Source organism: Lissotriton helveticus, chromosome 3_1 (genome assembly GCF_964261635.1).
Source record: "Lissotriton helveticus chromosome 3_1, aLisHel1.1, whole genome shotgun sequence".
Classification (NCBI taxonomy): Eukaryota; Metazoa; Chordata; class Amphibia; order Caudata; family Salamandridae; genus Lissotriton; species Lissotriton helveticus.
In genome coordinates, this window is record NC_136061.1 from 902,233,505 (window position 1) to 902,377,683 (window position 144,179).

Consider the following 144,179-nt stretch of genomic DNA (forward strand, 5'->3'; position numbering starts at 1 on the left):
TATTCAGTTCACTACGGCTGTTCTTGGCTAATGGTCACATATGGTGGTGGTTGGTCCCTGTAGCTGGTTTTATTTATTTATTTATTTGATTTATTTATTTAATGCGTTTTTATATAGCGCGGACTTTACCCGAAGGTGTCAGAGCGTTCACAATAGGAACAGTAGTGAAACATGAGGAAAAATTACAAGTTAGCATGTTACAAGAGCAAACGTTATGTTACATAAGGCAATAGTGACAATTGTGCCTGTATCAAGAGCAAACAAAATACAAGATGTAGCAAACAATTCGTTACAAGAGGAAAAAAGTGACATGTGTGTATGTTACAAAAGTGGACAAAGTACAAATAGAGGTATAATACTGCACTAAATGGCACATACTCAAAACACAAGAACAAACGTTACGACTGTGGGTCAGAGCGTAGCCACCTGTGGCCAAGCCCTGTTATGCATGGCTGAAGTCGATGTGCAGGTGGGTGTTTGCTTCCTGGAAGAGTTGTGCACCGGGATTGGCTGAAGGTGAAGGCTTTCAGCCTACCACTGCTATGCAAGGCCATGCTCAGTGCCATTTGACAGTCCATGAAGGGATGGACGCAGGACCTGGTGACAGGCCAATCCCTTTGGCGAATCACCACTCTGTACAACTAAAAGCTGTGTGCAGCAGGGGCGGGCTGGCCACAGGGACTGCTCCATGTGGTATATAATAATAATAATTATTTTTTTAAATAGTTGAAAGTGAATATGTGTATAGGTACGGTAATAATATATTTTATTATATGAGTATAATTTATTATCTGAAACCGTAAAGCACTTCTGAAAAGTACACTTTCAAAAATTGCATGGGTGATAGCACCTTTCATGCCAGAAGTACTGTATGGGAAGGTTACATTAGTGGAGTTTCAAGCACCAATTTACACACTAATTATTTTCATGAAAGCCTAACAAAAAAGCAACTTCAATTAGCTCTACACAACAGGCTTTGCACAAAAGATGTGTATGAATCAACTCATTCTTTCTTCCTTCATAGGTCAGCCTGTCTGTAAAAATTAAGATATAGCATTGGTTTCAAACATGTAAACCACACATATGCTTATAATAGTAACACTTAAACATACAATTATTTTACAATAAATCTAAATTGATATTTCATCACTATCAGAAGTGTCATCACTTTGTGATTAATTCCCTTAGTAAGAAACCGCAGTGATTGTTTGGGACTTCCTCAATGCTCCACAGACAAAGAATATAAACATTTCCCATAACCAGGAGGCACAATTCAAAATCCAATGCCACATGCTCACCAGATTTATTATTATTATTATTTTTTTATAATAGAGTTTAATATACTTGACCCGAATCGGGTATCAGAGCGCTTTACATAGCACCAGTTGCCTTACATGAGGACACGTTGATTGTTTTATTTTTTTTGTTGGGCACGGTGAGATTAAGTGATTTGCCCGAATCACAGGATGTTCAGCGTCATTGCCTGGACTCGAACCTAGTTCCCAAGATTCGGGGTCGACCGCCCTAGCCGTTAGGCCAACTCCTCTCCCCAGATTTAAAATACCTTTTGCCTTGCCTGCATCAGTTTTTTCCCTGGCAATTCCTATCCAACCAAACAACCACAATAGAGTATCTTCATGGGAAGATGCCCAGATGGAGCTGCATGAACTTCTTGGGTCAGGAGTGGATCCCTGACAGAATATCGACAATCAAAATATCGAGCTGCCAGAATATCGTGGACAAAATATCGACTACCAGAATATCGAATTCCTATCTGTAAACAGGCAAGTACAAAAATATCGAATCCTAAATATCGTTGTAAATAATATAGTTTGCTAAAATATCGACTTTGTTAAATCTCTTAAAAGTAATATAAAGTTAATGAAATAATAACTATAATTAAGTAAAACATACTTACAAATACTTAAATAACATTAAAATTAAATAAATGTAAATTAAAAATAAAAATAAACATGCATTTTTATTTTTTATTACATATATATTAACTTAATATTATTAAAAAGTAATTAATATTTTTAATAATTGAATGTTAAAACATAATGTTAAATATAATTACATATATAAAAATAAATTATATATAATAAGTAAAAACATTCAAATTAATAAAAAAAATATTTTACACTACATTAAATATAACAATATTAAAAAAATTGCATAGCGTAAAAGATAACATTTCTATTTCCACTCCAACAAGTGGTACACTAGGGAAAATGTTGGATAGCGGGTAAATAGAAATTACTATTCCCACTCCAGTGAGTGGAACAGTAGGGAAAGCGTTGGATAGCGGGAGGGTAACATTTTATATTCCCACTCCATTGAGTGCAACAGTAGGGAACGCGTTGGATAACGGGACCGTACAAATTACTATTCCTACTCTAGTGAGTGCAACAGTAAGGAAAGTGTTGGATAGCGTAGGGGTATAATTTAATATACCCACTCCTGAAATATAATTAATATTAATTAACAATGAATTATTTTGTAAAAATTAATTTACCTCCCACCATTTTCCCCTATAAACATCACCTATAATATTGTAACATATTAATGAATTAACATATTTAATTTACAATTAATCACTTAATGAATTACAATTAACAATATGAATAATGAACATATTTACACATTAATTGTCAATAATTAATATCTAATTAATTACTAAGTAATACAAAATATTACACAATTAACATAATTACCAATCAATTATTACTAATCAATTTATAATTGATTAATAATAAGTTAATTAACAATATAAATGATTAAATATGAAATACTTAAGTAATAAAATAATACATTAATTTATTTCAATTAAAATACTTCCCACCCTATTCCACTCTAAACCCACAACCTGCTACAGAATTAAATTACACAAAAATTAATTGACATTTTTTACAAAATTCAAACATACATTACAAAAATAATACATACTTTTAACACATATACTAACGCTTAAAACACACAAAAAAATCGATATCACTAACTTCGATATTGTGCAACTCGATATTTCTTACCTGCATTTCGATGTTCTGCACCACTATATTTTTGCAATTCGATATTCTGTCCATTCGATATCAAAAACTCGATATTCTGTTCAGTTGATTTTTTTTCCCGATATTTTGACTAGTTACCGTCAGGAGTATAGCTTTATTAGTGCATCTGTACAGTAACACTTGCGGTCAAGGAATTGAGGTGCCCTCAACTCCCAAATTCATCCGCAGCCCGTGCAGGTAATAGCATAGGGCCCGTTGGGGGGTTTTAAACAGACAATGATGAGGGAAATTAATTATTTTAAAAATTTTCCCTTGTCATCGAAATACCCCCTACCGGCACCACCGCCTCAGCGCTCTTACCTGCACGGGCCGCGTCTGTCCAAATTAAGGCTTTCTTTCACTGCCTAACAAGGAGGGAGGGAGGTACCATTCGCGTTGCTAGCACTGGAAGCTTTGTTACCCCCACTAACCTTTTTGGAATTGTTTTTCAAATACAGGAAAAAGCATTCCAAGATTGCTGCTAATGCACATGGATGCGCATTGACAGATTAGCAGCCATTTTGCCATCTTTTGTCAAACTGTAATGCACCAGTCCAAGATGAATGATGAACATTTTCGAACGATAAGTAGAAAAAAAACAGGCATGGGATGCTAAGTTAGGGAACTGAAAAGTGCAGCCTGGTAGTGTTGTGCATCTGCCAGGTCTTTGCCAAGGCAATTTCTTTTAAAATTCATAAAGTGGTAAGGGGAAGGACATTGGAGCAACTGATGAGCAGGAAGATGATGTGGGGTTTGTAGGAAGTTTGTAGAGGGCAGAGTACAGAGTGGGGATGTGGAGGGAACGTGCAGATGGTGTACACATCAGGGAAAGACTGAGCTCCTATAGAGTGCTGATCGCCAAAATGGAAATTAGCTCCCTGATGTCAAAAGTGGAGAGATACAGCTCATTCAATTATAAACATGGTAATGAAGTAATGATCCAAAAGTGAGACAAGAATGGGGAAGAAACTTTCAAACAAACAGCATGGAACAGAGATAAACTAGAAAGGCATCTAATCCTAAGCTACTGTATGCAATGTATTATTGGCATTGTCTCTTTCTAGAGTTGCTTGTGGGTGAGACCTAACACGATGACTCGCCAAAGAAAATAACATACACGTCTGGTGATGCTGATAGGTGTGTATCCCTCGTACATTAGTGGTGACTCACTGCTGTGTCTGTAATGCTGTTACCAATGGGCAACCTCTTGCAACTCTTCTCCATACTTCAGGGAATAGTAAATTACTTGGATATAAGTGGTGTTCATGCAAATAAAGTAAAGCCTGATGCCATTGTAAATGTCCAATTACAGGAGATGTGCCTGTGCAAAATTTCCCCAATGGGTGTCTTACATCGCAGCCCATTTTGAGACTGGATAATTGGTCAAGTGTTTTAATTATAGTTAACATCTACAAAATTGGTGGAGAAGACTTAAGACAAAAATATAGGAGTAAATAGGGTTCATAATGAGTGAATTAATTTGCTGTAATCCATTAGCACCTAGGATCTGGAACAACTTTCCCATACCACTAGGCCTGCAAAATCTCAGCCCTAATTTGGTAAAGAGTCGAAGACTCACCTCTTTAAAGAACACTACATCACGAAGCATCAGCCGCCCATAACCTGGCAATATCTCTCACTTGTTGACTTTATGCTTGCCTTTGACTCTGTACAGCACGCAGCTGCCTTTAGGGTAGGTTTGCCACATGAAAATACATATGCATACATACACCGTAAACTACCCAAGGGATGGTCTAGAATTGATGCTCCTCCACAAAAGGCTGCCTGGTTGGGGCGATGTTAAGATTTTATAATGAAGATGCTTGAAACCACCAGACCCTTGCCTAGGTCGCCACCAGGGCCGGACTGGGAACCAAAACTGGCCCTGGCAAAGTGCTCGCCCAGCCGCCGAGCTCTTTGCCAGGGCCGGTTTTCGTTCGATTTTGTTACAGGGCAGATTTTGCAGCTATGCTGCAAAAAAGGCCCTGTAACAAAATCGGCCCTCAGGTAGGGTGACCAACCGTCCGTAAATTTCACGGACTGTCCGTCATTTTAGTATGATGTCTGTAAGGCGTCCGTAATTTGGGGATCTCAAATTACGGACGCCTTACAGGCATCATACTAAAATCGAAATAGGAAATTTCAGTAAGGAATGCTGTTTCCCGTGCGAGAGGCCTCGTGAGTTTAAAAGATTTCCCTCGGGGCCTCTCGCTCTTAACTTGTAATCTGTAGAGGCTGCCTGCAGAGGCCCCTCCCGGACCTGGCACAGACTGTGGACTGGCCCATTGTCGTTCTGAGACTGCAGCTGATTAGCACTTTAGAATGACAATGGGCCCAAATGTAGTGACAGCATGTGGTGTGCCTTCTCCTGCATGGGACGAGGGCAAAGTATTCTGCTTTTGTCTTGGCGCCATGCTGGAGAAAATAAAAATAGTATAACTAACAGCATTTTCACTGTACATTTAAAAGACAGATTGTGCCACCTCCTCTGATATGTCTGTAAAACGTATTTTTTGTCCCAAATTTTTGTCCTGAATTTTGACCTTCTGTTCTGAATTTTTGTCCTGAATTTTGACCCTTTGTCCTTAATTTTTACGCTGAACATCCTGAATTTTTCCCCATGCCAGTTGGTTACCCTACCCCCAGGGGCTCAAAACCGGCCCCCACCCGTGCGGCGCACCGGTAGATTGCCCGGTGCCCACTATGGCCAGTCGGGCCTGGTCTCCACTTTGAGTAATGCAGTCCTAGGCCCTTGACGCCAACAACAGGTCAAGATCAAATTGGGGTGTGGCCGGCGCAGTTAATGGGTAGGCATTGTTAAATCTTACACCAAATCTTCAGTGAGTTATATGTCAGAAGCAATAAGTCATCTACAAAATGTCAGTAACAAACAGACTCGTGAAACGTCGACTTAGTCATGAGCTGCATATTAACAATAGAAGGAATCCACATTCACAAGCATGATCATTGGGGTACTTTTGATTGAACTGTTGCCCATCAAATCTAATTCTGGGCAAGTCAAATGGCATTTTTAATTCGATTTATGCAACATATAAGATGCGGTTTTCTTGAAATGTCAAAATTATCTTGGGGATATGAGATATGTGGATCAATGGGCATAAGATGTATCTGCAGCGGTACTGGTAATGGCAAGTATTGATAAATATATTAGTGGGTGATAAATAGTGAACAATATGATATGAATGGAAGCAATCATGACATACACTGACTCTGTTAATAGGACGGTTAGGTTCATTTAATGACAAATTTACTTTATCAGCTTTCACTGCTTACGATTGAAACGCAGAACAATATAAAAAAAGTGAATGAATTACTCCAACTACTATTTTTTCAAAGTAAAGCACAGGCACTCATGAATAAAGAACATTAGCTATACAATGTATTTCAAGCAGCAAAAGGGTGGACCAAGAGCAACAAGCATTGGCAAAGCCAAATGCTCTTGCATTTGTGAACTATTGGCTTTGCCAATGGTTTTAAGCAACGTTGTGCAGCATGGCTAAAGAGAAAACTAAAATTAAAAAAGAAGTGCTATGAGTCAGCCGTAGTGGCTGTGTCATTTTGCAGGGGCTTGCACCTTGCATGCACGTGCCTACAAAATGTGCAGGTTTTTTAAAGTTATTGATCCAAGTGAGGGTGGTGAGGAGCTGTTGGTGAGGGTAGTGGTGCCGGTGGTGAGGGTGTTTGTGATGGTTAGAATTGAGATGATGGAAGGGTGGTAGTGAAGGTGAGGGAGGTGATGGTGGTGAGGGTGGTGGTGGTGGGTGGTAGTGGTGAGAGAGGTGGTTGTTAAGGTAGTGTTGTTGGTTAGGGTGATGGTTAGTGTTGGGTGAAGGTGGTTGGAGTGGTGGTGGTTGTGGTTAAGGTGGTGGTAGTTGTATAGTGGTGTTGGTTATGGTGATGGAAGGAGGGTGATCCTTAGCATGGTGGTTGGGGTGGTGGCGGTAGGGAAGGGGTTGGGTGGGGGTGGGAGGCTGGTTAGAGTGGTAGTAGGAGGCTGCTTAGGGTGGTAGTGGTTAGGGTGATGTTACAGTGGTGGTAGTTAGGGTGGTGGTGGTAGGGTGGTACTTGTAGTGAGGGTGTTGGTTAAGGTGGTGGTTAGGGTGGCTATGATTAGGGTGGTGGTGGTTAGGATAGTAAATGAAGTAGTAGCAGTGAGTAGGGCAAGGGTGGTGGTATTGAATATGGTGGTAGTTAAGGGGGTTCTGGTTTGGGTTGTTGTGGTTAGATTAGAGTGGTGGTGATTAGTAGGGTGGTAGAGGTTACAGTATGGTGTGGTGGTTAGGATGGTGGTGGAAGATAGATAGTGGGAGGGTAGTGGTGGTGAAGGGGGTGGTGCTAAAGGTGGTGGTGTTGATTCTTACGGTAAGGTGGTGATTGGGGTATGTTGGTGACTAGGATGGCGGTTGGGGTAGGGTGATGGTGGTTAGGGAAGGGTGATGGTGGTGGTTAAGGTTGGGCAGTGGTGGTTAAGTTTGGGATGGTGGAGGTTAGGCTGGTGGTTAGAGTGGTGGATTGGATGGTGTTAGGTTGGAGTTTGAAAACAGGTACAGAAAACAGGAAGCTGAGACTGTATTTACTTATTTGTTCATTTTACACTCATTGTGAATGGTGGAACCTACGTTTCTATCAGCTAAGTCCGGGACTGGGGGCTCTCCTAACTTTTCTGGCCACCATTTAAGTGATCTACTAATGGATAATGGACCAAAACACAGGAGTTCTCTTTTGGCCCCTTTCAGTTTTAGTGCATTCGTACACATCCACTGAGTTACAGCCACATACAACCATATACCTTTGCAGTCACTTTGGTCTCATTCATCACTGATAATACAATTTGGATGTTATCTTCATATGACATGAGGGACAACCCAAAGCTCTTATTAGTTTGCCATGGTCAAAATATATAAATTAAACTGGGTGGGTTTCAAAATAGAGCCATGAGGTACACCACGTCAGCACTCAGTTTTTTTTTTTTTAAAGGAAGGTATCCTGATTGTCTGAGAATTGTCGGATAAGAACGAAATAACCCATTTCAACGTTTCTCCTTGTACACCCTTGTCTACATTGGCTACCTATCACTAAAAGAATTCTATTCAAAATCTTGCTCATCACCTTCAGGGCAATTCATAAACTAGGACCGTTGTATTTGCGTAAAAAATTCATCAGATACCATCCAACTCGAATTCTCCGCTCGACCAACGCCAATCTTCTGGCAGCTCAATCATTCAGGCTTAAGACCCGCGGGGGCAAGTCCCTTGCGGTGCTAGGCACAAAAGCCTGGAACACACTCCCCCCCCCACATAAGAGCCTTGGATAGAGAAACTGAATTCAGGAAACAACTAAAAACCTGGATCTTTACTCTACCTGACACCACTGCAAGATCCCTAGTGTAAGAATTCTATCTGATCAGCCATACAAGTGGGCGCCAAGATGCTCCTTGGAGCGATAGTTGCGCGGTATAAATAACCCCTTACATTACATTACATTGTAAGAAATTGGGTTGTTGGTTGACTGGAGTGTGAGCCCTGGGCAAGCAGCAATCACAGTCCTTGTCAGGGTGAGGCACAAGCCAACCCTAAATTAACTTGTGCTCAACCCTCTGGTAGCTTGGCACAGAGCAGTCAGGCTTTACTTAGAGGCAATGTGCAAAGTGGATTTGTGCAACCCTTCATCAGTGATAAAGTGAAAAACACCACATAAAAATGATTGATCCCACACCAAGTTAGATAAATAGAGTTATTATTTATAAATTAAACAAGACTAAAATGACAAAAACCCAGTTTATAGAACCGGAGATATACAATTTCAAAGATTTCAGTGAAAGTAGCGCAGTAGTGAAAGTAGCGCCAAAAAGAACAAAACACCAACTGTGGATATCTGGTCACGCAGGACCGGGACAAAGTCACAAGTTTTCAGCCCACCGTGGCAAGCAATGGGGACTTAGTCAAGTCCACTGAACAAAGTACCTTAAATCCTGTTTTGGGGAGCGTTGCGGGGGTCCACTTTGAAGATGAATTGTGCAGCCTAAACGATGCGCCGGTTCCAATATGCAGTGAGGCTGTGGTGCAAGGCCCTGCTTCATCATCGAAGATCCTTCCGATGAAGCCTTGAGATGCAAAGACCTGCGCCAAAGATACATTGGATCCCAGGAGCTGCGAGGCTCATCATTGTTGAAGCTGCCGTCAATTAGGGATGCAACGTCCCCCGAAGAGGCTGCATAGGCGACGCAAGACTTTGTGAGGAGGACAACCCACACAGCAGCAGCGATGCAGCGTTTGTACTCATGGCTGCACTGCGCAGCAGAAGAGATGTGTTAGATCCACTGGATCCACAGAAGCTGGCAATCACATTAGGCCCAGTTCCAAGGGCCCAAGACTGGGATGGCACCACTTGGCAGGGTTGACTCACAGGTGGTAGAGTCCAGATATATGTGCAGGGTTATTGAAACCATATGTCCCTGAGGCTTCATAACAGGAGTCCAGTCAACTAGCCCTTGGAGTCACTCTGGGGTTCAGGTTTCAAGAGATGCAGCTCCTACTCTCCCAGGCAAGAGGGCAGGAGATGAGCACATCAGGGCAGTAGTCCTTCAGAGTAGCCATCCAGCAGAGTGACAGCCCCTTCGGCAGGAGAGCAGCCCTTCTTCCTGGCAGAGCATCCACAGGTTCAGAAGTGTACTGAAGGATTGGTGTCCGAGTTCCAATATTTCTGCTGATTTCTACCTTTGAAGTAGGGGAAATGCTTCTAGAGGTTTACCTTTGAAGTCCCCAGGCATCCTCACTTCGATGTCTTGGCTCCAGACAAAGTACAGTGGGTATGGAGGCAAGACGCAGCCTTTTGAAGTGTAAGACATGTAAGGCTCTCTATTGTGTGTGGCTGTCTATGAGGAATACACAAAGCCCAGATGTCAGATACATCCAGTCATGTGACCCAGAGACAGGCTGAAAGTACTAAATAGCAAAGGCAGGCAAATGCCATCGTTCTAAAAGTGCCATTTTCAAAATTGTAATTTAAAATTTTACTTCACCATACAATATGATTTTTCATTACAATTCTAAAAACATCAACCATTAACTGGTTACCTGCTCCTATTAGTAAATTACAGCTTATTAAATGTAATAAAGTACCTACAATGTTGTACTATGGGATGAGAAAGGTCTTGCAGTAGTGAAAAATGAATTTAAGAGTGTTTCACTATTAGGACATGTAAAACTTAAAACTACATGCCCTACTTTTTAAATATATGGCAACCTGGCTGATGGGTTTTGTAGGGCATGCCCTAGAGGTAACTTGTATGCATTAAAATGGAAGGTTTGGGCCTGGCAAAAGGTTGTTTTTGCCAGGTCAACATGGCAGTTTACAAACTGCACATGCAGGCTGCAATAGCAGACCTGAAACATGTTTAAAAGTCTATTTCAAGGGGTGCACAATCAGTGCTGCAGGCCCACTACTAGCATTTCATTTACAGACCCTGAGCACAGGTAGTGCCACTTTACTAGGGACGTACAAGTAAATTAAATACAATGATGTTTTCGGAGCACACAGATACATATAACAATTAAGTGAATGTTGATCATAAGAACACAAAGCAAAAGTTAGATAAATAGTAGGGCTTTGTCAATGCTTGTCTTTATTTTCGTCAAGTTCCACTCCCTTTGCCAACGCGTTTCGCCGTGGTTGGGTTTAACCTGCGGCTTCGTCAGGGCTGGAAACAATACAGAACATCGCATTTGTAATACATATATTCTTCCACAATCTATGTTGTTAAAGCCCACAATACTGCAACCATGTGCAAATGAACTATTCAAGATGTGCATCGTGTGAATATTACAAAATCACTTCTCATCATCACATTTCTGATCACTACATATATATAACAATGAACCAGGGGCTAAAAAGCAGATATCATTAAAAAAAAACAAGTAATCTTACCTCATTTAATCAGCTTATGATTGAGTGACAATGTGAATTTCTGGAGAACCTCATTGACCATAGTGTGTTCAAGTTTATTGAACCCTCGTGCAGAGGTGTATGGGTTGTGCATCACCTTCGATGCCATTACCTTTGAGTTTTCGACGACGTTCAGTACCTAATGAAACAAAGGGTATAGTCCTGTCATTAATATAGAGCATGCGAGGCATGGCGTCAGGCGAAATATCTAGAAAAAGCTCATAGAGATATGGCCTACATCGCAGGAATCTTGTCTCCAATCAGTACTGTTTGTTTTAAAAAAAGAAGTCGTTGCTTCACAATAAATTCGGAATTTCAATGTTGAATCAATTTATGTCCATATATCTAAAAAGTAATCGGGTAAAGAGTATCCTAAGTTAGTATTACAAATGCGATGTTCTGTATTGTTTCCAGCCCTGACGAAGCCGCAGGTTAAACCCAACCACGGCGAAACGCGTTGGCAAAGGGAGTGGAACTTGACGAAAATAAAGACAAGCATTGACAAAGCCCTACTATTTATCTAACTTTTGCTTTGTGTTCTTATGATCAACAATCACTTAATTGTTATATGTATCTGTGTGCTCCGAAAACATCATTGTATAAGACTCTCAATATCTATTGAGTATAGGGGAGTAGGGTGTTCTCTTCCCAGACCTTTGGATGCACCAGCTAATTTAGTCTGAAAGGAGATAAGAGTGTATACTACTATATGAGCGCCAACTAACCCCATACACCCACAAAGTTTTTTAAGTAAATTAAATAAGCCAATTGGGTATAAGCCAATTCAGCCATGTATTACAGAGAGAGCACATGCACTTTAGCACTAGTTAGCAATGGTAAACTGCACAGAGTCCTAAGGCCAGCAAAAATGAATTCAGCAAAAAAGTCGGGGTGAAGGCAAAACGTTTGGGGGTGACCTTGCAGAGAGGGTTGGGCCAACACCCATAGGCTGTAATCTGTTTACCAAAATGTGGAGTGAGACAGAGTCAAATGTAGCACTGAGTTATAAGAACACCAGCTCTGAGATTTAATAAAAAGAGCACTGCACTATCACTCTTATCCATAAGCAATCTGTTCTCCTCCATTAGTGTCACCAACACCCTCTATGTCTCACGGGCACTACGGCCCCTGAGGCAGAGAGGGTGTTGGTGACACTAATGGAGGAGAACAGATTGCTTGTGATAGTGCAGGGCTCTTTTTTTATTAAATCTCAGTGCTGCATATGACACTGTGTCACACCACATTCTGAAACACAGATTACAAACTATGAGCTTAAAAGGAGGATTCTTAAAATTATTTATTTTATTCCTATACAACTATTCTCAGAAGTTCCCATGCCCTTCTTTTCTTCTAAAAATGGAGTGCTGCCATGAGGATTACCTCATGGCTCTATTTTGAGACCCACTTTTTTCACTTCTTTCAATTTGTATATTGTGCCCCAGGCAAACCTTATTCAGAGTTTTGGGTTGTTCCACTAAGGTCCATGATTCCATGGTATATTGTAGCAATATACGGGGTCAACCAAACAACCATCGCAACCAGGGTAATGACACTGTATCCAAAGACTTTCGTTCAATCAGGAGAGTCAAAGTTATAGAAACAATCAAGGTAAGCCCAAAAATATCCATGTATATAAAAGATATTCAGTTGCAAAATTACTGAAAACACACACTACAACAAATTGCAAAAAGGAATGTTTATGTACACAAAAAGCTCATCTCATGAGAAATTACAAAAAATGGAAACATATAAACAAACGATAATACAGTAACTCAAGGAATTCTGGTGCAATCTGAAGGACTGATATAGAATTCAAAACAATAGGCTGCAATTTAAGAACAATACATGAAACTGTCCTATAGTCAATTGAAGATATTCACTAGTAACAAGAGTTAATCTCACAGGTTCATACAGTCCATATTACATAATGCAAGTCAATGTTTCGGCCCAAAGGTATAACTGACCATGGCTATCATCAGGATAATTTGTAGGCCTGGGCGGAAAACTATGCTACGCTTGCGGAGTGTGCGTAGTTTGCGCAACTATGCGCTGTGCAAATCGCACGTAGCACAGTGCAAAAACGCGTAGCGTCGTAGGCATTTTTTGTTCGCTCGCAGTCCTCAATGTCAAGTTGGCGACCGCCAACATCCAGGAGAGACTTTTTCCTCGTTCGCGATCGGCCGATTGCGAGTGTGGAAAATAAACCTCCCTGCGAGATTCTCAACGCAGGGAGGTCAGGTTTCTCATTGCGAGTGGTCGCGTAGGCTCGCGACCGCTCACGATGAGAAACTACCAGTCCACGATGGGAAAGCTGCTGCTCGAGTACAAATCTACTAGAGCGGCAGAAAACGACCGCTCGCACTGTGCATGATGCCGTTTCCAATGATTGTACAGTGCGGACAAGCATCCAGAACTGTGCAATCATTGCCAACACCATTTTCCCTACAGCACAATGCAGTTTGCGTAGTTAGCCGTATCGTGCGTAGTGTGAAGTGCACTTCACATAGCTACTCGTAGTGCTACTACGTAAACTACGCCCAGTGCTAATAATTTGTCAAAAGAACATTTAGAAGAAACCAACCTAAAGCGTTCCACATGAGATAATAAAGGAATTTAAAGTAATAAGCCAAAAATTGGTCCTGAAAACAAAGCAAGAAGTCTCATACTGGAGAGCATCCATTCAATGTAGGTACATTACCACAGACACAGACTGATGCGTACAGGCCTGATTGGGCTGATAGGATTTATGCGGGTTTACCTGACCTGTCGAGCTTCACTCATGGATGGCTGAGAGACAGCTTTTAAGCTCTGACATCCCCCCTTGGTCGGACGGAGGGCTTGAGGTTGACTTGGTATGTTTCCACAGGCCTAGCGGGTACGCAGGTTTAAAAACATACTGGGATTATGGCCTGCTGCCCATGTGGCATGCAGCAGGCCCTGGTGGACAATAAAAAATAAAATTAGAATTGCCAACCATGGCGGCGCAGGCAGGGACCTATGGATAAAAAGAAATTCAGGTCCACTGCCCACGGGGCATGAGATGTGCCGACGTGGCCTATAAAAAAAATAAAGCAGAATTTAAGCCCATTGCCAGTGAGGCATGAGGTGAATCAAGGGGCTTTAAACACAAGAAAATAGAATGTGTGCCCCTTTTCCATAGGGCATGCAGAGGGCCCTGGGGATAAATTAAAACAATTATGAATTTGGGCTCTTTGACCATGTGACAGACTCATAGGGGAATAACAAAAGTTAGAATATTGGGGCCACCTGTCAAGCCCTGTGAGTGCATGCAGTGCATCCCAAATCCAACACCACCCTCTTCCACCTTCAAGCATATGTTAGGCTCTCTTTGGGCACAGCAGCCTTCACCCATCTATAGCACCAATTACCCCTTCAACCCACCACCACACAAAAGTAGGTTAAACCTGCAGCAAGCTTCCACTCACAGCATCCCCACCCAAAGGATGCTTGTCCCTTCCACCCCATCACCACCCAAAAGTGATTCCCAGTCACCCCACCAAAATCACTAGTGCTCCTTCCACACACAATCACCCAAATGTTAGTTGAGCCTGCAGCAGGACCCTAGTTATTATTCCCAAACTCAAGGCACCTGTGCCCACCCACCCCACAAACACACAAAAGTAAGTTGGGCCTGCAGCCGACTCCAAGGGCTAGATGTTCGACGTGATTTTGCATGCGCAAACGGTTTCGCGAACCCATCTGTGCATGGAATATCACTGTTGGCCATGTACAATTCCTAAATAACAATTTCTTTGTGACTCGCTATTTAGGAATTGCAAGTCACAATTAGGAATATGCGTTGCCTTCCTAATTGTGTCCGCAATGCTATGTGTGAATGTTTTGTGACAGCAATTGCGCTCTCAAAACACTCGCAAAATTACTACCCTCTTCAAGAGGGTGGTAATGCAGTTGCAGTTTGGAAGGGGTCCACATGGGACCCCTTCCACTTTGTAACTGTGTCTAAAAATATTTTTTTAAGGGCAGGCATTGTCCCAAGGACCACAGCCTGCCCTTAAAAAATGAAACGAAAATGTTTCATTTTTTCTTTTTAAATGCATCCTGTTTTCCTTTAAGGAAAACGGGCTGCATTAAAAAAAAAAAGCGGCTTTATTAAAAAGCAGTCCCAGACCTGGTGGCCAGGAGGCCACGATCCCTGGGAGGGTTGGCATTCCCAATGGGCTCGCAAATTACAAGCGGCTCATTAATATGAATGAGCCTCGCAATTTGCGACCCCATTGGGAATCACAAAACAGTGTAATAACACTGTTGTACATTTCATTCAGAGCCTCGTACTTTGCGACTCATTAATTTAGCAACTCGCAATTTGTGACTCGCAATGTGTCGCAAATTGCGAGGTGCTAAATGGAAGGGTCGTACATCTGGCCCCAAGTCACCCACCCAAAGCAACAATACCTCATCAAACCCACCACCTAAAACCACTGGCCCCACACCAGGCCATCTTTAACTCCACCATCCAAAATTACGTTGAAACTGCAGAGGACCCTAAATGACACCATCACCCACATCAAGCATGAGGGATAGAATAAGGTGGCAGAGTAGCAGGTTGGGGGGCAGTGTTTTGGGGGTAGAGTAGCAATGTAAAAGGCAGCGTGTTATGTTAGGGTTACATGGAAAGGGACACGTTTGTTCTTACCTTTTTGTTCTTTTGTAGCGTCCCAGAGGAACAACTCTGCCAGTTCTGGAGCTGTTGGACACTTTGGGAACTACATGGAGTGCTTGCTGCAGGACTGGCAACAACTCAAGGCAGTCTGGTGTGAAGTAACATTCAGAGAGATTGTGAGACAGAACTTTAAGGTGTGGAAAAAGACTTCTGAAGTGGCACTTTTAGTTGGTACCTCTACATCATGTTGGTGGTGCATGCCCATAAAACAATGGGACCTCTTGCAATCCAAGTTTCACTTGTGCATTTGCATTGAACTACTGCATTTTCTTTTTTTCCTTGTTTTGCAAATGGTTTAACATGTTTTGGGCTCCTAATTGAATCAATATTACTTTTCTTATACTTTGCCAAAATTCATATTAATTTCTGGCACAAATGATTTACGTTTTTGGGAGGAGGTGGGATTAGGGTTTAGTCACAATTTTGAGTTCATGCATTTATGTTTCTTCCTTTTACTACTTCAGTTTTTAGGCATCAACAGCCTTCCTTTTTTTAACTGAAATTCTTTTTTCAAAAACGACTGTTCTGTAACTTGCGGCCATATGTAGGTAGCTAAATACCGGTCGGTAATGGCTGAAATTCAGAAAATTACCGACCGGTATTTAGGCATTTGAGATGTAGGAGGCCAAAAATAAAGATTCGGTAATTATGAATCGGTAAATACCGATTCATCATTACCGAATTCAAAATTACCGATTCGGAATTACCGATTCCTTATTTACCAAATCGGTAAATAAGAAACGGTAAAAACGAGAAAAGAGATGTAGGAAACTTCGGTAATACTGAATTTCATGAAATTCGGTATTTAAGAGTCGGTAATTAACACTGACTGAAAGCAGGTGGTAATCAGCTACAGTGTATATAAGCAATCCCAAAATGCAACAGTGTGATCACTATGGCGGCTTTCTATGTGATTGCAAGGCGGCTACGTCTACAGGCAGCAGGAGTGAGGATCTGGAGATGGAAGGAGCGCATTTACAGACAGCGCACAACACTCTTCCAACAGACTGAGCCTGAGATCCATGAAAGGTACAGGCTACACCCCCACACCATCCTGGACTTGATAAGGGACCTGCACCCACTCCTGGAGCACCCAACACCAAGGGCGCACACCTTACCACCACATGTGCAGGTGCTCTGTAGCCTACATCTACTTGCATCGGGCAGTTACCAGGGGGTGATAGCTGTGGTAGGCAGGGTGTCTCAGAGTTGCCTGCCCCGTTTCTTCAGAAAGCTCCTGGATGCCATGATGCAGAGAATGCATCACTACATTAGCTTCCCAAACACACAGGCGGAACTGCTGAAAACCAAGACAGACTTTTACCAGATGGCACAGTACCCGCATGTCATAGGGTATATTGATGTCACACTGTAGTATATGAAAGCTGCTTGAGACGGGTGAGTTTCTTGGTAAAAGATAGAGTTTAATCACAGCACAGAAAACGAGTGGACAAGCCACCATCAGACCAAGCTCTAACTGTCTGACCTAGAACACAGTGCAGAACCTCAGAACCCCATACATAGCTAGGATTCTAAGTAGGAAACACAAAGAAAAGACCAACCCATTAATGAGATAAACTTATCTACAACACATCTCCCTCCTTTGAATGCCAAAGGTAAATAAAAGGAAAATAAATTGTTTAACAAACATAATCACCCAAATAGGCGGGTGGATGTCGGGAGCGAGAACTCCTCACATATGACCTTACATTAGTAGTAACAGCATAGTCATTACTGGAAACATTTTCACGGGTAGGGCAAGAAATAACTTGGAAATTCTCACAAACATTACTAGAAGCATCACCACTACCCACCTCCCTCCTTGCACTAGACTGCAAACATTCATCAGAAGCAGTTTGAGTAGAGAGCATGTACCCATTATTGCTCAAATTGGATTTTAGAATTGAGTTGCTAGTAACATCGGAAAGTCTTCTATATAAAGCAACCCTGCGGAAGTTCCATTTCTCCCCATTCTCAAGGACAACAAAGTGAGGAAACACTTGTTTGACGCAAAAAGGACCCCGAAACTTCTTGAGACCTTTAGAAAATCTACCGGGCTTAACCTTGACAAGATCCCCCACACCGATAGGCAATGTAACATCTTTACAGCGAGCTTGAGAGGACGGTTTCATACCAAGATTAGTTAGCCAGGAAGGAATCAATTTCGTGACAGGTGGACGTCCTCGCATCAACTCAAAAGGGGATTTTTCACCCTGTTTATGAGGAGTAGACCGATAGGCCCATACAAGTTCTTGCACTCTCTCATCTGAAAAGCAACCAAACTCACAAGACATCTGAATAACACCCTTCACTAGCCTATTAACTCTCTCACACATTCCATTCCCTCTGGGATTGTAGAGACTAGTTCTTCGATGAGTCACACCACAACTCTGCAAAAACACACTCATTTTGTGTGAAGTCAACTGTGTGCCATTGTCGGTTATTATAAATGACGGAAAACCCTCAGCAATAAATACACCTCTGAGAAAATCAATTGTGGCATCAGCAGTAATCTCTTTTATAAAACGAACTGTCAACCATTTAGAGTAACAATCTATAACTACGATTGCAAAACGTTGGTTATAAGGTAATTCGTCCATGGGACCTATAAAATCTAAACTGATTGTGTGCCAAGGCTGATTGAGATAGGAAATTCCACAGCTCTCTTTGGAACCCACAATCTTCAACCTTTTTTCCCCCTCTTTACATAACTCGCACTGTACAACATATTTGGCAGCATCAGAATCAATAGAAGGCCACCAAAAGTTCTCTTTTACCCTGCGTTGAGTAAGGGTCTGGCCCAGATGTCCTTCATGAGCCAAGGAAAGTATCTTGGGCCTTAATGAACAAGGAGGAATGAACCGGTCTCCTCTCATCAAAACTATACCGTTAGAGAGAGACAATTCATCCACTATCTTGATAAACGGACGAACAGATGGTTCAACAGAACTTTCCCTCCTTGTGCCTTTATTAATAAGATCCACTACTCCCTTGAGAACAACATCCTTTTCCATGCTCACTGACCACTCATCCCAAGTGAAAGAACTAGAACTCAGAAAAAGAACATCCTCCATAAAGGCTATGGCACAATCGTCTTGAGATTCAACCTTTTCATCGGACTGAATAGGAAGGCGAGACAGGCAATCGGCTTGCACGTTTTTCCAGCCTTGCACGAACTCTAACTCAAACTGAAAATCCTGCAGACGTGAAGCCAGTCTAGCTAATCTCGGAGACCCCTTTCCTGTACCACCAGGAGCAAGGACATTAACTAAGGGTTTATGATCCGACCATATCAGAAACTTATTACCCCATAAAAAGGTCCTAAAGTAGTACGTGCCCCAGACAGCTGCTAGAGCTTCTCGCTCAATCACGGAATAGTTCCGCTCAGAAGATGTTAAAGGTCTAGAGGCAAAGGCTATTGTTTTCTCCTCCGAGCCATGCTTCTGTAATAAAACAGCACCTAGACCGATGCTGCTTGCATCCACCATTAAGATAGAAGAACATTTTATATCAAAAGGAGTAAGAACCTCAGCGGAAGCTAATTCTTTTTTTATCATCACAAAGCAAGTTTCTTGATCTGAAGTCCAAGAAAATGTGACCCCTTTCTTAAGTAAACTCCTCAAAGGAGCTGTTTTACTGGAAAAGTCTTTTACGAATTTCGAATAAAATTCAATAAGTCCCATAAATGACCGTAACTGGTCCATATCAACAGGAGACGGAGCCATTTCAATTGCTTCTAGCAAGTTTCTCTTAGGCTTAACCCCATCAGCCGAGAGCGTAAACCCTAAGTACTCAATTTCTCGTGACAAAAATGAACATTTTTCTTTCCGTAGTGTAAGGCCAGCCTCATCAATCCTACGTAAAACAGACTGGAGAACATTGTTATGTTCTTCCAAGGAATCTCCAAATATCAATATGTCATCTTGAAAATAAATGACCTTTTCAATGCCCTTAAAAACCTCAGACACCATCCGCTGAAAAACACTAGCTGGAGATATAAGCCCGAACGGTAATCTATTGAACTGGAATGTCCCTTCAGCAGTAATAAAAGCTGTAAGATACTTAGACTCGTCATGTAGCCGAATTTGGTGGTAAGCATGTTTCAAATCCAGTCCTCATCCTGGGATCTGCACCCTCCGCCTGGGACGACTCCTGGTGGCCCCCCGCCCTGGGCAGCGCACCCAAACCCACAGACCACGCACGCAACCTGGGCTTCATCCTGGACTCATCCCTCTCCATGACCAGACAAGTCAACGCCGTCTCCTCGTCGTGCTTCAACATCCTGCGCATGCTACGTAAGATCTTCCGATGGATCCCCACCGAGACCAGAAAGACGGTCACCCAGGCCCTCGTCACCAGCCGTCTGGACTACGGCAACTCCCTCTACGCCGGAACCACCGCCAAACTCCAGAAGAGACTCCAGCGGATCCAGAACACCTCAGCACGACTCATCCTGGACATCCCCCGCCGCAGCCACATCTCCGGACACCTGAGAGACCTGCACTGGCTCCCGGTCAACAAGAGAATCACCTTCCGTCTCCTCACCCACGCACACAAAGCCCTACACAACCAAGGCCCAGGATACCTCAACAGCCGCCTCAACTTCTACGCTCCCACACGCCAGCTCCGATCGACCAGCCACGCCCTCGCCGCCATCCCCCGCATCCGAAGAGCCACCACAGGAGGAAGGTCCTTCTCCTACCTGGCTGCCAAGACTTGGAACTCCCTTCCGACCCACCTCCACCTGACCCAAGACCACCTCGCCTTCAGGAAGCAGCTCAAGACCTGGCTGTTCGAGCAGTAGCGGACCCCCTCCCCCCAGCGCCTTGAGACCCTCCGGGTGAATAGTGCGCTATATAAATGCTATGATTGATTGATTGATTGAGTTTACTAAAGAATTTAGCACCTTTCAATGTAGAACTTAACTCCCCTATGTTTGGCAACGGGAATACATCTGCAACAACACACTTGTTGAGAGATCTCAGATCTACACAAAATCAGATTTTTTTGTCAGATTTCTGAGAAATCACCACTGGTGAAATCCATGACGATGCCTCGACAGGTTCAATGATCCCGCCTTGAAGCATCTTTTCCAATACTTCTTTAACCTCGTTCCTGACAGCAAAAGGAACCCTTCTAGCTTTATGTTGGACAGGGATGGATCCTTCCTTTATTAAAATTTTATGGTGATACCCTTGCAGTTCGCCCAATTCATCTCTGAACACATTACGATAACTGTGAAGGATATCATCAGTGTTAAAATCATCAACGACCAAAACAGGTTCAATTGCTCTAGGATCGATTATAATATGAAGGTCAAATTGATGCATCCAACCTAAAATGACTGGACCGTCAGTTGAAACATAGACTTTACCATGAATCAATCTGTTTTTTAATTGAATTTCTCCCTCAAAACACCCAACTAAATCAATTTTCCCGCCCTGATAGCCTTTTGGGTGAATATCAGGAGCCACCAAAATCCTATCACCCCACACACGCCTCAACAAAGACATTGGAATAATAGTCCACTTAGAACCACAATCAACCATTAAACTAATGTCTTTGCCGTCAATGATAAATTCAGCTTTAGGACGTCTCTCTCTATTTTCTAGATTGATTATTGTATCATCCACGACAAGAATTTTGTTTGCATCGCGTTTTAACTCATGTTGCTCACTAACTACAGTTACTCTTGAATTTGTCTTGCTTTTGCACATTTTAGCAAAGTGACCGAGCTTGCCGCACTTCAAGCATTCCTTGTTATTTGCAAAACAAAACTTTGCATCAGAACTATGGGTGTTGCTACCACACCTCAAACACACCTTGTTTTGCCATTTGTTATTATTTTGACTCATATTTTTCTTCTGCAAAACATACCCTTTTTTTCTTACCATTGCAACAGCTCCACTCTCACTATCACTGTTATCACTATTATATACAGACTTGTGAGACACTTCTGTTATACTCTGGTCTAAATTACTTTTCTGTAGTTCTACCATACATTTTTCTGATTCTTCTACAATTTTGGCAAGTTCGATCGCAACTTTTAAGGTTGGGTTTTTCGCAGCCCATAGTCTCTCTTGTATTTTGCGGTTGTTACTCTGAACAATAAGTTGGTCACGTATATGTTCATCAGTCATCTGTCCGAAGTTACACTTCACTGATAATTCTCGTAGACGAGCTACAAATTCGTCAACACTTTCCGCTTCTCGTTGTCTATTCTTGTAGAACTTGTATCTGTTTAAAACTAAATTTTCTTCTTTAGCGAATCTTGTCTCAAGTCTGGCTATCGTCTCTTTAAATTCATCTAAAGGGGATTGTGAACAAGAAGGTAAAACTTGAGGTAAGTACTTAAATAGCCTTTGTCCTTCCTTTCCCAACGTGGTCATTAATAGTGCTTTCTTTCTCTTGGGGGAAAAATCTTCTCCATCTAAAGCCTCTAAGTAGTTATTGAACATAACAACCCAATCTTCCCATGCAATACTCGGACTGCCAGGCTCAGATAGAAAAGGAGGAGGTAAGGCTACATTTACTTGTTGAGACATTGTGTACTAATCCTTTTAGTCAGAGGTTAACCTCAGGATGTATTATCTCAAATGTTCGCAAAGAAGAAAATGTGATATACACTCAATGAGAAACAATACACATTAGTGCTTACTTTACTGTTTTTCTTTCTTCGCTTTCATCAAATTAGTGAGATAGCCGATTGCTTCTCCTGTTACAGTCCATGTGTAATATCAATGTTGCCGCGCGTTGACATAGGACGATGACAAGCGGGAAGTGGAGCAAGAGCCTTCGATGTTTCTTTCGGCTCCGTTTTTCTTTCCGTGAGTAAACAAAAGAAAATTAAGATGCCCGCTAACGCCTTGCGTCACGACGTCAAGGTCAATTGTGCGCAAAGCTTGAAGAGCGTCTTCCTTGATGTTGGTATGGTAACGAACGCCGCATACGTCAGGCTCTCTGACAGCAGTCAAGTAGCGAGTGTGACATGTTGCTGATAGTGACGAAGCTCAAGTTTGTGCGTGAAGTATGTTTCAAACGCTCACATTTAATCCATTTAGCGCTCACCTTCAGTCTTTTCCGATTTTGACCTTTTCTTTTGATCTCTTCGAGACCGGGTTGGTTATTATCAGGAAAGATACTGTGTAGCACGCTGTGGCTTCTTTCTTGATGGTTGTTTTCTTCGTTTTCTGTATTTCGTTTTGTAATATTTTCTCCGCTGCGATTTTCAATCAGCTTGGTCGATTCTCCACAGGTTCCTTGTCGCCAAAATGTAGTATATGAAAGCTACTTGAGACGGGTGAGTTTCTTGGTAAAAGATAGAGTTTAATCACAGCACAGAAAACGAGTGGACAAGCCACCATCAGACCAAGCTCTAACTGTCTGACCTAGAACACAGTGCAGAACCTCAGAACCCCATACATAGCTAGGATTGTAAGTAGGAAACACAAAGAAAAGACCAACCCATTAATGAGATAAACTTATCTACAACACACACACATTCCAATCTGCCCACCAGCAGCCACTGAGTATATCTACAGGAACAGAAAGTCCACCCACTCCATAAATGTGCAGGTAATCTGCGATGCTGCCAACATATTCACTGACAGCGTGGCCAAATTTCCTGGGAGCACCCTCGACTCATACATCTTCCAGAACAGTGGGATCTACACCCGCCTGGCTGTGGGAGAATTTGGAGAAGGATACCTTCTAGGTAAATCACTGTGACACACCCTTACACTTATTGCAGATGAATTTGAATTGGTGTATGTAACTAATGACACTCTCTTTCTCACCTAGGCGATAGTGCATATGCCGTGCGGTCCTTTATCCTCACCGCCTACCTAAACCCATCAACCCCGAGTGAGAGACGATACAATGTGGCACACAAATTAACACGGAATGTTGTGGAGCGCATGTTTGGATTATTGAAAAGCAGGGTCCGCTGCCTCCACAAATGCGGAGGCGCACGTCAGTACACACCCATCATCTGCTGCAAAATCATTGCAACTTGTGCAATGCTGCACAACCTTGCCACAAAGAAAGGTACAGAAGTGGAAACTGATTTTGAGGACAATGATGATGAATTTGCACAGCCAGAGCCCAACACAGCAGGAGTGGCGCCAGCAACAGATGGGAGACAGAGACGGGCAGAGAGCACACGCAACTATTTTTTATTTCAAATTTGTTTTATTGGTTTCAGTGATAACAATATACAAAACAGTGCATAAGATACGTGTCAGGCGTGTGCGGCAGGCAGGCAAGGAAGTATGCGGCGGATAGCAGTTCTTTATGCAATTGTCTGCAAGCAGTGAGTCCGGTATGCTAAGCAGGGAGTTAAGACACTCCAAATAGCCTGAAAAGAAAGTCATGGTAAGAAAAACCCCCAACAGTATTCCCCTCCCCTCCCCCCAACTCCCTGTCCCACTCCCACCCCACCCAGTGTGCCGAACCGAAGGGACGTACAATGTCATAGGTCTGAGGTGTTCGTCATCCTCAGTCAGGCGAGTTTGCAGGGGCCTTTGTGGATTCAGTGAGTCGCAGGATGCGCGGGTATTTGGGGCACGTGATCTCATTGAATTCTTTGGACAAAAGAGAGAGTAACAGAAGCCACACTTTCTGATAGGCGGCCGTGGAGTGTGTGATTGTGGCGTGAATGTGCTCCATGTCCAGAACAAACCAGATTTTATGTAGCCAACTGGTATGTGAGGGTTTGGTGGTGGAGCCCCATAAAGACAGAATATGTTGTGTGGCGGCTTGCATGGCGACCCCCATCTGGCGGCCTCTCTGGGATTTCAGGGGAAAGGTTGGTGCGTTGGGCAGACCCAGGAGGGCGTACGCCGGGAACCTAGGTATTTCGGTTTTGAATGTAGAGTCAATTTCGTCCAGGACAGACACGCAACTATTTTTAAGCAAGTAAGGAGACACAGCCAGATGTTGAATGTAATGACGTAGTTTTAATATCTGGGCACTACGCCACAACACAAACGGCCAAACTTGGCAGTCCAATTTGTGACATCCATGGAAGGAAGTCATGGGTTACTTCACCCAATTCAGTTCTGATAGTGTGGGCTGCATCAGCGTCTGCAGCCATGCACAACAGTGCTGGTGCCATTATCTGACTGTCCTCACTGGCTGTGGAACCAGTGCCAGCCCCATGCCATCTGCTGCTCCTCCGGGTGTCTGTTACCGGGAGGGTAATGCTGCTCAGACTGGTCGTGTCCTCGCTGTCCCCAATTACCACAGCACCAATAGTGGCAAACTGAGTCGTCAGCAGCACTTCAAGAGCAGTGGTCATCTTTACCAGCCCCCTAGAGACATCAGTGCTGCAGTGCGCCAGCCCCTTCTGCATGACAGAGCAGAGAAGTGGCAGTTGCAAGGCAGTTCACTGCCCTCGTATGGTGCTCATCCATTTTGCTGCACAGCAGCATCACAGACTGGGACATGTCCCGCATGCCCGCAGCCATCTCCTTCATGCCCTCAGCCATTGAGCTAATGCCCTTATCAATGTTGGTCATGTTGTCATTGAGGCGCTTCATTTCTCGCTGGACTGACTGAATTGCCTTGCCCTGGAGGCGCTGCACCTATACCAGCCCTCTGAAGACACCATGGCTCTCACCCTGTGGAGGTGGACTGCTCTCACGAGCCCTGCGGCGGTGCCTGGCACCTGTGTGTGCTCCCTCAGAAGTGGACAGCAAACCAGCATTGCAGCCATCCAGTGGCACAGTAGATGTTTTCCCCCCTCGAGTCTTCTGAGGAGGACTCAAACTCCTGCAGTCTGGCAACAGCACACCTCCTGGGTCTAACCACTGCAGGTGGTGTTGCTGCTGGTGAGGCTTGCAGTAGTGGCAAGGCTGGCTGTGGTGGTGAGGCTGGCAGTGGTGGCGAGGCTGGCAGTGGTGGCGAGGCTGGCTGTGGTGGCGAGGCTGGCTGTGGTGGCGAGGCTGACTGTGGTGGTGTTGCTGGCTGTGGTGGTGTTGCTGGCTGTGGTGGTGTTGTGTGCCCTGCACTCCTACTGGCCTTCTCTATGATGTCCTTCCGGGGTGCCCTCTCTCCCTTGTCCTGAGCAGTCCTGCGCGATGTCTCGCCTGTGGACAGAAATTGTACATTATCTCAATGTTCCTGCAGCCCTGCATTGCAATAATAAAGGGATTCCCTGCTCTAACGCCGCGTTCACCACTCTTTACCTCGGACCCAGCCTCCTGTGAGCCGCCACCCCTCGCCGGACCCGCTCCGCGGGTCCCGCTTCGCGGTTCTGAGCGGCCGCTAACTCTGAGGGGCATCACTTGTACACCAGTAGACCGGCAGGGCTGCGAGGGTAGAGCGGAGGACTCCACGGACCAGGAGTCCCCGCGCGCCCGATTCCAGCTGGGCTCCTCTCCCTGCCGGCCCCGCCCCCACCACCGCAAGTCTTAAGTGGCTGCTAAGTGCACCTTCGGCGGATTCCCTGCTCTAACGCCGCGTTCACCACTCTTTACCTCGGACCCAGCCTCCTGTGAGCCGCCACGCCTCGCCGGACCCGCTCCGCGGGTCCCGCTTCGCGGTTCTGAGCGGCTGCTAACTCTGAGGGGCATCACTTGTACACCAGTAGACCGGCAGGGCTGCGAGGGTAGAGCGGAGGACTCCACGGACCAGGTGTCCCCGCGCGCCCGATTCCAGCTGGGCTCCTCTCCCTGCCGGCCCCGCCCCCACCACCGCAAGTCTTAAGTGGCTGCTAAGTGCACCTTCGGCGGATTCCCTGCTCTAACGCCGCGTTCACCACTCTTTACCTCGGACCCAGCCTCCTGTGAGCCGCTTCGCGGTTCTGAGCGGCTGCTAACTCTGAGGGGCATCACTTGTACACCAGTAGACCGGCAGGGCTGCGAGGGTAGAGCGGAGGACTCCACGGACCAGGAGTCCCCGCGCGCCCGATTCCAGCTGGGCTCCTCTCCCTGCCGGCCCCGCCCCCACCACCGCAAGTCTTAAGTGGCTGCTAAGTGCACCTTCGGCGGATTCCCTGCTCTAACGCCGCGTTCACCACTCTTTACCTCGGACCCAGCCTCCTGTGAGCCGCTTCGCGGTTCTGAGCGGCTGCTAACTCTGAGGGGCATCACTTGTACACCAGTAGACCGGCAGGGCTGCGAGGGTAGAGCGGAGGACTCCACGGACCAGGAGTCCCCGCGCGCCCGATTCCAGCTGGGCTCCTCTCCCTGCCGGCCCCGCCCCCACCACCGCAAGTCTTAAGTGGCTGCTAAGTGCACCTTCGGCGGATTCCCTGCTCTAACGCCGCGTTCACCACTCTTTACCTCGGACCCAGCCTCCTGTGAGCCGCCACGCCTCGCCGGACCCGCTCCGCGGGTCCCGCTTCGCGGTTCTGAGCGGCTGCTAACTCTGAGGGGCATCACTTGTACACCAGTAGACCGGCAGGGCTGCGAGGGTAGAGCGGAGGACTCCACGGACCAGGAGTCCCCGCGCGCCCGATTCCAGCTGGGCTCCTCTCCCTGCCGGCCCCGCCCCCTCGGTGTATTTTGCAAACTTACAAAGAGGAGGTAGTAGCCCCGCTGCGCGGGAGCGCGCGGGAGGGCGCCGGGAGAAGCCCGGGACAAGGGCGGGACCGTCTGTGGCCGTCCGGGGCCGATAGAGGCCGGGCTGGGCCCATTCCCTTAATCCCAGTCTCCAATACGAATAAAGTAATGCCCTCGCCATCACCACGTGAAACTCCATCAAGGGAGGGAGCCTCCAGTACAGGGACTTTGGACAATTATTTTAAATGTGCCAAGGGAGAGGCGGGTAAAGAAACCTCACTAGAGAAACGTAGGGCGGAGCGTAGGCGCTCCATAGAATCCATGAAAAACAGATCCCTGACTGAGATTATCCCCTACCCTATCTCCCAAGAGGAAGGTACGCCCCCTAACAGCCCAAATCCCCTGACCCTTGAGGACTTTCCCCTTTTACTTAGGGAAATTCCCTGCACCTCAGGGACGGTGCCCGGAAAGCATGCAGACCCAATTCCCCCAATATTATCCGTTACCTCGGTTAACCTGGTAACCCAAACTCCTCCTATGCAAATAGCTAAGAAGAGTAAGCCAAAACCAAATGTTGTGGTGGAGGTGCATAGGCCTCCGCCTAGTAAACGTACTAGGAAATCAATAGGGGGATGGGGGAAACCTAAACTATCTCATCTTGATTTTGGCAAGAAACACACTAACTCACTCCTACCGGGGAAGGTTGATGAGATTGTGCCTACTATTCCACCTCCTAAGGCTCAAAGCCCCCACTATAGTTGTTACTAATAAGGATCTAGAGGCTAATACATCGAACAAACCCCCCCCACTTACATCTATAGGGAGCATCGAATTTCTATTCCGCTCCCTCCTGCAGCCCATTAGCGATAGTTTGAAAAAAGTTGAGATTAGGCTCACTTTATTAGAAACATCTCTTACTACCCTGAACACCTTAGTCAGTAAGCAAACTAAGCTAGTGGGAACTCATCCTTCTGTAGGGGACCCTCCAAAAGTAGGAGTTCCAACATCTGCCAACAAAGCCCCCCCCCAGAGTGCGCCATCTGCCCCCCCTTTTCAGCCACTTATGGCTATTCCATTCCAGGCACAGTATAACAACCAAACTAATGGACCCCCACAACCAATAGACCATGCCCCTCAAAGATCTCAGGCAGAGACCAACGAAAGATGCCAGGAAAACGGTAAAGCCACCCCACATTCTCCGGTCCGGCCAGCCCCAAGACCACGGAGGCCAGATCTCCCGCCAGAAGCCAATAGCCTAACGGTGGTCTTAGCAGGTGCCCCCCATCTAAGATCAGGGGAAAATGAAGATTACCTATCCCTTAAGAAAAAGGTCATCAAATGGCTTAATTGGAACCGACCCCTACCATCTCATTTTAACAATGAGATTATTATGGTTAGAAGGGTCCCGTGGTTAGGGAAGACCAGAAAAACCATAATAGGGGACTGTATTCTGGTAACTTTTAAAGATCCGGGCACTGTGCTGCACATTTGTGAAGGAGTAAATAGATCACTGGATTCCACCATTCAGACCCTCCCAGTATCCTTCTTCTTCCCCCCCATTCGCATGCATAAGGCTCCATTGCATGATGAATGGACAAGGGTGGAACGTAGATGCAGACACAAGGACCATACACAACGCCCGCATTTCCAACTGCCGGACACACCCTATTTTCATTTTAATCGTTTCAATTGTTTGAACGGCCTGGACGGGGTTGACTGACTCGCTGTACACAAGCCAGTTACCCGGGATAATGGCTCTTGCGGACTTTCTGAACCTCCCACCGTGGCTACTGGCATAACCTCTGGCCTATCGGACGATCTAGTGGCTCCTGATAATGGCATCAGTGGACCTTTCCATCTATCCGCTGATAATGTAGATACAGCTGAGGGAAGAGACAGGGACCTTTTGCCTGTGGACAACGGTTTGCTTAGACTCTCTGAGCCATTTGCCCCTACTGCTGCCCTTGCCTCAGGCCTTCCGACGGAAGTGGTGCCCAGAACTTTCTCCCCCAATCCCTATGGCATGGCAACCGATACCCCTGAACATTTGAAGTTAATTTGCTGGAACATTGCGGGTTTGGCCAACAAACTGGGCGAGCCGGATTGGGGAAATTACATTGAGTCTGGTGATGTTTGTATGTTCCAGGAAACCTGGGCCAGAGAGGACTACGGGCACCAAGGCTATACATCATTCTTCATTCCAGCAAGGTGGGAAGGCAAAGGCCGTCCGTCAGGGGGGCTCACGACGTGGGTCGCATCTCATTTGGGCTGTGTGGCCACACGGTGGCCGTTTAATTCCGAAGATATCCTTGTGATCTCACTACTATGGCCAAACAAAGCTAAACTTGTGCTGGTTAACATCTATTCCAGGCCGATGGGAACGGCAAAGGAATCACCAACCATTGATGAACTTTCGAACTTTTTATCTGAACTGCCGAATGATTCATACTATGTGGTGGGTGGGGATTTTAATTCTCACTTTGAGCCACTCCCCGGCCTTCTGGAAGGGTTTTCATTGGAAGAAGATGCTAGGTGGGCAGTACCCACGGTGGAAGCACCTCCCTCGAAAGCCTGGACCCCACTAGCACTACAAATTACTGCCCTCACCCTAAGGTTCGGAATCAGAGCCTGTAATGGGCGAATGAAATCCGACATACCTAGTAAGACTACCTACAATAGACGGGGGAGAGAGTCCCGCTTGGACTACGTCTTGGTCCAACTAGTGAGGTGGACGACAATTCAGGATTTTAGGGTGATGGAAAGGATCGATAGTGACCACAACGCCCTTGAGCTCGACCTTGTTCATCCAGGCCCCCAAGCTCCAGTGCCTACAGTGGACGGGAATAAACCCGCGCTTCTCCTTGATAATAGCAGGAGAAGAATCAGGTGGGAGCACCTGGTTACAACCAAGGATAAACTCCCTTTGCTTTATGCTGAGATTATTCCTATTTTGGAAACCATGGGGAGCTATGACATCGAGGCAAACAATATAGACTCCCAGACCAAATTGTATAAGGCCCATGAGGACCTTATAAAAACTGCGGCACTCCATTTCACTAGTAGTTCACGAAAGCCAAGGGAGAGGCGCCAAGGCAAAACATTGTGGTACAATCTAGCATGCAGACGGGCTAAAACAGAACTTCTTGGAGTAATTAAGGAGGGTATAGGAGGGGAACGCCTGAAACAAAGCAGGCGAGCATATAAAAAGCTTCTTGCCCAGGCTAAAGCAGAATGGGAAGAAAACCAGTGGGAAGAACTCACAAAGGCTTTAGCGCTTCAAAATCAACGCCTGTTCTGGAGGACAGTGAACGGGGGGTCAGGGAGCCTACAATCGGCATTAGAGCCTAATATAGCACCTGGGGTGTGGCAGGCTCACTTTCAGTCCTTATACAGCTCTGAGCCGGGAGAACTTCCTGCTGGTATTGAGGTGGACGGGCCGGGCTGCCAAGGGGAGCCAATAACACTGGGTGAGGTCACTGCTGCCATCTCAGGCCTGGCTTCTGGGAAGGCGCCGGGACTGGACAGCTTACCGGGGGACTTGTTTAAACAGGAGCCCACTGTCTGGGCGCCTTACCTCACCGCCCTTTTCAACAGTGTTCTCGGTGGGATGGAAATCCCTAGTACTTGGCTGGGGGCAGAGGTGGTCCCCATCTTTAAAAAGGGCTCGCCTCTCCTCCCAGCCAACTACAGACCGATTAGTCTGATAGACGTACCACAGAAGCTGTTCGGTAGGGTTTTGCTGAACAGGCTTCAGGATTGGATGGAGGAGGTGGGAGCCCTTAGTCCCTACCAGGCGGGATTTAGGAAGGGGGTATCCACAGTGGACCAGGTTTTTAGATTGAATCTAATCTATTGGAAGACAGCAAAGTTCGACGGCGGCAGTTTGTACACAATTTTTGTGGACTTACGGGCCGCCTTCGACCTGGTGCCCAGGGGGACACTTTGGAGCGTCTTGGCAGAGATGGGTGTCCCCCCAGATATCCTGTCAATCTTACAGAGGCTGCACCACAGTAACTACGCCTGCGTGAGGTGTGGGAGGTCGGGGGAACTGACTGATAGATTCCCCGTTGGCCGAGGGGTAAGACAGGGCTGTGTGTTGGCGCCGACCCTGTTTTGCCTTTTTGTCAACGGGGTAATCGCCCATCTCAATGCCACCGACTATACTGACGCCCCCAAACTAAACGGCAGCAGGGTGCCCGCAATTATGTTTGCGGACGACACCCTGTTGCTATCTAAAACCCCTATGGGTATACAAAGGATACTCGACTCCTTCGTGGCCTTCTGCCTTGATAGAGGGCTAGAAATTAATGCCACAAAAACCAAATTCATGGTTTTGAACCCGAGCCAGAAACTGCGCCCGAATCCACAACTGGGAGCCGTGCGGCTCGAGAGAGTAGCCACCTTTGAATATCTTGGTGTGACCCTCAACGAAACCATGACCTGGGGATCCCACCAGAGTAGGGCAAACCTTAAACTTATACAAACCACTGGGGGCATCGCCCGGATGATGACCAGCTCGTCATACCGTCCATTGGGGGCCCTAATCCAGATATATAAGGCCCAGGCTAGGGGAGCGACTGTGTACGGGGCTGAATTGTGGGGTCACATGCCCTGCCGGAGCCTGTCACTAACAGAAAATAAGTTCATAAGACAGATAGCCGCACTCCCCCCGAGTACCCCGCTCCTTCCCTTGAGGCTTGATTTAGGGTTACGACCACTAGCTGACGAGATAAGCTTGAGACCCATAGCCTTCTGGCGTAGGCTATGGAGTAGCAATGATCTCGCAGACTATAGGGCGGAATTGGTCGAATTACTGAATCACCCCAAGGTGCTTAGTATTCCCTGGGTCAAAAATATTCAAGCTACCTGTATGGAATTAGGGCTCCCTGATTTATGGACTGAGCCGGCGATGGTAGCATCAAACATCTCCAAGAGGTCCCTGGCGAATTTGTACCATGAACACAAATGGGCAGGGGCCAAAGCTACCCAGCCAGACGGGTCCCTATCATCTGTGTTCTTGCAAAGCAAGGATCTTTATAGGTTTGAGAAGGCATTGGATCCTATCTACCCCATACTTGCTAGAAAGCTGTTCCTCCAGTGGAGATACGGCACATTGCCCTTCCGGTCCTTTACAAGCTCCTGGTCATCGTCTTCCACCACAAAGCACTGTCCTGTATGTGCCGATAAGGAGGAAAACGACCTGCATGTGGTCTTCTTCTGCCCAGCCTACAGGGCAGCTAGAAAATACTGGCTCCTCCCTTTGATAAGGAATATGGGTGGCAGGGAATATGCACCAATGTACAGGATTTTAAAATCTGATGTTACCGGCCCAACTGTTTTTGCACTTTCCAAATTCTTTACCAATGTCTGGTATACGCGTAATCGCTTCTTAAAGATGTTGGGTAGTGCTTAGAAATTCTTCTCTTTTTTAAGATGCTTAAGCCTGTACAGGAGCCTTTTAATATATGTATCTAATGTTTTATCTGTTATGATGGAGTTACATGCGTTTTTTTTATCTGTACTGTGTATCTTTTATGACCGAATGGTCGAAATAAAGATTGGAAATAAAAAATAATAAAAAAACATTTCTGCCACACTATCTCATTGTCCTCTGCCTGCTTATCGCTGAAGTGTCCCACATGCCTTGTTGTTCAGTGCGATTCCTGTCATGATAGTGGTTTCACTGACTACATCTCCCATAATGCATTGCTGGTCTAAACAAAAACCTGTACTGGAGTTGGATTCACATAGCCCAATTGGGGATTTGGAATAGGGGAAGGGGGTGCACAATGCTGTGCATTCTTCATACCTTATTTGAAAGCAGCTCTGGCAGAGCTGTCTGCATCCCCGATTCCACAGACACTTTCTGGCTCTATCATGGACTCCACGAGCTGCTCAAGTTCAGTCAGGGCAGGTGCCCTGTTCCTTCCTCCTCCTGTCTGGCTGGCTTGTTTTTTTAGATCAGCCATCTTCTTTTTGGTGATGCTCCTAATATCATACCACTGCTACTTGAGCACTTCAATGTCCCGGGGGGTCACTCCAATGGCATTCACCTGAGACTGGATTCCAAGCCAGATTTTCTTTTTTCTGATGCTGCAACTTGCAGGGACTGCTTTCCAAACAACTTCGTGTGCTGCTTCACTACCTCCTCCACAAGGACCTGCAGTTCCTTTTGTCTGAATTTCAGTTTCCTCTTCCTTTCCCCTCCTTCTCTTTCTGTGTCCTGGCTGGCCATTGTGCAAGATTTGTAGGAAAAGTTCAGGGAGTGGCTCTGTTGCTCTCCTCTGTACTCCCACCCTCTACAGAAGTTTCAGATTGTGTGCACCTGCCTGGGTGTGGCCACTTCCTGGTTGGGAGGGAAGGTGGTTTATTCCTCAATTGCTGTTGTTTTGGATTTCCGATTCGGTATTTAGCGATTCGGTATTTAGCGATTTGGTATTTAGCAATTTGGTAATATTTACCGATTCGGATAAACCGATCGGTATTGTGGAATCTGTAAATTTTTACCGAATTTTTCAGAATCGGTAATATTTACTGAATTATTACGTACATCGGAAATACCGATTTCTAAATACCGATTCGGTAAAATTTCGGTAATTAGGAATCGGTATTTCCAAATTACCTACATATGGCCCTTAGATTCAAAGGTTTCTTGTTTTGTGCTTCACGGTTGCTTGTTCTGTTTTTAAATGGTGTTAGTGAATCTATTACATGTTACCCATTCTTCCACAGCATCAGTGCTCTGTTGTGATTTTGTTTCAGTTTTCTTTTTTTTTTAAATATGTTTATTGATTTTCTCAGCAAAAAACGAACAATCATATGCATGTCTGATAGCACATTATGATCCATACAACAAATAAACAACCCCTCCACCCCAATCCCCCCCCGACCCGAGGCTGAGACTGAGATAGGATCCACCTGGTCTAACTATACATTGGGCTGAATAACATCTGATAGGCACAAACAGATACCTCACAATTCGAAGCCTAGACATGTCGCAAAAATTGAAAGTGAACCATCCTTATAAGCAGTATAGTGTATTGATGTTCCCACCATGGAGCATTTCTGAGAGCAATAATGGAACACAAGTAGAAAGCAAACCCAAGTTTATGCATATGCTATCATTCTGATTCTGGACAGGTGAGCAAATATGCAGTTAACAGGGCCCAAAAGTCCTTCGGACTCGAGGTCTCAGGAAGTTCCTCTTCGTAAGTTTGTAACTGGGCCTTACAGTAAAGCAGGTCATGAAGCCATTTTTTTTGTTGGTGTCGCCTTTGCCCCCCAGCATTGTGCCACATCTCTCTTTGCAGATAGGGTAGCCAGTGCCACTAAGCGTCTGTTACAGGGCTTAAAACGTTTAACATACCCTAATAGGCAGAGTTCGGGGGTGCAGTGTACCGGATCCTGAATGATATTTGTTAGCATCGACGTTGCCTCCGCCCAAAAAGCAAACACACGCCCACATTGCCACGCCACATGCACAAAGTCTGCGTCTGCTACTCTACATCTAACACAGTTAGCGCTTTCACGTAGTCCATATTTAAAAAGTTGTAATGGGGTATAATACAGTTGGTGAAGAAACTTAAAATGTATTATTCTCAGGTTACAGTAGGCTGTCAGACGGCCAGTCAGCATACAGCATCTCAACCACATGTCAGCAGTGAAGGCCCCACCCAACACTGCCTGCCACTTCACAAAGTAGGGGTGCGCCTGCTGCTCCTTCTCGCGCAGTGATGCATTGTAAAGTTTCGTGATTAGTCCCTGACATACAGCACTCGCCAAGATCACCTTCAAAGCACGTAAAGTGGTAGGTAGTCCTGATGGCCTGCCTCACACATACATAAGTGAAGCATAAAATAAAACCCCCATCTTTCCCCTTCTGCATGTCTTGTAGAGATTTGAAGCGACCTTTCTCATAGAGATCCCCAATTCGCGCGATTCCCATTTTGGCCAATTCACGAAGAGCTAGCGGTTCCCGCACCGCTGATATACCTGGATGTGATGCCAGGGGCAGCAATGGAGCATATAAATATGATAGCTGTGCTTTGTCTGCTAGCTGTCGCTAAGCCCAAGCTGTACAGTGTACTGGGTTATTCTCAGTTCGGGTTCCACCCGTGCCACCCGACAGAATCGCCGCTTGAACCGCCATGGGAAGCAACGCCTCTGCCTCTATTGCCACATGGGGCTGATAGCGCTGCGGAAAGTGCCAGTAATGAGCGAACTGAGCTTGGGCACAAAGGTAGTACAATCTAAAGTCCGGAGCCTCAAAACCTCCACGCTCAAACGGTTGCAACAAAAGGTCCCACCTACACCTCGCATTCTTCCTGCCCCAGACGAATGTCGATAAAGTGGACTGTAGGGTCTTGAAAAATGCCATATTCAACCTAATAGGGATGTTGATGAAAAAGTACAATAATTTGGGGAGAAATGTTATTTTAACGACCCCCAGTCTATCTGCCAATGAAAGAGGCAGGTGGGTCCACCTCTCAGCTCTTTCAGTGATGCTCGTGATTGCCCGCCCATAGTTTTCCGAGATTACCACTTCCGAGTCCCTATGGATCCAGACCCCCAAGTATTTTACAGGGTCGGACGTCCAGGTCAACGGATATTCTAACGTAATCTCCCTCGTACATGCCGTAAGGGTGAAGACGACTGTCTTCGACCAATTGACTCCCAGGCCTGAAAAGCGCTCAAACTTGATATATTCCCTAAGCAGCTCAGGTAAGTGAACTTCGGGATCACGCACATAGAGCAGCATATCGTCCGCGTACAGGGAAATCACCAGAGGCCTCTGGCGAAACCGCAACGCTGCCGCAAAATGCAATTGACGAAGTTTACAGGCAAGAGGTTCTATAGCAAGTGAAAATAATATGGGTGACAGCGGACACCCCTGACGGGTGCCACTCCTGATCGGGATCTGCGTAGACACCCACCCATTCACACGTACCCAGGCAACTGGGTCATCGTAGAGCACCCTGATCCATTTTAGAAAAAAGGGTGGAAAACCCATCCGGAGCAAAACAGTGAACATGTAAGGCCATTGCAGGGAATCGAAGGCCTTTGCTGCATCAAGGAGTACAGCAACAGCCTGAAAATCAGGGTCAAAATAGTGCAAAGTGGAAAAAATGGTGCAGAGGTTGTGGGTGGTGGAGCGCGCTGTGACAAAGCCAGACTGGTCCGGTAGAACCAGCATGGGAACCAATGGCTGCAACCTAGTTGCAATCATCTTTGCAAGAATTTTTGCGTCGATGTTTATTATTGAGAGGGGCCGATATGATTCACATTTATTCGAGGGCTTATCAGGTTTCAATAGCGTCACTAATAACGCCTCTCGAAGAGATGGGGGCAGTTTTCCAGTATCGTAAGCCTCAGCGAATACTTCCAGGAGATGCAGAGCTAGTTCGGACGCATATGCTTTATAAAATTTGCTAGGTAGCCCATCCATTCCGGCGGCCTTGCAGGTCGGCAGAGACATGATGGCCATTTTCACGTCCTCCTCATCAAAAGGTAATACCAAATATTCCCTGTGCATATCGGAGAGCCAGCCTAATGCCACATCATCCAGATACGAGCCAAGGTCTTCAGGGGATATTTCATGTTTAGCGGCATAGAGCTGTGTATAGTACTGCACAATCGTCTCGCTAATTTCGGAGGTGGAGTAGTGAGGTTCACCATCCTGATCCAGCATTTCCACAATATGCTCCTGGGTCTTAGGCGCAGCTATTCTTTGCGCCAATGATCTGCTCGGCTGCCCTCCCTCTCCATAGTAACGTGCCGTCTTGCGGCGGGCACAGTAAAGCAGATCTTGATCCACTGTTTAATCATGTTCAGTGATAAGTGCCCGTATGTCTGCTAGTTTAGTCGGAGAGGGATTGGCTTCATAGTCCCACTCGAGTGCAGAGATATCAGAGGCCATTTTCATAATTCAACGCCCCTCTAATAGTCACTTTAAAGGCCTCCTAGAGTGTCCCCGCACTCTCCACAGTACCGTAGTTTTCACGAAAATAGTTGCCAATCGACTCCGTAATAGTCTGCTTAAAGACCGGGTCCACTAACTCCGTGGGCTGCAACCTCCATGAATATGGTGGGCGTTCACACGTGGGAACCTGCAGGGTCAGGGTGACCGGAGAATGATCCGATAGCGTTTGCGCCTCATGTTGTACCCCTGTCACCCACGAGCAGGCCACTTCTGATAGTAACCAGAAGTCCAAACGGGACAGTAGATATGAACGTGCTTTCTCTGTTGTTAGGGTGGCGGCTTCTCCACACATCACAGATGCCTCCAGCATCACAAATTCCCTGTAGTACCTCAGCAGCCTGCTTAGGGCATGCCTCATCACTACTAGTTCTATCCAATTGTACATCCATACACACATTGAAATCACCGCCCCAGATAATCGTCGCAGGAGGAAACGCAGTGATCCTACGCTACACATCCGTGTAAAATGAGGGGTCATCCGTATTTGGGCCGTACACATTCACCAGCATTAAACTCATGCCCCCCAAGCAGCCATGCAGGAGCGCCACCCTTCCATGCTCATCCGTCCCCCCACGGATCAATGTGAAGGGAACCCCCTTTTTGATTAGTACCACAACTCCCCTAGAATAAGAGGAGTATGAAGACGCGACTCGGGTGCTCCCCCAGCGCACTCCCAGCCTTCTAGCCGAATCCGCAGTGAGGTGAGACTCTTGCAGCAGTGCCACTTGCACCCCCATGCGATCCAAGTAAGCAAAAACAGACCTAATCTTTTTAGGGGAGTTCAGCCCTCGCACATTCCAGGTGAGAAAACGAACTGTGTTATTCACTGTCAGCAATATACAATACAGTAACCATTTGTCCCATTACGACTGCCCATTGTCTAGGCCAAGTAGTGATAAGTAAACCAGTGCCCGAATGACCAGGCGTTGATTGCATGATACTTTTCCATCTCAGATTTCCCAACCCTGAAGCAGCACCCCTCAGCCACCCGGATCCCCCCCCCTCACCTACTTCAGCACCCACAACTCGCCAAAGCCATCCCATCCTCTAACACCCCCACAACAACCTAACACAAAAAAGAATATGTTAATATGGGGTACACCCATTGGGGGCGTTGAGAACCTCTGTCCTCCCATCAGATAGGAGTGGCTAAGCATCAATATTCGTATCTATTGTCCAGATCAGTACAATAATGCCTGTAGCCCCGTGGGGCGACCACAGATGATATGGTAGAGGTGCAGTACCCGCAATTCCTAATGGTACCTCAATAAGATTTCAGAGATAGAAGAACAATATTCAGCAAAACCTCCCCTCACCCAGCGCTTTTATATCAATAGTACTACAATTCTATGATAGTGAGAACGATTGTCGCAGATACTCCAGGTCCGTATCATAAGGCCTGTAGCCCCAGGAGGCGGCCACAACCATCTCAATAGTAGGACCTGTCTTGCAACATAATATTTCACATCTGTGCATTCAAGTGCATACCAGTCCAACAGTCAAAGAGACCCACGTCCACCCATTCCCTGACGCACAACTCAAGATATATCCCTGTAAAGAGGAGAACGTCCATTTCAGTCCTCGGCCTCTGATGCTGCCTGAGATTCTCGCCGCTGCTTTTTAACTTTTTTGCGTGATCCATGGCTGCCTTAGGATTTGTGAACATTTTGGAGGCACTATCAGATCCAGTCCGCAGGCGAGCCACGTATAGCATGGCGTATGGGAGCCCTTCCGTTTGTATTAACTTCTTCACTGCCCCAAACTCCCTGCGAGCCGCCTGGACGGCCACAGTGAAGTCTGGGAAGAAAGCTAGAGTATTCCCTTGATGTTCAATAGTACCCTTCTCCCTGGCCATACGCAGAATAGAGTCACAGTCCGATAATTCAATACCCTGGCAATTACCGGGTGCGGTGGGGCACCCGGGACCGGTTTTGGAGCCAGAGAGCGGTGCGCACGTTCAATAACGAACATGGATGACAGGTGGGTAGTCCCAAAGATCTCTGTGATCAGCCGCTCAACGAAGGTCTCCATATTTCCCACATTCATTGATTCCAGGAGCCCAATAATGCGTATATTGTTCCGCCGGGAACAGGCCTCCAAATCCTCATTCTTCGCTTGAATGAGGGAGAGGACCTTCTCTATATTCAGTGTCTTCCCCGCCACATCACTGAGACCATCCTCAGCTGCGGACACCCGTTGTTCCACTTCCCTCATGCGGGCCTTTTGTTTTTCAAGTTGGGAGGACATGTGGTCCAGACGATGGTTAACCGCAGTCATCGCACCCTCTATGGACTGGAGGCTGCATTGCATGGCAAGAAGCGTAGTTTCTAGGGTGGATTGCTCCGTCACAGGGGCCTGTGCCTCTGAGTCTGAGGCCGCCCTTTGGGAAGACTTTGGCGTTTTTCGCGCCTCGAACGCGAGGCGTGTTTGCGACTTCTCAGCCTTGCCCATGATGTCTACAAATAGAATGTCCCCCACAGATTGAGACCACACTCCCATGTGCGGTAGGAGAGAACCCCAGGCTGATGCAAGTAATGATCGTGCACCACCCCCCATAGGCGGGGACCTGTACTGTATCTGCTAGGAGAAAGACAACCACTCCACAAATTACTAAGCAAATGCGATCCTGGGCAGGTGGGAGGGGTGCCAGCACCAGATCCTCGAGGCAGGGACGCAACAATTCACCCCTCCAATCTAATCAGCACAGAGTGACATGGGCATCGGTCCACTACCAGTCTCAGATGTATTATAATAGCACGGCAAAAGTTAATAGCACAAAGTTAACATAGACAGAGTTTCCCTCAGTCTGTTGATGGTGTGGCTGCACTTTCCACTCCACTGGCTCAAGGGATCACACCAGCGCCGAGTATGGCCCACCAGCTAAATGGCGCATGAAATCTACAGCGCCAACAGGCCCCTGAGATCACATAGCCCAGGCAGCTTCCAGTGCGGAGCAGTCGGGGCAATTCCCACCTCTGCACTCCCAGCGAAAGTCTCAGCTCAGGTACAATTCAGGGGCAGGCTCCCAATATAATCTCCTATGGCAGGGTGTGGCAGCAGCCTCTCACCTAGGCCGTAAGGGCCTAGCTGGCTCCTTAAGCCTCGGACTTGTGTAGCCCTCTGCCGCAGCAGCCCAAGGGCCCCCGCACCCAGAAACGGCGCCCAGGCACGCAGTGCTACAGCACCATCCCCGCCTCCGCGGACTCGGGCCCAGCGCCCGTCGCAACCCACTCACTGCTCCCTACACCAGGGGACCTGGCCGCGCCGCCCGGCAGGGTCCTCAGCTCTTCCCAGGCCCCAGTGACGATCGGCACTCCGCTCCGTCACAGCAGGGGCGGAGTAGTACACACCACCCGTCACCGCTCTCTCGGACAGCAGCTCACACAATTGTCAACGGCAGGAGCTCCGATGCAATGCAGGCTCCGATCGAGCCCCCTCCGCCGCAACTCCGGATCGGGAGACCGCAGAGTCACCGGCCCTCCGGCGCCGCCATTTCGCGCCTCTCAGGAAGCTTTCGCCATAAGTGAGATCCACCACACAGAGCAGCCTCTGAGACCTCGCAAAGTGTTCAGGGTATTTTTCTCCAGCAGTACATCCCCTCAGGGCCACAGATGTGCAAGATTACATGCGGATAATGTTTGGATGTTGGCTTAACCAGGCAGAGCCTCACTCGAGTGCGGCCATCTTGACGTGCGCCCTCTAGCGCCCCCGATTTTGTTTGTTTTCTTTTTCTTTTTTTAATGCAGGTACTTTTGAGCAGACTTTGATGAATGTCATTTTTTTTCACAATGACATGTTTTTTTTCTGTTTTGGAGTTTGTGAAATAACAGTTAATTCATCTACAGATTAGTCCTGTGACAGTGCACCACACTACAGAGGACTCAAACTTTTAGAGAGGGATCTGACAGGTGAGCCACGAACAACAAACGGGTTCTTTCTTCCTATATTAAAACTCTGTGACCACAACTGCACTTCAAATGGTTTCATTTTTTCACTCTTTAGCGATGACTTCTGTTTTAAACTGCATTTGCGCAACTCCATTCGATAAGTCTTCCAAAGTCTATTTTTTTGGGAGGCGGGGGTGTTGATGGGGTTAGGAGGAGGCATGGATTGGATGAATGTTTTTGATGTATGCATAGCAAAATACTGTTGGTGACAGTTACTTAGGATAGATAGGTGGATGGTGCATCTGCAAGGAATTTATTTAAATTTCACCATTTGTGTTGCAGTCAACTTTTTATATTGGCAACAAGTGCATAGAACCTAATGGCTGCTGTTTCCAGATGCTTTAACAGTGGGCTTTCAACAAATGATCTATGTTCTTCTCATTTGGGTCGTCTGTGCTGTACCAAGGAAATTAAGGGTTAAAGCTACTTTTCATTAAATAGTTATCTCTGGTCTAATTCACATAGCTGGAAGGGCCCTCACATTACTAGGCCACAGACTCAGGCTGTGTCACACCGCACTTCCCTTCCCTGGCAAAGAGGACTGAGGATTTACTGGGTTCACATCCTCCCAGGAACTGCCTCACCAACTTTGTTGCTGGAAGGATCAGGTTTCCTGGGAGGGCACTGACTATATTCCTAACATCCAAGGCTCTGAGCTGTTTTGTAATCACACTCTGATATCATCAATGGTTTTACTACTGTTTTTGTGCACTCAGTGGTTGTGCACATTTTTTTCCCCCGGAGTTTTATATAGTGCAAACTTACCCGAATGTATAAGCAGTGGTCGAAGTGGGGAGTAAAAAGTAGGGGAACTGTGGGTGGAGAAACAGGGGGCGGGAATAACCGAAGATTGGATCAGTGGGCGGAGTCAGGGGTGTGGCTAGAAATCGCAAAACATACCAATTTTTAGTACGTTTAGTCTTTTTTACTGACCAGTTACAGCTTATAACATTATTTCATTCAAACAATGGATAAACATGTTTATTTGAGGTTTAATTCAGGAAAAAGCAAATACTCATAGGGAATACAGGTTTATGTAAAGTGTGCGAAATATAAGCAGGAACAATGGCATGGGCGCAAATTCAGGATGGTGAGTGTAAAAATTCAGGACAAGGGGTTAAAATTCAGCACACAAATTCGGGACAACAGGTATGCTTTGCAGACACATCAGTGAATGTCATGCAATAGTATCTAAATAAATAGGCAAGGAACATAAGTACAAGTCACTTCTACCCCGTCACCGCTCCTTCCCTGTCATTTCCCCTGCCCGGTCTCCGCTCCTGCCCGGTCACCGCTCCTGTCTACTCAGCACTCCTGCCCCATCACCACTCCTGCCCCATCACTTCTCCTGTCCCATCACCTCTCCTGTCCCCATCCGTTCACTGCCCCTATCCATTCACTGCCCCTATCCATTCACTGCCCCTATCCATTCACTGCCCCTATCCATTCACTGCCCTATCCATTCACTGCCCCTATCCATTCACTGCCCCTATCCATTCACTGCCCTATCTATTCACTGCCCCTATCCATTCACTGCCCCTATCCGTTCACTGCCCCTATCCGTTCACTGCCCCTATCCATTCACTGCCCCTATCCATTCACTGCCCCTATCCATTCACTGCCCCTATCCATTCACTGCCCTATCCATTCACTGCCCCTATCCATTCACTGCCCCTATCCATTCACTGCCCTATCCATTCACTGCCCCTATCCATTCACTGCCCTATCCGTTCACTGCCCCTATCCGTTCACTGCCCCTATCAGTTCACTGCCCCTATCCATTCACTGCCCCTATCCATTCACTGCCCCTATCCATTCACTGCCCCTATCCGTTCACTGCCCCTATCCGTTCACTGCCCCTATCCATTCACTGCCCCTATCCATTCACTGCCCTATCCGTTCACTGCCCTATCCGTTCGCTGCCCCTATCCGTTCACTGCCCCTATTCATTCACTGCCCTATCCATTCACTGCCCCTATCCATTCACTGCCCCTATCCGTTCACTGCCCCTATCCGTTCACTGCCCCTATCCGTTCACTGCCCCTATCCATTCACTGCCCTATCCATTCACTGCCCCTATCCATTCGCTGCCCCTATCCATTCGCTGCCCCTATCCGTTCACTGCCCCTATCCGTTCACTGCCCCTATCCATTCACTGCCCCTATCCATTCACTGCCCCTATCCGTTCACTGCCCCTATGCATTCACTGCCCTATCCATTCACAGCTCCTATCCATTCAGTGCCCCTATCCATTCACTGCCCCTATCCATTCACTGCCCCTATCCATTTACTGCCCCTATCCATTCACTAAACTATAGAGTATGCTGAAGCCACGGTGTGGCTGTGGATCTACAGTTTCTGGCCCTGGTTGCTTCATGACATTCGCAGGAATGGACTTCTTCAAGGAGCTGGACAAAAGAGTATCAAGTTTAAACTAGATCAGTTGGCACGGACATTAAGGCCTAAAAACACAAGTCACAATTTTTCATGCGTTTGTTTTCCTCACAAACTTCTTACAAAGACACTTACCACCTTAACCAAAAAATAATCATGCAGGTTTCGCAGAGTTGGTGGCAAGTTCCTGACAGTCCTCTGTCTAGGGAAAGCTTCACTGTAATCACCAACTCAGCATGATATGCTAAAGGCAGAGGGCGGTGCATTGTCATTCGAAAGGGTTAATCAGCCTCAATCAGCCTCAATCGGAATGACAATGGGCCGCCCTCGGTCTGTGTGAGCTCAGGGAGGGGCTGCTGCAGCCTCTCGAGTTCAACAGAGAAGTGCGAGCAGCCCCTGGAAGATGAAAGAACAATCGTTTTGTAAGTTGGACTATTCTTGCCGTCCCAGGACGATTTTTTGAATGACAGAAGTAGGGGAACGCACTGAAAGAATTTTTAAAAGTAGGGGCACGCTGTGCCCTCCCGATCCCGCCCACTTCTACCACTGGGTATAAGACCGCTTTACATGAGCACCAGTTGCATTACACACGGACACATTCATTTTTGTTAGGCACGGGGAGATTACGTGATTTGACCAGAATCACAGAATGTTGAGTGCCATTGCTGATACTTGAACATGGTTCCCCAGATTTGAGATCGGCCGTCCTAGCCGTTAGACCATATCCTCTCCCCATTTCCCCACTTATTCTTAATGTGTAGATTAGTGGCCATAGATAGATTTTTCTTTGCTAAACATTCTTTTTTTGTGGATACCATCACTCATGCTCTTCTGATTGTTAGTCCTGCATTGGACATTTATCTGATACTTGCACTCTGCAGTGAATAGATGACTCTGATTCATCTGTATTTCCAGGAGTTACTGCACATATTTTGAGTGTGGAAATTCATGTAATCCGGTGAAAAACGTGGCTGCATTTTTATGTGAAATAAAATTCCTAGCTATATTTGAGGTGTCGTCTCTGGAATCAAGTTCGGATACCACCATTGTGTGTTGGTTTCTTGATTGAGTGAAACCTTGTTGAACATGCAGAATATCCCTCCTACTCCATTAATTTTGACCTACATCTGTTATGTTATGCTGTTATGCCTCAAAAAGTACCCCACGTAGAAGAAAATAATCTTCTCCTCGGGCAAGGATTTATAGAAAATATCTTTGCTGCTGCGAGGAAAACGTTTCACAATGTATTGTCTAGGTGCTCCTGATTTGCACAGTATTACCACAAGTGTGAGACACAACTTTACCACTGATGTTAGTGGGTAGATTTTGGGAGCAGTATTGAAGTAGAAGACTCTTGCAGGAGAAAATACCATTACTTTTGCATACTGCTTCCTCAAAGATGCAGAAATAAATATTCAGGAAAAGAGGGTGCTTTCTGAGTTCTGAGATGTAAGAAAATATTTAAAATTTCTTGCAGTGCTTTAATTTTGACGTTGTCACAGACCACACGTCATTCTAAGAAGGGTTCGGATTCAGGGACACCACCGATCTGTAAGTGGGTGGTTGCTCTGTAATACTATGAATTTGTCACCAAGTACATATCTGCTGTTGATAGTAAGACTGTTGATTGTCTTTCGGAATTGGTGAATATTAGTGGGTATGAGGAAGAGGAGTACATAGATTCTGAGTCAAACAATTAAATTGACGTGTGTGTGATCACCGAGGGCTGTTTTTCTGAGGAAGAATCAATTAGAGAGATGGGCGAGAACTTGGAATTGTTTGATGTCTTTGAGGGTGCTAAGTGCAGATTGCAGTAACTGCAAAGACCAGAAAATGTGAAGCAAGCTTTTGCAGACTGGGAGGAGTTTTCTATGTAAGAATGTTTTGTTGTTCAAGGGTTTACTGATATCACTCACAGGAGACAAAAAATGCCTCAGTGATCTAGCCCACACACTGTTCATTTGGGAATGTGCAGGACTAATGAAAGAGCATGCAGTGATTACTGGTGGGCTGGAAATGGTTTACAGGATGAAAGAGCCATAAGAGACTGCATGGAGTGTGCTCTTAGTGAAACAGTGAGGAATGTGAGGATGCCTCCCATCATAAGCAGAGATCCTCCTTCTGGCCCCTTGGAAGACTTTTCATCTTATATCCTGTGTTCCATTCAATGTGAAAGTATTGAACAGTACACCTTGGTTTTAATGGCCATGTTTCCTTGTGCTCTCTAAACCCCAACTCTATGAGCACTCAATAACTTATTGAAAAACAATCAAAATGTGTATTGGCATAGATAATCTAGAGAATGTGAACGTCTCGTCTTTTTTTATTTAAAGGATTAAATTGTTCTCTTTAGCAAGTTTCTATAAAAATTATATGTAGGTGGTATTGTGAGGCTTCCTGGTATGTGGGTCTTTGCAAGTTCTATTATTATATGTAATGTTATATAAGGACCCGATAAATTGTTAATCGTATGCAGATTTTTTGTTGCATAAAGGTGGTAAACATCAAGCCACAGGTGCCAGTTACTTGTGTTAAGGATCACTAATTATTTTTTTGTTCACAATGTGCTCATAGATTTATAGGGCAATGAGCTCCTGAACAACTGGTTGTGAGAGTGAAATTTATTAGGCTTACCCCATGTGCATGACTGATAGGCTCAATTGCCTTTGTTCAAAGGACAATTTGCTGAATTAAGCAAGTGTTAAAAAGTATAAGGAAGGACTTTGACGCATATTATCAAGGGGGTTTATCTCCGCTTTTTTGGCTTTAAAAGCCAAGAAAGCGGAGATAAAATTATCTCCCTATTACCTAGCTGTTGCTAACACCAGTAAGCGACAGCTAGTAGGAGATAGCGACCATCTTGGGCCCCGCTTTGCATGTCAGTGATATTTATCACTAATGACATGCAAAGTGGGTGTGCCAAGATGTTAGCAACTGGAAACAGTCGCTAACATCGCTATCTCCTATTACCAACTTTTGGAGATATTCGCGCTAAGCGCGAATATCTCCAAAGCTAACACCTGCCCCATAGCAGTTCTTAGCCATGTTATCCAATGGTAGGTGGATAAAATGGCTAAGAGCATTAGCTCGGTAATGCATGAATATCGCTGACTTTTCAGCGATATTCATGCATTTCGGCCGATTTTTATCGCTTAGGAGATAAACCTTGATAATATCAAGGCTCCTAAGCGATAAAAATCGCCGCAGCTCGGCAAAAAAAATATCGCTGCTAAACCAACATAGCGATAATTATCGCTAGTTGTTGCTAATATGCCCCTTTGTTAGTAAAGAGGACGAAATTAAGAAAGTAACATTTATTCTCGGCCTGGGAGGAGCTTGCAGAGTTACCAAAAAACTCCACCAAATTCCACGGAGTTCCATGAGCAGGCACAGTGAGTGAGACCAGTTAAGTTAATGCCCCATGACGTGAACCCACAGAGATTCGCTGCAGTAAAAACAAAGAGGCATTGGTGAAAGTGCCTCTTCCAAGTTAGTGGGTGAAATATTTGCAATACTTATTGGCAATCCTGTCCACATGTCTCTTCACACCCTTGCTCCCTAGAGCACCTTCCCCCCACACACACACCCTAGGAATAACCCACAGTTAGGCAGTGGGGGCATATTTTTAAACCTTAATATAACAATTGGAATGTACCTGCAGCTGAACGACCTCCCAGTGGCCTACAGTAGCTGGGTCAATTGGTTTGCAGGTGTGTGGCTGGAAACTTCCTGTTTCCACCATTACCAATGTCAGTAGCAGCCGGACAATCACCATTACTTCAGCCCAGGCCGACGATGCATGAGCGAGCGGCTTCCGTCTTTCATGCCTGCTCGGCCGGCATTGGGCTGTGGCTGCCTCTCTGGTCTCCACTGCCTGGCTCCTCAGTGATGGAAATGATCTGTTCGATGGGGTTTTAGTGCCTCAGTACTGCTTACACCAATAGCATTGCACACACTTGGAAGCTCAGACCAATAAGGTTTCGTCTTATACAGAATGTCCACCCCCCTAATTGGCATACACACACACTACCTAATCATTGCTAAAAACGTCTCTCTGTAGGGCAAGTGGCATATCCTCCAACCAATTGTATTACATCCTGTGCTGTGACTATAGCCAGTCTACATAGGGAGGCAGGATATAGGCTATCCATGACCATGTGACGTCAGCCAATTCTGGCAAGTGATAAAGGGGAAAACACTGACATAAATACAGTGGATTCTCGCATGGCTCAGGAATAGAGACCCTGGCTGCATCTGCAAGGACAGGATTAGCGTCCGAATGAGTGTCGGGGAACAGTGCAGAACCTGCCGACTTCAATTGAGAGGGGCCGGTGGGTTCGTGTCTGATAGACCCTGTGCTGGGAATTAATGGTCTTGCAACAGATATTGTAACCCATGTCAGCGGCAGTACCTGAGTCTAGGGTGTCCAGCGCTAACACAGTGCGCCAATACCTGTCGGTATGCACCAAGTGCTCATCGCCTAATTGCCACTGTTTGTTACACTGTCGTCAGTCACAGCTGACAGATTGGTGAGGTGCAGGGTGGGAATTAATGAACAGGGTGTCTCTGAGAACCCAGCAAATGTTGGTTTACCAGCTGTCATTGCAACATGCAGAAAAAGTTAGGGCTTCGTGCCGGTAAACTCCGCTCCGCGACGGTGGGAGAGTTTTTTCCAAACGTCACGTACCAAGCGGAGCGTGAAGTGGCAAAACTCCACTGGCAGAGCAGAGTTTACAGCCCACCCCTAAATCAATGACTGAAGAATGATTACACAAACCCGGAGAGTGATTATCAATGTGTATGTTTCCCAGGTAGCCAGAAATAGCTGTTGTGGGAGAAGTATTTCAGGAGAAAGGCAGCATAGGTGCCATTTTGACTGAAAATTCCGTCCAATGTAATTCTTGGGAAATTGAGAGTTGTTTGGCTATAAAAGGATTTAACAATTAAAAGTCCTCACTTTTTCACACCAAGAAGAATGGCATGACTGGAAGGTACATAGATACCAGAGAGAAAGCATACAGTTGGCCAAAAATGCTGGAAGAAGGTGAATGGAGGTAAGAGTTTAAGCTAAAGCTAGAAGCATACTGATGTTCTTCACATTCCATCATGAGTAAAATGTCTTTTAAATTATTTAAGCTGAAACAAGCTAGTATGGCTACGTTCCCTGCTTGATGAAGAGAAAAATAAATGATCGGAGTGTATTTGACTCCAGTCTGGACAGCAGAGAGAGAGAGATTGAGAACCAAATGGTGAGGAAGACCAATTCTGGCGCTCACAAAGCTGAATCTCTGACTAATGTCAGAGAGAATGATTTTGCTGGTTGCCTACAATACTGAGCAAGAAGCCTGGATCAAAGTTCAGTAGACTCCTAAGGGGTGTTAAATTATTTATGGTTGTAGTGAAAATTCAAGATTATACTATTTGGAACCTCCGTTGTGTTTCTCTCTGTAGAAAAAAACTCAGGAACCATGATAGTACTGGTTCATGTTACAACAACCCAGAAACATTGAAAATTGTGGTTGCAGGTTGAGAGTAAAGGCGATCTTGTGAAGCTGGTTGTAAGTTTAAAGAACTAATTAAGAAAACAAGTAAGTGCCCTACCTGAAAGACCAAATCCAAATAAGGCCCGAGTTTCTTCTTCTCAAGAGAGTGTTTTCTATTAATGCTCACTTTGGGGCCGATTCCGATTCGGTAAAATCCAGTCCGAATCGCCGTACGGAGCGTTTTTCCTGTACGATTCGTACGCAGAACCGTACCCGTACGTACGATGCAGTATGATGTGTACTCAATGCAGTTCTCCATACGAATCGTACAAAAGACCGTACGATACAAGAAAATGTACGGATCGCACTCGGAACATGCAGTACGTGATGTTCGTACGGATCGCAGCAGCCTTTTACGACCCAGCAAGTACGATTCGTGTGGACACCACTCCGTACGACTCTTTTCTTACGGGAGCTGAAAACGTCTGGAAAAGCTGATTTCGCCTCGTAATGCGTACAGAACGGACCCCCGGGTACGGTGCGTACACCACATGATTGCAGGGGTACGGTTCATAGGGGTACGGTTCGTACACCCCATCATTGCAGGGGTATGGTTCGTAGGGGTACGGTTCGTACACCCCATGATTGCAGGGGTACGGTTCATAGGGGTACGGTTTGTACACCCCATCATTGCAGGGATATGGTTCGTAGAGGTACGGTTCGTATACCCCATCATTGCAGGGGTACTGTTCAAAGGGGTATGGTTCGTACACCCCATTGAACTGTACCCCTGCAATGATGGGATGTATGAACCGTACCCCATGGAACCATACCCCTGCAATCATGGGGTGTACGAACCGAACCCCTATGAACTGTACCCCCACAATGATGGGGTGTATGAACCGTGACCCTACGAACTGTACCCCTGCAATCATGGGGTGTGCGAACCATATGCCTACGAACCGTACCCCTGCAATCATGGGGTGTAAGAACTGTACCCCTATGAACCGTACCCCTGCAATCATGGGGTGTACTAACCGTACCCCTACGAACCGTACCCATTGCACGGTGCGTATGTGATTATGTGGCTCTCCATACGAATCGCTCATTCCCGACGTTTCCATACGAATCGCGTTCTCATTCCCCGGCCCGGATCGTACTGTTCGCGTCATACAGCATGTTTACGATTCATACGGTTCACTGTGAGGGTCCGTGTCATACAGATTTTCCCTTGCTTTTCGTACGGTCCACAACGATTCGGTCGTATATTTTTCGTACAAATCGTACTACGCGATTCGGACGGAATTGTACGATTCATACGGAAAGGGAAAGGGATTCGAATTGTCGTACCGATTAGTTTACCGAATCGGAATCGGCCCCTTAATGTTCATGTAATTCCATCTTTTGTATGTAGTTCAGTCCAACATTTTCCATTTGAGAGGGGCTGTATGGTATCCTGGGCATCATATTGTTGGAACTTACAATATGGCATGGATTGTTTGTGAATGTTCATTGTGAATGCGTATCAAGAGTCTCACCACAGGTCTTTGTACGTGTTCTGGAGAGTGGCTAAATCACTGCAGTTCACCCCTGACTACAATCAGAATGACCCTAATCTGTCTCTCAAAATGCACGCTTGAAGAGGAAGACACCAATGTTGCTGTTGCATGGGACGTAATAGCCTAGGAGCCAAGGCAAACAGCTTAGCTGCTGCAATACTCACGTTCCAATGGTGGGCTCGGGTGAGGAGACCTCTTTGAAAGAGCATTTTTACGGTCCCTGCAACTCTTCAATAGTATAACCCTGAGTTTGATTAATTGCCCACCCATTGATGCTCCCCTTCACAGATTGTTCTCTGTGGTGCGCCACCAATGCCCTGACAGACTTGTACAATTGTTGTTTACTGTCCTCTGCTGGAGAGGGCTCATAATAGGCTATCTTTATTATAATGGTTTGTAAAGTGGTCTTTCAATGCAACAAGAACTAGGTTATTTAAGGAAAGCACACTATGCCTCATCAAAAACTGTCTGTAGCCCTGGCATGATTAGCTGTATTAACAAACATGGTACATCACAGTGGATGTACACCTTTGCCCCTTAACTACACAACCAAGTTTACCCTGGATTCCTCGCTCTCGATGACCAGACAAGTCAACGCCGTCTCTTCATCTTGCTTCAACATTCTTCGCATGCTCAAAAAAACATTTAGCTGGATCCCCACCGAAACTAGAAAAACGGTCACTCGCGTTCTAGTTACAAGCCGCCTGGACTACGGAAACACCCTTAACGCCGGTACCACCGCAAAACTTCAGAAAAAACTCCAACGCATCCAGAACGCATCAGCCAGACTCATATTAGACATCCCGCTTAAAGAACACATTTCTGGTCACCTGAAAAACCTCCACTGGCTCCCCGTCAATAAGAGGATAACTTTCCGCCTCCTCACCCACGCACACAAAGCTCTTTACGAACTTGGACCCGAATGCCTCAATACACGTCTTTCCTTCTACACCCCCCCCGCCAGCTGCGCTCTTCCAACCAAGCCCTCGCTGCTGTTCCCCGCGTCAACAAAACCACCATGGGAGGAAGATCATTCTCCTACCTAGCGGCCAAAACCTGGAACTCACTTCCCATGCACCTTCGTCTCACTCAAAACCACCTAGCATTCAGAAAGCAACTTAAAACCTGGATATTCGAGAAGTAATTCCCCACCCCTCTTCAAGCGCCTTGAGACCCTCTGGGTATGTAGCGCGCTATATAAATTTATTGACTTGACTGACTTGACCCTATAGAAAAACTTTCGCCACAAATCTCTTTAACCACTCAAGCAGATTCATACTTGTTATAAACAGAGGTAGAATCCTCCATAACTGATTTGATAGTAAAATGTTTATTTATTATGAGCTCCAGAGAATAGTTGGTGTTCCCTCTTCAGCTGGCTAGTAACTGCCCTTGGAACACTCTCATGTCAGTGCACGTAGTAACAATAGAATGCATACAGAATGTAAAGAATGTAACATTTAAAGAAACATACAAAATAAAGTGTAACCCTAAATACAACATATACTCTTCTCTTCATATTCTTTACAATAATAACCTTCAACCTAAAAGAATAATACATCACCCTAAATACAACAATACTCTCTTCTCACTTCAACAGCACTTTGGTAGCCTAGCACTAACGCACACTGTGACAGCACTCAATGACATGAAGGCAGCATGTCACAAACCGTCACACAGTGCAACCTAATATTTCCACATAGGACAGCCTCCAACGGTGCGACACTCTTATCTCAAAGGACCATATTCTCTATACTGATAAAACACTTCATCTACAGAGTTAGCATAAGTCGCCACAATGACAGTCCTGCTGCGGCATGAACACAGCTATCGGTAGCCTCTACACACCCACCCAACTCTTCACACACTAGATGCCATCCACCTACACACTATCCAACCACCCTTGAAGTATCTGGCCTGCAATCAATCCCAGTCAAGACAACGGCACAACAATGCCACACAATTACTATTTGCATACTGGGTCCTGCAATCCTTTTCTAATTTAAATTATCTCTCATAAGAAAACTCTACCAACATCATTCTGAGACAGGCGCAATATTCTGACCACAGGTCTCAGCATACTGCTTTAGAAATTGCACTAATGTGAAATGTTCAAGTGAAAAAATGTAATCACTGACAGAATATCGAGGAGCTAAATATCGACCTACAAAAATATCGGTGACAAAATATCGACTACCAGAATATCGAATTCCTATCTACAAACAGGTAAGTACAAAAATATAGAATCCTAAATATCATTGTAAATAACATCATTTGCTAAAATATTGACTTTTTTAAATGTCTTAAAAGTAATGTAAAATTAATGAAATGATAAATATAATTAAGTAAAATATACTTAAAAATACTTACATAACCTTAAAATTAATAAATAATAAATAATAAGTGTAAGTAAAAATAAAAATAAACATGTATTTTTATTTTATTACAGCAACATAATATTAAAAACAATCAATATTTTTAATAATTAAATGTTAAAAACTGAATTTTAAATATAATTATATATATATATATATATATATATATATATATATATATATATATATATATAAATAAACCTATGCTATAAATATAAAAATAAATTATATATAAAAAACAATAACATTATTATTATTTTTTAAATCATATTTTACACTACATTAAATATAACAATACTGAAAAGATTGCATAGCGTAAAAGATAAAATTACTATCTCCACCCCAACAAGTGGGGAGGGTAAAAATAACTATTCCCACTCCAGTGAGTGCAACAGTAGGGAAAGCTTTGGATAGCAGGAGGGAAAAAATTACTATTCCCACTCCAGTGAGTGCAACAGTAGGAAAGCAATGGATAGCGGGAGGGTAAAAATGACTATTTCCACTCCAGTGAGTGCAACAGTAAGGAAAGCGTTGGATAGGGTAGGGGAATAATTTAATATACCCACTCTTGCAATTTAATTAACATTATAAACAATTAATGATTTGTAAAAAATGTATTTACCTCCCACCATTTTCCCCTATAAACATTACAATGTTGCAACATATTAATAAATTAACATAATTAATTAACAATTAATTAGTTAACTAATTACAATTATCAATATAATTAATAACAATCAAATCTCAATTAATTCACACAATTAACACTATAAAATAACTTGAAAAAATTATAATATAACAAATAATAAAAATGACATTAAATATAAATTACTTCCTACCCTACTCCCGTGTCAACCCTCAACCCACTGATAAAAAAGTATACAAGTAATATATTTACAAATTAATTGTTAATAATGAATATCAAATTAATTACTAATTAATAAAAAAAGAAACAGTTAATATAATTACCAATTAATTATTAATTGTTCATAATCAATTTGTAATTAAGTAATAAATCAATTAACTTAATTAACAAAATGAATGATTAAATATTAACTTATTAAGCAATAAAATAATAACTTAATTAATTTAAATTAAATTAATTCCCACCCTATTCCCCTATAAACCCATAACCCGCTACAGAATTAAATTACGCTAAAAATATTTAACATATCATTAATTAATTTTAATTAATGCTAAAAATATATATTATAATTAAATTACTTCCCACCTTATTCCCCTATAAACCCACAACCTGCTACAGAATTAAATTACATGAAAATTAATCGACATAAAATTCATTACTTTTACAAAATTCAAACATACATTACAAAAATAATTCATACTTTTAACACATCGGGTTGGACTGTTCCCATGAGGCACAGGGTCAGACTGAATTGCATATAGCCATGTCTAAACTGGGGTGGCAGAGTGGGCTAAAGAACGGTGATGGATCAAACCCAGATCTTTTGACTGGGTGTGAGTGTTTGATTGGTTCAGATGCTCCGTCCATCACCACCCCCTTTTGTACCAACTCTTCAATTGAGCACTGTTATCTCCTTCAAGGTAAAGCATTTTGTGCAGGGTGTTTTAGAATATTGTTTTCTATATGCATACCCTGAGTAGTAAAATACTAAATGCCAAAACAGTTTCTGGAAAGATACAATAGGACTTGCTTAAAGTTTAGTGGAGTGGAGCGCTGCCATAACTTCACAATTCTCTACCACTTAAAGTTGGAGATCCACTGGGCTTCCAAAGGTAGAGCCTCAGCAGGCTTGGTCACTGAAACCCCTGACCTAGCAGCTTTTCGGTAATAGATGGCCAGGTCACAGCGATGGGAGTCCCCAAAGCAAGACATGGTGATCCATCCATGGAAAACAAATAATGACTCTGGCCCACATTAAAAAAGCTCACTGCGTGCCAAGGCAATCGTTTTTCTGTTTCTTAAACAAACTCCTGTTTTGGAAGTTTTTTTTATATAATAAAAAAATAATATCTAGCGACCAAAAAGACACGGTGCCCACTAAACTTTATTCTATTCCTTGTGTGCATCCGCAGCATTGGAAGATACACACAAGGCACAGAGATCACTGCAAAGCAGGCACCGGCTTCTAAATAAAGCAGGCTAACCAGCATTAGAGTAGCGCATGAATTGGATGGATCGGGCAAGCTGGACGCTCCTTCAGACCCTGGAAGTCTTTGCTTGATCTCCACCCAGCTGTCGCAAAACAGCTAGGTGGAGAGCTTCAAAGTACGTAAGGAGAATCACTTCCTGTGTTAGTTTTCAGCATCGCAAGTGCGTCCTGTTAAACAGTTAAGACATTTGTTTTTCTTTATTCCCTGTATGTTACTAATTAATTAATTTTTAGTAGCTAGGCCTGCTATAGTTGCCTTCCTATGCGCTAGGTCACAGTTGATTTTCACTCTCGATTGGTCCAATAAATAATAATGTCCCCCCCCCCCGCTAAGCAATTGGGGGAGTGCAGGGCCAAAATACCTTGAAATCAGGGTCGCAACTAGATCCGAACTTTGGAGGAGGCTAAGACTCCCAGTAGGGCCAGCTCGAGCACTGGTGGCAGCCGCTACGACAGCCTTTTTTGGCACTCTCCCCCTCATAACCGCCTTCTCCATGAATTCCCTCACTACCACTCTCTAACAGTGCACCTCACCTCTTCATAGCCTCTCTCTGATGTACATTTCCTTTATTTATAGTGTTACTCATAGTTCACTCACACTCGGTTCTGTGATCTGCATTGTACACGCTCTTTGCAGCAGGCACATTAACCCTCTGTGCGACTTTACGATGAGCCAAAACTGTCACTAGACCAAATTCTGAAACCTCACTAGTAGAACAATAATTACCAGAGTTATCTTGACATTTTTATTGTTGCCTGAACTCTACCTGATGCACAAGGAAGTTCATGTGCTTTGAAACCAAAAATTTATTTTAACCACAGCTCCCCCCCACCAAAGTCAGCGTCACGTGCGGCTGCACCGGTCGCACCATGCTAAAGCCAGTCCTACTCCTAGCAATGAGGCAGGGCAAGCATTTCTATGGGGTGAGAGATAACCTCATACCTACAAATGAGGCAAAAGATCTATGTAAGTGGTGGGGAGTGATATAGCCCCCAAATTCCAGCAAGCAAATCAAGTTAACTGATTTCTTATAAATGACTTAAGGAAGAGCAGACTTCTCCCCTGAGAATTTTTTTAATTTTTGGGATCAAATTTGCTAAAATGCTACAGACCTTATAGGGGAATTCATGAAATATTCCAGTATTTTGATGTTACACTAGGGAAGCCTGGCCTTTCCTAGGAGTAGATCTTGTTTTTTTAACATGTCTAAAGTCAGAAATTACTTTCACTATACCAAGGTCATCATTTCTTTATGTGTGAGCCCCTTATGCCAAGGAGTACATTCAATATGACAGTGCCAGAAATTTACCATGGATAATTGAGCCACAGCCATGGGTACCTAAAAAAATTCCCTCCAGTATACAATTTTGCCATTGACATCCACTATAAAATGAGAACAGGAAATCTTATGACAAGAGTTATCACAAATATCAGTTCTAACATTTTACTATGGATACACCCCATATGCTAAGAATTCTGAATGCTGAAAGTGCATCATGTCAGGGCCTTCAGCGAGGTGTGGTGGATCGTGTTCTGTGTCCCTGCCGCTGTTAGACTGGGCTAGTAGCTTTCTCATTTAGACAGTTCAACTCTCCATAACCGATGATGGTGTCTTCATAGAAGCATGTTAGGGCCTGCAGTTTACCATAGGTAACACCTCCCATCCATATGCTATTAGTGCCCTTGTCCATAAGGCAAGAATAACCTCCAGTATGCCTGACTCTTCAGACCCTTGAGACCGCGACCTTCCCAGAGAGCTGGAAAAACGCTGAGATCAACGCCCTACTCAAAAAACCCAAGGCAGACCCAAGAGACCTCAAGAACTTCCCATCTCTCGGCTCCCCTTGCCGGCCAAGGTCATCGAGAAAATCGTTAACAGACAGCTAACCCGATACCTCGAAGAGAACAGAATCCTGGACCCTTCCCAGTCAGTGTTCCGCAGCAACCACAGCACCGAGACCGCCCTCATCGCCGCCAGCGATGACATCAGGACCATGCTAGAGAACGGGGAGACTGCAGCACTCATCCTACTAGACCTCTCCGCCGCCTTCGACACCATCTGCCACCGCACACTACGCGCACGACTCCATGCCGCAGGGATCGGAAACAAGGCTCTGGAATGGACCACCTCCTTCCTCTCCGGCAGAACCCAGAGCGTCCGCCTCTCCCCATTCCGTTCCGAAGCCTCCGAGATCATCTGCGACGTACCCCAAGTATCCTCCCTCAGCCCGACACTGTTCAACATTTACACGGCCCCGCTTGCACACGTCGCCCGACAGCACGACCTCAACATAATCTCCTACGCTGACGACACTCAACTGATCCTCTCCCTCACCAAGGACCCCATCACCGCCAAAGCCAACCTCCATGAAGGAATGAAGGCTATCGCCGACTGGATGAAGATCAGCCATCTGAAGCTGAACTGACAATACGGAGGTCCTCATCCTCGGCTCCAACCCGTCAGCCTGGGACGACTCCTGGTGGCCAACGGCACTGGGGGCAGCCCTGACCCCCTCCGACCACACACGCAACTTTGGAATCATCCTCGACTCAACGCTCTCAATGACCAAGCAAGTCAACGCGTCCCCTCCTCCTGCATCAACACCCTCCGCATGCTCCGTAAGATCTACAGATGGATCCTGACAGATACAAGAAAGACAGTCACCCTGGCCCTCGTCAGCAGCAGACTCAAATACGGAAACGCCCTCTACGCGGGTGCCCCGATCAAGCTCATCAATCGACTACAACTCATCCAAAACACCTCGGCACGACTGATCCTTGATGTACCATGACACAGCCACATCACCCCCCATCTGAGAAACCTGAACTGGCTCCCCGTCAACAAGAGGATATCCTTCAAGCTCCTCATCCACGCACAAAAGGCACTCCACAAGGCTGGCCCAGCCTATCTCAACAGACGGCTCTCCTTCTGCACCCCCACCCGCCAGCTCCGCTCCGCCGACCTCTCACTCGCCACCGTCCCGCACATCCAAAGAACATCCATCGGCAGGAGATCCTTCTCCCACCTCGCCGCCAAGACATGGAACACCCTCCCACTGAGCCTACGACAGACCCAAGACCTGCTGACCTTCAGGAGGACACTAAAGACCTGGCTGTTCGATCAGTATTGGCCGCCACCTCCCCCCTCAACGCCTTGAGACCCACGCGGGTATGTAGTGCGTTTAACAAATGACTGATTGATTGATTGATTGATTGATTGATTGACCAGAGAACACTTGCATGCATAACACATATACACTCGGGTGCCGCTCGTAGCCGTTTTTGGAGCCAATCACTCTTCCCTGCCGTGTGGAGGATACCTGAGGACCCGTCCTGCCTGGACTTGCTGTGCTTTTGCCGGGGTGGAGACTCGGCTGCGAGGGTGCGGGACTGCGAGTCCCAGAGGTCCGTGCGCGGAGTACATCAGGCGCACCTGTGACTCTTCCCGCCCCCAGCCTCCCTTACGTAAAGACACGCCATCCACCGCGTACGCGGGACGCGCGCGGGACAGCGCCGGGCGAAGCCCCGGTCAAGGGCGGGCCCGTTGTAGCCCGTTAGAGACTGTTAAGGACCGGGCTGGGCCACCCCTCTAAAAACTACCATCACCCAGGACTATCTTCCGAACTGCTTGTGCTTTTTTATCCGCCCTAACTAATATTAGGAATATTCACATTTTATCACTCACTTTTTCTATCCTAATTTTAATATTTCTTAAATTTGTATTATGTCCACACGAGGAAGCAGAAGTAAAACTGCTGCAAAGGAAGGGCAACTCATAGGTCCTATAGATAGCTTCATCACCAGGGCTAACTCGTTTATAGATCAGAGTATCTCGCTCATGGAGCGTAGAGTATCCCAAGATTTAGCTAACGCAGAAAGATCCTCCATGGGTCACCTGGCCAATGCAAGAACGCCGGATCACTGTAGGGATTCAAGACAGAGTGAAGGTGGGGGTCAAAGGCAGAGCTTACCTAACACAGTTGACCTCTCGGTCTCACAGCTCTCTGAAACACAATTAACTTTAGATCTAGAAAAGACCCCAGATTTAGTGCTCCAAACTACCCCTGAAGAGATAAGGCAGTCAAGAGGGAGGAGAGAGGGAGCAATAAGGAAAAAGAAACCTGCAGGCCAAACAAATCAAAAATCTAAAAAACCCAATAAACCTCCAATTAAGACAGCAGAGAAGCCCCCCTGTACCCGTTTGATAGAAGACCGGGATATTCACACGGTGATGATACATCAAACACCACATGACACCCCGGCCCCTATTAGTGTAGAAACTGCAACTAACTCACCATTAAGACAGGAGGCAGACGACAATTCCAACACCCAACTGCTACTAAAAATTGGAGACTTATTAAAGCAAATCTTCACACCATTACAAGTCAGCTGTCTAAGATAGAAAAAGTACTAGCCGAACTTTCAACCTCGATAAAACCCAACCCAAACCAGGGGGTACAAAAAGTCGCGGGAGGCAAGCATTCCTGCTCCACCCCCACTGCCCAAAATAAAAAATCGACCCTCCCAGGTGTAGGAGCCAAACCAAGCCAAACCATAGTGGCCAAAAACAAGATAACAGAGAAGCCATCACCCAATACTCCAAACACCACCACTAATACTAACCGGGAACATACCAACACAGGTCCAAAAACACCATCAACACAACTGAACAGAGGGTGGAGAGAGGACCGTCTGACGGAAGATTTTCCGTCAACCACTCGCCAGAAGCGAGTCCCTTTGTTGTCGTAATGACTGGCGTCCCAGAACTGGCGGATCAAAATTCCGAACCAAATTGGTCACTAAAGAATAAGGCCCAACACTGGCTTAGTACGAACCGGCCACTTCCGCCCTATTGCTCAACTAAGATTTTGATGGTTAGAAGGGCTCCTTGGGTAGGGCACGGCAGGAAAACAATACAGGGTGACTGCGTCTTAATTACCTTTGAAGATTCCAGATTGGTTGACCATATCTGTTCGTGGGAACACCCGAGCTTAACTGGCGGTATAGGAACAAAGCGCCTTTCCTTCTTTTACCCCCCTAGACACCGTGATGGTTTCCATTACGATGGATCCTGGCATACAGTGGGACCTCGATATCAGGGTAGAGAGAGAGAAGAGTGGGGAGGACAACATCAGAGAGGTAACTATTGAGAGCCACCGTGTTGAGAGGGCTGGAACGGAATCACAACGATGAATAGGTACAGTGGTCTAGAGTCAGTCGATTGACCATCACTGGCAGAAGACCACCCGAGGTCAAAGTCAGTGGAGCCGGACCTTACCTCTAAACCACATACTGGTGATGTTCCCAAGGGGGACACCCAAGTTTTGGGCATCGTTTTTTGGAACATCGCCGGTCTTCGCTCCAAGATTGAAGATGGGAGTGCCATGAGCTTCCTAGATAGACAACAAATTGTCTGCCTTCAGGAGACATGGTCACTGACGGAACTTCACCTCCTGGGATTTAGGACGTATTTCTCCCCAGCATTGATAGGGACCATGGGCAGGCCAAAGGGGGATTAAATATCTATATAGCAAACACTATCCAGCAAATAAAAATAACTAGTGTTGAACTGGATGTTAATGTTCAGCTTCTCTCCCTTTCCCTACCCAAAAATGAGACAGTTCTCCTTATTAATTTTTATAACAACCTGGAGGAAGGAGAGTTTCTGAGGGTGGTATCCAACCTTAATGAGAAACTCTCCAATTTTAGACAGGCTAAAGGAGGCAAGGGTGCTGTTTTCTTCCTATGGGGGGGGGGGCTTTAATCTACATCCTTGCCCCCATTTCGGAAAAAATTGCGCTGGGATGGCGACTGAGTAGGGTTACCCCCTTACCCATTTCCGTCATACCAAACTGGGTACTACGATGAACGACTTGCTATCAGACCTGGATCTTCAAATAGTCAACAGCCTGAACGGTAACATCAACCAGCTAGAGCCAACATATGTGGGGAGGGGTCACTACTCAACAGTCGACTATATTCTATTATCGGTTGGACTGTTGAATAGAGCCAAGCACTTTGAGGTTCTACCTAACACACTAAGTGACCATTCGGCCCTTAGGTTAGAACTGAATCTAATCCATCAACAATCCCTTACCCTTACGATAGTAAAAGCCCTGAGCCAGAATAAACTACACATGGGTCAGCTAAATGGGTACACTTTAAAATGGGGGAAGATAAGTCCTGGCCAAATTACCGAAGAGCTGATTAAATCCGTTTATCCCCACATTATAAAATGCCTAGATCCAACGGTGATAGAGGAGGAAGTTTTAAGCAATTTCTCCATAATTTTAGACAAAATCAAGAGCCTTCTCACAGCAAAGCCAAAAGCGCAAACCTCAAATAAGAAAGGTTGGTTTAACCATGACTGCACACTGGCTCATTCCAAATCAAAAGTGGCCCTGAATAACGATGATAGAGATCCTCAGTTAATTGCCACATTCAGAAAAGAATATCTCTCTGCGCGGAATCAGAGAAAGGCCGAATTAAAACAAGCTTTGTGGGACGAACTACACAAAAGTGCCCTTGATAAAAATAGCGAGGCCTTTTGGAGAGTAGTAAGGTCCCCATTTCTGGTTGATGATAACATCCCTAAAATGGAAGTCGCTATAGAAGAGAGTGTTTGGGTATCCCATTTTTCAAAAATCTTCCAAAAAAGGAAAACACACATAGAAAGTGATGATGAAACTCACGCAGCTGTGGTATATCCCATTTCCATAGAGTTTGATATCTCCGAGGTCCTCCTGGCTCTAAAATTAAGCAAAAATGGAAAAGCTCCAGGGCCTGACGGTGTCCCAGTGGACATTTTTAAACACAACGTAGATCTCTGGGCCCCTATACTTACCAGGGTATGTACGGCAGCTGCAAAAAAGGGGCTTTTGGAGTCCTGGACCAAGTCCGCCATGGTCCCGATTTTCAAAAAGGGAGACCGCCAGGACCGTACTTGCTGCCGCCCTATTTCACTGCTGGACTCGCTGGGCAAGGTAGCTGGCAGGGTCTTCCTCGAGCGACTCCAGCAGTGGGCGGAGGAAAGTGGTGTCCTGTCCGATTTACAATTCGGTTTCCGGGAAGGCTTCGGGACAGTAGAACAGGCCTTAAATCTATCTATGATTATGGAAAATATATTCACACAAAACAGGACAGACTCTACATGGTGTATGTGGACCTGTCCGCAGCTTTTGATTGCGTCTCCCACATAAAGCTTTAGTCTGTACTGTCACAAATGGGAGTGGATCCCCCACTTTTAGATTTCTTGAGGGAATTATATTCCAAGGCTTCCGCGAGAGTCCGTTTCGGTGCGAAGGGCGAGTTGTCGGCACCTTTTGGAGTAGAGCGTGGAGTCAGGCAAGGTTGCGTCCTGGCGCCCTTCTTATTCTCCCTCTATACAAATGAAACAGCTTGGAGGTGGAGCTTTTGAGGGGCGCTCAGGACCTCCCATAAGCAAAACAACGCCCGATTCCCGCTCTGCTCTATGCAGACGATGCTGTCGTACTGGCACGGACACCGCGTGAATTACAGAAGGCACTTTCCAGGTACTCAGCCTTCATGGGCAGTCTTGACCTCCACATTAACATTAAGAAGTCCTTTGTAATGGTGGCAGGTACAGGGAGAAAACGGCCCAAGGACTTATTGCTCAATAATCAAAAATTAGAAGTGACGGCCCAGTACCCCTATTTAGGCATCACAATAGACGAAAAACTGACCTGGAAAGCGGCAGTCGAGGCTAGGAAGCACTGTTTCAAGAGAGCTATAGCAGCCCTGATGTCCTTTTCACAAAAACTGGGCAAACGGTCGCCTGTGGAATTATTGAAAATCTACAGTGCTAAATGCCAGACAATTGCACTGCATGGGGCCGGCGTCTGGGGGCACGCGGATGTTAGTGCTTTACAGGTTGCAGAAAACTCATTCCTAAGGTTTCTCCTTGCAGCACCAAGACGATCTTCAACATACGCGTGCCACACAGAACTAGGCATACCACACATAGAGGACCTGGCAAAAATCCAACCGTTGCTATTATGGCAGCGTATCTGGACCTCTGATAAAAACACGCTAACCAATGGGATCGTGGCTGATTCAATGGCACTAGATCATTCAGTAAAAATAAGATGGCTTGCCTATGTTAGAAATTTTCTCACAGACCTAGGCGTAGAGACATTTTACATCACACCGGCAAAGATCAGTGAGATATCTAAGAAAGATCTGAAAGAAATGGCCTTGAGCCATTTAGATAGCTTAAGGCTTGCCAGCGAAATATGGAAAGCCTCTGTCCATCACGCAATCATGGTCCAGACTACCTCTACCATCCAGCCTTATTTAACGCTTGAAATTGGTATTTTCGATCGACTTCTACTAACCAGATTCAGACTAAACCTTTTCCATCGGTTAGTAGCTTTCCCCACGATGAATGCTTGGGACCCAATTCTAGGCCTTTGTCCCTGTAACGATAAATCAGTGCAGTCCACCATACATACTGTCCTGTTCTGCAAATTTTATAATGATCATCGCAAATTTTGGCTGCTATCATTGTTAAAATCGTGGGGTGTTAGACAGTGCCGCCCGCCATGCTGCGCCTTCAGTTTTTAGAGTCGGAAACCACTTGTTATCACGTTGTTAACTTTTTGAAATTTATTTTTAAACATAGAAAAAACTTGTAAGTGACTACCGCAAAACAAAGATTAACGATCTTAATGAAACGTGAAGTGATATTCTTTTTAACTATGTCCTTTTAGTCATATTGTACTACTGATTTTCTGCTTATTATTGTAATAACATGTACAATATTGATTTTATGGATTTCTATTTTGAAATACCGAATAAAGAAATTTAATAACATATATACTCACACACACACACACACACACACACATTCTCACTATCTCTCTCGCACTCTTTCATACATTTGTACTCTGTCACACTCACACACAGACATTCTGCTACTCACACTTTTATTAGTCAATCTGCTTTGATTGTGTTAGAAAAGCATGCCCTGCTGTTTCTGCTATACCTGTCTTGCCTTTTAGTGCAGCCTAATGAAAACGTATTTCCTATATGCTATTAAAAATAATAAAATATTGCCATGTCAATGTTTGTTAAAAGTAAGATGTGAAGGAAAAGTACTCGTCCTTAAAATAGCTGTACGGGGCTTATATTTTGTTTATTATGTGGAAAAAGCAGTTAAATTATTGTAAAGGGATTCATCCACTTTCTAACATGTAATATCAGAGCATCCAACTGACCTGTTGAAATGCTTGACTTCCTCTGCAACCATGGATTTTAACCAGTAACACTTTGCATTTTTGGGGTTTTGAGACCCAAATTACAATGTAAAAAAAAACGACATGTTCCAGAATAAAGCATTGAGGTGAATGGAAAGCCAGGAACCAACAGCTGACCCTTTAATACTCAACAACTACCGCCCTATTTTTTTACTACCGCTTCTGGGCAAACAGCTGGAAAGTATTATAAACAGACAGCTAAGCTCATATCTGGAATCCAATCAAATTTTGGAACCATCGCAGTCTGGCTTCCGACCGGGTTTCAGTACTGAGACCGCCATCTTGGTGGTGACTGACTCCCTTAGGCAGACAATAGACGCGGGAGGATCAGTAGTATTGATACTCTTAGATCTCTCCACAGCGTTTTATACCATCTCACACTCAAAGCTGGCGGAGACTACTCTCCTGCGGAATCCAACGGACAGCCGTGAAATGGCTGCAACATTACATGTCAGAGAGAACGCAAAGCATTATGTTAGGACCCTATACATCAGAAAAATGCGTCTTGATTGGGGTGTACCTCAGTGCTCCTGCCTGAGCCCGACTTTATTTAATATTTAATATATATACGGCTCCTCTGGCAAAAATAGTTGAACAGTTAGGATTTGAGATAATCTCATATGCTGATGATACGCAGCTTATGTTTACTATTGGCTCAAATCCAGATATTGAGAAAACACGCATGCTCGCAATCTCCAGCTGGATGACGGAAACTGTCTTCAACTGATCCTGGGTAAAACCGAGGTCAAGCTAACGGGGAAAGCCTCAGATATCTGGTTGGAGGACTGGTGGCCCTCACAATTGGGAACAGCCCCTGTTCCTAAACAATCTGTTAAAAACCTAGGTCTAAAGATGGACCAGGCGCTGACCATGAAAGACCATATTGCTGCCACTACCAGTTCCTGTTACTACAGTTTACGTTTGCTACAAATAATTCTTCCATATATGCCTACCACGCATCGTAGAACCTTAGTTCAGGCAATGGTAATCAGTCGTTTGGACTATGGAAATGCTTTGATGGCCGAAGTGGGAGAGACCCTGCTTGTTAAATTGCAGGTAATACAGAACACTGCAGCTAGAATGATTCAAAATCCTCCTGCAGGCTCCCCCTCGGCTCCTTTGCTTGGAGAACTGCACTGGTTACCAGTAAGGACAATATCTTTTTTTTAAATCTGTTGTCTAACTAATGATGCCTTGAAAGGTAGAGGTCCCCATTATCTGCAAAATAAACTCTTAAAATACTCACCCTGCAGAAACCTCAGATCCAGCACTTTAGGCCTTCTTCAGGTTCCCTGAATTCACCTGCCACCTACAGGGGGCAAAGCATTCTCATATCTTGCTCCAAGATACTGGAACAAGCTCCCCATGGCCCTGAGCAAAATTACCAGTTATAGTATTTTCAGGAAACAATTAAAAGCCTTTCTGTTCTAATTTTTGCCTTTGATTCACGTTTGGTTTTCCTAACCTCAGGTCACTATTTCTAGGCAGCGCCGAGATGTCCCAGGGTGAGTCGAGCGCTATAGAAAATAAAGGTAACATAACCATACCCCAAAGCCTCAGCCCTAGTGCCATCCCATATTCTCAGTCCCCTCTCGCACCAGCCCCATTGTTGCAGATGGAATTAAGTAGGCATCTAGTACTACAGAAAGAGCAGGTAATCTGTGGGTGCTGTTGTAAAAAAAAATTATATTCATGAGTTGTGTCATTTTTATATGTGCAGAAAAGAGGTGTGCTCATGTAAGTGCTGGATGATGGTGAATAGTGTGAGTGAGTGCAGTGTGAGTGGTGTGAGTGTAGGGTGAAAAATGTACTGATGGGTCGAGTGAGCTGTATGAATGGATTGTGAGAGGGGGGTCCATGTCAGTGTCCGGTGAGAGGAATGCATGAAGAGTGAGAGGAGTGAGTGCAGTGTGGTGTGAGCGGTGTAAATGCTGGGTGAGTGATGTACCTGTGTGTGGTGCAGGGTGAGTAGCGAGAGTGAGGGGTGATCTGTGAGAGTGACTGGTGAGTACATGGTGGGAGGAGTTAGTTCAGAGTGAGTGGTATGTCCCTATTCAGGGATGGCTCCTACACTGGGGTGGAGGAGCGTCGCCTCACTGCTTTCTCGCAGTGAAAGAAAGCCAAAACATAAAATGGTAATAGCTTTTAGTTATTACCATTTTATGTTCACTTTGCGTATTGCGGGCGGGTGGGCAGGACTGCTCTGCTCTTTGAGCAGGGCAGGGGAGGAGTGATTTGCCCACTCATGAGTGCGCAAAGACTGTTTGGTCAGCCCTCTCGGGCCATTCAAACCAGTCATGCACACTCTGCCCTTCTCCATGCAGGCTGGGTTGCAGCCAGCATGAACATGACCACCCCATGGGTGCCGTCCAGACCAATCACAACGCTGCTTACAGCGTTGTGATTGGCTCAGAGTAGGGAGCCTGGCTGCCTGCTTCCTGTTCCTATTGGAGGCAGGAAAGCAGGAGTGCAGGAGCAGTGAAGACGCAAGACCCAGAGGAAAGGTAGGTTTTTGTTTTTTAAAATATGATCCCCCTCCCCGGGTGACCCCCGTCACACCCCCATACCGGCGAACCATGCCGGTTGATACTGAGACTATTGTCCCTGTGTGCAGGCAGGATAAACAGAGTTCCTGTATGAATGCAAGCAGAGAAGTTTGTCAATGTGAATGCAGGGTGAGAGGAGGAAGTGCAGAGTGAGTGCTGCGACTCCAGGGTGAGTGCTGTGCTTGGTTGCTTAGTGTGAGTGCAGGATGAGTGCTATGTCCATTTAAATGAAGGGTGAACTTTGTGAGCGACAGGAGTGCCTATGTGAGTGCACAGTGAACAGTGTCATAGTAGGGTGAGAGGAGTGACTGCAGAATGAGTGATGTGACATATGAGTTTGGGTGCGGGTGAAAGTTTAGAGTGGGAGGAATTAATGCATGGTGAGTGTTGTGCTTGTTTAGTGAGTTTGCAGAGTGGACAGTGAGAGTGACATGTGAATGAAGTGTCACATGAGTGCAGGGTGAGTAGTGTGCTTGTGTAAGTGCAGGGTGAAAAGCGTGAATGCATGGTGAGTAGTGTGAGTGCAGTGTGATCACAGTGAGTGCAGGGTGAGTGGTGTGCATGTGACTGTGGGGTAAGCAGAGGGAGAACGGCGTGCGTTCATTGCAATGGGCACGAGTGCAGTGTAGTTGCTGTGAGTGTAGGGTGAGCAGTGAAAGTGACAAGTGAGTGGAGTGTCATGTGCGTGCAGAGTGAGTAGTGTGCTTGTGTGAGTGCATAGTAGGAGAAGGGTGAATGGCTTGAGTGCATGGTAAGCAGTGTGAGTGCAGCATGATTGGTGTGAGAGCAGGGTGAACATGAAAGTGAAGGGTGAGCGGTGAGAATGAGGAGTGAGTTGTCTGAATGTGGGATGTATTCACAGACACCTGGAGTAAGTCAGCGTATTGATGGCTGTGGTAGGGTTTCAGATATAAGCTAAACTATTGCCATTATGGCATTGATCAGGGATGGAGGGTGGAGGAAATAAATAATGTGCCGATCCTGCAACAAACTTTCAGTCTCCTGATTGGGTTGCCAGCTACTGCCCCAGCTGGTAATTTGATGTCCCAGTCAGTACAAAAATCTGCACAATTACATAAAGTAGGTAATTTAGGCACTTATTTGGGCGTACTTCAAACAGCAAATATAAATAGCCCTTTTAAATGTGTTCTAGGACTCCATGTCTAATAGTAAAAGGAATTAAAGGAAACAAAGACAAAAAAGTCATTTTGCAAATAAATGCTTACCATTTTATGTACAGCCCTATTTAGTGTTAAGGCGAGACCTTTGCAGACTCCTTAAACAACATCAAATGGCTGGAATGTTTCCTTTGGAAAGGTGCCATCCCTACTCGTGAGATGCCTTTTCACTAAATGCATTCTCCCACTGTAGCAGTCAAAATAAAATACAAATCTAAGGAATAGAAAGAGTGGGGACTCGGGAGTGCTGGAACAAGTGAACAAAAATACAAAGAAATCCTTGTCAACCAGTTCACAAAAGGCATGTAAATGTTCTTTTAAAGTCCGGTGAAAATTCGGGTGTGGCTGAGATAAGACTCCAGACACTGCCTTACCGATGCCACAGCAGCTCAAGCTGCAGCCGCCGGGATGAGACACACGACGGGGTGGAGTGGGGGAGTTGCTAAAGCCCTTTTAGCCCAATGGGATTTGCACGACTGATTGAAGAGGCATATTTATCTTTGAAATATTACGCTGCCCTAATAATATTTGAGCTAATTGTTCTGGCAAATAAATATTTATATATATATAATCGCCCTTCTTGACTTGATGGTGGCAGTGGTGCTGTACATCCAGGTTCTATTGTTGCTAGGCAAATATATATAACCAGAAAGTATTCCTTTGTGCTAGCTGCTTAGCTTGACAAGTTGTTTGGCATGGAGAGCAAAACAGCTGGGAAAAGAAGGCATGTTGATTTTTCATCTGGCGAGGAAGAGGTGGAGCAGAGACCGATATGTGCAAAAATCCGACGTCTCAGAGGTTATTTGACAAATCAGGACTAATTTATTCCTCCATCTCCTTCATCTGTGGCTGATGAGGGTGCAATTATTGCGTAGTGTAAGCTCACAAACCCAAAGTATCTTCCCATCCATATGGCAATAAGGAATCTAATATCATATAAATAGTAAGATGTGAAGAAATACATCTTTCCAATGTTTCTGGCAAAAAGATATCTTTTGGGCAGGACTTGAGGAATTCTCTGTGCAAGTGAAGGAAAGTACTCTGATGTTTGGGCAATCTTCTGGTAATACAATTGTCTCCAAAGGGAGGGTCCTAGGGGGAGCCGCGCGCAAGCCGGTCTTTCCCCTGGATTTGTTCGCGCGAGGACAGGGGCCACAGTTGCGGGCGGATTAGCTAATTGAGCGTGAAGGGAAAAGGCACAAATAAGGGTAGGAAGGGCGGGAAAGGTACTGTGCCGGTGGGAGGTGGGTGGCGTAGGTTGCTTTTTGTTTTTACCTGGCGGTTATGGCGTCATCATCGGCAGTGCGGGAGGCCATTTGTGTCCTCTGTGCAGCAGGGTGTGAGGACCTGCTTCAGCCCGGCGTCCCGAGCGAGGCGTGGGTAGGGCTCGTCCGCCCTACGAGAAAGGCGGCTGGAGGCATTTCGAGGGCGGTGTCTGCCTGCTTGTCACCGCAGGCAGACGAAGAGGACGGTGCGGCCGCCATGTCCGCGGGAGCAGAGGAGGAAGCTGCAGGGCTTTCCGTTGAGGCGGAGGACCCCCCCGCGACACCGGGCAGCCCTGCGGAGGTATGTACAGCTCCCTCGGGAGCGGTGTACAGGAGTGGGGCGGCTGGCGGGCGGTGGGGGTGGTCTTGGGGGCGGGCTGCAAAGCGGAGGGGCGGGGCATTGGGTCACGCGCCTTCCAGCACTGTGTCTGGTAAAAGGGGGAGGTGGGGGAAGAGCATGGACAGTGGGTGCAGCCTGTCGAGTGTGCAGGAAGTTGTGCAGCGCACCCCTGACCCCCCGCAGGTTCGTCTTTCTGAGCATGACAGTCCTCAGCTTTTCCTGATTAATGGGCAAACTTATTTGTTGAGCCCTTCACCTTTACATCAGGATGTTACCAGCATGGAGGTGCCCAGGGAGGATGAGTTGGTTGGGTCTGTGGGAGGTTTGCTGCCAGTGAGTGGCGCGGTGCAGTTGGTGGGGGCTGTGGCGGGGCGGGCTCCCATCGGTGGCACAGTGGCATTGTGGGCTGGTGCAGTGAAACAGGGGGATACAGTGCAGCTGCCCCTTTTGCCCCAGCTGCCTCAAATGCCAGGGCTCCCGGGTACAGTTGGCAGTGCGGCACGCAAGGGGACACTGCTGTTGCCCACACAGGTACTGGTTCCTGGTCCTCCTGGGGCGGGCTTCGAGGTCGCGGCGCAGCAGGCAGTCCAGGCTCCTATTGGAGGTCAGTGGGTCTGGTTAGGCACAGGTTCAGATTCAGCGGCAATTTTTGATGGCACAGTGGGGGTTTCGGGCTTTTCTACGCAGGAACAGTCAGGCCTGAGCGGCTGCAAGGGCACGGTCGCCACTTCAGTGGGCTGGAAGTTGGCTGGTAAGAGGAAGCTGCGGGCTGAGCACGCTGCGGCTCAGTCTGGCGGGGTGTGCGCAGGAGGAAGATCTGGAGCGGGTTTCCTTTCACCTGCTGGCACCACCTCGACAAACACTGATATTTCCTGGCAATTTTATGATGGTGGAATTGGTGATGGGGAAATGCCTGGTGGCAGTGGGGACTATGTTGGATCTGGAGACGCATTGGTTTTGGATGTGGACAGTGATGATCTGAAAGAGGGCGAATTACGTGATGGGAACGTTGGGGTTGATGGTGGTAATGTCTTGGCTCCGGTTCTGCCGGAATTGAAGGGTGTTGCGGGGAAATCCAGTGTTTTTAGTGTTTTGCAGGCGTCCAGTGCGGACCGAGCACAAGTACGGGACTCTTCGTCCATCAAGAAACGGCAGGAGGACCATGTGGCTTTTCAGCAGAGAGCGTCAAAGTTGCCAAAAGGTAAGTGAGGTTGGTGGTCTGCTTGGCAAAAGGGCGAGGGTACAGCTATTAAGCATATCAGGTCCATTGGCATTGGGGATGAGATGATTGTGGAGAAAATTGTTGAGGGAACGCTGCCTGCCCGGCATTATTATTATTATTATTATTACATTTCTTGAGCGCACAGCTACCCGTAGGTTTCCCGGCGCTATGGGTGTGAAACAATATTATAGATAGGAGGGATAGAAATCAGCGAACTTACATGTTAAAAAGCCAGGTTTTGATTCCCTTACGGAAGGTAAGGAAACACATTTCGGAACGCAGAGGGGGGGGTAGAGAATTCCAAAGAGAGGGCGCCAGCAGAGCAAAAGAGCGGCCTCCCATTTTTGCTCTCTTGATGCGTGGAATCCTGAACTTATTCTGGGTGGAGGACCTAAGTGTGCGCGGTGGAAGATATTGCTGCACCAGAACAGATAAATAGAGAGGAGCCTTTCCGGTCAGAATTTTATGCATAAAACATAAAGCCTTAAATTTGACCCTGCTCTCGATCCGTAGCCAGTGTAGATTGCGCAAGTGGGAGGAGGCTGAGGATCTGGCGGGTAAATTACAAATCAGGCGGACCGCCATGTTTTGTACTACCTGGTACTTCTTAGTGACCTCCTTACAGGCACCTAGAAGTAAGATGTTGCCGTAGTCCAGGCGAGAGATGACAAGAGCCTGGACTACAGATTTCAAGGTGTCAGCCGGCAGCATCCATGAGATTTTCCTAAGCCACCTGATGATGGTAGTACAGGTGGCAGAGACTTTCACGACATGCTGCCTGAGAGACAATTGGTTGTCCAGGAGGACCCCAAGGTTGCGGGCAGACGAAGTTGGAGTGGGAAGAGGGCCCATCTCCGGTGGCCAATGTTGTGGGCCCCAGAGCGAGATGTCGGAGCCAAACAGGAGCAGTTCTGTTTTCTCCCCGTTTAGTTTTAATTTATGCTCCAACATCCATGCCGCAATCTGTTTTAGTCCAGCTTGGAGAGAAGAGAAAGGGAGATGCTTGTTGGTGGAGAGAGAGTAGATGACTTGAGTGTCATCAGCGTAGGAGTAAATAGAGAGACCTGCCTGTTCCGCCAAAAAAGCAAGAGGTCTCACATATAAATTAAAAAAAAGAGGACTAAGGATAGAGCCTTGAGGGACACCGTGATTAGAGGGAAAAATAGAGGAGGCAGAAGTAGAAGAGAAGACTTGAAACGTGCGATTAGATAAAAAATTAGAGATCCAGGCCAGGGCAGCACCATCGACACCTACCTCTCTCAGGGTAGACAACAAGATGGAATGGGAGACGGTGTCGAATGCGGCACTCAAGTCAAGCAAAATGAGTGCCACCGTCTCCCCGTTGTCCACTTTCTGCCTGATGGATTCCGACACGCCAAGGAGAGTGGTTTCAGTCGAGAAGCCAGCCCTGAACCCGGATTGTGAACCATGAAGAAAGTTAGAGGATTCAACGTGATGATTAAGCAGAGAGTTGACATGTTTCTCCAAGATTTTAGAGAAACATGAAAGTAACGAAATGGGGCGAAAATTAGAAGGGTTGTTAGGGTCTAAGTTGGTCTTTTTTAATAATGGGACCACCATAGCGTGCTTCCATTCGTCGGGTACGATCGCTTCAGAAAGGGAGGCGTTCAAGACTTTCAAAATAATAAGATATATAAAATAATAAGGCATGCTACTGAAGGGGTGATGGTTGGTGGGAACAATGTCACAGGGGAGGATAAGGGAGACGGTGGAAGAGGATAAGAACATACATAATAAATTGCCTTACATGGGGATTGGAATGCCATTAGGTTCCCATTTGTCAGACAAGACTAAGAATAGAATTTGGCGGCATTAATTTGTTGATGTCTTTAAATAGCTCCATCGAGATATTCAAGCCAAGGAAGGGTCTAAGGAGGAAGAGTGGGAGTTAGCCCGTCGTCCTAGGGTCCCGAAAACTATTGAGAATTGGACTTCTGCCTTCCTTATCTACACCTGTGTTTATTGTGAACAGCACCAAGATATGGCGGTAGCTATGTTCAAGTATATGGACATTACCAGAAAGGCGCAAAGTTATTTTGGGGGTTATGCCTGGCTCTCTTATGATGAGGAATTCCGAGCTAGAATGAGCCTTTTTCCTGATCGTTCTTGGGGTGATGTGGACTCGGAGTTATGGCTGCAATGGATGGCGTCTTCCCAGCCGCCTGCTACTACACATACTGCTAGTGGGTTACCTGTGACATATCGGCCCTTTCAATTTTGTCCTGCCCTATCTGGGGCGGGGGTCGTTGGCAGGGGCAGGCAGCAGTTTTTGGGGCATGTTGGAATTATAACAAAGGATTTTACAGTCAGCAGTTCTGTCGATATAAGCATGAGTGCTCCCAATGTGGGGGCAGGCACCCTCTCACTCAATGTTTCCCAGGACAGCGATTTGGCGATCAAGGGTGGGGACAGAGGGGTAGAGGCCAGTCTTTTAACTTTGTCCCAAAAGGCTCCTACACCTATTAGGGTGGAGGTTTCGGAGAGATGGTTGGCAGACTACCCGGACACTGATGCAGCAAATAGATTGTTTTGGGACTTCACGGTGGGTTTTAGGATCGCTTATCGTGGTCCACGCCAGAGCAGGTGGTCGGACAACTTGAAGTCTGCTAAGGAATTCATCCAAGTCGTACAGGAGAAGTTGAGGGCTGAAGTTGAGGCAGGCAGGGTTGCTGGTCCTTTTGTTCATTGTCCAATGCCTGATTTGATTGTTTCTCCTCTGGGGGTGGTGCCCAAGAAGAAAGCTGGGGAGTTCCGCCTGATCCATCACTTGTCTTGGCCCAAGGGCTCCTCTATCAATGATTTTATCGCACCTGAGGATTCTAGTGTGTCTTACGCATTGGTTGATGATGCTTTGAGGTTGGTGAGATCAGCGGGGCGGGCGGCACAATTGGCAAAAAGTAACATCCAATTCCGTCTTTTACCCATTCATCCGACTGCTTTTGATCTGCTGGGGATGCATTTCCAAGGGGAGTTCTATGTGGATAAAGTTTTGCCCATGGGGTGTTCGGTGTCATGTGCTTTATTTGAAACTTTTAGCATTTTTTTACAGTGGCACTTTACTTACATCTGTGGCCATGAGCTAATTTGCCATTATCTGGATGATTTTTTGTTCATTGGTGTTCAGAATTCAGGGCAGTGTCAGTTGGCGTTGCGCACTTTTCAAGCTATGACTCAGGAACTTGGTGTGCCTTTGGCTCATGACAAGACAGAAGGGCCCCGTACAACCTTGACTTTTTTGGGGATAGAAATTGACACTCTGGCCATGGTGGCAAGACTGCCCGCAGACAAGGTGCAGGACATTTCAGCATTTTTGTTATCGGTGGTGGAAGAGCGGAAACTGGAGCTCAGAAAAGTACAGAAATTGTTGGGCTACCTGAATTTCACCTGTAGGGTAGTTAGAGCTGGAAGGACATTTTCTAGGAGACTTGGTATGTCTTTGTCTGGGGCCTATCTCCCACATCATAGAGTGCACATTTCTGCTGTAGTCAGGGCGGATCTGTACATCTGGCTCACTTTTCTTAAGGATTTCAAAGGACTATCTTTGTTTTTTGCGGACGAAGATATGATTCGGCAAGTACAGGTCTACACGGATGCTTCTGGTGCTAAAGTCTTTGGCATATTCTGGAAGGGGCGGCGGTGCGCCAAAAGTTGGCCTTTGCACTGGCAGCGTTAGGGTTGCAGTATTGCCTTTTTGGAGTTGTTTCCACTGCTGGTTGCTCTGTACATCTGGGGTGAGGAATTTAAGAACAGGACTGTTTTATTCCATGTGGATAACTTGGCAGTGGTCGATTTGATTAACAAAGGGTAAAGGACCTACGTGTGTTGAGATTGCTGCGTGCATTCATGCTCAGGTGTTTACAGCTGAATATTATTTTCAAAGTGAGACATATTCCAGGAGTTAATAATTGTATAGCAGACGCTTTGTCTCCTTTCAGTGGGAGGAATTCCGCAGGCTGGCTCCTGGGGCAGAGCTCATCAAAACTCAGATCCCGCAGTACGTCTGGGCATGGGGGGATTGAGGATTGTCCAGTTGGTTGAGCATTCAGTGGCTGATTCTAAGAGACGGAGTTACCTACAGGCATAGAACGAATTCTTGAACTATGGTAACAGGTTTCTTAATCATGGGGGGATGTCGGAGGAACAGTTCTTATTCCACTTTTTTTGCACCTGATAGATGAGGGTCTTTCCCATACCACTATTCTGGCAAATTGGCTGGCATTTCATTTTATGGGCAGCTGCAGTGGGGGAGGGATACTGTGGGGGGGTTTTGGTGAAAAAGGTCCTGAAGGGTTTGGGTAGGCAACAAGCTGGTTCTAAGCGGTTGCGGCAGCCTGTGACTTTTGATTTGCTTCGGAGGACGTTGTCCCAGTTGTCCTCTTGCTGCTACAATGAATTTGAGTGTGGGAAATTTCGGTTATGTTTTCTATGGTTATTTTTTGGGGCATTCAGGGCTTCGGAGCTACTGGGTTTAAGGACCAGGGCTGGAATGAATAGTGATGAGGTCGTTGTGGAGGGCGACAGATTGAGGCTTTGGCTGAGGGCTTTTAAGACTGGTCAGTTGGGTAGGGGTAAATGGGTTTTCTTGGTCAGGAGTGGTTTGGATTTTTGTTGCCCGGTCCGGGAATGGGAGATTTTTAGGGCCGCTTCTTTTTTCACGCCTGGTGTCATATTTTGTCAGGCTGATGGGAGTCCAATTTCTATTGCTCAGTTGTTGGCTGTTTTGAGGAAGGTGTTGCTGACTTTAGGGGAGAATCCTCAGCATTTTGGTACGCACTCTTTCCGTATTGGGGCAGCATCTGAGGATGCCAGATTGGGGTGGGACTGGCCACAAATCCTCAGAATTGGGAGATGGAGGTCAAAATGCTGCAAAAATATGTTAGGAAGTAATTTTCAGTTGTCTTCTTTTCTTGTTAATATTTGTTTTTCTGCCTAGGTCCATTGCAAAGGATTGTAAAAGGTAAATGGACAACTTGGATTGTGGGACACTCCTTCGTTAAATGGGCTGCGGTTTATGCTGAGCAACAGCTTTGTGGGAGATCACTTGGACTCAACAGTTTTAGCCATGAGGTGCTTTGGAATGGTAAAGGGGGAATGTCTTGGGGGGTTTGTTTCCCTTGTTGTCAGCGCTCTGCGTGGGGGGCTTCGGATTTGCTGGTCCTTCACCTCGGCGAGAACGATCTTGTAGACCTCTCTGGCCTGACTTTGATAAAACTAATGAAATTGGATCTGTCTGTCATCAAACACACCTGGGTGAGCACCATAGTGATTTGGACGGAATTCGTACCGCGGCTCCACTGGAGAGGTACTCGAAATCACGTAGCTATTGAAAGAGCACGGAGAAAACTTAATAGAGCTATGCGAATTTTTTGTAAGGGCGTGGGGGTTCATATTTTATCTCACGCTCATATACAGCTTACTGAGGGGCATCTTTTCCGAGAGGATTGTGTCCACCTGTCTCAGATAGGGCAGGCATTCTATTTATTGGAATTGCGGGATTTGATTGCTCAGCTATTGGAAGAACATCTGTGGTGCTCTACAGGACGGGCTTGAAAGCTTTCCTTTGGTGGGGCAGGAAAACTCTATTCGGTTTTCCTGGTTGGCGGTTTTTCTGGGGGGTGGGCAGCCTGGAGCGGGTTGATCCATCCTCAAAGGGCAGTAAAAGGAAAGGAGGGGGGTGTCAACAAGAGTCAGTTTCTTCTGGGTTTGTTTGGGTTAACTTGGTGGGGGTTCATCTTTCTTAATGATTGCTAAGATAAGTTGGGGAATTTTGGTTTAATAAATAATGAATTGCAAGATGTTTTTATTGGAGTTTATTTTGCACCTGTCTTAATAAAGTAGCCTTTCTTGCTACCCGAGAAGTTGTGGACAGTGAGTTATTGCGCGAATGCCGGTCTCTCTTACGCTTCAGATAAGAAGTTGGATGGCGCAATTATAATAGTCTATGACACCTATAACTTTTCCTTAAGAACTGGTCGCCTTAGCCACATGTGTAGTCCAGTCCAGCTGTGTGATGATGGTAATTCAGGGCTGGCCATGATGGAGCAAGAACTAAGGTTCTTGACAGACATATCTTTAGATGGCGTGTCTGCGACTGCATCTGCCTCCGGAAGCAAGGACACATCTAAGGCTCAGCAACTGGAAGGTGAACAACTCCTAGAAGTCTTTTGTATCCCACGTACCTTTTACTGGAGGTAAGCTATTTGGCTCTCATTTGAAGGTTCTGATTAAAAAGACAGCTGTGGACAGAAGCTGATATCTCCCTTACGGCCTTCCTAATGGGGCAGAGGATCTGGTTTTCAATGCGTCTTTGGTTCCTCAAGAAGGGGTAACCCTTTTGAGGCAAGGATCCTGGTTGGGTGACCCCTCATTTGACAAGTCTAGGAACCTGATTTCAGCCAGTATTACCACATTCTCCCAGATGTCATGACTACTCTAGAAGGGTGGTACTCCCATGTGTGGAGAACATCAACAAGGGACTTTTTGTTCTGCAGATTGTTACAGTTGGATACAAACTACAATGTTCTTCCACACCAGAAGATTTCTTCTGCCTGACTCCTATACTGTAATGTAAATGTGACAACTCAAAGCTCAATTTTAGGGAATTCCAGACCTTTGGACAAAGGGGGCAATAAAACCTGTTCCAGAGGGAGAGATAAAGGACAGGGTTGTTGCTCTCTCACGTTTTTGGCCCAGAAACCATCTGGAGACTTTCGTCCTGGACTTGAAAAGGTGAACCACCATGCCCTGTAACTAAGGTTCAAGGTTGTTTCCATCTAGTTGCGATTATCCCTCTTAGACTCTCAAGTATGTATCTGACTTCCTCAGACTTATTACATGCCTATCTTCCCATACCAATGCGTCAAGACACTCAAAAATTCCTAAGATTTGCGGTTGTACAAGGCCACTATCAATTTTGCGTCCTGCCCTTCAGGCTTTTGTCAGCCCTGGAATCTTCAGGAAGATCTTTTCTCCTCTGGTGGGTAATCGTCATGTCGTGGCCATTTTTGTGCTTCCCTACTTGGATGATCGGCTAAGCTGTGGTTCTTCATTCTCGAAGAAACTGTAAGCAGTCTTCCAGGCGTGCACAATGTTGGATTCCTGCTGAACATGGAGAAATCCCACCTGCATCCTTCACATTGGGTACAGTTCATCTGGTACTCTTCTGCATTGAGCTTGGGGCATTGCTTCTCCCTCCTCCAAGACAACAGAGGCTGATCTCCCATCTCCAGCCCCTGTTACAATGACGTTCGGTGACAGCAAGGGCCTGTTTGAACTGTGCACAGGGGTATGGCAGCGGACCATCATCTGGTCCCTTGGGCTTGGCTCCATCTTTAACCCCTCATCAGCCACCTTCTATCACATAGGAACTCAGCCTCAAAGGACTATGAGACAGAGATTCCAATAACCAAGGACAATACAAACAATATAATGGTGGTAACTGGAAATGTAAAAAATGTAAATGTACATGTATTTATATAGCGCAAATCACCGACACGGTATCTAAGCGCTTGCTTAGGGAACCCGTCCTGGTATTCCCCTGTGAGATAACCCCGGCAGGGTATCCACAAGGTGAAAGCCAGGCATCCCGCTGCGAGGGGCCGTAGTGGAGATTAAGCAAGCTATTGCCCAGAGTCGCAGAGTATGAACCCGTGAGTCGAGTAGGCACCGGAACGAGAATTATCGAGTCCGTGGAATATTTGAGCCCAAGACCCACCGAGGCGGGGAATTGAACCCTGGTCCAGGACCGATCTCAGCTTCCGGGTCTGCCGCCTCTAACCCCTGAGCCACACTTCTGGAAGGCAACTTGAGCAAGGGAATTCCTCTTTCCCCTCCTCCTCCTCTGCTTGCAACCTCAGATGCCAAAAGTCGGGGATGGAAAGCCACCTTGGCTGATATCTCTGTTCAGGAAATTTGGTCAAATAAAGACACATGAAAAACATGGCCGTCCTAGATCTCGCCCCTCCTGTTCATTATCAGCCTGTCTAGGTTTAGACAGACAATCGAGTAACTAGGGCCAATGTCAACCAACAGGGCTGCTCCAGATTCCATTGTTTGAATATGTTAGCATCGGCAGAGGCCAAGTTTATCTTCCTGGGAGGGGGAATGGGCGTGCAGACAGCCTGAGTCGGGTCTTTTCATCCTCAATGAAGATGCCACTATCTCTCCAGGCCTTTCGCGTTCTCAAGGTGAATCTTGGACCCCGGTTGTTGGACCTCTTTGACACCTTCAGGATTTCTTTTCTCTTCTTCCAACCCAAGGGGTGCCGGCAGTGAATGCAATTAGTGTTCCTTGCCCGAAAGAACCTGTTATATGCTTTTCCCGTGGTCATCCTGCTCAGCATATTTCTGTGGGAAATTATATCACATCAAGTAGAAGTGATTGTGGCAGCCCTGAACTGGTCTTGCCAATCTTGGTATTCTCCTTCTTCAGCTGGTGGCCCTACCTCCTCTAATATTTCCAACCAATCCACCTCCTCTGAGCTTCCCAATTCTATCACTAAGGAAGAGCAACTGTGTTGCATTGACGGCTTGGAGACTGAAAGGGAAAGGTAAATGCTATGGGATGTTCTCATGACATTTCTATTTCGATACAGAACTCCAGAAGACCTACAAATCTCAGAGTTTATGAAAGGCATTGGAAGAATAAAACATTTGGGGTTCTTGAGGAGCCTCATGTTCTGATAGAAAATGGGTGTTGCAATTTTTGAGGGATGGCTTTTTGTTGGGGTTAGCGGTCTCCACTATATAGAGCTAGTGGTCTTCTGTCATAGGTATGGAGTTGTGTCCTATAGACAACTTAGATAATCGCCTCCTGAAGAGTTTTGCATAAGAATCTCAGCATGTCACTCTCTGAAGCCAGCCTGTGATTTCAGTTAGTCCTCAATTACTTGAGTGAGAGCGCCTTTTAACTTTTTAGTCTGTAAATCTGAATTTCCTCACCTACAACGTAACTTAATTTTCCTAGTAGTCAACACTTCTAGAAAGAGATTGGTCCTCTGCTTTCTCATGACCCTTTCAGAAGATTCTTTGATAAAGTAGTCCTCAGACCGAATCCTACCTTTCTACCAAAATTATCTTCATCTTTTCATTATTCTCAGGATTTGGTTCTCCTTGTATTTTCCCTAGTCCATCTTCAGACTCGGAGAGATTATGGCATATTCTGGTTTTGTACACAGCTTTGTCTATTTATCTGGACAGAACATATAATTCTAGGCAAATAAAAGCTCTTTTTGTTACCTTGGGTCTGGCAGGAAGAGGGCAAAAACACTGACATCTGATGGGTGAAAGCAGCTATTCTCTGTCCTTTTCGAAAGATGGATAGTAGATGGGCGAAAACAGTTATTTGTTGTGCTTTTTGAAAACTAGGGTCCCTCTTCCTTCTGTGGTGATCTACTAGAAAGTGTCTTCCGCCTGAGCTGCCTTTAAAAGTGTATATTTAAAGGACATTTGTGCAGCAGTGACATGGGCCTCTGCCAATACGTTTATTTCTCATTATCGGCTTCACATGGGAGAAATGTTTTCTTCTTCCTTTAGTGGAGCGGTGCTCTCTACCGTCACTTGATTCTGTATTTCAAAGAATTGCACCGGGTGCATCATATAGTTTGTTCTGTTCATTATTGAAACTGAGCAATGTTATCCATATTTGGTACACGCACACTATATTAGGACTGTAAGGAGGAAGACAGGCAAGGTGGTAATGCTCTAATTCTAACAGTAAGCTTCAGTACTCCGAGTCATTGTCTTCCTGGTCACAGTCATTATATCCACCCACCCTCCTGGGTGGGGTGAGGATTACAATTTCAATTTAGTTGAAGATTATGGAAGCTTACCAGCAATGGAAAGTTATCTGAGTATTCTTCGGGTACTATAAAAGAGATAGCTCATAGGTACAAGTGAAACACATGCAGTAGCCTCAATGTGACAAAAAAACATCCCTGGTCCATTCTAGTCATCCTGAAAGCACCTACAAGGAGTCCACCCCTTGCCCCCTCACTCATACAGTCACTCATGTTGTGTTGTGCTCTGATATGTAACAGAGAGTTTGGCGCTGTATTCAGTATTACCTTGAAGCGCGGTGGGGCTGCCAGCCAGCGGTGATTTTATCTTGTGATAAACTCAGGCAAGAGGTTGATAATTCTGAAAAAAAGCCACTTTCAAATGAAACTATTGTAAAAAAATGAGTGGTGAACTTCTGCTATAGTGACATATTGCACTGCCTATTCAGAAAAAAACGCTCTCGGGGTATTGTCAGCGGAGCAATCTGATGGCAATGACAAAATTATGTCATTTATACTGTATATGATCTCGCGTTGAGTTGGTAAATATTTTAAAGATACCGTAATCATGCCGAATTTCTCTAAGGCAAAGCCCAAACAAATTACTGAATGTCTGAAATATACCCTGCATCACAAGATATAGTTTTATTTCACATCTGCAATCAACTTTGAATCTCAGCACAACCACCAAAACGCCCTGTCTCCTTAAAAGCCGAGAGAATGCACCGAAGTCCCAGCGCTATTAATTATTCAGTCTTTTTTTCTGTTTACCTTCGGGCAACAAGTAATTATTTTAAAATATTAATTTAGCTGTGTCATGTACAGTTTGCGGTTTGGCCCTGAGACCTCAGATCGCGTAAGGCAGCTCTTGGGTCTGAAACCGAGTGGAACACCGGCGAGGCGCGAGACCAACGTGGCCGGCCGCTCGAGGTCCACCGACGCTCGACGTGCACCGACGGCTCGACGCTTTTCATCTATATTAACACGTCCCTCTCTTTCAGTGGGAAATGAAAACAAGATCGCTTTTATCTGCGAGGAGCCCGATTCATTAAAACAGCTGAAAGGGGTGGCAATCACAGAGTGAGTGTGTACAACAAAGCAACCGGGAGTCAAGGCAGACAATCCAAGAGGGATTTAATTTAACTACAGCGACCAAAATCTCGAGGCTAGTTAGCTGAGGCGCGCAGGCCCAACCACTGCTCGCTCTCTTTATTAGGCGTGGGATTAAAAGAAAGAAGAGGTGGGGGCGAGAGTTAAAACACACAGAATGTGCTTTCCATTGAAGCTTCCCTCCCTTGAAATACCAAGTGCAAAAGGAGGGGAACATATATTTTTTAAAAGCCACTCGACCGGTGTGTTTATTTACTAGCAATTATATATTGCTAAGGGTCGGCTTTGTTTTTGAGGGTTGTCTTTCTGCTCGTCCCATAAGAGTCTCTGTTTTCCTGCTACGTACTAGATGATGCGTGATATAATAAAGGCAACTTTTGCTGCAAAAATTACAATAGAGTCGCGTCAGATGATTTAAAAGTATGGGGTAACGAACCGCCCTCACGTCCTCACTTGTAATGGAATTCGTTGTTGCTGCTTCTCCTTTAGGGGACCAGGCTGACCCAGAATGCAAGGGCATAGAAAATTCAGATTATCCGGCATCTTAATTGGTGCAATGCCTTCTGGTTCCTTTATAATTGTGGTTGGGAAGGTCTCTGTGGGATGCCTTCAATTCCTCCGGCACCTGAGCTTTAGGAGCTGGAGAACTTGATTGCAAGGTGGATTCCGTTCGGGGCATGCTGGAGACATGCTCTGCATTTTTGATGAGTCTTAAGGCAAAGGTTCCTTAGATTGGACCTCAGGTGGCACGCGCGCCTGCTATCCAATGTGCCGCACAGCAGGAGTTTTCCAAGGCAAGGCAGCAGCGTGAGCGTGGAGTGAGATGGCATGTTCATTTGATGTAATAAATTGTGTGATGACTTATATTATGCACCATATATACAAAAATGGCCTAAACTAGGGCACTTGTAGGTCAGCAATCCGAAATAACACCCTTTCCCCATCTAGAAACATTTGGCTCGTGAACTATGTTAATTTATGGTATGTCAGTGGCATCTTATAGCATACTACAGGTTTTCATTATTTGCCCATCTAGCTCTGCTGGCGGTATGGAGTAGCTTTGTCATGAGTCTAAGTCAGAGGTTCCCAAACTTTTGACTCCTGAGGACCCTCATTGATTTACAACTGGAAGCTGGGACCCCCAAGCAATTTGTATGGTTTAAATTTCAAACATTAAAACAGTAAGTCGAAAAAAATAAACACCCATGTGCACACAAAACAAATATTCAAATTACTAAGGGCCATATGTATCATTCAAAATTGCAATCGCAAATGCCGATATTCGCAGAATTTCGGCGTTTGCGATGGCAATTAGGCTTAATGGTATGTATGAAAAGAAAAACTTCCTCGCAAAATAAGGAATCGCAAAATATGCGATTGCTTATTTTTTGAATGCATTTAAGGAATCGCAATTTGCGATTCCTTAAATGGAATGTATGAGGCACCCAAGTTGTGCGACTATTGCATAAGGAATCACAAATTACCACCAACTACAGGTTGGTGGTAATTTGATATTTCTTTCAAAAAGCCACATTTTTGCATTTTCGAAAAATTGGCATGTGGCGCACACAAATACCCTTAGGGCATGTATGTGCGCCACATGTGCACCCATGTTCATTTCAGGGGTGCAACAGAGTGTCCTTTTGACACCCTGGCACACTTGAAATTGCATTCTCAATTTGCGAATCTCTTATTGAGAATCGCAAATTGAGAATGTCTTCCCATTCATTCTTATGGGCCTCTAGGCCTATAGGAATGAATGGGGAGGTATTCCTTAATTGCGAATTGCAATTTGTGATTGGCAATTAAGGAATATGTAGGATTCACAAAATGTATTGCAAATCCTACATACATAGCGTTTTGCGATTCTCAAATACCGATTCTCAAAAATTCGCTATTTGAGAATCGCAAAACCTAACATTGATACATATGGCCATTAGGAATTTAGTATTTTATGTTAAAAGAATTTGCTAAAAATGAAACATTTTAATGGGAAGGTTGATGCTGCTTCTCCAAGATTAACTTTTAAATGGTTGGTTTTATTTAACAGTACAAGGCTGCTGCTCCAGCCAGGGCCAGACTGGAAACCCAAATGTTTTTAGACCATTCCCCAATTTGTGCACACCAAGTGCAGTGAGGGAGCCTGACCACTACAAAAGGGCTTTGGGAGGCTCTCCCCTCATGAAAATGTAGGAAACAATGATGCATTCTACAACACATTTATAATTATATATTAAATTATATTATAGCCTTATAGCCCGCCGTAGAGAGCTATACCGGCTATTGGCCTTTAACAAGGGAGAGGGACTTTAATGGCCGGTATAGCCCAGCTACGAAGGGCTATAAGCCTATTAGAACATTCTTCCACTAGAGGGCAGAATGTTCTAATAAAAAAAAACAACGCCTTATGGGAGCGTAAGGGGATTGGAATCCCCTCAGGCTCCCAGAAGCCTTTGTTCACAGCCAGAGCTGTGAACAAAGAAACATTGGATTGTTGGAGCTCCAGGCTTATACCAGCCATTATAAGCCCAGGGGCACTCCATTGTTTTCAATGGAGCTCCCAACATTCCAATTTTCTAATAGCTTTTAAAGAATACTAAATGATGACCTTACTATACACCAGGATACAACAATCTTTGTTGGGGTTCTTCAATGATTCCCTCACTATCACCCTCCAACAGTGCCTTTCATCTCTCCATAACCCTGCTGTCACATGTATTTCATTTGTTTTATAGGATCTCTCATACCATTGTAGGATGTCAGAGCACTTTACATCACACACGTAGAGATCAGTCAGTCAAAGCTTTTATTTTCGGTTAGAAACCATAAAAAGACAGTTTACAATTTCACAGTCTAATTTAAAAAGAACAAGTTAAAAACTGTTAAAATAATCATGATAAAAACTGTATCATAAAATGTACATATGGACAATAAAAGCAGTATAAAACCAGTACACCCATAACATGGTAACAAACATAAAATAATAGCTAGGGTCCCACAAAGTGAATACCTCTACCATGATCAAGAGAAAACCCTTAGCTATTGAGGGGTGTTTTTGGACTTCCTTTTAGAATTGCACACCTAATATACCACATAGAAATGAGGAACCTTGATGTAGCGAACACGGCCAAGGCCGTGGTGTCAGTTCTTAGAATTCTCAGCACTGCCCTAAAGTCACTGAGACCTCTGGACCTACAGTACTGGACTATCCATTTAGCCCTTGCACCGCGGTACGAGGGGCAGAAGAGCAGAACGTGCTGATCTGTCTCCTCTGCAGCCCCGCACCCGGGGCAAGTGCTCACTGGTTGTGTGCTCCCTGTCCATTTATGAGTGAGGCCCCTAAGCGGCAGTGTGCCATGCCTAAATTGGATGTATAGCTTCTTGGCCAGCGGAGGCTGGATATCATCTAAGAATTTCTCGAATCCTGGGAGTGCCTTGAAATCCAGAAAGTGCTCGGTCAGCCTACCCATAGAAGGAGTTGTGAATACACTAGCGAGGCGATGTTGATTTAAAGCTAGACTCAAGGATTTTTTGGAGATCTGGGTGCATGCCGCCTCGGGAGACGTCCACAGATCCCCCATTCCAAGTGCTAGAGTAAGATGTTTAATATAACTCAGCCATGGGATCTTTCCCACTCCACTTATGGACAGGAGATCCCGCAGATCATCTCTGAAGCTCTCTAATTCTGGAGTGGACCAGAGCCGTCTCTAGTATAGCAGTGGACGGTTCGAAATGATATCCTGTATGGGGTCTAATCCCAAATCAAACCTTAGAGGAGTTAAGGGGGTACTCCTTGGGAGACGCCAGATCCGTCTAATGAAACTATTCTCCGTAAGGGAAAGTGAGGCAGTACTGGCATGCCCCCAAAGGTCAGCCCCATAAGTCGCACCCCCTCGTGCCTGCACTTTATATATTTCAACCGGCGGACCCACTAGTTTCTGGGATGTTTTATTGAAAACTTTAAGAATGCCACCCGAGGATTGTGATAATTTCAGGTTCGCCCTGGCTACGTGTGAGGACCAGTCCATTTTATCATTAAGGGTAACCCCCAGATAATCAAATGTGGACACTCGGTCCAAAGGCAGTCCATCCATGTGGGGATGGGGGCAATTTGATTTATTTTTAAGGTTATACACCATGTACTTGGTTTTGGAGACATTGATCTCCAAATCCCTCATCCACGTAGAGATAATAAATCATCTGTGTATATCAGTGTGTAGAAAATGTTACATAAGGCAAAGGTTATTACAAGGTGTAGGATTCACATGTCATTCATACTGCTAGGCATTTTTAAAGAGTGCTTGGTCTGGAGAAGCACAGACTCGGGATTCAGAACATAACACTGGTTAGCATTGACTTTTAACAATAACAAAGTATTTCCACCCAAATAAACCTTTTTAGCAGCATCATGATAATGAAAGACTGGGAAAAAACATAAGTTACTAACTTGTACAATGCAGTTTGCAAGCAGCTCTTTGATGAGAATTTATAGGTCACTATGTGTTGGACCTAGGGAATCCCAAGTCACATACGGTAGCTTGGCACTAAGCGGGAAGGTCTAACTCCAGGGAACATGCGTTAAGTTTGCGTCACACCCTTCAGTAACAATCCATCCATCCACTCAAAAATGACACTACACCTTTTAGTATTTTTTTTTATAAAAGTAGAAAAGCTTTATCCTTTCTTAAATTAGTTTTGTAGTTGCATATAATTCTCTAAATCAACATCAGGGTTGTTCCTCTGACACATAGATACCTGAAAACATTTACGAAGTTATTGGCACCAAAATACAAAAGCAATTCTTCTCTGGCACTTTTTAGATTATCAAAGCAGATAAGACTTCATAAACTCATCACATTTCAGTAGGAAGCAAAAGAGAAACTATACTGTAAATATTAATGAGGAATTCAGGCAGTCATTAGCCAGCAGGGTAATTGCAAGTCAGTATGAACCCCTAAACTCCTCCCTTACATTCAGTTTTCCGCTTCTGTTAAATCCTCAGTTCAGGAATCCCCTAAAAATTGGCTTAAGCCTTTGGGAAAGCTTCTTCTTCTAAGAGGGCAGGTTCCTGAGTTTACCCACTCAATAGAGGAACAGGCGCTGTACCATCTAGAATCCTTGCCTACTATCTGGGATAGTACTGTCAATGCCCAGAGTAAATAACAGTTGAGGAGATACACCTCCCCCACACACTGGAGCCAGCTCACTGTATCGTTATTTCTCCTTCGGGGTCTCTTCCTACCCAGCTCCTCTGCGTCCGCTTTGGCCAAACCTAGCTTGTGTGTCAGAAAGCTCTCGTCGCTTGACCCGCCTCCCCCTCCTCACTAAGTACTTCTGAGGGGAACAAGCGGGACGGGACTCAGCTGACCGGAAGATCCAGTCTCCTCCCTGCGCTTCTCTGTTGGATGCACAGGCTTTTAGGGCCGGTCCCCCGAGGAACAGGGAGGCCTCCGCCCACGCTTCCTGGTGCTCGCTCCTCCCGCCGGACCTGCGCGGAAAGGAGACACCGCGACACCTCTGTCAGCACCTCCCCTCACCGTTCACTCGCGAAGGGCTGTTGTGAAGCGCTGCGCTTCCGGTCCTGCGCAGGAGTTGTACAACGTTGCCGCCTCTCACCTCTAGGCTGGCGCTTCAGGCCGCTCCCTCTCCAGGACTCTCCTCACGGTCACGCCTCCACCGAGCCTGCGCGAAGGGGAACACTGCTCGCCTCTTTCTGCGCAGTAGCGTAACCAGCAACACCACCGCTCAGCGTCTTCCTCAAGCCCCCTCACCACTTCACTGGTAGATGGCAAGCCGATGACTGGGAAGTGCACACGGCAGAAGTGTGGTAACCCCCTGCAGCTCCCGCCCTGCCTTTAACACCACTGGGGGTAAGGTGAGAGATGGGAATCGGGGCGTCTTGCGGCTCCTATCTTTCGGGGTCCCGGTACAGCCTTCAGTTTTCGAGGACTCATGCCGGGTCAGATCCACTCACGGGGATGTGTCAACAGTAGGGGAAAACAGCCCCAATGACCATAAACCCGCCTTCAGTGCACTATCCTCCTTGACCGGTGGTCTAGCCTCCTAGCTGGCCTCTCAATGGTTCTCCTTACATCTCCAAATGGCTGCCCTAGCGTTGACCCATTTATAGGCTAGCCCCAGGCTTCCAGAACCAGCTGGAAGGTTCTAGAGCGTCCCTATGTTCTCCTATGGGTCTATCTCAGGGGTGACAGTTATGGCAGTTGAGAACCACCATTTTGTGTAACCCTTACTTCTAGTCAGGGAAGGCAACTAGGCCTCAGGTAAAAACTATGAGGGCAAAAGAGCATCTAACCCCTGCCAACACCACAAAAATATCCAGTGGACATAAAAGTCAAGAAGTATGAGGGGCAAAAAGGGGACAAAATAAATAATAAGTTGGAGGGACTACCCACAGGCAGACAGGTCTAACATGCTAGATTACAATTGTCAGTTATGAACTGCACAGTAACAAAAGAATCTCTGTAACAAAAGCAGTAACCCACTGACCTATGCACATAAAATACTGTTTTTTAAAATGCATGGTACACGTTTTTTGCAGTAGGCATATTAACCCTCTGTGCTACATTAGATAAGTCAAAGCTGCCACTGGACAAAACTCGAATTTCTCTCCATCAGGTACATTAATCATGGCGTTATATTGACACTTTTATTGTTGCTCAAAAACTTCTAATTATACAAGGAACTTTCCAGTGCTTTTAAAACAGTAGCCTGAGGACCCCCTGGGAATGTGTCCCGGACCCCTGGATATCCGCGTCCCACAGTTTGGGAAACACTGGTCTAAATTGTTCCTCAAAGACTTGAGTTTGAGTAGACCTATGATGATATGGTTTGGGAGGTAAATTCTGTCCCATTTTTGGTCGAGTGGAAATGTCATATTCAATGCTCTGTGAGTGTGTGATGTTGCTGCTGGAGAGGTCTTTCAGATGACTTTTAGCAATCGTTTCTTCACCTCTTAAGTTGGTAACATTCACCTTGTCATTTCAGCATTTTTTAAGGTGACTGCCACTGTATACATGTTTTGTGCCTTTACTGTACTGTCCATAATCTTAACTTTGAAGTTCATAAATTGGATGCCTTTGCATGAATCCAAATGACACACACACTGATTTGATTTCTGTGCATGAGCTCTCACATGATGTGCACATTACTTCTTCCTCTCTGGGCCCCTCTTTCTCTCCATTTACCAATCTCCAACAATTTTCTCTTTGTTTCTGCCCCTTCTGGTGGATTTTTATCTGTGTCCCACATTCTCAATCTATCTAACTTTAAATTTGCCTCTGTCTTTCTCCTGCTCTCTATCACTCTCATCTCTCCTACCTCTTTTCACCATACGTCTTTATCAGTCATTCACTATTTTTTCTTATCCTGTATTTCCCTTTCTCTTAATCCCTCCACTTGCACTTCTTTCAGTTTCTCTGTGTTTCTATAGATTGGTGTGTATGTATAGATCTGTCTGTCTGATCTTTCCCCCTCCTTATCCTCCTCAGGTACCTTTGATGTTGTTTGCTCATCAAAATGAGTGCACCTGTGTTATATAGCGGAAAACTGATCAAATGGAATGCTGTACATGTACACAACATACAGCATCAAACACAGGTTTACAGTGGAGAGTGGAAAGAAACTAGGCTAAATCCAGGGCCTGTAAATTAAATTGGAGTGATGGGGCTGCAACACATATTGTGCCACCAAGGTAAGTAGCCCCTTAAAACATGTTCTAGTCCTGCCATTGAAGCTTGAAAGCAGTTTTAAACTACCAATTCGACTTGGCAATTTAACTCCCTGGCCAAGCTTTAAACTCCCTTTTTATTGCACATAAGTACCCCCTAAGGTAAGCCAAACGTAGCCCATAGAGCAGGGTGCATTGTAATTAAAAGGATGGACATGTGTTTTTAAGTTTTACATGTCTTGGAGTGAAAAACTCCTAAATCCATTGTTCACTGTTGGGAGACCTACCTGTACCATTGGATAACATTGGGTTGCCTTATTACATTTGATAAGTGCTAACGTTTGATTGGGAACATGCAAGCATTTCATGTTTGATATCTATGAAATTGTAATTAAAAATCCTCTTTAATGGAAAAGTTAGATTTTAAATTACAATTTTTAAAATGCCGTTTTTAGAAAGTTTCCATGTTTCTGCCCTTGCTATTTGGTGTCCGCAGCCTGTCTTAGGTCACTTGACTGGGAGTAGTAGGCAGTTGGACTTTGTTAATTCCTCCCAGATGGTCACACAATAGAGTGTATTTGTATAAATCAAGGATCAAGTTCACACATGTGATAGATCACCAAGAATTATCCTTTCTGGATGTTAAAGTTGCCATCAAGCAGGGTCAAATACACACAAGTGTACATATCAAAGAAACAGATCGCAACAGTGGGTTGCACTACTTAAGTTTCCATCACCAGGCCTTAAAACAACATCTCCCGATGTCTCAATTCATTCGGTACAAAAGAATAACATCAGACCCCCAGGAAGCTTCTGAAACTATCGACAGACAGATCATGAAATTTGAGAAAAGAGGGTACCCTAAGCAACTTCTATAAGAATCAAAAAACAAAGTCATAGCTTTACCCAGAGAATCTTTATTGATCAAAAAAGATAAAAAGGATCAGAAACTCACAGTATGTGTTCTGAAATACTCCATGCAATCGGCCAAAATTACCAACATCATGAGAAAACACTGGACCATCATTACCCAAGAACCAGATTTACAACCTTTATTTGCCAACCGAATAACATTTGCGTATAATAGATCCAAGAATCTCAAAGAATTGCTCAAACACAAGAACAAGGATCCCACTGAACCTACATATAAGGGAATGCGTAAATGCGAAAATTGCACACATTGCAACAATGTGATAACAGGATCATCTTTTACACACCCGAGGACGGGTCAAGTGATACAATTGAAGCATTCTAGTACATGCGACACTAAAGGAGTTATATATGGCATCAAGTGCCCATGTGGCAAGTTATATGTGGGTCAGACGGAACGCAAGGTTAAGGTAAGAATCACTGAGCACAAGAGCAATATCCGGTTAAAGAACATAAAATCCACAGTGGCAGCCCACTGGACAGAGGCAGGTCACAACATAGCCCAGTTACGGTTCACTATATTGGAAGTGGTGAAAGGCCGCCCAGATGCTGATACACATAAGATGAGACTAAGATCCGAGTACTTTTGGATTAAAAAGATGGGAAGCCTTCAGCCAGATGGGCTCAATGACAGGTTGGAACTCACATGTTTCCTATAAACTTTTGATTGATGAGAAAGGATTTGCCCTGCAGGGGCAGAGGACATTGTGCTATTCATAAAATGCTGTCAGACATTTCATATTTTTGTTATATATGAGTTGTGTTATTTCTAGTCTCCATTGGTGTTTTTATGTTGGGCGATAAATTACCTCTTTAACGCTTAGAAGTCCGGGATATTCAGTGAATGTGAATGACCATTCCAAAATGGCCGACCGTTTTTACCCTCAGGCATTAATGCATGAACACAAGCATAATATACAGCGTTTCATCTTTCAGATTTTCATTATGTTGTATTAGAATGCATTTATTCAGCATAAAATATATGTGTCTAACCGATTTAGGATGCGTAAAATATTCAAACTTAATAACCTCGAGCAGGTCGCGCTATTTAATTATTTTGGGTGAATAGGTTTGAACTTTATTTTAGCTGAGTAAACACAAGCGAGATTATCTGGATTTCGTGTAGTATTGCTTAGTTTCGTGTATAATCGCAATGTAATTAGTTTTCACACGGCGATCACGTGATCGGTTGTTGACCTATCAGATCAGTTATAAGGGCCGTTAGCGTTAAGCGATCTGAATGCAGCAGGCATTGGACGAAAGAGCAGGAAGCGGAGACGCTACATTTCACTGTAAGTACGGGTGACCTAGGTCACAACTAAGCGAGAGGAACCTTTTGTTAGTTTTCAGCGCGTTATGGTTAAGTTAAAAGACAGCTGGTTTTAGATTTCGAAAATTCATAAACCTCCAGCGCTCGAATGTAATGTGGTGGATACGAGACAGGCATTGAGTAACTCGTTTATGTAAAGTTAAAAATGTATGATTTTTTAGGCTATGTAAACATTGAGAACGTAGCTGGGGCTCATTATGTATTCTTTATTCTTTTTCCGTAGAGACCCCCGACGAAGGGTCCTTTTGTACCCGAAATGCATTGGGTCAAAGTGTTATGTTGTACGATTGAAACCTGCTAAGAATTGATAAATGAAGTATTCAATGAGGAAATATCATTAGAAATACGAATAAAAATGACATAAAGGAAATTGTGTTTGAAGAATTTTCATTGGAAAGATACATGATGGATTAAGAGGACCAGAAGTGGTCCGTGATAAACCGTGTGCACACCCTAAATCCGAGGATAGTACCCCTGTTCTCACCTATCATTCACACAATAGAGTGATCAGGTGTGCCTGAACAGGCCATTAACTGGCAAGATGGAGGGGCGGAGCTGGGCACAGCCCCACTTGCAACTTAAATGACACACAAATGCCCTAATTTAGTGCATTCTGTGGTTCACCCTGACAAGGATTGTGGCTGTTGCTTTAACAGGGGTAACCCCCATTCAACCAGCAACCCAATTTCTTACAACTACAAAGAGCCTATTGACGTCAGGCACACCTGGGGCCTCAATATGATGTTGGTCGGCCGACACCATTGTGCTTTTTGACCGCAGCATTTGAATGCGACCGCATATCCTGCGGTTGCAAACTTCCATTTTGCAATCGGAGCTTGTGCGGCGGGCGGAAACCGCCCGCAGTACAAGCTTTTTAAACAAAAATTCATGTTTGTAAACATCGTGCACCATGTGGCATGCACCTTATGGTGCTGAGGGGGGCACCATAGGTGCCACTCCCAAATGCTGAGGCCACGCAGGGCCCCCAATGTCACTTTTTGACAGCTTTTCCATGTGGGACAAGGCAAAATAGAATGGCTGTGGGAAACCGCCATCGTAATCCCGATGGTGGAAACGCGTTGGAGTTTCCGGCTACTTTGAACTCCAACCGCAGCCATCATTTAACGGTGGACGGACTTTAAACCTACCATGTCGGTCAGAAAGGAGGCTTACCGGCTGACATCATAATGAGGCTCAAAGTCTTTTACAAGTTTCATCCTGAAGCTGAGGTTGGTTTCAATGTAAATGGTGAGTAACCAGACACTGTTGTCAAGTAAAGGAGAGGAATTGTCAAAATTCATCTCAGAAAGCTAACTGTGTCTACCCATTGTGTCTACAATCAGCACACTTTCCATATTGCGAGGGTTTAGTTTGCGATAGACCGTGGTCATTCAATGATTGATTGATTGAAGCAAGGCAGTCCTTCCTTCATGCAATAAATGTAGAGTTTTAAGAGACTTCCTACTAAGGCTGAGGATTACTGGAAAGACAAAGGAGCCTTGGAGGATGCTATAATAAACAGGAATGGACTAGGACCTGGAAGAAAACACATCACCCTGCTGGAGTATGCTCTCTGGGTATGACTTAAACCACTGGAGCATGAGTCTATTGAAGCCTCATAGCAAAATGACAGTATCAAGTAGGATTCATTGGTTGACAGTGTGAAGAGATTTTGAGGTGTTAATCAGCATGAGAAGACAGGAGGGGTCACAATTGCCTAAGGTTCATAGAGCATCCTTAAATTATTTAGATGGTTGCGAACACCATTCTTTACAGGGGTCATACACCAGACTGCTTGGTATCATGGTGTTGGTTGGCAGTATCCTACAGGACGATCTTCTGCCGTGTTGGCAGAGAGATGATTGGTATGGCTATGTAAGTTCGTCAGACCCAGGTATAGATTGTTCAGGAGTGGATGATCAAACCTGTCTTGAGAATATCGAAGAGTTAACATAGGGTAAGCAACATGCTGACTAAGTAGAGGGGTATGGAGAAATTAAAGTATTTGGCCACTATAGATGATAGTATTGTCATTGTAAAAGATGGCCTTTGAAGATTGCAGGAGTCTTTCAAGGTCGTCAACAGGGAGGGTGGTTGAATGTGGTTCACTTGGGTATGTGTTGAGGTGGAATTGTCTGGTATCTTTGTATTGCAAATTTGGTGTCAAACCTTATCAATCTTGTCTTTGAAGAAGTTATTCATTTCTTTCTACTACTATTCGGAGGATTTGAGTTGCTTGATCACCGTGAACATTGTTCTGCTGCTGCTGTTGGATCCCTTGTACTAATAGTTTTGTAGTAGGCAGCTTCGAGCTGTGATGGCCTCTGTGATGCGTGGCATGCAGGAGTTGTCAACTCATCTTGCGTTTGTGTTTGGAACACCTTCTCCTGGCATCAAATTGCTCATTTGATGTCAACCACTTCTTGGTTGGGACATACTGCAGAAGGTTTGTCCATGATGGAATAAGTCTTACCTAGGGCATTGATGCATGCCATCATATAGCAGGCATGGATAAAGTCATGTAGCAAGGTCACGCCATGGTCAGACGTGATTGTGAGGGGCAGCACACTGTCACAGAGAGTGTTGGAAAGTATCTGATGAATCTAATCATTGCCTTGTATGGATTAGGATGATCTCATTGGGTCAGACAAGTATGTAGAAGTTCAACAAATTGGTACAGATTAAGCTTTGTGGTGGGACAGGTCAGGTCAGCATGCAAGATCCAGGTTCTCTTTGGAATGTGTAGGAAGTTTTATGAACTGAGTAATGTCTGTGGTGGTAGCAGGTTGAAAAATGCAACCTTTATAGTCTTTATAGGTACATCACTTGTTAGATTAAAGGTACCAGGAATTTAGGGTCCACCCTAGAGTAGCCATTTAGGCAACCTAGCATGAGGTATTGCTTTTTAGAATCGTAGTCCATGCAACCTTAGGCTTGATAAGTTCCAGTTCTCAGTTTCATACAGTAATAGAGGACTCGAGCTCAAACCAGTGCATTTCTCTGTCATCCGATAAATCTGAGCACCTGAAGGTCTTTCTTCAGTTTATGGGCCCAAAGGCACATGAGATAAGAATGTAAAGGCAAGAGATAAGAACTTAATCTTTGGGCTAAATGCTGCATGAAGGGGGTTGTCCTTATCCAAATTCACTGTGCTGTTTCAGACTCAATCTATTATGTTACCATTAGTTGAAATCTGGCACGCTCTGGGTCCTTAAGTTTCACGATTAAATATTTCTCTGAGCTCTCTCCTAAAGATATATGTTGTGTACAGTTCCTCTCTGTAAATGTTCCCTGCCTACTATTGCCACTCATTTAGCCATAGACTACCCCACTTACTCCTTAATTACTCAACACTAGCATCTGAAAGTCCTGTGGGCCCATCACAGGCCAGTACAAATAAACATCCTCTCAATTACCAACCATAAAGTATTGAAACTAGCTACCAATTGAGCATTATCACACTACCCGAACAAGGGAGAACAGGGGTGTGGGGGCGAAGGAGAGAAAGTGTTATAAGAATTTTGAGGGAAGACTGTTCCATCCACAAACCCTCTCCCTCATTACCTACATCGTTTTCCCTTTTAATCCTTTCATAATCAATGTCTCCTGTTCCTTGATCACCATTTTGTGGCACTTTACCAATAGAGCAACATACACGAGTGGCTTGGGAATATTTTAGCGCAGTACTAGAGCACAACAGATAATATCCTGCCAAGCCATGGCAATAACAGCTGGGAGTTATTCAGGTTCAAGACTCATGCTTGTCCATGTGGGTTAGGCTGAGGATGGTATCACTGAGAGGTGCGGCTTGAGAACAAAGGAAATGTTTCTTCAACAACAGTCCAATACAGGTTCTAAGTACTTGTGATTGAACTTGGATTTTGTACAAGTTGTATTTATTTATTTATAAAGTTTTATGTAGCGCGAACAAGATCCCGAAGGATATCAGAGCGCTTTACAATAAATTGGTAGAGAGGACAACATGAAATAAACATAGTAATTGAGAAAAGGAGAGAAACAGGAAAAAAAATGCTAAACAGTTAGCAATGGTACAAATATAAGGTATAATATTATGCAGAGGATACATCCGTGACTGTTAGTTGTGCCATGGACCGAGGAACAAAGAGATACACGCCTTATAGATGCCCCATCCCCTTATGGCAAGAATTTGCTCATTAAGAATCTTTTGGCTTCAACTTTGAAGGCTGTAGTCGAGGAGAGTATACGTACATCCGGAGGAAGAGAGTTCCATATTTGAGGGGCAGCACCAGAGAAGGCTCAGTGACACGTTCTCTTTTTGTTGTGGATGATAGATTTCAGGAGGAGAGTGGAGGCGCTTCTAGATGCCCTCCCCCCACATGATAATTCAAGTTTTTGCACAAGGTACGTGGGAGTATTGTAGTGGAGGGCTTTGTGCATCAGGATTGCAATCTTTAGCTGAATTTGTGCTTCACGGGGCAGCCAGTTGAGAGATTTAAGGACTGGGGATATGTGCTCATTTCTTTTGGAGCCTGTAACCAGTCTTGCTGCAGAGTTCAGCGAGGCCCTAAGTGGAGCAGGGCAAATGTAGGAATTCCACAGAGAGTTGCACGGCCATAGTCTAACCTTGGTAAGACAAGAGCTTGTAAAATCTGCTTGAAATACTTTTGTGACAAGAATGGTTTGATCATTCTGAGAGTCCTCATCAAGTGGTTTGCTCCCTTACAAACGTTGCTGATATTAGTCTTTATATTCAGGTGTCTGTCCACTGTGACTCCGAGCGATTTAGCTGAGTCTATGATGATCCGAGTACAGTTGAGAGCCGTGAGGTGAGGCATCCAGATGTCGATCTTGAGGGTGTGGTTCGGCGGGGAGATGAGCAAGAATTCCGTTTTGGAGGCGTGGAGCAGGAGATGGTTCTCGGTTAACCAATTTTGAGTCGACATGAGGATAGAATTTAGCGCGATGATGTTATCCGGGGATGACATTTTCAAATAGAGTTGAGTGTCATCAGCATACATGTGGAAGAGAATGTTCATTGAGTTAAGTAAATTAGTGAGAGGTTCCAAGAAAAGGTTGAAGAGGATAGGTGAAAGGGCAGATCCTTGGGGGACCCCCATAAGTACTGGGGAGGACTGAGAGAGAGAGTGGTTTGACTTGAATCTTTGAGATCTGTGTAGAAGGAAGGATGAGAACCAGAGGAGCACCTGATCCGAGAAACCCATTCTGTTTTGTAGGATGGATAGGGGGATGTCATGATTGACTGTATCGAATGCAGAGGAAAGGTCAAGGAGGATCAGGAGGCAGGATTCGTTTTTATCAAGCATTTTCAGAATGTCATCAAAAATGTGTACAAGGGCCTCCACAAAGCTGAACTCCTTCAAAATCTGTATTGCTTTGATGTTGCCTTTGCTGTTAAAAAGTGATATTCTTCAAATAAAGGCAAAATATGCAGTTGGATGAAGTTTGTTTGATCCTTTGCCGGCTCTCTGGATCTGATTTGCCAACTTTTTGGTAATAATAAAATCAACACAAAAAGTGCAGCTAGTGCAATTTAGTTGGTGTAAATTATTCTCACCGAGGGTGACTTGGGAGTGGGCACCCAGATCTCAAGAGGACACATCAAGGACTGTGCCTCACAGGGAAATTAACTGGCAGGACAAGTAGCACCCTTCCAAAGTAATACCATGGGCTCCCTGACACAATTACATCCAGCAAGGTTAGGGGTGTGCAGCCAGGTTCTGTGCCAGGGACTCCAGCATCAGGTTACTGATGGAGGTTATTGACAAAGTGAACGCACCCTTATGCCTCAGGTTCCCCCTCATAAGACTATGGTTGCACAGAGGCAAAACCTGCAAGACAGATGGGTGAACAAAACCAGTTCCATACAGTGTGCCCTACACTTCTCTAAGTAGTTTATAACTTTGTGATACATGCTTGATGGGAGAAATGCCATTTGTAATGCACAGAAGAGCAACAATGCAGAGTGCAATTGTGCAACATACCATTGAAATGATTGAAAACCATACTGGAAAAAAGTGATTTACTTGTTGCATTCAGCTCAACTATTGGTAATTTCACTAACTATGCAACTACAGACTTGGACCAACAACTTCAAATCAGGCTTGGCCTCCTCTAGTCGAAACATTTGAGAACTAGGGTTCGACTGGGACATAAAATAGGCCTAGCGTCAAAATAAAAGTGCCTCCCATTGCTTAATTAGAACACAAAAAATAAGCTATGCTTGCAAATTGGAGAACTTTTTAAACTTGTAAAGACACGCCTTATAAGTGTTTTGTAAGGTTAGGTGGCTGCATGGACTTAAACTTGCAGTCGGCAAGGTTTGTGTTGATATCCACGAAATCAACAGTAAAAAACTGGCATAGCAGACCATAAAACAGGCCAACAAACTTCCCAAAAAGCCCCACACACTGTCCTCTCAGACCAGCCTTTTGGGCAAACCTTTGCCTGCAGGGTCGGCTTTAGAGGTGGTGATGCCCGGTGCGACAATTATTTTTAGTACCCCCCGTACACCCTATGACCACCTCCTCAGATTCTCTCCAATAATAAGTTCTTGCTAAACATATGCCCCCCCCCTCTTTGCGGTCAGCGCCCCTCCACACTGCACCACACCGGTCGCACTGCCCAAAAGCCGGCCCTGATTACCCTATGGGCCAGACAGAACTGTTGAGAACTGTAGTGCTTTTTCCCCTTTGCACAATAATTCAAGCACTTTAGTCATGGCTTTGCTTTGCAGTGCATTGTTAAATGTGAAGCAGCTCGAATTGTATGCCACAGCAAACACTGGATCCACACCTGGGTTTACACCAGTGAGGTGAAAAACCTAGGCACCCACTTTCACGCACTGCAACATTTGTCGAAAAACAATTCACATATCTCGTCATATTGGGTATTAAAGAAAATAAGAATTATTGTGGCTAAGTTTACCATTTTGTGTTAAGTTTGAAATCGAGGTTGCATCGTGAATATTTATGAATCCCAAGTCTAGCACCGGATTACATTTTTCAAACATTACCACCAGTGTTCAAGGACTATGAAAATCATCTTACGGAAAGACACCAGCTGAGTAAATATCAGACATTTGGATATACTGCCATCAGTCAGGGGCTAATTCAGAAAAAGGCTACCTCTGAAATCAAGATTTGAACACCTCCACGAAATCCACATCGGAGCGCAGCAGTGGAGGTTTCATTATTTACTGTAGGGCTCGGCATAGAATTAATCTTTGCAGCATGTCATAGGCTCATAAACCAGTAAAACTGAAATTCATGATGCGGAAAACATACCGTGTATGAATAAATCAGGCAAATAATTAGAGATACTACGAATGGGTCAGAAAAAAATAGAGCATCGCGCTGACTTCCAAAACTCAGGGCAGAGCAGGCATTTTACCTTCTATTTACTTTTCATGTGTTTTCACATTTCTTTCAAAGTGTGAAAAAATGTAAGTGTACAAAAACGCACATTGGTTGCAGTTAACTGTCAAAGAGACCATATGAAAGTCACAAAGTGAGGAAGGAAGTAAAGAGTACGAAAAGAGAAAGTAAACAAGAGTGAGTGAGAAAAAAACAAAAAGAGGAAATGACAGATTGTGATAAAACCAGTTGAGAAAAGAGAAGCCTTACTTAAAATGTAAAATGTCCTGTTTATTTATTATACTTTTTTTCACTTGTTTACTGTGGTCAAATGGTTATTATGTGTGCAACATTTAAAGAATGTAGACTTAACAAATGTGTTTGGAAAAATTAATAGCACTGTGTAGTAAATTTGAAATGTTTGCTGCAGGGTTTTGGCTAGTCGCATACAACAGGGGTGTTAGGGATAGAATGGGAGAGAAGATGTTCTTTAGCCTGTGAGACTGAAAACTATATTATTGGTGAGTATTTGATATCCTGTGAAAACACCTCTAGTCTTACTAGTAAATAAGGGTGTTCAAGAGGAGGACTTTTAAATGTCTGTGGATTCAAGCAACTCAGTTCGGAAACGAAAAACACTTTGGGTCGTATTACAATGACAGCGGTGGGATTTTAAACTAGCCGGGGGATTCGACTCAGTTCCAAAGTGCTCAAGGAGAACCCTTCGGCCAGTCGGAAAGGCCTCCTAATCCCTTAAGGACGGTGTTTCCGCCATCGGGATTATGATGGCTGTTTCCGACAGCACTTCCATGTCGGCCTTTCTGACATGAAACTGCTGTCGGAAAGTGCCTTTGGGGGCACCCTTCCCCCTGGCTCTCCGTTTGTGGCCACACGATGCAGGGATGTTACAAAAGTCCTATTTCTCAATGGTAGCTTGTGGTGCAAGCGGTTTCTGCCCGCTGCACAAGCTGAAATGGGACTATGCGACTGCAACATGTGCAGTCGCATCGAGATCAGGCGCGCAGAACCGCCAACCTATGGTTGGGTGGTTCCCTCACAAAAACGGTGTCGGTCGAAGACAACTCCCACTGACATCGAAATCAGGCCTTTCATGTTTTTAAGTCTGGAGTTAGTGGAGAAGAAAGACTCCTGTTCTTTTTTTGCGCTGACCAAAGGCCTAGAGATTACCTGTGGAGCAGTTGAATTTTTGGCTCCACACTTACACGTCACAAATATGTGATATGAATGTGCACCCTAAGCACCTGTTCTCTGTGTGCCCTAACAATATTGATGTAAAGGGTTACACTTGACATCATTATTTAAGTGCACTCCCTGTAGGATTGGAAAATGTATATATTCTGTGTACCTTAACTGTATTAAATGAACAATGATTGTTTATGTGATTGAATAAACCATCCTCACACTATTGACATGTGTACACATTAGAAATGACGATGGGTTTATGAAATGAGTATACTAAACCTTCACCTTTGCTTTTGAATGTAGTTCTTAGACACATTTAAAGACACATACTCAAGGTTTGTTCCTTTATGAACTTTAACCTGAATCTAATGTACTGACAGTTTTATTCATTTGTGTTTAAATGTGCACAAGTATATTAAATGTGCACTATTGATTTAATGCTTTAAGTTGCCCTGACTAGGCCTATGTTCTTTTTGCATACTATGCTAGTTCCATTCTCTGCTTGCATGTCTTTTTCCTTGCAAGCACGTTCACATGGATTGTTAGTTTGAGAAGATATACAACACTGTAGTAGTGATAGAAAGAGAGCCTGAGTAAAGGACCTTGACAAGTAACATGGAAAGCAAGAGCATCAACTGAAAGTTTCCGTTTATTATTGCTGCAAAGGCTCATAGGTGACAATGAACAATATGTTCCAATGTCTGGCCAGGGAGAAAATGTCGATGTCACAGCTTGCAGCGTGAGAATGGAAAGGACAATTAAGCCCCTGATAATACGAGCAAAGGATGGTACTCTGGAGATGTTGATGCAAATAACTGGAGTGCACACTGTTTGAGGTTACTGCCCATTTTCCCTTGGGCTTTGAAAGGTGTAGACCTCTATGCTCATTCCCTTTGATTTCTCTGCTGAGTGCGGCTTAGGCTAACACCTATTCCCCTGACCCAAGAACTCTCTTGACCAAGCTTGTGAAAGGCTGATACCATCCTTTACCTATTCCCACTTCCCACATTTTCCTATTTTTCTGCTTTTCCCTGATTTTTAAGATCCTATGAGGTCTAAAATCATCTTCTTAGTTTGGAATTTAACCTAGAAGATTTTAGACTACACTCATGTATGGAAGAGAAAATCTGAGCCTCTTCTCTGAGCATCAAATTTGCTATTGATCTTTTTTATTGCTATAACCGAACTTCTTGTCTGCCTTCTATTGGTACGCCTAAACGTCTTCAGGAGGTAGTGTTTTCCAATTGTTATTCTGTACCTTTATAGCATGGTACTGAGATTTGATTACCTTAACCTGAATGCTAACTTGGTATAAGTCTTCTTAACTATAGTCACTGATTCCTGGCCCTTATTGTGTTGCCAAATTGAAACTGATTGTTTTAACTGCTTACTATCTTCACCTTACAGGCGGTGAAGAAAAGATTCACCGGATAACCAATGGTGAGAATGGTTGGCACAGAGCGCTGCACCTGCTTGGTAGCTTGAAAGATGGCTTGTCACTGAAGTGAGGGAGAGAGAGGTAGGGTGTCCATTTCAGAAATTGCCCAGTCCTGCACTCCTAAAGCCATGGTTTGTTCAGGGGATTGAAGGGGTCCCATTGGTTCGGAAACTTTGTAGCAGCGGAGGTGTGAGTATTAATAGGGCTGTGCATTGTAATACCACAAGCTTGTGTTGTGTGGAGATTGGGTGTTTTTCAATGATTGTGTGGTGTTCTGCAGAGATGTTTTAAGTTGTTGTGTGAATGTGGCGCGTAATGCAGAGAAGTTGAAGTGGTTATCAGGTCCGACAGGCCTAAGATCTCAAGATATACAAATTAGTTATCAGTGTAGAAGACAGTGGGTGTAGTTGTCTGCTTTGGTGTGGTGCTCTTATTGAGATAGTTACTTTATATTTGCGTGATTGCGAGGTTTGGTTGGTATAGTGAATCTCAGTGCGCAGTGAGGAGCTGTATCAATCTGAGTGAGACCCCGCTGATTAATTTGATCCAGAAAACTTGAACGTTTTTGCCCCCAATATAGGGTGAAACTGTTATGTGAAACTCCTAATGCAGTGCAGAATTTAAGGGTTCTGTGTCCAAACTATATCGTAATCTATGTGTGACAGAAGTTTCAGAGCAGGCGTTAGTTGTTATGAACTAATATTATTCGACCTAAACGTATGAGCCAATATTTCTACTTCAGTTATCTGTAAAGTGACTTTTGAAGCCTGAGTGGCATAATGGCTAGAGCAAGGGAACATAGAGTGGAGATCTGCTAATGTAGGAACAATCAACCTAAGTTTTATGATACAAGCAATGGCTACATTTATATCAAGTAGCTGGGCTCCTATTCCTTGCCTTTACTGGCTCCTTTGTTTGATTCCACTGGCAGGAAAGTGAGGATAAAATGAATGAATGAGTTGTGGGCCACAGGGTAACAGTGTAGCCTTCTAGAAATTTAACAAGGAAATATTGGGGGTTGTATTCTTCAGTTCTGATTTTTTTATATGTTCACTAGTGATCTGAAGATAACAATATTAAAAGATATTCTCAGTACAGTGGATAATATTACACCCCATTTGTGTGGTTTGGCAATACTGTACTAATACTTCAGACAAATAATGTATTTTAGAAATTCTTACAAGTCTTAAAGAATTCATAGAGCTGAAATATGCAATCCTTGTATTGAGAAAGATGTGACTCTTAAAGGAGCAAGACTGTGGTAGAAGAGAATGGGAGTGTCACATATTTTGACATCAGTGTCCAGTTCAACCACAACATACAAAAGGTTTACATATTGAGAAGAAAGGGAACAGACTGGCCAAACTATGTAGAGGCAACACAGTTAAGTTTAGTCCTACAGCAGTAATATTTTGAGGTCAATCATGCAAGCCTATAAAACCAACATTGAAGAATAATATTAAACAGGGTGGGCAGTCAGAGAGACAAAAGGTAGGGGATTTGGCAAACCCAGAGAGCAAGTTTTTTAGAGAGGTGTTGGGGTGATGCAGGGATCTGTGATGATGATGTTCACAATATGGACATAGATGGCAATACTTAGGTGGCCTGCTCTCAGGATTAAGCAAATGGGATCTGTGCCAATGAGAGTGTAGAAAGAAGTACTATATTTAGAAAATAAGCAGGCCTTCAGCAGTCATGCATAAACTAATCACAAAGGTATAAGAATTGTAAATTATTAAGCATTGCTGCCTGGGTCTGTTAGCACTTTTTATCATAAAAAGGGCTGATTGAATGGATCGAGGTCAGAACATCCACAAAGGACAAGGTTCAAGTTCAAACCAAGAAGGTTTATTCAAAAATTTGAATCATTAGAGTAGACAAATAGGCAAGTGGTTAGGCAATTCATTAAAAAATATTCAAGCTACAAACAAATATGAATTGGCATAGGCAATCGAACTTGATCCCCATTCTAATTAATTGCCAGAACTAAATACGGTCTAGCACAAGGTAGATGAGTCAAAGAGCATATTGTCACAGGGACTGCTCAGTTTTAAAGGCAATATGAAAATATGTAACATTTTTTAAGTATTCAATCAATAAACAAACTTACATGGAGTCTGCTTGCAAATGAAAGCCAAGAAGAACCTGGCTCTCATCCCAAATAGAATGTATTATATACTTTTCAAATTGAGAAATCATATTGCTAAAGTGGCTTGAATGAAATGCTATGTTATATGAACCAACAGTAAAACAGAAAACACAACACATGAAAAATGTAATGTGCTGTACCACTAACAAATGGTTTTAAATGTGCACTGTACAATACTACAAGTGGATTAAGGCCTGTTTTGTCAACTTTAAATCTTCATTATAAAAATAAAGTGCATTTATTTTATATGCTATGTATTCATGTGAATTAAACACCTATAATTTGTTGATTTTAAACTCTCCCACAACTCCTCCCTCTGATGATATAAATCACCACAAACCATGCTACTAAAAAACACTATGGGGCTGATTACGATGCAGCCATTAAAGGCTCCGACCCTTGGAAAACAAAGTCCAAGTAAGAGTAACCTGCCCAATTGTGGCGGATTAAAATAGGCTGCCTGTCCTCATATTTAGGATCTACCATAACATTTTAACTACATTCACTCTTTCTAGTCTATTGAAATGATTCCATATTTTCAGAATTCTCAAGCACCAAAAACAGCTCTTTTCCTCTTTTGTTCAATTCTAAGTCTAGTATGTATCTTTGAATTTCTAGATCTCTTTTCTTCTAGCTTCTTCTTGCAATTCAATCTATCTCAAGTCATCCACATTTCTAAAAATTCCCACTCTTCTCTCATTAAATTCTCGAAAAAAGGTTTGTTTCATATCATTCAGTCTACACACACTCTTCTCATTAATCATATTAGCCATGTTAGTATGTCAAATTAATCTAATACTTAAAATAGAACCTAGTTCCACAATATTAGGAAGATTCTCTAATGGGAATTCAACATTTATACCATTTATCTCCAAGAAATCCTGATCATGAAGAATCGGTGTGAAGATACTACAGGACAAGCTATAGGAAAGTAGAAGTTGATTGTAGGTCACCCCCACTCAAACAGAAACTGGTAAACGTGTGCCATTTGCTAATATAGGGTACTCATTTAACAAACAAGTGTTGGTATTGTCACTAAAATCCTGCCTAGAAATATCTTTATCATTTATACAATCCAATTTCAAATTTAGGAGAAACATATCCAAATTAGGTGTGACGGCTTGCTAAAACACCCCTCTCAAAATTATTCAAAACAAAATATAAAAAGTATTTTCAGTGCTGCAAACAGTGCTCCTTAATTTTGGTCATACTTCCTCAAGAAAATCTATCTAAAAGAAAAATCTAAACTACCAAAGAATGGTGGACAAATCACATCTTTATGGTCTACAAAGGTTTTCATATATTAATATGTCAGTAATATGAAGTTCAGTTCAAGAAAAATGTTTTTAAGAAACCTAATTTCTTGGACTGGATGTCAAAGGTACAAATCTTCTTTGTAACGAAACACAATTCTAACTAAGAAAATAATGTAGACAGTTTTAAAATTTCAAAATATCTATGTTCATTTTCAGCACTCCATCAGAAAATATTCAAAACTAAATCTTTCACGTTTTGTTTCACTAAAAGTTCATGGAGGTTATTTAAATACAAGCTGATAGTCTTACAAGTTAAAGTCCCTTTGCTCTGGTTCGATCTTGGTCATATATACCCATTCAGACCCTGCATACTTCTTGTTTCGTACTCTTATTATTTGGATCTTCTGACCACTGGCTGCTCTGACTACTTGTCACTCAAATCTGTTTCTGTTTGTTCTGGCTCTTTATCTGTCTCATCTTGAACTGTTTCTAGTCTACGATATTCCCTTGACACTCTTTTCCTCCCTTTCATGCTCTCAGGCCAGCCATATTGGATCCAGCTTTAATCATCAAACCCACTTATCATAAGTGTTCCATCTTCCTCTTCACTTGTCATCTGATCAGTGCAGTTTTTGACTGGTACAGCTTGAATTTCTCTGGGAGTTTTTAAATTCAAACTTTTGCTTTTTCATTTTCTTAAGTTGACGTTTGTTCTCCTTGTTGCACCGTTTGATCTTCTCCATCTCCCTCTGGATCCATGTGGCGCACTTGAGTTTGACACTGGGATCAATGGTTGGTGTCACTACTTCTTCATCTGCAGTCTTCACTCTTTTTGTGTGAGATGTGTGATTACACACTTCACAGCAGTATTTGTCCCAAGTATGACTTGATATGGTCCATACCACGTTAGCGCTATGCGACTCTTACGAATGTGCTTTCTCACCAAAACCCAGTCACCAGGTACTAGGTCATGACAGTGTTCTTCACTTGCTGAAGGTGTTTTTAACTTCACCTGGTGAGAGATACAACATTCCACAGCCAAACTTCTGCTATAGTCCAGAATATGATCATCATCGTTGGCAAGTGCACCTGAAGGAATACCAGAAATCCACATTTCTCTGCCCAAGATCACTCCATAAGGTGAGAGCCCAGTGCTGTTATTAGGCGTGCTTGTTAAAATCATCAGTACCACTGGTAGGGCATCTGCGCATTTCAGTGATGTTGAGATAGACACATTGGACAACATTTACTTAAGAGTACCTTTGATTCTTTCGACTACACCTGTTTCTTCTGGTCCATAGCTACAGCGAAACCGTTGCTATACTATGAGTGCCATACAAAACATTTTCATTAGTTCCCTTTTAAAGTGATTGTCCCTAACTAACTATAAAGCAGTTGGGAAACTGAATCTTGGGATTAACTTCCTCAACCTTTTCATTGGGTAAGCCATGACCCACCTGCAAAAGAGATAAACAAAGACTAAAATATATCTTAGACCATGGGTACTCACAAACTTTCTCTCGGGGGCCAAATTTACAGTGTGGTTTGTGTCCGAGGGCTGCACTGGTGGGGGCGGGGTAAGGGGGAGGGGGCGGGGCTAGAGCCAAAAAAACTGTGACCATGATGTTGAACACAGGTCCCTACAGCGGGCACCTTCGTCCACTGAGCCACCAGACTCGACACACACACACACACACGGCTCTTTCTCTCTCTCTCACCCACCCTCTGTCACCCTCACTCTGACTGTCTCTCTCTCTCTCTCTCTCTCTCTCTCTCTCTCCCTCTGTCTCCCTCCCTCCCTCTGTCTGTCTCCCTATGTCTGTCTCCCTCTGTCTGTCTCCCTCCGTCTGTCTCCCTCCCTCCGTCTGTCTCCCTCCCTCTGTCTGTCTCCCTCCCTCTGTCTGTCTCCCTCCCTCTGTTTCCCTCCCTCCCTCCGTCTCCCTCCCTCCCTCTGTCTCCTTCCCTCTGTCACCCTCCTCTCTCTCTCTATCTCCCTCCCTCTGTTTTCCTCCCTCTCTCTCCCCCTCCCTCTCTCTGCCCTCCCTTCCACCTGTCTCCCCCTACCTCCCTGTTTCCCTCCCTCCCTGTCTCCCTCCCTCTGTCTCCCTCTACCTGTTTCCCTCTGTCTCCTTCCCTCTGTCTGTCTCCGTCTGTCTCCCTCCCTCTGTCACCCTCCCTCTGTCACCCTCCTCCCTCTGTCTCTCCCTCCCTCTCTCTGTCTCCCTCCCTCTGTCTCCTCTGTCTCCCTCTGTCTGTCACCATCTGTATCCCTCCCTCTGTCTCCCCCTCCCTCCGTCTGTCTCCCTCCCTCTGTCTGCCTCCCTCTCTCTGTCTCTCTCTCCCTCCCTCTGTCTGCTTCTCTCTCCCTCTGTCTCCCTCCACCCTCTGTCTCCCTCCCTCCATCCCCTTCCCTCTGTCTCCTTCCCTCCCTCTGTTGGTTGGGCTGGATACCACTCATGCCTGCTTTAAAATGCTGTAGTGTGGTCTAGTCCTTCTACTCTTGTAATTATGGATTCACTCCAAGGGGCGCATGTCTGTATGTTAATTATATACAATAACATGTTTGTAGCTGTCCTGCGTCCAGTCTTCGAAGTTCTTTCTCCATGGTTTCCAATCCAACTCCATCAGTTGGAGCAGAGACACTCTGGAGGAAGGACTGGCGGGAAGTGGACTCCTTACTTGGAATAAAGATACCTTCTTCACGACATCTGCTGCTCCGGACTCTTTTCTGTGTGTACAGCTACCCGCTACCCGCATGCACAAACCCATTGAATTAGTTACTAGCTTGGCCTTATTTCTGAGAGCTGCTTCTAGGGTGCTGAGGAGCTGCCAGTAGCTCCTTAGTTAAATGATGGAGACTACTGGGCTCGAAGGAAAGGATGAAATAAGGTACAGAGATTGAGAGGGTGGAACAGAGAAGAGTGGAGGGGAATGAGGGGTGGTTAAAGGGATAAAGCCAAAAAGGAAAAAAAGGGACAGCAAGAAAGAACGGGATTGAAGGGAAGGACAGCAAGAGAATGTGTGATAGAGAAGACCAGAGTGGGCCCAGAGACAATTTAATAGAGGGGGGAAAAAGGGAGAGAGCAAAAAAGATGGAAATTAGGGGAGCGGTCAGAGAGACAGGGTGGGATAAAGGAGATGGAATTGAACAAAAAGAGAGGTTGAGAGCGAAACAATGTGATAGAGAAGATGGTGGGGACAGAGAGAGAGAATGGAATCAAGGGGAGGACGGGAAGGGGGACAGAGCAAGTTAGGATGGGATAGAGTGATTGTGCCTGAGAGAAGATGGGTGGGGGGAAGAGGTATTGACAGAAAAGAGAGAGTAAGGGACAGATGAGAGAGGTCAGTGAGTGAGAGAAAGGAAGGGAGAGAGGGAGGGATTGCATAGAGGGGAGGGGAGAGATGGGGGGTGGTGTGAGCAAGGATGGGACAGAGGGAAAAGCAGAGGGAGGGAGGTAGAAAGAGGAAACAGTTAGAGAAGATGATAAAGAATAGAGGAAAATACGGAGAAGGGACATGGAAAGAAGAACTGGGCTGAGCAAGAGAGTGGATAGATGAGAGATTGGTGGAAGATGAGTCATGGCTGGAATATATGATAAGGGAGAAGGAAAAGAGTGAGAAGAAACAAGGAGAGATGGTGAAAGAGACAGCTAGAGAAAGAAGCAGAAGCGAGAAAGGGAGAAAGAGAATTGATTTTATGGAAAGATTGAGGAAAGTGGAGAAAGGAATAGATACAGAAAAGGATATGTGGACAAGTGAGAGGGAAAGAGAAAGAAGAAGAGAGAATGGGATCGAGAAAAACAATGAGAAAGATGGAGCTGGCACAAGGGTGTCAGTTAGCCTGTTTAAAGGGGATTGAAGGACTCCAGACGACAGTTTATATCAGCCCCTGCAACCAGAGTTCCATTCTTCATCAATAGCACTGATCGCACTGATAGTAGTAGTTTACGAGGTAAATATTATTAAATCGGTTTTTGACCATCGTATTACTATAACCTAGCCGTTTCATTTGGATAAACAACTAAAAAAGGCTACAGCTTCGTCAAATAGTCCCCACATTTTCTTTGTGATTTACAGTGGATATTCTCAAACCCATTTTTAGGCCTTGATATTGCCAGAGATGAGGCAGCTGGTGGTGGGCAGTATTTAAATGTACCGACTGCACGTCTACACCCGAAAACTGATCTCACTAGTCGGCTTTAGTCTGATGTCCTGGAACTACTTAGTCACCCACCATAAAGTGTTGTGGTGCACGGGGGTGGTGTGATTCAGCAGGGGAAGACAGCGCTAAGTTTCTGCATATTTCTGCAACACCACTGGTCTGTTGTAGAAGTTTGGATCCAAGAAGGTACCAGAGGAACAAATCTGAGTGGGAAAATCAGAGTGGGCACCAAGCTCCTAAGTATCAATACTCAACCTAAAGTCTGAGCGATCTTGATATTACTCATGGTTTTAAGTGAACAATGCTAAAACTTGAGTAATGCAGAGGACTTCATTAAGCTTGAAGTTCACGAAACCTAAAAATATCTGCGTGTGTGTTCAGAAAAAATAACCGGGCGGTTTGCCGTAATGGGATATAGAAATAAAAAATCGGTACCCTAAATACATACCGAAAGTGTTAAGATGTAATACTTTCACTATGAAATATTCTATTTTATAAACACAAAGGCACGGGTTTGTGTTAGGCTTAGGTTTAGCATTGTTCAAGACATGTTTTAATGCATTTCATATTACTCTTTTAGAATTATAGTAACAGAAATCGTTACTGTTGTTCAGGTATGGAAATGTCATTTTCAATAAAATTGTTTTTAGGCTATATATTTACGTTTTTGTCCACTTAATTAATGTGCACATCTAGCATTTGGGAAATATTAGCTTTCCTAACATCTTAAATTGTGTCAAGTTGAGACAGGAAGGCGGAAGAGCATTGTAAAGCTCACTAATTCAATGTAATTGGTATTTTAAATAGTTGGATTATGAAGAGGAAATGCCAACCTATTGTAAAGCGCTCTGATATCCTTCGGGATCTTGTTCGCGCTATATAAAACTTTACACAAAAAAAACAACTAAAGCTCATGTTTATTTTCTGCTTTTTTACTTCTTGCCTTTGTCACTCAGCAATAAATGTGAGGTTATTGATGGGAAAAGGATGAAACAAGCAGGCAACCCTGTGTCTCCCTCCCTCTGTCACCTAACCTGGCCTCTGTCACCTAACCTGGCGTCCGTGTGTGTCAGACAAGACAGCTTCCAGGCCGCACCCGAGTACTTCACGGGTCTTTAAAAGACCACTTACTCGTTAATGAGGCTTTGATATGTTTCACCTCTTGGCGCCCCTGCATCTCCGCTCTGACCTTGCCTGAATTCGCCCGGCCGCATAGAGCGCTCCTGCCATCGGCAGTGTTTGCGGACACAGGACACTCTTTCAAAAAATTTAAAAAAGACACAGGTAGGATGGCTGCAAGGTCCGCGGGCCGCCAAGAAAGGCTTGCCGGGCCGCTGGCGGCCCGCGGGCCGTACTATGAGTACCCCTGTCTTAGACTATTACAAGGGAAACATCTCCACAAAATCAATACCTAACCTCTTAAATTGATCTTCATAAAACTCAATATGACTTAAAGCCCCAGATGTATTTTGCCAACATTGTTGACAAATAATACAAAGCTAACACAAGGCTTCAGCTACAGCTCTGAATTAAGGATTAATCCAAGAATTCTAAAAAATCCTCAGCATACCAATCGTCCAACATGTGTAGGTCCATCCATATAGCTTGCCAACTGATTCAGAATATAGTTTGGCATAACGCATTTTTGATCAGGTGATCTCTACACATTGTTATCATCTTTGCTAAAACCTGCTGTAAACCACTTTTTCATTTCAGCATCAGTCACATTTTGTGCAGATATTTCAGTTTTTCTAGTGTCCGTTCTGATGAAGACAACACAAACAAAGTATGCTTTCCTTTTTAAAATTACAGTCTTCATTTGGGTTTAATGTAGTGGGCATAAGAGCACAGTATTGTGTGGAGAATATTATGTAACCATGTCATCTCCACTCTTATGTGCTGCACATTTAACACCCATAACCGCTCTTGGTAATTGTAGAGCATACAGTAAATTCAAAATTCCTGGCCTATTCTTAGTGGTTGTGCTCGAGTATGTCATACAACACTCTGTGACCACAGCTGACCAAAATCATGAGTCACTCAAAACTATATTGTAATGGCAATTAATTCTGCTTCTTATGCTATGGTCACATTACACATGTATGATGCTTTCACAATGTATGTTGTTGTGGAAACTGCATATTCCATTCTTTCTAGTCCTTAAATGTCTCAAACAAGAAGTATCTACAAATAAAATCAAGCCAACCAATTTGAGTCGTACATCTTGAATCTCTGGTCTTGGTACACAGTTCTGTTACATTAATGCAGTCATGGGCATAACCATTGTCTCCATCATCAGTATTTTCGCCATCAGGCTTTAGCAGAAGTGTGGCGGGATTCAGGGTATTGCGATGTTTAATTGAAATATTCCGAACTGCTTGCTTGTACTTTATAAGGTGACTATTTGTCAGATGCTGAGTTTGAATATGAGCCCGAAAAATCTCAACTGAATTAGAAACTAAACGATAAGTGTATAACCCATCACAATCCCTTCACTCTGCGTAATGGCAAGACAGGTTGTGGCACTGCTCCTCAGGTAGTGTGGCAGCTACTGCATTTAATGTAGCCAAAAATAAGGTACCGGCTGCCTTTCACCGTCATGTTGCTGAGCGAATGCTGAAAATGAGCACCCATTCTCTTTTATGACAGAATAAATAAAAAGCTATTTTGTAATTAGACATTCCAAGAGCGGGTGCAGTACAGAGTCTATGTCTGAGGTCTAGGAAGGCATTTATGCATTCAGTGTTCCATGGCACGGGATCACTCATCACTGTGAACTTCTGTATAGGCTTTACAATCAGGTTAAAGTTAAGAATTCCCTGACAACAGTAGCCAACCTTTCCCAAAGACATCCTCACTTCTTTCTGGGTCATAGGTGGGTTCATTTTCAGAATCGTATAGAGGTGTCTTCTTAACGTCTTTCTCAATTTTGTGACCCAAATAAATGAGCTCCCTCTGCCAATATTAGAGTGATGTTGGGGCAATTTCTGACCATTTTCTGCAAGATGATTAAGCAGTGCATTCGTGTCTAGCTTTCAAGCTTCTTTTGTCCTGGCTGCGACTATGAGATCATCAATGTAGTGCACCAGAACTGAACTGCAGGAAAGACAAACTCTAAATCTTTTTTCAGAATATGCGATAAGAATGAGGGAGTATAGCTTTGTGGGATTCTATTCCAGGCAATTGCTCTATTTAAACATCTGAACACAGATATTGGCTATCCTCGTGAAGAGGGATGAATATAAATGCTTGAAACAAATTGACAATAGTAAACCACGCTGCATCCACAGAGATTTGGAACAAAATGACTGCAGAATACGGTATCGTGGAACAACATGGAACTGTAATATTAATTTTGCCCAGATATTGTATGATACATTATTTCCCATGTGGTTTTTTCACACCCATAATTTGACTTCCTACCACTCCTTTTAAATTGCCATGCTCAATCATCTTCACAGTGATAGGTGCCATTCGCTCATCTATGTAAATTCAAACAGGTAGGGGTAATAATTCCAGGATCTACGTCATCTGAATATGTATTATTTTGATCTACAGTGACTTGCCTTGACAACCACAGTGACCGTACCGATCGCATACTGTTCTGATCCCATTGGATTTGTTGATTCCAGATTCTTCAGAAATTACTCTGTAGGAGACTAAACTACATATAGTTTATCCAACCTTAATGAGACCTACAAATTTGGTAAATTGTTATTGACTTGAGAAAACCCCAGGCCTGAGTGGTATAAAGGGGCAAAACAAATGTTGGCTAGCTTATTGTCACAATGGTATACATGAAAAATTATATTAAGGAAGTTATAGGTCCAATCAGATTTAGTAATATCTCTGATCATATTCCAAATGGAGAATCATATGACTGGTGCAACATTGTTGTGTTCCAAAACTACTGCTTATTGTTGAATAAAGGTTGCTGGCTCTAAGGTCGAGCCAGGTTTCAAAGAAAACACATCAGCCAACACGTGCTTCAGGCCTTTCCGACGCACAGGCCTGGGGCTTTCTCAAGGCTGTTGAAATTCGTGAGCATAGAAAGTGATGAGGTGTACGTATTGGAGAAAAGGGCTAACTGTGTGGGGGATGATAAACAGTAATCCAATGATTTGTGAACATATCATATTTACAATAAACACCTGTTTGTGTCACGTTGAGGAGAATACGCACCATCAGTATTTAATCAACATACAGTCCAGAAGGTGATAACTGTTACTGGAACTTTCAATTAAAAGTAAACTTAAGAGCTGAAAATCGACTAACCTACACCTGTATTTAGCCATTCCATCTTCTGGCACGAGTCAGCTTGCAATGAGGAGTACGAGGATACAGTGTATATGGTTTCACTTTTCTATGCACTGGTTCTTCACTTCTTATTAACCTAATTTCTTCCCTGTGAAATTCCAAACCTCTTTCACTTTGTGACTTAAATCTGAAGGCAAGTTCTTTTTTCTGAAAACCGGGAACAAATTCCCTCTTGACTTTTGTGATTTTAGTTTCAAATCAGAATACTCATCCTGTGTGTGAATTGAAACACTATCCAGTGTGCAATTAATTACACAGTTCAGTTTACATAACAGATCATGACCCAACAAATTACCAGGCTTCATGTCACATAATATGAACTAATAATGATTTTTAATGGAATCAATTTTTACAGGGACATTTGGTGGTGCCTTATTAGTTATCTGTTTACTTGATATATGTAGAACTGGAGCTTCTTTTTCCAAGAGGGGTAGGTTGGAAACCTCTATCGGTCTGACCATGGACCGGGTGGTATCTTTATTAATCAAAAATGATACTGGGTGGCCATTCACCTCACCATCTATATATGGGCCACTCTGGTCTACTTTCAGGAACTGCCCCGAGAATGCAATCTGCCTCCCCCCAAGGCAGCATCAATGTGCTTGACATATCCCAGTAGCAACTCAGATTGTGGCAGCGATTTGTGAAAATATTTCCTATTGATTGTAGGGTTTTGTTGAAATCAGTATACTGCTGAAAATTGTGTTTTATTCTGCATATTGTGTTGCACCATTGAGGCTGAAGTAAAGTTTTAATTGAACTGTATTTGATTCTGTGTGGTCTACAATGAAGCCAGTTGGGCTGGGGCCATTCACGGTCTCATCCCATTCTTCGGGCAAAATATGTTCTCCCTCGCAAGTGGGGACTTTGGACTTTTCCAAGGCGGAACCCATTTTCACTCTACCTAACTTTTAAACACGAACAAAATTAACAAACACAATACAATTTCAAAACAAGACTTGAAACGTAACCTAAAATCCTAAACAAAATAGGAACAAACTATTTGTCCACCTACTAGAATATGAGAAAGGAGACCAAACTCACCACAAAAATTGGGAAACACTTAAAATGCCTTCCATCACTCTAAGATACGTTTCTGACTAGCTGTAATCTTCCTTTGAGTCAGTGCATCTATTTCCAGTGCACAAAGAAATAAATGACACAACCCTAGTTAGTTGAAATGCAACTACACCTTTATGGCATTATGGGACTCTAACCTATAATCTTGATGTGACGCCTCATGCCTAGAGAAGAGAGCCTAAATACATATCTCGACATATTGGATTTCTTTGAATCTGCTGACCCAAAAAACACATTCATTCACAATACTGTCATCAACACACAATTTTAAAACAATTTCAGCAATCTGCACAAAATATTACAATGTAATACAGATTTCAATTTCAGTGCTTTTGTAGGCCAAGCACCATATGAAACACAAAGTCACTAAAATAACACCACTACAGCACTCAGCATAATACACTCTTCCCATAATACACTACACCATAGCATGTTATGCCTCGTATACAGAATAAATGACTCACTTCAGATCATATGTCTTGAGGCACCTAACAATCCACATAACAAAACAACACCTACTCAAGACAGCTCACTTCATAAAGGTTTATTCATATTCACATAATGCAATCTCTAACAACTTTAACTGGACCAGTACAGTATCCATGCGATTCCAGGATCCGAAGCCAAGGAAACCCAAACCCTAAAAATGTCAGGAAGTTTGCCTTAACCATCCATTTTGCTATAGCCAATTACTTTGCTGTAACCATCTAGTTTTCCATAACAATTCTCTGCTACCAAAAACTGTCAGCTCTTTTTACCATAAAAAGGCAAATTGGACAGATCGGGATATTTGTGAGTCCCAAAGAAGGGGGGCCCAGGCATAAACTTACAAGAAAATCCGCAGATCCCACTTAAGAAAATTAGAAAACCCACACAGGAAATCCACACTGGAAAATGCACACCGAACCCGGTGCAAGTACAAACCATGAAGGCTTATTTTACATTATGAATCATTACAGAAGGCAAGAAGGCAACTGATTAGTTAATTCCATTCAAACTATTAAAAATGCAAACAAATGTGAATTAACATTGACAATATTCTAATTATTAGCCAGAACCAAATACGATCTAGCACACAGTAGATAATGAGTCAAAGAGCTCATTGACACAGGGACTGTCAATGTGGTGTGAATGAAATGGTATACTCTAATAGCCTATAGTAAAACAGAAAACACATTAAATGAAAAAGTACCTTTGCTCTACTACTAATGATATCCTGCATTAGAAAACAAAGGCACATTCAATACTATATTCACAATCTCCTTTAGGCCACAGGAAATGACCATGTAAATATATAGGCAAACTCTGCTCCTTCCTCCAGGAACATCACAAGCACTAAAAGAAATACATTTTAAAGTATAGCTGTACAGGATTGTAAAACTAGTTGAATTAAAGACACAAGCTGCAGTGGAAAAAACGAGAAACCATGTTTTAATTGTGCATTGTACAACACTAAGAGTGGATTTGAGGTCTATTTATATCAACTTAAAAGTTTCATTATAAAAATACAGCACATATATATTATTTGTGAATCATTCATGTTAAACACATATAATTTGTTACTTTTACATTTTTCTCACAATTCCAACAAGAAAAAGTAATACTTTTCTCTTTTGAAAGTAATAATGTTAATACTGTCCAAGAAGTGTCATTCCTCACTCAAATCAGTACAATACAAAAAACTGTTTTGTCAACAGTATGTCCTTCTGAACTTCCCATACTGCTGTGCACTTCGCCTCCAGAGGGCAATATGTAGACAAATGACTGCAATGCATTGCACACTGGTCACCTGCCAAACCCTCATTGAAGTTCCAAAGTGCTCAATATTAAGCCACTGGAATTATCTTGAAGGTGTGTGTATCTGAATGCATCAGTTCTACAGTATCAGCCCTCCATTGACTGTGTGGTTAGAAGCACATTTATTATGATATAATGTACGCTGTCCACAAAGCGATACATGGGAGGTACCAATCAACTAATCCTAAAATTTCCTGAAGTGGCGGCCAAACAGACAGGCACTCATGGTGGCCTTCCTTGAAACTTCTTACCACCCAAGCCACCAAACATAAGTGGTTTGGTTAGAAATCTTTATTCCTACAAGGCTGCACTCTCTGGAACTCTCCTGATCTCCATCTCAGGGTTAAGATATTCAAATTAAATTTGGTAGATATCTGAATACATGCATTATCCTATATACTATATGGATCAAACATGAACGCCTACTAATGATCTCTTTTGTATGGCAGTACATTCATTGATCTCTCTCTGTATTCCTAATACCGGTAATACTTCACTCTCTTCCATTCCTTGTAAGTGCTATGAAAGTCTTGTTAAGTGGTACTAAGCACTGTCTATAAAACCAAACGTCATAAATAATAACACAGAATGTATTCTTTCTTTTTAGTGGGGATAATTTGACAACTGGAAAGAGTTTTCTAAGAGTAGATTTGGCTCATGCTTGGCTTAGCAGTTATTTACTTCCCAGAACCAGGAAACATCTGCTCTTGGAAAAACACTTTGTGAATCAAACCCTTCTTTGCTCAGTGTTGAGGATGAGACACATAACAAAAGGTGAACTGCATGAAAGGTGTCGTGAGTCTTTTCCTGCAGCCACTGCTCAACACCGCAGTACAACTTTTTTCCGGATGTTTGCACCCAGGACCAGGGCAGCCCACCTTTTCTTCATATTTACAAAAGAGTTGAAGACACCCCTCTTTAAAGACCACAGCAATGTGACACAGAAAATATAAACCTCCTCTGATAGGACCCTCCACATATAATGGGCACTTATCCCCCCACCCCCTCACGAATCTTCATTAATGCTTCAATGTTCTTAGGTACAGTTCAACAAAGTGTTTTCAAGCATTTAATTATTGTGAATATTGATTGTTCCTTTATTTGTTTGGACCCTCGCTGGCTGACTGTATCTCAAAATAACAAAAATAATCAAAACCTGTGTGGCAGCAGGGCAGCTGTAAAAACTAAAAATGATTTTGCATTGTGCTCCTGTGGCACTTGTCAGACAATCTTTCGACACGAGCTGTTTCAAATATACGAAGGATGTCTGCACATCTGTAAACAACGCGCCGGTTAGTCTGGCAAGCCGGCGCCCTTTCGCAGCAGCGCGAGGAACACAAACTGGGTTTGGTGCCACGTGGCTGCGAGCTTCGGTGTCACTTACAGTAATTGCTCCTCATGCGCACATGATGCTTTAAATGTAACCTGCTCACAGTTAACACACCGGTAATAAATCCACCTGTGCTGCCTACACGGCTCTGAACCGAAAGAGGCAACGCCGGGGAACTTTGCGTTCCCGAACAGAAGAGAAAACAAAGCAAAACAAGGGAGATTATAAATAAAATATATTCAAGAAACATATAGTTAAGTACAAGTGTATTGTTTATTCAGACGGAGCGGTAAAACATACTGTTCATCTCACAATAAAACAAATATGTTAAATCTAAATCTTAAAAGAAATTGGCATTCTTCATTTCGTTGGCGCTCATAAAAAAGTTGCAAACTCAAAATGCAGTGAATTTGGGACCAGTTGTTTACTACATGCAGCAGATTCCCTGTGTTTTTTTTTTTTACTCTTTCAGGTATACAGTCGATTTTTATTAGGTTCTAAACTAGTGCTATATGCAGGACCCATTGGAGCAGAGTTAAGCCTGGTTTGCATTCGGCGGCGTCCAATCTGAGGTGGCAGGGTGTGCAAAATAACGCTGATGCAGCCGTAGTAAATACCAGTGGCTGAGAATAATTCAAGCATTCATCCATCACTTTTTTTATATTGTAGTATGTCACCATAAGTGGGACGGGTGTGCCCAGACATGGGTCACGTGCACACTGTATCGCTGAAACCAAGCCATACCTGGCTGATGAGCCACTGGCGTAACGAACCTTGAGGGGGCCTCCCTGCAAGGCAGCTCGGGGCCCCCCCTCCGGGCTCAATCAGGAGCCCTGCAGCCAAAGTGCTGTGCTGATGGGGCCCCCTGGAGCTTTAGGCCACCCCCCCCGCCCCAAGGGGCTGCTGGGGCCTGTGTTACGCCCCTGTGATGAGCCCTAATTATGGTGAAACCAGTCCAGGGTTGTTCTGGCCGGACCCATCCTGACAGTTCGGGCTGGACTGGTCCCATTGGTGCTGGGTGCAAACTGATTTGCATATGGCCGAGTCCAAACTGAAGTAGCCTGGTGTGCAAAATGATGATGGACTGCTATGCGGCCTGCAAATTAGCAGTGGCTAAGATTGATTCAAGCATTCCATACATCACTTTTTGTATACAATACGCAGCCCACTGACCTCGTGAAGCGGGGCAGGAGCAAACCATGAGGCAGGATTGACTAAATTATGCAGCAAGAAAAGACGAATGCACAAATTTTTTAGCTGTATTTCATAACTATTTTGTCATTTTCACACATTAACACTGTACGGTCAAAGATTTCAAATCGTCAACATCAGTTTAACACCCAATTACAGCAAATAGCAGCTGAAAGGTGGCCTGCCACTATGCAGCAACATGTGGTAGTGTTTGAGTAACTTTTAAATGCTTGAGATAGAAACATATTCAAATCATGCAGCAGATGATGGATTATGTAACCAATCCTTAATTATGTGGAGCATGTCATGGTGCCAAAATCACATAATTCCCCTGGCCCTGGCTATTAATGAAGTGCCAATACATTCTGTAACAGTACAATAGGAGAAGGGCATCTCACTCTCTCAGTAATGTAGCTCAGGTTAAATTGACCAGGACTCTTTGGGACTTCATTGTGAAAGCAGCTGTTTGATTTACTGGGGAGTAGCAAACATTGGGCATCATTTACAAGCCCATTGCGCTGCCGATATGGCACTTTTCTTGACGCACCAGCAGTGCAATGGGCTTGTCCATATTTACAAGACAGCGTAAAGTCGCCCTGTCTGAATTTCCATGGTCTTGTAAATATGGGCCCCTTTCACCCATTACTCTGAATGAAAGGGGCGTTCCATGGGTGTCACTGTACGAGTTCCCACTCAACATTCATGGAACCGGACAAATTGCCAGATTTACAACGTTTTGTAATGCTGGGAAAGCGTGAGAATCCTATGCCTACACAGTGGAGGCATATGAGTGACACAACATGGAGAAATACTTTTATTTCTCCTCGTTTTCCCCTTTCTATGCGTGCTGCGCACAAAGAAAGAGGAAAATGCCATCAATGATTATTTTTGAGCAGGAAAGTGTTCCTTCCTTCACAAAAACAATCATCCCTGCAGCGCAGGCACCCTTGCGCAGGGGAAAGCACACCAATGCAGCTTATTGTTTTTAATATGACGCATCCCTGTGCTTTTAAAATGATGCCGCTTGTTGGAGCAAAATGGCTTGTGGCGCCACGCTGCTTCATTTTGTAGTAAATGAGGTCCAATATTTCTGTACTTTACAAAAACCAAAATCAGAAAGGGGTTTAACCATATTTTGTTCTCTTTTGGCCTGATGGTCAAATACATCATAGATTAACAATTGTCCACACCAATCTCTTTGGGTGTAAAACGTTATTTTGTTTATAAAAAACTTTACTGGCCAACTGTAGTAGTAAAAGCCACAGACTCTGCTGGGCTCCAACAGTAAGGTAATAAATCTCACTGTTCATTAAATAATTGCAAGAACTTAGTATGAGTATATCTTTAACTGATTGACTTTACAATCTTTCATACTCACAAATTACCTGGGACTACCTACGCTCTATTTTCTAGTGCATATTCACTCCTAATTACTGTGGTGAATTTACATCTGACTAGTAGGAGGGCTTGGTTTTGTCTTCGAATCTTTTTGCACACGTATTCATCACAATTTTTATCAGTCATACTCTCACAAAAACTCTCTTACCTCTGTGCTTCTGAATGAATAGAATCCAGTAGATTCACCTGAAGTACGAGTTATATGGGGGTTCTTCTTTCATATACAATTATCAGTATGAGGATTGGAGGTTGGTTCAAAGAAACATATCTTGAGACAACATTTTGCGACTCTCATTGCAAGACTCAGGAACTCAGTGCCCAAGTCTTGAAAAAGAAAACTAAAGGGCATATAATGGAGATGGGTGAGTGCACCCTCACACCAAGGTCCATGTGGATGGAAGCCTAGTGGGTCCCCCAGGGTTTTATATAATTTTGTTTTCTGTCCTGGTACTACAACAGTACCCAGTGAGCCCCCATGAGGTACTGCAGTTCTGTCGCAGTATGGGTAGTGCATCTGTAGTGCTATGGTACCCAGAAATACTGAGGAAAAAAGGGGGATGGTTGCCCCTATGGGGTTTGGCCTCCATTCGGCACAGGATCTGACCGTAGGTAGACCCGGTGGCCACCATCTCTGCTCAGAACTTTGGTTGGGCACATGGCCTCAGCCCCGGCCCTGCAGCAAAACCCCTCTGCGCACAGCCAAAGGCCATGTGCAGCAAGGGTTGGCCACCCCACCAGCAGGTTGGCTACAGGGTCTGGCCAAATACCAGGGTTTGCAACCACCCCCTGCTGTGCAACGTGCCAAAGCAATCACAGACATAGTGGACTATTGACTCCAGAGCAGGAGCGGCTGTTGTTCACACTGCTATTATTTTTTGCACTTTTTTTACCGTGAGATGCCAATTCAGCATTTTGTGTAGGTACATGCAATTTCTCCTAATTTTGCAGAAATTTCAAGTAATTACACAACGCAAATTAATCAAATTGTACACACTTCTAAGGAGAATCCTATTTTGTGTTATTTTAATACAGTTTTAATTTTTTTAACTTTTCTCTTTTAGTGTTTTAATGTAAGATATAAATACAATTCCTAACTACAATATCACTTTAACCTTTGGGGGGTTTTCAGTGAATATTTATGTTTTTTTGACATAAAGTAAGATTTTCATCACACTGTGTGGTGTGGGTTTGGGCGCAGGGCTTGCGGGAAGGCCCTGCACCCAACTCCAGCTAGTGCCCTATCCACCGCTGCTCACGGCTTTTGCTAAGCCAAGTCCTGCCTGAAACTTCCTGCAGGCACCCAATCTCCCTCAGCACACAGCCTTTGACAGCGGGCGGTATGGAATTGGGCACAAGGCATGGCAGCAGGCCTGTAAGCCCTGTGATCATAATGATTTACTGACACCCATACAAGCAATGTCCTTCTCCTTTTGAATCTCACTGTACATCAGTAGTTACCCTCTTTGAAGCACACATTATGATCAACCATTAAATAAATGTATCGCTCCTTGGTATAAGCAAACCACTTTTTTGATAAACTTAATTCAGTCCATAATTACCTTTTTGTGTCCATCTAAATCATACTTCTTTACACCTTCAATCTGACACTCAAAATCAAAAACAAAGCATGCCTTTTCACAATTTCTCTCTGACCACCTGTTAACTAACATTCAACTTACACCAACACAATACCAATGGAAATGCCTAAACTCAGACTTGTAACAAACACACTGTCCTGCTTGGAACCAGTTAACGTTTCAAGCAGACATGACCTAATTCACATTGTAATCAAAATTCTTCCACTGCTTCCTCCTCCAAGCAATATCCCATTCCAAATTAAAAGACTCCTTAGGCTCCCTTCCATCAGTTTTCCATTGGGTGCATAACAACCTTGCTTTACACCTCCATAGCATTTCATTGACCTACTTTAACTATGCCACCTAACACGCCTTCAAAGCTGGCAATCCACTAAGCACCTTTTCTCTTACTGCTTCACAGTCATAACCGTATATATTGCCTAGTATTCATACCCTTAAGACCAAAATGAGAACATTATCACATAAATGGTGAAAAAACAAGAGCACCAGTAAACTTTAGGAATATGAGCAAGCTTTGAACATGCTATCCAGTGCCCTCGACAATGCTTCATCTTCATACTGTCGATCAAAAATTCTTTACGATACTTCAGCTTTACCAAACACATTACTCAACCTATTATCTACATCTCAACCCATCCTTATCAGAAAATAACTCTCTTATGATAATGAGGTTTTGGTATGTCTAGATACTCAAGCTAATGAATAGCAGGTGATCGAGGCATTTGGAAAGATTCTGGAGTGCATGCAACTCTATTTAATGCTCCCCCGCCAAAACAAATTCTGAGTGACTTATAGGTGGTTCAATAAGAATTGCTCCCTTGCGGTAGCTAATCTTAGAAAAGTACTAAGAACCATACCAAGAAACAGAAACTTAATTAGTGAGTGCAGGAGGGCATATAAGCTAACCAGTAAAGAAAGACTCAATGAATTTAAGGCAGAAGCCTGGGAGAATCTAATCCAAGCATCAATTACCAGGAATAGCAAAGCCTTTTGGAAGGTAATTAATTCACCCTTCCTGCAAGAAGATGGAGGTCCACCACTAAACACATACATAGATGAAGACTCCAGGGTGACCCACTTTCAGTCAATCTTTAAAAATAAGAGAAAGTCATGTGAGAGACTAACCGGTCTAGATCAAGGGGAAATGCCCAAGTTGTCTTTTGAAATTTAAGAAATAAAATTCGCCCTCTCACAGTCCTCCATCATTTGTAATTTGTAATTTGTAGTGGTATTTGTAGAGCGCAACGGTCGCTCCGAAAGGAGCATCATGGCGGCTGGACCAGATGTGGTCCCGGTAGACCTCTTTCTTGCAAATAGAACCTAATGGACCCCCCTTCTAACAATTGTATTCAATGCAATTATCAAAATAGGCCCCCTGCCCTCCTGGAAGCAATCAGTCATCATCCCGATATACAAGAAAGGGGATGGGTCAAACCCAGCTAACTATCGCCTGATCTCCCTAATAGATAGCACGGCAAAATTAACAGGAAGATTTGTTAAATCGATTAGAGGAGTGGACAGAGTATAAAAACATCTTACCCCGGTACAATATGGCTTCTGAAAGGGCAGGGGGACCCTCAATCAGTGCCTAAATGTAACCCTGATAGTGCCAAAATATGTAATTTCAAAAGAAGTTCAGCTCCACGTGGCCTTCATGGACCTTTCAGCAGCATTTGCCTGGAGGCCCACGATAAACTATGGTTCATTATGGAGGCCATGGGAGTGAACGCAGGGATCATTTTATTTATTAGATAATTATATATGCAGGCAGTAGCAATGGTAAGTTTTGGAAAGCTGGGGGAGTGCACTCGAACTTTTAATATTCAGAAAGGAGTAAGGCAGGGGTGTGTCCTAGCCCCATTTCTCTTTTCACTGTACACAAACAGATTAAATAAGGTGTTGATCGAGAAAAGTAAGGATGTTCCCCATACCGCCTCTTTAAAGCTTCTTATCCTGCTGTATGCAGATGACGCGGAATTGTTTGCTAGGACATTGGTGGCCTTACAGAACAGCATCACAACATAATAATCTTTTATGGCAGAATTAGATCTGCAAGTGAACAAAAAAAAGAACTTTGTTCTGTCAGTTGACGGGGACAAGCAACAACTGAGAACGTTTTTTATTGAGGGCAAAAACATGGATCGGGTGAACAAATTTGCCTATCTTGGCATCCTATTCGATTCAAAACCAAAGTGGTCTGAAATGGTGCCAAACAGGGCAAATCTTATCATTAAAAGCATAGGTGCATTATTTAAATTTGCCAAATATGTGGGTAGTAAACCAATTGAAGAATTGATTAAAATGTATACAGCAAAAACAATCACCATAGCCAAATAAGGAGCCGCAATTTGGGGAACCGCGTACATAGAAGAGTTACAAGTCATTGAGGATACGTTTGCTAAAAGGCTTTTGTCAATTCCAGGTACCTGCCTCAATTATATTGCCCATAAGGAATTGGGGCTGCCTTACATTAGCGATATGATCAAAATGGCCCAGCTGCTGCTGTGGCTTTCAATCTGGAAAAGGGATAAGAGCCATCTTAACCATTACATCATAAGTGACCTCATGAAACTTGATCGTGCTGAAACTATTCCTTGGTTAACGTATGTAAGACAGACACTTACTTGGAGGATTTATATAAAAATCCTAGTAGCTCTGATTCGTACCCCAAGTCAAGAGTGAGAGAGCTCTTCATAGCGAAAAGTGAACAGATAAGATGGGGGAGGAATAAATAAAAAAGCACAGTAATTACTTACCTAGCCTCACCTCCTGTGTTACGCAGTAGGGTGCAGAGCAGGAATATCGTCAGAGAAATATCGTCTGACATAAATATCCCCGCAGAGATATTGAATTGAAGAAATATCGATAACAAAAATATAGTTTGACCAGAATATCGACAGACAGGTAAGTAATATCGATAACAATAATATAGTTGTAATAAATATCGTTTACAAAAATATAGTTTACAAAAATATCGATTTTTTAATAATGTCATGTATTTTAGTGTTTTTAATGAGAATTGTTTGTTATTTTAATATATGTTGTTGAATTTTAATAGTTATTAATGTATATTATGTTGAATTTTGTGTTATTAGTTCCGTAGCGGGTTGTGGGTTTATAGGGGAATAGGGTGGGAAGTAATTTAAATATATAAAATTAATTGATTAATTAATGTGTTAATTTAATAATTATTTGTTAATTAATTTCAATTAGTCAATTATTAATTAATTATGTTAATTAATTAATTATATTATGTTAATTGTTTAATTAATTTTAGGTGTGTGTAGTGGAGTTTATATGTGTAAATGGTGTGAAGTAATTAAATTGTTATTGATTGAGTATTAAATACTTTATACATTAATTACCATTAATTAATTAGTAATTATTAATTGTAAATGTGTAATTAAATTTAGGTTTGTGTTGTGGTGTTTATAAGTGTATATGGTGTGAAATCTATCAATTAAATAATTAATTAAAAAAATAATTTAATTATCATTAATTAATTAGTAAATATTAAATGTAATTGTGTAATTATTTTTAGGTGTGTGGTGGATATTATAGTGTTAAATAATGTGTAAATATATATATTTTTTATTATCTTTGTTAATAATAAAATATTTAAATGTATATATTATTTATGTTTATATTGGAAATTAAAAGTAATACAAAATTTGATAGTTTTTTTTTATTGTTTTGGGTTCCAGCGCTTTCCCTACTGTTGTACCCTGTGGAGTGGGAATAGTAATTTTCACCCCTACGCTATCCAACGCTTTCCCTACTGTTGCACTCTCTGGAGTGGGAATAGTAATTGTTACCCCTACGCTATCCAATGCTTTCCCTACTGTTGCACCCTCTGGAGTGGGAATAGTAATTTTTACTCCTACGCTATCCAACGCTTTCCCTACTGTTGCACCCTCTGGAGTGGGAATAGTAATTTTTACCCCTACGCTATCCAGCGTTTTCCCTACTGTTGCACCCTTTGGAGTGGGAATAGTAATTTTTACCTCTACGCTATCCAACGCTTTCCCTACTGTTGCACCCTCTGGAGTGGGAATAGTAATTTTTACTCCTACGCTATCCAACGCTTTCCCTACTGTTGCACCCTCTGGAGTGGGAATAGTACATTTTACCCCTACGCTATCCAGCGCTTTCCCTACTGTTGCACCCTTTGGAGTGGGAATAGTAATTTTTACTCCTACGCTATCCAACGCTTTCCCTACTGTTGCACCCTCTGGAGTGGGAATAGTAATTTTTACTCCTACGCTATCCAGCGCTTTCCCTACTGTTGCACCCTTTGGAGTGGGAATAGTAATTTTTACCTCTACGCTACCCAGCACTTACCCTACTGTTGCACTCACTGGAGTTGGAATAGTAATTTTTACCCCTACGCTATCCAACGCTTTCCCTACTGTTGCACCCTCTGGAGTGGGAATAGCAATTTTTACTCCTATGCTATCCAACGCTTTCCCTACTGTTGCACCCACTGGAGTGGGAATAGTAATTTTTACCCCTACGCTATCGAATGCTTTCCCTACTGTTGCACCCTTTGGAGTGGGAATAGTAATTTTTACTCCTACGCTATCCAACGCTTTCCCTACTGTTGCACCCTCTGGAGTGGGAATAGTAATTTTTACCCCTACGCTATCCAGCGCTTTCCCTACTGTTGCACCCTCTGGAGTGGGAATAGTATTTTTTACCCCTACGCTATCCAGCGCTTTCCCTACTGTTGCACCCTTTGGAGTGGGAATAGTCATTTTTACCCCTATGCTATCCAACGCTTTCCCTACTGTTGCACCCTTTGGAGTGGTAATAGTAATTTTTACCCCTACGCTATCCAACTCTTTCCCTACTGTTGCACCCTCTGGAGTGGGAATAGTAATTTTTACCCCTACGCTATCCAACGCTTTCCCTACTGTTGCACCCACTGGAGTGGGAATAGTAATTTTTACCCCTACGCTATCCAGCCCTTTCCCTACTGTTGCACCCTCTGGTGTGGGAATAGTAATTTTTACCCCTACGCTATCCAGCGCTTTCCCTACTGTTGCACCCTTTGGAGTGGGAATAGTAATTTTTACCCCTTCGCTATTAAATGTTTTAACTACTAATGTTTTAATTTTGTTATTAAATGTATGTATTATTATTTTTAAATACTTTTATGTGTTAATTAAATATAGAAAATGTTATTTTATTCAAAATGTTTTATATATGTTTTTATTTTATTTTTATATAATTATTAAAGTGTATAAAGATAATAATGAAATGTATTTAAGAAAATATATGTATATGTACACATTTATTAAGTTTATAATGATTAAATTAAGTTTATTTGTTATAAATAGTTAAAATATAAATGTAATGTAATGTATTTTGTTATTAATAATAATAATATTTAATTATTTAATTTAAGTTATAATATTTTTAAAGTCGATATTTTTTACATCTATATTTTTTACATCTATATTTTTGAGTCAATATTATTGTACTTACCTGTTTAAGAATAGGGAGTCGATATTTTTGTAATCGATATTTTTACATCTATATTTTTGTAAACTATATTTTTGTAATCGATATTTAAACATGGAACCACGCGGTAGTTCCTCTTATCTTTCTTTTGTTGTGAATCCCCAGCATTGTTATTTGCTGACAAGATTAAGATTAAACTATTTTCCTCTGATGTTGGGCTTCCAAGAAAATACATATTCACTAAAGCATGTACCAGTATGTCCGTGCGACGCCTTAGCTAAACAAACTACTTCCCACTTTCAATTTTTTTGTGCCTTATATGTGACGGAGAGGAAAACGTTTATTATCCGCTACGGCGTAAGCTCACTCCTCGGCTGTTTTAGTTCTGATACAGTTAGAAACACCTTTTGTTTGCTTTATGATGGTGTCCTTTTTACAAGCTGTTGTAAAAACTAGGAAGACTGTTAATATAAAGTTACTGTGATTTAATCAACATCAGATAATAACGGCCTAATTGTGTGGGTCCTAAAAGGGGATATATGTTCATCTTTCCGTGCTCCTACGCAATATTTAAAAGTCCAACTGAGTAGATTACACGCTAATTAGCCTTACTGGTAAGGGTTGGCATTCTTTAACCCCTTGCGTGCAAGGCGAATTTTCACGCTGTGAGGGATTTTTTATTAGTGGGCGGAGTTTGGACGGCCCAGGCCGTTGTGCGCACATGCCCAACATGACGCGTGACGGCCGGGGGTCGTCATGAGCACGCAAGGGGTTAAAGAAGCACACCACCACCATTATAACCTTTCATCATTTAATAATATTTTATACTTTAAATAGTTATGTAAAAATGTATTGAAATGATATTTGATTTGATGGAATGTGGTCATATGTACCATATTGTTTTTTAATGATATATTAATAGTTCGCTGAGGATTTTATGTACTTTTATGCACTTTTAATGCGAAATAAAGTTAAAATTGGATTGGACTCTCCTATATCCCCACCACAACTTCACTTCAATAAAACATGGCCATTCAAAGTCATTCCTATTATCAAAGCAGGCAGCCCGTATTGTGCACCATCTTATCCTTTCAGTTCTCCAGTTATCAAACCTCTGCTGGTCACACCCGGTCTTCCTCTTTACTTGATCTCTTGTTTCAACTATTCCTTCACATCTGGCATATATCTAAGGAGCTCCAACTTTGCATTAGTTCTACCTCTTCATGCTGATAACAACCAGCCTCAAAGTATCGTCTAGTAATACAATGCCTTTTCTCTTCCAAGACACTGGAACAGTTTGTCTTCAGTTGCCTCCCTCTTTAGCATTCCACAATAATCTTCTAATGCAGGTAATCACTTTATTATCACCAGTGCTCAACACAACTACATTTATTCCATCCTAATATTCCTGGACCTATTTTGCTCCTTACACTGCACTCTTTTCTCTACGTTCACCTGGGAGAGCTCATAACTCTCCATGTGCTTATTATCAATTTTATATAACTAAAGACATCAATACCCATCTTTCTACCTGTAGGAGCCCAACAATCTTCTTTCGTAGAGCAACTCTCCTCACTCTACACTTCTTCCCTCCGCCATATTAGCTCATCATTCAATTATTAATATCACCTCCATGCTCATTACACCCAGTGTTCAACATTTACACTGCATCAAGAGTCAAGGATCACAACAGTTTCACTATGATCAGGCACTGGATAGCATTGTGGTCAGTCACTCTGAACTCCACTTCAGCATTATCAATCTCTCTTGCTAACACAAGTCACATTTACCCAAACCCTCTTAAATTCACTTATCGAGGCAGAAAACTTGGAGTTCGTTTCTGCTCATAGTTTCTTACCAACTAAATTAATGCAGCACGCTTCAATTACTGAAAACATGAAAGATATAAATGTAGCATTTAACACAGAAAAAACACTTATCAAGGCCTTACTTTTCAGCCTCTCTCAGTACTCCTTCATTCGATTAGACAACGTCATAAACATTGGTACCCATACTAAATAAAATGTACTCAAACATGCTCTCACCTTGAATTACTGCCACCAAGTGAACAGGCTCACTGCCAAAAACCAGGCTGTATTTATGTTCATGGTACTTATTTTGAAAGCAGCAAATTGTCTAACTCCAACTTACCTCCCTGATATTCTATCTGGAATATGTCTCCTCAAACTCTGTGTTCTACCTACCACGACTGTTTCGGTACATCTTTGCCACCAGGTGCTACTTCAAATTCTGATTTTTTCGCTTTCTTGGTCCTCTATATGGAATCTCCATACCACTAGTGACTTGGCCACACACGCTCTACAAAAATTCTAAACAACACTGAAAAGCCACATTTGTGCGTTGAAAGAAGTGGATCATTACTCCACACTTCGCAGTAATCATGTATTATTCATACCATTATTTACCTTACTCCCTTGTTAGTATTTTCATTTTATGCCTACAGGATCAACTAGCTTATTATATGTCATAGCTGAAGTTAATGTTTTGTCATCACCAGTCTCAAACAGAACTGGTGCCATTAACTTGTGCAATAACTATTGTTTATTATTGTAATTTTCGGTGGCTGAACATAATGATGAGAATACATTTTGTTGTAAAGCCTCCCCAGTGAGTGATATTTTCAACTTAATTCATTTGAGGGTTCAAACCATAAATACAATAGTATCTTTTAAGTAGATTGTTACTTAAAGCAATAGCTTGAAGGCTTTAGTTGTTTAAATTACAATTTCGTAGAAAGGGGCAACCCCACTAGGCTTTAAAATGGTCCCACCCCATTTTGGTCCACACTCACATTAAAATGCCAAATGCTGTCAATGATAAACTTTATTTTAGAGAATGCTCCACTATATATTACCTTAACTGCCCTATAATACCATAGCCTTTTAAACTTCATGAATGGTTTGTCCAAGGAGATTATATTTTTATTGTTGGGATGCAATAATATCCTAAGATAATCAAGCAGACTCCATCTCTCTATCTTCCTGCGAATATCTCTGTATCAACATCTCGACGATAAGCGCCTCGCCAGCCCAACCCACATAATTTACCACTCCCAGGGTGATAATCTGACGTTCATCGATGAGTTAATGAAAGTCATTTTATCCAATGACAACTCACAAGTGCAACAGATTTTTCTGGGTGACTTCAATCTCCACTTCAACAACTCAAATGATCATGGTGTAAGCTGTCTTAAGTCTTTTCTGTCAGATCAGGATCTGTACCAATTCTGCGTCACTCCAACCCACAACAACTGTCTTTTACAATTCCACTAGGCTTGATATCCTTGACTCTACAGCGCCCCTCCAAGTAAAAAAAATGTCCTCCAAATTCTCCAAACCATGGGTCAATGAGACCCTGAACTCTGATTGGCGCAAGCTAACATCTGCTGAGCGATTTTGGAAATCAGCCCTCTCTGCTGATTACCTATACCACCTTAGAGTGATTAGGAATTCATACAGCAGTATGATTCTGAAGGCCAAAGCGGACTTTTTCTAAATCCAACCGAACCAAGCCATCAACCATCCCAAAAAGCGATTCGAAATCGTCAAACAACAAGCGCGCAACACACCTATCTCAATGGAACTGGACTATTCGGCTACACCCAACTGCGATTAGCTTGCCAATTTCTTCCTAGAAAAGACAAAGTCCATTGAACTCAACATCCGATCTAAGAAGGCCCTCCCACAACCTATTGCTCATAATACTAAACTTTACTCTCTGATCAAGGTCCATTTTAGTACTCCGATGGAAACCACTAAAACAATGCTCTTGGCACACCTTCTCGCAAGCCCTGAATAAGAAATCTATAACACTCTTCTAGCAATCAACCCCTCCAATCACTTCTCTGACACCCTACCTCCCTCATTATTCAAAATGATAAAAACATCTATTCTACCCATATGAGCAACGATTGTAAATGCCTCTCTGAGACAAGGCTCCATACCGGACTGTCTTAAAGTAGGGCAGGTCACACCTATACTAAAGAAATCTGACTCCCTCCCCTCAGATCTCAACAACTACCGCCCTATATCCAACATCCCCACTTTGGCGAAATTGCTGGAGAAATGTGCACTAATACAATTATGGACCACATCGAGAACCACAACCTCCTAGACATACACCAATCCAGCTTCCGTAAAGGTCACAGCACAGAATCTGCACTCACTCACATAATGGATGACATACTAAAAATGCTAGACCACAACAAATCATGCCTATTGATACTTCTTGACTTATCCTCCACTTTCGATACGGTTTAGCATGACAATCTATTGTCCCTACTGGAACGAAGGATGGACCTTACGGGCTCAGTGTTACAATGGATCACCTCCTTTCTAAATAACAGAACACAAAGAATCAAGATGAAGCATTCACTCCCTCAATCCTCCATGGTCACAATAGGGGTTCCACAGGAATCCACACTTTCACCCATTCTTTTGAATCTACTCATGGAGCCCCTGGCAAACTCATTGAACTCAGTGAACATTCTATATCACCTGTATGTGGACGATACCCAACTGTATATGAAAATCTCCTCACCAGAAGACTCCATCTCCATCAACGCTATTCTACAGAATACTCCAAGTTGGCTCATTGGCAACCACCTCATGCTCAACACCAAAAAAACAGAATTCCTTCTCATCTCCCCTCCCAATCACACACCCAAGATAGACTTATGGTTGAAACATCTAACTTCCTTTGGCTGTGCTCCCCACATCATTGACTCTGCAAAATCCTTGGGAGTCATCATAGACAAACACCTGGACATGCAGGCACAGATTACTAATGCCACCAAGGGAGCTAATTACCAGTTGAGTATACTAAGGAAATGTAAACCCTTCCTCCCTCAGACCGAAGCCCTTGTGCTTCCAAGACTAGACTATGGATACACCACTCTATGCGGTCTCCCCAAATACAAGCTGGCCAAGTTGAGGGCATCGCTTAACGATGCGGCCAGACTGGTATCAGGAACTAAAAGAAATATCCACATTTCTCCGACCTTGAAAGCTCTAAACGGTCTGCCCTACGAGGCAAGAATTCACCACAAGATCAATTGCATGACCCATAAAGCACTGTATACCAATACCCCCAGTTACTTAGCTTTAAAGCTAGAATGATCGGGAGGATGCAGACAATTGCGAAGTGCGAGCTCACTACTACTGAAACCACAATCCTTCCATAAAGAGAGAACGGGTTGCAGAGCATTCTCATGGATTGCACTGAAGATTTGGAACTCCCTACCTCCAATTGTACGTGGAATCTTTCGTTCAGAGGTGTCAGAAACCGTTGCTTTTTCTAAAGAAAGCGGAAGGTGCACATGTTGCGGAGTCAAGACACAGCAGTCAAAGTATATTCCAAAAATACTTCTTTTTATTTCAATAAATATTTAAAACTGGCACACAGCCAACGCGTTTCATTCCTGTTTTTTTGCCAGTGGGAACTTCGTCAGGGCTCTTTAGTATGGTCTTGAGCAAAGATAGTAACAGGTGATAGGTAGTGATATTAATAGCAATCTGTATTTCCGACCTCTAGTATATAAAAACAATCAGGGCAGGAGGAGAAATTCCAATGGGCGCAATAGTATGGATGCGGCCAGTCTCCGGTAGCGAGATACTGCAAATATTCTGAAATAATAGCGTCTCCTCCCGTCACGGCGTGGTAACCGACAGAATCTTCTCCTTTACCTCCTTCAAAAAAGAAGTAAAAATGCTTCTAATAAACAAATTCACATCCTAAGACTTTAACTCTATGTTGACATCTAGTCACCTATGTGATCCACATATTTCTGCCTACCTCTTTTGTATTGAAGGTGATTATTGAATGCATGTTTAGTACTTCAATCACTTAATGTTTGATAACTGTGTATTATGAAGCGTACTGATTCCCTCATGGATCATTCTTTGTTGACTACCTCAACCATCTAAGGTTAAATAATTGTATATTGTAAAGCACTCCGATACCCTCGTGGGTCAGGTTTGTGCTATTTAAAACTTTTATAAATAAATAAATAAATAAGATAAAGGTAATATTGTTTGTTTTACAGCTGCTAGTAAGTAATTGTTTCATAGCACTGCTTTTTCTTTATTGGAATCCATTCTTCCTTCCCAATCGTAAGGTCCCTAATGCTGGGTCTGTTTCACCTAGTGTGCCAATTGGCAGCGGACATGCTGACTGTTGTCTTATGTATATGGTCATTATTTTGTAAGAAATTAGATTATTGTTTGCATTTCGGGACTGTCCATATCAAGGAATAATCCCAACTCTATTCAGGGTGTTCCCTTAAAGGCACTAAGTTAACCTGAGTTCAACCCCTGCTAGCTATGGCACAGAGCAGACAGACTAAACATAGGCAAAGTGTAAATTTTTTATTCAAGTCAAAACATTGGCAATAAAAATCTCAAACCAAATTAGAAAAATAGAGTAAAAGATACAAATCAAAATGATACAAAAACAAGAAAAATGCAATAGGCGGAACCAGAGATATGATATTTAGAAATTTTAAGAATAAATCATACCAAGAAAAAGTAAAGTGCCAATGATAGTCAATGTTCTTGGTAGACCAAGATTAGGATTCAATTTCAGTCTGATCATGAAGGATACCATGTCGGATTTAACAAGTGCATTGGTCCCTGTGAAAGTTTGGAAGTCAAAATTTCGAAATCGTTTCGAAGTCCCACAGGTCTGGAAGAAAAGTTCCAAATGTTTCCAAACCTTCCTATGGTGTCCAAACAACCATCGGAGTACACTTCTAGAGCACCCAAGATTTCAGGGTATGCACTTGGAGACTCATTTGCTGTCTGGCAGAGCCTGACAGCAAGATCCAGTTCAGGTTGAGTTACCACTGGTAAGCTGGGTACTTCCCGAAAAAAGGAATCTTGCAGGTTGTCTTATATCTGTAAACAAACAGGAAGGCAGACAGCTGACAATTGGAGTCCACTTCCTTATCCTGGGTACAAGGAAGAGAAGATTCAATCTTTCAGGGCTGGTCTCAGGTCATCGACAACAGGGCTGTTCTTCCACTGGTCAGCAAAGTGTTCTGATTTGGTACCTTATGGTGTCACATTTATGCAGAGCACTAGATTGTTGGGGCGGGGGGAAGGTGATCCATGGACTCTCCCTAGACAATGAGGTAAAACTTCCTGGGAACAACCCTGTCTATTTTGTTAGTAGTTCATGTTTGCCACACTGCAATCAAGCCCAAAAGCTATTTACCCTTGCTTTTTCAAGATAGCGAAAGTCTTCAGCCACGCTAAACTTGGACCCTAAGGGTTGTGGATATGTAGGGTAGTACACTATGGTAACCACTGGTTTCCTCTCACATCTAACACTAAAATCCACTTTGAAACAGGCCCTGCACCCACAACAATCTAGGACCAGTTTCTTAGTTCTCTGCGCCCTGCCATCAAATGATATAATGAATCATCTAATTTTGATGGTAGGTGTTTTAGAGAGTACTTCTTAGCTAAAGGTCAATTTTAGCCTTTAAGTGTGTAGTCATAGAGAACCTACCCATTGCACAAACACAATCAGATTAGAATTTGTCAAGGACTAACCTATCTGCTAATATTCAATTCGAAATATGACCAAAATTCGAGGTTTATATATTTTATTGATTATGTGATGTGCTGAAATAAATTAATAATAATTATGTCAGGTTGCATCATAAACACTGAGCAGTGGTTGCCCCTTTGCGCTTCCAAGGTGCGATATTCAGAGCTCATGCGCTAACTCGCACATGTGCTCTAGACTGCACAGTTTCTTTATAAATGGGTCCATGGCCCGCGTCAGTGCTTGGGCACCTGCTAAAAAAGTTCACATTATGGCCTCTGACCCAAGTCTTGTACATCTTCCCAGAAGACAAGTAGAACTAATTGAGGCATAATCCAGACAAACTCCTTCTTCTGTGTTTTTCAATCTTCGAGCTAGCTCTGGGTGAACTAATTCAGACGAATTCTTTGGGCTCGATTTAGGGCTTGCGGACAGGGTGCTCTGCCATAAATGTGGCAGAGTGCCCTGTCCGTCAAACCTATGGTCCATCTCCGCTATTATGAGTAATGCAGACTGTCATCTTACCAATGGAGGGGTTCAGCTGGCTCTGCAGTAGGAAAGCTTACTCAGACAACTTGACTAAGTAGGGGCCATCGACATAAGGACTACTAGCCCTATATAGAGCAATAGGTGTGTATCATTTTCTGTCTTTCATCGCCAGAAAAAACCTGGTGGTCATGAACAGAAAAAGAAAACTATGGACCTAACACCTTAGGATAAAACACCACTCTGCGGGGTCATTAGATGTGTTCTTTTCAATCACAAAATCCCCCTTTGGAAGTTGGTTTTTGAAAAACAAAAAATTCAGTGTGCACCTCCTGGAAAGATGGCGGCTGCGCACCATTCAGTGCCCATGACAGCGGCACAGAGATCACTGCTGGGCTGGCAGTGCTCTCTTAATATGGCGGTCTTCTTTCCATCAGGGTGGAATACGTAATATCGTCTGCCACTTGAGGACACCACCACACTATAAATCAGACCCTTTGCAGCAAGGTCAACAGGCAGTTTCGTGTCCTTGGAAATAAAAAGTCAGACTTTGTCAATCTGAGCACACAAATTCATGGTCTCTATACATGGAGAGAGGACACCCCCCTCAGATACTTTTAACCCTTATGGCTGCCACTGTAGGCTAGCATTGTTTTCATTCTCAACATATCAAATATGTGGAGAGAATACATTGTCATGAAAAATTGTGATGTTGCCTTTAAACTGCAACAGACAACAATATAAATATTGCTGATGAGAAACTAACAACCAAATACCGTGCATTCCTACTTGAATTGCCGTTTTTTTCTATGTGGTACTGGCAGCTGACATAAATAGAACATTCTGTATATCTCAGAAACAGCAGTAATTAAAGGTCCACACTCAGCTTTTGTGGTCTCATTCACACAAGTGTCAAAAATTGTAAACATCCGACCGAACTTGACTTTTCATTCAAAAGAAGCAGCAAAATGTACCGCACTATAAAGCCTGTTCTATACTATTTAGGGAAGCAGTATGCAAGCCACTGTTTCACAGGAGTGTCCTCTGCGCTTGCTCCTTTATCATAAAGTGGGAGAAGATGTGGCCTAAGGGCCAGAACTGCAGATTTTGGAGCTGGGGAATCAAGTTCGAGTCTCGGGTCGGCTCAAGATCCTGTGATTCTGGGCAAATCCCGAAATCTCCCCGTGCCTACCAAAAAAAAAAAAGAATGTGTCTTTTTGTAATGTAACTGGTGCTCATGTAAAACGTTCCAATACCTTCGGGTCAAATTCGCGATATATAAAACTGCAAAAAAGTGGAGGTGGTATTAGCAGGAGGCCTAGAGCAAGAGCAAGAGCAAGCGGTGGATAGAACGAAAGGAAGTGATGTCAAGAGGGGTGCTGAGTCGTAGTTTTTCATGGGCATCTGGGATTGTTCATCCAGTTCCCATCAGTGGAGCAGCATCCTTGTGTGACTGCCCGATTTTGGATAATGGGGAATGCTTGCACTGTAATCTCTCCGCCCGTATTCTGTGTTAAATTGTTGCTTATGAATATCATCATCAAATGGCCTTCCAGGAGGTTAAAGACATCCTTTAACAGAAGCAAACAAACTGTGTCTTTTAACCTTCGGTTTCATGCATTCCTTCGGTGCCCCAAATGTCCCTGGTTCAGTCCATTTTCGTCCTGAGGTTCATTAATTTTTTTGGATAGAAAGACACCACCTGGATCAAACTCACCAACAGGATGCACAAGGTACATTATAATTTCATTACTTGGCCGTATGCTGTCTTCATGGTCTAACACCAGGTTTCACTTAAGTGGGTGAAACCATGAAGAACACCCACCCCCTTAATCGTTGGTGAAACACATAAAGAAGATAAGAAATTGCACATTATTCGCTCTTTCACCAATCGTACCAATCTCAACTCCCACATAGAAGGAGGAGGAGAAGAGCCTTAAATAAAGCTAGATGAGATTCAAAGATTAAACCTCCCCCTTCTGCCCTCCCCACCCCTTCATCTCTGTTGACAACCAAAGACGCATGGCAGAGAACCACAAAGATCACGATAAAATACCTGAGATGACGTTTAACACATTCTACACCCTACAGAAGTGACTCTGGGACAACCAGGGGACAGACGCAACAGGAGTGACGTGCAGAAGTGGCTGGTTAACAACCGCTCTGAAACGTCTGTCTGCAGTGGCATTTATTCGGCCCGCGGCCAGAGATGAAAGATGGCCGCCCAGAGCCCGCGCGGCTAGAGCGCTCTGATACCTGTCCTCTACATGGAGCGAGATTTTGCTTGAGGGAACTTGGCAATCAGCTAATTGGCATTGAATTACCCATGAAATGCCGCAGAACCGCAGCCCTCGCTGAAGCACACTTCACAGATACTTTAACAAGGCTTTTAATTATTGATTATTACCTACCACGCGCCGGCGACGCTCTCCCTCCACTTCGTGTTAGCGCTGCGCGTCCTTGACAGCTCAGGTACTACAACGCGCCTCTTCGTCGCCAGATCAAGAGGCAATTAGGAATAATACAACAAATACTCGGATAACCTTTTAAGAACATCTTCAGGGGGAATGAAGCCGCGGCGTTGAAGGCGCCTGATATAAAATGGTTATTTTCCTAAACATACTGTTAAATGATGTTTGCAGCAGGCATGCAGAGGCGCCGAACAAACACTGAAGCAGTGGGTTTGTAACCAAAGGAGAAAATCATTTGTGCATATCTGTGTGGGTAAGGGAAGTGACATCACATGACTTTTGACCTGGATGATTGACCCTTGAGTGTTTTTTTATAAGCACTCTATTGAGAAGTCAGTGCTTATCAAAGACACATGATGGCAGTTAAGAAAATAAATGACATCTACACCTGTCCCTACTTATAGGGCTAGCATATAATAATAATAATAATAATAATAATGATAATAATAATAATAATAATAATAATAATAATAATAATAATAATAATAATACAATCCCAATCTGAGACGATAATCTGTTTTATAGAGCACTTCTACCTTTTCTGAAAACTGTAAATAGCAGGTGTTGCTGGTAACCAATGTAATAATACTCCATTTACTGATCGCAGAAGGATGGTGGGCTGAGTTCACCTGTCAGGATGTCAAAGACTCAAGTGGAAGGGGCACAGTTATGGGTGTGCCAAGTATTTTAGTTAAAGTTATGTCCTTGCATTACACAGACAATGATGTGCAGTTATGATGAATTACCATGCCAGGTCTTGCAGCGAAAGCACTGCACTAACTTGGAGAGAGGATGTGGCCTAACAGCTAGAGTGGTCGACCTCGAAGCTGGGGAACCGGGTTTGAGTCTCGGTAGGGACTCTCAACATCCTGTGATTCTGTGCAAATCACTTAATCCCCCCATGCCTACCAAAAAATGAATGTGTTTGCCTGTTACGCAACTGGTCATGCAAAGCGCTCTGATACCTTTGGGTCTAGTTGACACTATATCAAACTCAACAAATACAAAAAAATACCATTATTTCTTCCTCATTTGAGGACTCAGGGCAGCCTTTTATCTTGTCCCCCATTAGAAGCTTCCTCATTTGTATCAAAGGCAGCATGTGTAGGAAATGTGTGCAGGTTGTTAACCCGTTCGATGCTCATGACGGAACCCAGCCGTCATGAGCCACGGGTGGCCTGTGCGCATGATGGCTGGGTTCCGTCACGACCCCGCCGTGATTGGAATGTCCAGCACCAGGCTGTAACTCCTGCTGCAGGCAACAAGTTAAAACTAAAACGCAACACGTCAGGAAGCCTTAAGTCCAACAAGCGTTTAATTCAAAATAGCCTTCTATGCAAAACAACAGACAGCAAATCAAAAGATCAAAGACAATTGTCATTTCAAATGGCCAGGGCTCTTGCTTGGAAATGGTCAGTTGGATCTAAGACCTAAAATGTAGGTAAAATCAAACTAGTATATGTACAGTTTCTCTCAATACAAACCATTGCAGCATGCTCACGTGACAGAAACTTGTTACTATCAGCAAAAACATATCTAATGTGCAGGTGTCAAGATCCGTTCTAAAAGAAAGTAGCAAAACAGCCTTGAGGGGAGGATATCTTTAAAATATAAAATACTGACTCCATTATTCTCAGAAAACCCCGCTTTTCTTGCCAGGTTTGAAAACAAGGTTATGTTCTTGGAAAATGAGCAAAGAGAAACACTGAGCACTATGGCTTCCGGGCATGCTAAGCAGGGCTTTATTTGTAAAATAATAAGTGCTGGTACCCAAAGCGCTACTCATCTTGCCAAATACCAATGGTGCATATTCCAGAATACACCACAGGCCTCTTTAATTTGCTGCCAGGCATTCCCTGCCCCTTTATCTCACTCATACAGGTTTCTCCCTTGGTGACTGATTTTCTGTCTTTCTCTTCTCCTACCTTTCCGTTTTATGTGTTTTCCCCTCTTTCTCGAGGGAAATGTCTGATAAGGAGAAATTAGTGCCCCTCCCAATTTATTTTTAGAGCTGGGGGCCTCCACTGACAACCACTGGCCCAAATTGGATAAATGTTTATATATATATATATATATATATATATATATATATATATATATATATATATATATATTTCTTCGGCTTGCGAATCAGGAAACCAATACCGAGCCCAATTCCTTAAGTGCGAGTGGTGTTTATTTTTCCATACAGTGAAAAACACCCGATGCGTTTCAGAGCAGCTGCTACTAGCTCATGGGTCAGAGTGAGTTTATTTACACCAATATCTTATAGTGCACAATGTTAAACATAAAGATAGGACTACTGAGCAACTATTGCCCTCAGAGCAAAAACGGCATCCATTTTACAATGGTTGTTTTAAACTTTAAGTAAATCATTGTAGCTGAAAACTTGAACATATCAATTTTAACAATTCTGGACCTGATAATCCAATGTTATACAGATTGTTTAATCACCGTAAATCAATAAACATTATTTACATAAACAATCATATGATGTGTTGAATACCACGTTTTTACGTAAACCGCATATCTGCTTATTCTGATTTTCAAAGGGCAATTAATTTAGTCCTGGTAACATGGATAGCTACACAATTCTGCCCCAGTGGATGATTTATTACGTGATATTTTACAGCTTGCAATTCTGCCCAAGGGGGCATATATACTCTGGTTATAATCAACCAGATTTCAGGGACGTTATAGTTAGGAATTAGCATTTAAAAAACCTTCGATATTAATTGAAAAAAACACAGATTTCAGGGACGTTATAGTTAGGCTGACATTTCACTCGTACAAATCCAGAGAAATTCGGCCGTTATAGTTAGTTGAGCTAACTATAACTCGTGCCCCCGCAATGCACTGCTGATGACGTCACATATTACATCACTCATGACATGACACATAAAAACTACTGGCTGTTGCCCCCCCCCCAAAAAAAGAGCCTGTGGCCTCCACTGACAACCACTGGCCCAAATAGGATGTATATTTTATATATATATATATATATATATATATATATATATATATATATATATATATAGATTCAACACCAGCTCCCTTACAAGTGGGAAATCTTGAAGGCCTCCAAACCCTTCTCTCTTTAGCTCATGAAGATGACGAGGAAGCAACACCTACTGTCAGTCAAGTTGTCCCAGTAAACAAATCAGCTTCCAGTCCTTTTAGAAGTAAAACAACATTTCTACCTCTTATGCCAAAAGACGCAGTTGATGTGTTTAGCGACCGAGTTATAGCAGAATTGAAACAACTGAACAGGACTACCTTGGGTAAGAAAAAACAACATGACTATCATAATGAACAATATTGGGGACTAATGAAGAAAATTCAAAGCGATCAATCTGTGATTGTCAAGAACGCCGATAAGGGTGGTAACACGGTATTATGGGCTAAAGAGGATTATCTCCTAGAAGCAAAAAGACAATTGGGAGATCACCTGTGTTACACTCTAACCACCAAATTTGCCATGCTGAAAAGCAATGAAGTGACTAGAAAAAAGATCCATCATTGGCAAAGGACTGGTCTCATCACCAAGGAAGAATGCACATTTTTGAGCGTCACACATCCAATCACTCCTGTTTTTATCTTCTCCCCAAAGTACACAAACAAATCACTCCTGTTCCTGGTCGTCCTATTATTTCGGCACGTGGTAGTATGAACGAGAACCTATCCAAGTACATTAATTATTTTCTTCAACCCCACATGATTTCACTTCCTTCCTACCTCAAAGACACTACGGACTTTTTGGTTAAGATCAAACATGTTAATTGGTGCTCTGTTTTTTGTTTTTTGGTGAACAATATTGAGTCACTTTATACCAGAATTAATCATGCCCAAGGTTTGGAGGCGGCCAAATACTATTTGGACACACGCAATGCTATCCTGCGAAATCATAATAACATGTTGTTAGAAATGATTAACATCTGTTTAACTAACAATTATTTCCAGTTTGAAAATGATTTTTACCATCAGGAACGTGGTGTTGCTATGGGTTCGTGCTTCTCCCCCAGCTACTCATGTTTACATGTTGGCTGGTGGGAGGAGCACATACTAGGCAAAAACCACAGCCAGGGGCTTCCACATTTAGCCCATTACTGGCGTTTCATTGATGATATCTGCATCATATGGAATGGTTTGCAAGTTCAGGCTCAAAATTTTGTAAGTGACATCAACATCAATACCCGTAACCTGAAATTCACTGCCACCATTTCATCAAGCTCGGCTGAGTTTCTTGATGTTCAGATGTATGTTGAGCAGGGTAGGATCCATACCAGGCTACATAGAAAAACAACGGCAGGAAATGCAATCCTGCATGCTCGAGTGCCCATCCCTCCCACACAATTAACAGCATTCCTTTCGGGGAATTTGTCCGTATCAAAAGGATTTGTAGTGATCCAATTGCAGCGGATCAATGCCTAGGTGAATCAACTAAGAGATTTCTCGAGCGCGGTTATAAATTCGAACTATTACAACGCGCTCTCTCGAAAGTGTCTCTACTTTCGAGGGATGAATTACTGGCTTCCAAAATTGTGACTATTTCTGAGGACAGTGACACCAGTTCAGTTTGTCTCATTACTTCTTATTGCGCACAAGAACGCAAATTGAGACGCATTATCAACTCAGAATGGCCAATTATTTTGACGGATGTCATCTTAGGTCCCATCTTACCTAAAACACCGGCCATCACTTTCAGGAGGGCTCCCTCCATGAAAGACGCTTTGGATAAACCTCAACCTGAACTAACATCGAAACGAACCTGGTTATCCAAAACTTGTTTCTTTAAGTGCACGTCTTGTCGTGCGTGTACATTCGCTTTGAATGGCACGCATTACAGGTCTGCATTTAATGATAAACCAATTGCCATCACAGAATATTTGACATGCCGGAGTGACTTTGTAATTTATCAACTCACGTGTACATGCAATCTGTCCTACATTGGCAGTACAAAACTACCAGCCAATCAACGTATTCTACAGCATATACCTGCAATTGTGAATTTGGACAATAATTACCCGGTGCCTCGCCACTTCAAAGCTGTCCACGCTAACAAATTGAAAGACCTTCACTACACTCTCTTGGGGTCAGTTGCCAACCTCGGACGGGGGGGGGTGATAGAGAGAAACTTCTTAGGCAAAGAGAAACTTACTTTATTCTATTGTTAGATTCTAAGGCACCAAATGGTCTAAATAAAATTGATGAACTCCATAACTTCCTATAAAAGAAAGCTTTTTGTTGAGGTTGTCTGGAATGAGTTTCTAAAGCCAGTCTAATCTAGTACATCTTAATTAGACGATTTTGGTTTTAGTCTCATACTAAATGAATTATGATGATTTTCTTTTTGTGTGCTTCAGCTGTAACCGTTTATTATTATATATTGTTTACAATTTAAGTTTTTTTCACCCAAATCACACGGGCACTTTTCTTTGTTTTTTTTGGCATACTGAGATCATGTTTCATGTTTGTTCAGGTACACTGATTACAAGAAAATGCATCTGTTTGGAACATTAGGGTTGAGTTATTAGGTGATCTGGTGAGAATTTTGAATGTATTGTATAGAGTTTCATACACATAATATTGATTTGTGTAACATTGCACTTTATATAATACCGATTCTTGTTGAAAAAAAAAAAAATGTATTCTCAATATTTTGTATTGGTTATCTTGCCACATCACCCTAATTGATTTTGGAATCACCATCATGAACTATAATCCATAGGTTCCAATTTGCAACTTTTGTATATGAGCACTATGCTCTGATTGTTTCTTGGCAATAATTTTTATAATTTTTTCTTGTTTTCTAATTGTGCATAATTCGAAATGATGACCATCTTCATTTCTGATGATTCGAGCACTATGCTTGTATTTGTTGAGTTATCCATGTGTATTCTGCTTATCATTAACACAAAGATATTAGGTATTCATGAATTGATTTTATGCCTATTGATTGTTTTGTGCTTTTAATCCTTTTTTTCATGGGTGATAGAGCCCTTTTTTCACTATATATTGCCACACCTACTTTGAGCTCGTCATGTGATCAAGCTCCGTTTACGGAGCGAAACGCGTCAAGGAGAGCATTTGCTCTGCATTTTCTGCAATAAATTTTCCACTGCGTATATTTGATGGTATGATGGCGT